This window comes from Sparus aurata, chromosome 21 (assembly GCF_900880675.1).
Source record: "Sparus aurata chromosome 21, fSpaAur1.1, whole genome shotgun sequence".
NCBI classification, from domain to species: domain Eukaryota; kingdom Metazoa; phylum Chordata; class Actinopteri; order Spariformes; family Sparidae; genus Sparus; species Sparus aurata.
The window spans coordinates 19,804,329-19,948,507 of NC_044207.1; the positions used below are offsets into that span (position 1 = coordinate 19,804,329).

General features: G+C 40.8%; 6 protein-coding genes across 8 annotated transcripts; 2 read left to right on the top strand and 4 right to left on the bottom strand.

The window, feature by feature from the left end:
- The first annotated feature begins 419 nt into the window (after window positions 1-419).
- On the top strand, window positions 420-35,559 carry rock1 (Rho-associated, coiled-coil containing protein kinase 1). 2 transcript variants are annotated; one of them, XM_030402735.1, is made up of 33 exons: window positions 420-1,302; window positions 12,828-12,909; window positions 15,366-15,466; window positions 15,641-15,778; window positions 15,928-16,103; window positions 18,097-18,181; window positions 18,335-18,479; window positions 19,549-19,687; window positions 19,922-20,013; window positions 20,888-21,047; window positions 21,435-21,510; window positions 21,629-21,717; window positions 22,598-22,646; window positions 22,812-22,947; window positions 23,378-23,469; window positions 23,563-23,809; window positions 24,308-24,414; window positions 24,572-24,722; window positions 25,610-25,770; window positions 25,873-26,057; window positions 26,827-26,896; window positions 26,984-27,087; window positions 27,257-27,422; window positions 27,547-27,640; window positions 27,714-27,802; window positions 28,012-28,203; window positions 28,292-28,457; window positions 30,848-30,918; window positions 31,054-31,142; window positions 31,240-31,318; window positions 31,488-31,749; window positions 32,987-33,194; window positions 33,852-35,559. In XM_030402735.1, the coding sequence occupies exons 1-33, from the start codon at window positions 1,210-1,212 to the stop codon at window positions 33,853-33,855; spliced, it is 4,098 nt and encodes a 1,365-aa protein (XP_030258595.1). In that variant the 5' UTR covers window positions 420-1,209; the 3' UTR covers window positions 33,856-35,559. The 2 variants fall into 2 exon arrangements, with proteins under 2 accessions (XP_030258595.1, XP_030258594.1); XM_030402734.1 differs by lacking the exon at window positions 33,852-35,559 and adding an exon at window positions 33,390-33,845.
- A 935-nt stretch (window positions 35,560-36,494) lies between these two features.
- usp14 (ubiquitin specific peptidase 14 (tRNA-guanine transglycosylase)) lies at window positions 36,495-43,862 on the top strand. Its single transcript, XM_030403186.1, has 16 exons — window positions 36,495-36,695; window positions 37,586-37,731; window positions 38,263-38,295; window positions 38,419-38,523; window positions 39,250-39,353; window positions 39,539-39,597; window positions 39,709-39,839; window positions 39,962-40,042; window positions 40,146-40,228; window positions 40,382-40,496; window positions 40,711-40,776; window positions 40,893-40,985; window positions 41,071-41,199; window positions 41,339-41,399; window positions 42,546-42,653; window positions 42,794-43,862. Exons 1-16 carry the CDS (start codon window positions 36,680-36,682, stop codon window positions 42,937-42,939), a joined length of 1,476 nt encoding a protein of 491 aa, XP_030259046.1. The 5' UTR covers window positions 36,495-36,679; the 3' UTR covers window positions 42,940-43,862.
- A 44-nt stretch (window positions 43,863-43,906) lies between these two features.
- Window positions 43,907-51,068, bottom strand: thoc1 (THO complex 1). Of its 2 annotated transcripts, none has more exons than XM_030403185.1 (21): window positions 50,940-51,068; window positions 50,630-50,703; window positions 50,477-50,537; window positions 50,307-50,376; window positions 47,953-48,071; window positions 47,801-47,849; window positions 47,616-47,711; window positions 47,433-47,515; window positions 47,269-47,348; window positions 47,065-47,173; window positions 46,813-46,947; window positions 46,502-46,602; window positions 46,340-46,406; window positions 46,199-46,249; window positions 46,015-46,085; window positions 45,811-45,906; window positions 45,461-45,526; window positions 45,093-45,176; window positions 44,818-44,965; window positions 44,624-44,708; window positions 43,907-44,336 (listed from the first exon to the last, which is right to left on the bottom strand). In XM_030403185.1, exons 1-21 carry the CDS (start codon window positions 50,985-50,987, stop codon window positions 44,059-44,061), a joined length of 1,971 nt encoding a protein of 656 aa, XP_030259045.1. In that variant the 5' UTR covers window positions 50,988-51,068; the 3' UTR covers window positions 43,907-44,058. The 2 variants fall into 2 exon arrangements, with proteins under 2 accessions (XP_030259045.1, XP_030259044.1); XM_030403184.1 differs by having other exon boundaries at window positions 45,440-45,526.
- A 5,598-nt stretch (window positions 51,069-56,666) lies between these two features.
- LOC115572044 (aquaporin-1) lies at window positions 56,667-59,818 on the bottom strand. Its single transcript, XM_030401808.1, has 5 exons — window positions 59,678-59,818; window positions 59,126-59,526; window positions 58,807-58,968; window positions 57,111-57,191; window positions 56,667-57,012 (listed from the first exon to the last, which is right to left on the bottom strand). Exons 2-5 carry the CDS (start codon window positions 59,477-59,479, stop codon window positions 56,806-56,808), a joined length of 804 nt encoding a protein of 267 aa, XP_030257668.1. The 5' UTR covers window positions 59,480-59,526; window positions 59,678-59,818; the 3' UTR covers window positions 56,667-56,805.
- Window positions 59,615-62,324, bottom strand: LOC115572043 (aquaporin-1-like). Its single transcript, XM_030401807.1, has 4 exons — window positions 61,819-62,324; window positions 60,224-60,382; window positions 59,980-60,060; window positions 59,615-59,884 (listed from the first exon to the last, which is right to left on the bottom strand). Exons 1-4 carry the CDS (start codon window positions 62,197-62,199, stop codon window positions 59,699-59,701), a joined length of 807 nt encoding a protein of 268 aa, XP_030257667.1. The 5' UTR covers window positions 62,200-62,324; the 3' UTR covers window positions 59,615-59,698.
- A 7,606-nt stretch (window positions 62,325-69,930) lies between these two features.
- Window positions 69,931-72,637, bottom strand: LOC115573381 (aquaporin-1). The gene is made up of 4 exons (XM_030404150.1): window positions 71,921-72,637; window positions 71,129-71,290; window positions 70,808-70,888; window positions 69,931-70,523 (listed from the first exon to the last, which is right to left on the bottom strand). Exons 1-4 carry the CDS (start codon window positions 72,350-72,352, stop codon window positions 70,344-70,346), a joined length of 855 nt encoding a protein of 284 aa, XP_030260010.1. The 5' UTR covers window positions 72,353-72,637; the 3' UTR covers window positions 69,931-70,343.
- Window positions 72,638-144,179: the final 71,542 nt, after the last annotated feature.

Sequence of the window (144,179 nt, forward strand, 5' to 3'; positions counted from 1 at the left end):
GACTGGGTTGAGATCTGAAATAGAATAGAATAGAATAGAATAGAATACATGTGACTTGATTGGAACTTGGAATAGAATAGAATGGAATAGAGTAGACGTGATTTGATTGAGACTTAGAATAGAATAGAATAGAATAGAATATGCCGTTTTCCAGACAAGAACCAAGGGAAGCCTATCTGTAAGCCTTATTACGGGGACACGTCGCTTTCACAATAGAATAGAATGTGTGAACTTTTGTAAACCTAAACAGTAAATAACTTCTACAATAACAAAGGTTATTTTCACTGTTCTCCTTTTCCTCCTGATGTGGCCGCTCAGCGAGCTCCTTCCCTCTGAGTCTGCAGTGAAACATTAGTGAACAGCAACATGTTGCCATATGTGAACTCTTTGAATGCGCCACGACAGGGCGCATGCGCAGTACTTGACATTTTGAAGTTGCTTCTCCGGGGTGTTTGAACAGGAAGGCGGACATGTTGGTCAGGCTGTGGGAGAAAATCAGGCATAGTCTGCTGTTTTTTTCCGAAAACTAACGCACAGAAAAACCCGATGTGTGTGTCTTCAAACCGAGAGCTGAGGCCGTCTGGACGGGAAACAGTCGACAGACAATGACAGAGCACGGGCTGCAGCGGAAGGACTGCCGTTAAACGCTCTAACGACTCCGTGTTTAAACTGATCGAAATTTGGAAGAAGCAGAAGTTTTTTTTCCCACCACTTCTACTTTTGAGCTGTCAGATTCTATTGTCGTTTTCTGCAAGGGCCTGGCACAGATATGGGGACGGGCCTGGACTAACCTTCCCACAAACTGCTTTTTGAAAGAGACATTACATTTCAGTTTTAATTGCCTTTTGTTCGGATGCACCAACATTTTAAGCCCTTATCCTCAGTGGCATCCTGCGGAGGCTGACTAATCTGTCGGCGCATTTATCTTTTGCCACTGAAGTTGATTGTCACTCAAACTGGGAAAATATCTTTCGACTCTGAAAATGTGGCTTTTGTACATTCAACGCAACCTTAAACGTTTCATCGTCTGTGAAAGCTCGAGGAGAACGATGTATTTTCTCTGAAGTGCGGTGTGAAGTTTACACGAAGAAAGGAACATTTGGCTAGCTAGCTACCGCTGGCTGCTAAAGCTAGCTAGCCAGCCTCCTGCCTCGCCAGTGAGCTGTTTTTGTTCACAACTCACCATTGGGACTGGGTTTAACAGCAAAAATGACTGCTAGGGAAAGTTTGGAGGCTCGATTTGAAAAAATCGATGCCATGTTGAAGGACCCAAAGTCAGAAGTAAACACGGATTGTCTTCTGGTAAGTTTGTTGCTTGCTAGCTTGCTAGGAAGCTAGCGAGTCAACCGTTCGGGGTCAGTCTACTCCTTGGAGCAGAAATTCTTTCCGAGACCAACAAGTCGTCTCAATTGTCACTGAAGGAATGTGCTGATATTGACGCCGACAGGCCAATTAGACTCACGCTTAATCAAGTTCTAACGCCTGTGTGTGTGATCGTTTAATGCATTACGGATATGCGAAAAGAAAACAACTCTGGTACCCTACAATCAAATACTGTATAAGCCAATCGCAGCCAAAAACAACTAAACTGTCATTTCTAGCAGGTGGATTGATATGTCACGTTTATATAATGTCAGTACTCCATAACCTAGCTTCAGGTAAGGAGTCTACCTAATTAAAAAGCAATGGTAATAAACCATACTGACAGATGGCAACCGTGTTTCAGACACACTGTCATATTATTTTAGGTCAGTGCCATTAAATCTGGATTTTATTTCCGCCCACCACAAACTGATAATGGTTTGTGATGTCATTGGTATGCCTTTTATAGATCATTAGGAAGTTGGTGGTTAGGTGTGCTGTTTTGTCTAGATTTACCTATCTGAGCTTCATTTTGAAGTGATAGGCTGCCAGCAAGCCTGTTGCAACCTGCAGGCCTCCAGCTGCATCAGTACACCTGTTGGCTGGAGTTAGCTCTGGCTGCTTCCTGTCTATGGGCGACAAGTCAGAGGGACTCTCATGTCTGAGGAAAGAGGGCGGCTGCTGCCACGTGCTAAACCCTGAAGCAACACCTTCATAGGGTTTTCTTTCGTGCGGCAATCCCAGGAACTGACTCACCAATCGAGTGGATGCCAAGGGGATGTTGTTGTGTCAAGTGTTTGTTGATATCAGAAGCCTTTCGACTTGGGTGACTGTGGCTCTCAGTGTTTTCACAGGGATTTGGCACTTAGTGACTTGTGAGTGCAGTTGCACTCAGATGTATAGTGTGATGAAATTACAATTCATGTGGGTAATTGGACGGAAAAATTTTGACTGACCTTGGAACCTACTTTTTGCATTTGCAAGAGTTTTTGCCCCGGGTTCATTGCCTTAACTAGCAAGGGATGACTAGTAGGTCTGTGTCCGTGTACACAGTAGTTTCATTGTAGCTCACATGTATCTTGTGCATACACAGTCATACTCTTTGATTATTAATTCCTGTATCTGGATTGTGAGATATGGGACATTGCAACAGGCAGACTTGCCAAGAAAAAGAACATCAGGGAATCTGTTTTGAGAAAATGGCCTGTACTTAAAACCCTACCCACACACCCAACTTGGAGTGTTTATGTATAGGCTGCTGTAGATAGTCTTTTGAAAAGAAAACTTGCTTAGTCTCCGTGACCTCCCATCCTGTTGCAGAAAGAGGCAATTAAACTCACCTAAAAGTGCACACACTCTGCATTTTTAATAGCAAAAAGCTGTGGGGACTGTTCCTGCTGGCAGCCGCACACACAAGGGTGTTGTTCCTCTCTTTTCCCCTTTCTGCAATCTCGCCGGATCAATGAATGGAGGCCTTTTGCTGAGGCTCTCTCTGCCACCATGCAACTCCACCCACAGCTTAATAAAATTCCATGCTAATCAAATAACCTCTTGTCTTTGACTGGCCTGGAGTTCCCTGTTCGTCCCAAAGCCATTCTGCAACGTCTGGAGAGAGTTGAGAGCAGGCAGGCAGCTCTGAGGTAGCTGGGTGTGGGCTCAGCTCTCTACCCATAAACCAAAATTATGTGGACTGAAGACTCATGTTTCTGAATGCCGTGAATCAGGACATTAAACTCATAGAGCAGCCAACATGCTTGGCTATGAGTAATGGGTTCCATCAGAATGCACAATGCAGGCCTTTTTACTGGCTATGTTTCTTTACCTGAGTCGTGAGCTGGCATTGCTTTCCAGCCCTGTTGGGATTATAAATTTTTTCCCATAGAAGCCTGGTCTGTGTTGTGTGATGGTGACATTTGGCCTGCACCTTACCACTCAGCCCTGGGCTGCCCCTTTGAGCACAGTATTCCAAACCTGTCGCCCTTATCTTCACCCTCTAAATAAATCCTGCTAGGAGAGAAGATTGCCTTATCTCGATGCATTGTCCCCTCCCCAATCATTGTGCTCTGGGCTGGCCTCCGAGAGCCAGTCTGAACAGACAGAATTCCTGACATTGTCATGTGAAAGCTCACTTTTATAAAGGGTCTGAGCACTGTCCATATATCTTTTTTCCGTTGGTAACAATCAACATCTTGCATACAAACATTTCATCAAATGAAATGTCTGGATTGAATGTGATCACCTTAGTTCGAATCTCTGAAAGATAGCATGGAGGATATTGTGTGTTTGTCAATTGTCATATTGACTAGACATGCCTGGTTGCTTTTTAACTTGGCCCTTCAGTTGTGGAGTCTCTTCATCATTTGATAATTTGGAATGGTTGAGTTGATATGTTGGAACTTGTTTTGTGAGGGCTTTGCCTCTGTTTGCAATATATAAAGGCCTCCTGGCACCGCCTTTGTTCTTACTGTGAATTTTGGGGTGCATTAACTTCTCTGCGTTTTGATCCCTCTTTCATCTGTTACTTGGACTCTAAATCTGTAATAAGAGTAATTACAGGAAACTGCAAGGCTGGTAAACCAGATTTGTAGACCGAGATAGACTGTGCTACATGTACATGTTGGGATGGATGCTCTTGTATTTGATGTGATTTAGAATATTAGTTGAATAGGCCGAAATTGCTAAAACAACACTGCGTTTACATGACACTCAAGAAAACCGAATGACTGGGTTAGTCCGACTATGATCAGATTTTTAAGATGCATGTATACATCTTAGTCTGACTAAAATCGGACCGGATCGGATTTCTCATAGTCGGAATAAAACACCTAGATTATTCAATTGATAGTCGCATTGCTCGTGCAGGTATACGTTCTATTAGATAGGATTCGGCTTTTGCGTTCTGCGCAGGCTCGAGATTTTTTTCCCGGGGCTGTGAGCTGGAAGTAGGACGGCCGCGGTGGCATCTTTCCTCCGAAATGACCGCAAGCAAGAGCGCCATTTTGCATCTAGTTTGTGTAGTTATCAAGTACAGCATATACGAAATGTACAAAGATGTAGCTTCATCTTGCTCTTCGTATGCCATCTTTCTTGAATGCCGAGGCAGAGTTTGTTGTTGCTGGTGGAGTAAAGAGGTCAGCCGGAGCCGGCTCTATTACCACTAGTGGAAATGGGTACAGCGCCACGTATCATACCGGGATATGACATGCTTCGGCCAATAATTAGATTTTCACACAGGCATGTATACTCAGACAAAAATGCAGTTGTCCGATTGAGTAGCATAGTCGAACTATGGCTGTAATCTGACTAAGCTGTACATGTAAACATACTGACTGTAAGAATTGAAGTTTAATGTGGTGGAACACTGGGAGTGTTGCAGCCATGAGCACAGTTAAAGATGAGGACACACTTGCTGTATTAACTGAAAGAGATAATACATGTGTTAAAATCACATTTGCAGGTCAACACCTGCCAATATTTCCCCCCAAATTCAATTTCAGCCCTCCAGCAATATCTGTGTAGACTAGCTGAAGGAGGTGCTCATCACCACTTATGCCATTATGAATGGTTGAAAGGTTTTAGTGTTGCAAAGAGGCTATGGAATGAAAATGGCCAGTGTGAAACATTTTACTTATGTTAATTTTTATTCTTTCACCTCCAATTATGGTCTAATTGGTCCAGTCAGAATGAGGAATATTTTACATTAGGCATGCAAAGGTACCTGATAACCAGCATCTACTAAAACCTGGCCATGAAGACCTTTTTTACAAACAGACTAGCAGTCATGGCATTCAATTTGAGTTTTGAGAACGATTTTCTAAAACAATTTATTGGGTTGCATCCAAATTGTCCTGCATAGCCGAGGCTGAACTTGAGTAACAGCCATACTCAAGTCTGTTCTTCTCTTACCAGTGTATAGGTCCGGCCCCTGTTCGGGCAACCTTTGCTTTTTAATGGACAAATCTTACCTGCAAGCTGTTGTCTAGGCTGATAATGCAGCTATATTTTGATTCTGGTCTAGACTCAAAACAGATTTGCATAGTTTTGTCAGAAGGAAAAGATCAGCAGTCGAGAGATTTTTCACTGCATCACACTACTCATACTTTTTCCATGACTTAATCTATTCATTTGATGCCCATTATCATTCTTTGAAGGACAGTGCCGGGTTATTTCTTTGTTTACCCCGGATAAGTGCCACGCATGTAATTTGCTCATATTTCAACAAGTTACCACGATTAACTGTAACGCACTGTATGATCTTAGGTTGATTTACCTTCTAGGCAGCCATTGTTGTCAGGTTATGCCAGTGATATTTTTAACCTTGCCAGGCTAATGTGCACTCTGAGGAAGAGTGACTTAATTCTCATTGTGGTGGATTATCTACTTAAATCATGGTTAAATTCTCTGCAAATTGTTTATTATAACAATAGCAACAAAAAAGCACTTTAATCACTTTTGGTATACATTATAAAATAGTGTTTTCTAATCTACTATTTATGTACTTTATACTTAATGGGCTGAAATATTTTTATAACCACTAGTTTGCTCCTTTTTATTGATAAATTACTGCCACTGAAAAACATGTATTTGTGGCCATGGTTATTGTCAGCATTTGAACCATCCCTTTTGTCAGAAAGGTTCGGGGCTGTCGGTTGTAAACTGCTCCCCTCAGCTATTCAGCTATGGGAACAACAATTGGCTGAGCTATTTGTAGCTCTGCATTCCCTCAACTGACTGATTATGTGCAGGAATGCATACTTAAATGATCCAGTCTTTTAATAACGGACGCTTTTGCCTTTGATTCACCCAATGAACCCTACAGCCTCCTGCTTTTCTTTCATCTTACTTCTTAACAGCTACAATCCCAGTTAAGTTGCCCCACTTATTAAAGGCTCTACGACCCCTTTCCTACGAAGATGGTTGAAGTGAACCAAGTTGAAGTGTAATAAAGTGGTTATTTTGTGAGGGGTGAGGTCAGATATCCTGGGCAGAGCAGGCAGGTCAGCAGTTTTTTTTTTTTCTTTTCTTGAGAATCCAGAGCTCAGTCAGTGGAAACTCGTGAGTGCTCTCCACTGTTGGAATAACTCAATTATATTTTGACATGAAAGCGTTTGTGACAGTGATTCTCGCTCACTGGGACCTCATAAAGAAATGGAATGCCCCTGTTTTGCCACCCCTGGGTTCACTGTCACTGCCATTTATCCAGTAGAGTTGTTAGATATGCAGTCTTTCTAGGTAAGTGGGATTTCCTGTCAGTCAATGTTATGTACAGTGGTCGTGAGCAAAAGGAGTTTGGACCAAATAAAAAGTGAATCTCTGTGGTGGATTTCAAAGTGTACCAAATTGATAAATCCCAAAGCAGATGGAGATGCACTCCCTTAGATTTCTATCCCACTGCCTCCACCTGAAAGTTAGCAGCGTGGAAGCGGTGTGGTATTTCATGCTTTGAATGCCTCTACTAGTTTGTATGATCACATTTGTGTTTACACGGCCACAGCCTGCAATGGAACTGCTTTTATTTGCATTGCAAACTGAACGGCTGTCTGCACAATTGCTCACATGTGGAAAGCATATTGTCTTGAGGAGGTGGCAGAAAAGGAAGTGAGAAATAGGGCTCGACTCAGGCCAGTCCACATGCCTTGTGCTGGCATGCAGAAAGGGATGATGTGGCTGAGTCTCCCATGGAAATTTTAACTCAGACTTTAATGTCTGGAAAAGAGCTTGTGTGCGTCTGTGTGTGGATTTCTCTCCCCTAAAGCTTAAAGAAATAATTGCCATATGCAATGTTAACCACTAGCTTGTGTGTTTTTTCTTGAACTGTACTTTTTTTTTTTACATAATCACCGCATTTCATTAATGGGGTGATGAGCTGGTTTTTCGTGTTATTATTATTATTATTATTAGTAGTAATCCTAGTGATGTGTCGCCCTCTGGCTGAAGCAGCATCAGCAGAAATAAGATAACATGGAGTCCTGTGAGCTCTGGTTTGTTTTCCCAGCATTTTTTTTCTCTTCCCAAGACTGCCACATAATGAAACATAGCCTGTGGACATCTACCGCCCTTGTAGCACTGAGGGAATTTTATGCCTGGGTTTGCTCTTGATAGGGTAGGTGGTTGGAATATTGTGTGTATGTCCTATTTTTACAGTATGTGCTCTCAATTACTTTCAAATTTTGCCAAATACTGTCATAGGGTTTTGCATGGTTGATTTAGGGTCTCCCTGCAGTGGATATGTGTATCTCATAGGCTAAAGGCTAGCTTCACTTTCATCATCCTTTTCTGTTTTGTGCTCCACATTTTTTTGGTATTATTGATGTCTTTTTCCCTCGGCAGACAAACTCCCAAGCCCCTGGAAATTTCTGAGCCGCAACAAGTGCTGTAGAAGTGCTTATCTGGGAACAGTTTCATTTCTTGAAAATACTAGCTAAGACAGAGCTTTGTCAGTGATCTTGGACGGTCAGCCTCATATTTGTTAGCGTAGCCTGGAGTTGATTTTGGGCTGAGCCATTTTGGATGCTACTGGCTGCTCCATCTGGCCCAGCGGCAGAGTGGTCTGATAGTTTGAGCCAGATAGTGACAGATGTTGTTCGGTTGCGAACCCTCAGCCTTGGTGATTACAAGCTAGTCAGCTGAGGTTGTTTCATATTTACATATTGAACCTGATGACCCTGCCTGCGTGACTCTATCCCGTGAGGTGATATATATTTGTGTACAAGTAGAGTTTATTCCATATCGTTTCAAATGTGATAGCTATCATTACAAAATGACATTTGTATTTTATTAGATTATTAGAGTATTTAATATATATTGCCCACTTAAAAAACACCCACATAATAAAACCCTCTCTCTGTTACCTTGGTGCAGTTCCTATTTCCATGAAGATAGCTGACACCAAAGCAAAGATGCAAATGCTGAGATTCAATCCTCGAACAGTTGCGTCTCACACACCCAGTGCTACACACACCCAGTGCTACACACTGCCTGCCTCAAATTGCTCATTCATTGTTGTACAGTTCCTTAAATCCACCCTTTTCAGTAACATGTGCAGTTCTTTTTCATGCTACTATGTGATTTTTCCCTTACTTAACCTGGTTCTTTCATCAGACTGGTATTTCAGTACTCTGAAAGAGTCTTAGCGTGGCCCTCTTCCCGTTTTCTTTGTTTTTTCCTTTATTTGTTCTTCTATTGGACTAGCCAGCCCCACATGCACCAGCCGTCCACTCCCTCCTCCTTTCCGTCATACTCAAGAGTTAGGCACTAGTGCTGATTGAAAGTAAAGCTCACTATGTGACTCTGTACTTGGGATGGATTTTTTTCCTCCCTTCCTTCACTTTTTGTTGAGAACTTGTTTGGCCACATACCTAAAATAGCTCTCTGACGTGTACAGTCCTGTTAAGGAATGTTACTGTGGCTGTCCAGAGTGCTCTGCGGCAGGAAGTTATGCAAACGTGCATTGCTGAGCACAGAGCCTTGTGATTAGGGTCCTGAAGGACTTGGTTCTTTGGTTTTCTTTTTTTTTTTTTTTTTTTCCAGTGCTGGCTGGCTGGATATTGTATAACCAACAAGGCCCCTGTTCTCTCCCAGCCTATGGTTGGTCTTGTATGAATTCTCCTTCCTGAAATTCGACTTATTTTATTATTTTAAAGCTGAGTAGATGATGACTCCCAGCTCTGTTGATCACAACCTACCCTCTTATTAATTTACCACATTCTGTCTCCTTTGCTTTTGTTCTCCCCCTTCAGCCATTCTTTAGCTCTCATTTTTTTTCCTTTTCCCCTCCCATCTGCCATTTTTCCCTGCTTCCACCCATCCCGCAGGGCGCTTGCTTGTTTTATGTCTCATAGAGGGGGGTATGGCCCTGACCTCCACTGCTGAGCAGAAGCAGCCGAGTTACTTAAGAGGATTCCTCGCCGCGTCTGAGCTGCTGATTCACCATGTGTCATCATTGTTTTGCTCGGGGATGCAACAAGAATTGTGTCATTATTCAACAAAAGATCATTCATAATACATTAAAGATAAGCATTTTGCCAACATTGTAGTGAGTTCAAAGATGGTGTACAATGAGTAAATTAGTGAAATAACATTGATTAACATCATCTGTAACATTTATCTCTCACTTTTTCGAAGTAAGAAATGTAGGCTTGGTGACCCATGGTAAAGTGTCAGATGCTCAGTTTCAACATCTGGCTCACACACGCTAGAGGGAATGAATAACAGTGTGTTGTGTTCAAGTGCTTGTGTGCCTGTCTTCTTCCAGCCATTCTGGATTATGGAAGATTAGATTAAATCCCGCATGTGGCACTTATGCTCCTGCCTAGCTTGAGCCAATCCAGCTACTACTGAATGTTTGAAGCTCAGGGAATTCCAATATTGTAGATGTCACACTATAATGGTCCTTTTTAATTTCATTTATTGACATCATTCTTATCCCAGTTTATAGTAATAGGCATGCTTTCTCCATATTAATCATAAAAGGGCATCTAACGAGGGTCAAGAGATGGGAGAAATTTCTAGACTTTCAGTGACTGGATTGTAAATTCATACCGGTTACCTCACTCTACGGTTATTGTAGGCACCACCCTGTTGCCTCATTCATCAAAAGGTGGTTCATTCCATCAGTTACTTTTATTAGAAACTTTGTGACCAGGGTGGGAAATTCTGCTTTTCGTCATCCAGTCAGGATCCCCCCTGCCTGTGCTCATTTATTATTGCAAAGACATTATAGAAAAAGTGTCGGAACTGCAACACTGAAGTACTGCTCTTCACAATGTCTGTGTTTGCTTACTGGCTTCAAGGTTTTCCAGCAGTATGGCACATAAATGCATCCCTGGTCAGCAGTAGTCTCAAGTCCCCAGAGGGCAGAGCAGGATTTTCCTTAATTCCTCACATGCACATTTATAGATGCACAACATGAATTTTCTTCCAGCATTTAAAGTCCAGGGGTACGGCCTTTCAAAAATGTCAAGCTTCTGTCTTGTGTCATACTTCTGAGTGCAGCAGGATGGGAATGCCCGGCGTGTTGGTAGGAATTTGATTTGATAGTGTGCACCATGTAGTTGCTGTAGCAGTCTTCTGTAAAATGCCTAGCGCATAATCGGGAGATGCCACTTTCCTCAAAGTGAATAACATAAATTGTAGCCAGGGGGACATAGAATTTGGGGGAAATGGAACCAACACCTGAAGATACACCTACTTACAATGTCGTAAGTAGGAATCAGTGAATCATAGTTGTTTTCTACTTAAAGTTGAGGCCTGATTTGATGGGTGGATGTAATGATATCATTGGTTAAAATTGTTTGGTTGAAGCCTACGTAAGCAGCCAATTTTTATTTTTCATTTTAGAATACAAAGATAATAAGTGTGCAGTAGAAGTACGGATGTGATCGAAAAGCTTTTACAAAGCATTTTTCATTTAATCTTTACATTCAAAGAATTTACATAAGTGATTTTGTATGTTTAAATTGGCCTTGGTTCTGTCCGTGGCAAACATGTTTTGTGGCGCTCTTTAATAAACAGCTACCCTTCAAGGTCCTTCAGTGGTTCTGTTATAAATCACTGTAGAGACTGTGAATGTTTACAGTAGCACTGAAATCCAGATATTTGTAATAAGCTAAAACCCTCGTAGACATTATTAATGTAGTCCAGGGCCCGTATTCACAAAGAATCTTATGGCTAAAAGTAGCTCCTAACAGGCGAATTTAGGAGCAACTCCTAAAAATAATGGCCGTGTCAGTCGTAACTTTAGGACTCCTAATTTTTGAAAATAAGAGTTATTCACAAAACATTTTAAGCCTAAAAGTAGCACCTAAGTCTGGGAGACCTTAGAAGTAGTCCAGAGGACTCCTAACTCGCTAAGACCTCGTCACAGCCAAATGTTTTGGAGACGCTAAATAACAGGGAATTATTAAAACGATGTCGGATGGACCGTGAAGGGATTGAAGTTGTGGTTGAGTTGGTGAGGGACACAATAACGTTCCCAATCAACTGAAACAATCCAATAAAGCTGGAGTTAAAATGTTTGGCAACACTCCGGTGTTTGTCTACGGGGAAAATGCAGCTCTTCGCACGGGACTAGTATTACCTGGGGACCTCAAGTGATTTAGAAATTATCCCACCACGTCTGTGTTTGGTGTGGCGCATTCGCACGGCATAAGCGAAGTCTGTGTTTTAACTCAAATTTACTGACATTATCCCCCGGGTCGATCGCACCTGAGCCGTTGCTGGAGCAGCACAACGGTTAGATATGGATATTTTTAATATAATAACTGGTGAGCCTCTAATCATCTTTCGAGATTTCGCTCTTCTAATGAGCCTCCTGAATTTGCACCCAAAATGCTTTTCAAAACTTTCATTCATAATTCCCAAAGCAGCCTCCATAATTCTCGACCGGGAAAAAGGCAGAAAAAAGGTGTGGAAAACACAAAAAACCTTAAGAAAAACAAAAAATGACCCCAAATCACAGAGATGGCGATTCGCATGGGACTAATATTATCACATGACCTCTGTGTTTGGTGAAATATGGTAGGAAATTTGCAGTGCGTTACTCTTTACGAATTATGGACATGGCAGATTCGCACGGGATTAAGATCACAGACGACCTCCACAATTATTACAAATTACTGGAGGTCCCCAGGTTATACTAGTCCCGTGCGAATAAGGCTTTTGTCAATCGGAAAAAGTTGCATTCCATCAATACACAAATTGTCTTTGACGCATGTAACAATATACTGGACATTGTTGGGAAATGGCCCGGATCAACACACGATTCCCGAAATTTAATGGAGAGTGGTTTGACGCAGCTTTTCGAGCAAATGCCGCTTTTATTGGCAATTCATGTTTTTCATCGCAATCTTCTATTTTGTAATTTTTGTCCAAATTATTATTATTTTTTATTTATTTTGGGGTGGGGGTGGGTGGGTGCACTTAATTCTCCTCATAAATACATTTCTTTATCTAATATCTTTTCATAGGCTTTGTCATGGGCTTGTAGGCAACTTCCTTATTTTCACATCATGCATTGTGTAGCCTAAAAGACTTTTCAATGGGCTGCCCTGTCACTCAACAACCAATCACCGTTGTCACCGCTTCTAAGTGCGTCCTTATAAAATGACGTCATCCATAGCAACAGAGAGTTACTTCTAGTTTAGGAGTTCACTGTTTTCATAACTAAAAGTAGGTCTCAGCGGCTTTGTGAATTACTTTTAAGAAACGACTCCTACATAAAAACTTTTAGTCCGATTTAGGAGAACTCCTAACGTTAAGATAAATGTCTTTGTGAATACAGGCCCTGACTTGCAGCCGACTGCTAGCATTATGCGGTGGTCTGTTCAAAATCATTCTACAGAAACCAACACCCTGATGGGATGCTGTCTTTGCTGTTTACATGTTGTCTGTCTGTGATGCTTCTGCAATAGTAGACACTTTAGCTTTGTGTGCCTGCATGCTAACCCTTCCTTCTCTCCTCTCAGGATGGCTTGGACGCACTGGTGTATGACCTTGACTTCCCTGCCCTGAGGAAAAACAAGAGCATTGACAACTTCTTGAATAGATGTAAGTAGCTTGCATCATTCATTTTCCCCTCATGTCCTCCTTTAATGCTGATCCATCCATGTCTTTCACTTGAACCATTTTCAGACCCCGTTATATATGGGTATAAGCCTAGGCTCAGAAAAGAAGGCTGTTTTTGGGTCACCGGCTCTATGTGGGCTTGGACACAATAGGTGTCTGCTGCTTAGTGTCCCCAACAAAGGGGCTTTCATAAATGGCTGGTGACCCACATGATGCCTATCGTGATGGCTTCTCTCTTTCACAGTGCCCTCAGACTGGGGGACCCCCATAACTCTGTTTAGAGTAAACACGAGAAAATACCAATACAAGGCTGATAGAGAGAATACATCTTTATCTCCCTAGCAGATATGATTTAGTAAAAATATGAGGCATTTACATTTCCAAGAAATGTTAGCTATCATGTTACAGTGTTTACCTCAGCAAGCCAGCAATGTCTGAAATGGGGGAAGGGCATGGGGGCTAAATTTTTGCGGTATACATCTTTATTTCCAGAATTGCATATGGCGAAACATATAATTTAACTGAAACACCTCTAACCAAACCAAACAAACAAATGCTAACTCTCACCGCCCTGTCAGGAGGATATTCCCCCTCCCTTTGTGGCATCACTTTTCATTTTCTTCTGAAAGAATTTCTCTCCAGAAAATAAACTTTGCAGTGAAATGTATTTAGATCTGCAAGTCATGCATAGTAGTGACAGAGTAGTGACAGCTTTAATGGGGGAAATGTGAACTTTGAACTCTATTCTGTAGAAGTGCACACATTGCTGCATGTGGCACTGTCTCACTCTGAGTGCAAATACTATTGCCTTTTTTAAATTATAATTATTCAAATCTATTAAATTGTAATCACTTTATAGGAGGTGATTGCTAAATCTGCAGGGATTACCTGCTTGCATAAGAAGTTTGATGTCAAAGAAGTTTAAAAGGTTCATTTTTGTCCATATAATGACTTTTCTTGTAAACAGCGTTAGAAACCTTTATAGCACTTTAAGGAAAACTAAAATAATCACTATTTCTTATTTGATAATCAGCCCAGGCTACTGTAAATCCCTGGGGCTGAAACTGCCATTAGGGATCTACTCAATTACTCTTGGTACAGTACTTTTCTGTATCGCAGCCAAGTGTTGGAAATGCATTGATGGATATGGACTAATGGACCAGCAGTCTTGCGAGACACTGGTCCTCAGTAGCATGCATTGCCTAAAGGGCTCTTTACTCTAAATTCTCTCCTCCATGCATTGTGCCCTGCACCCTGATCACCTCATCTGATTTATTTATTCTGTGCATGCTAGGAGATCTACTGGAAATAATCCCCCTTCTCCCACACACACACAGAGGCAAATACACACACTATATCTCTAACAGCAACACAAGTCCTATTTGTACCTTTTCTTAACATGGTTTATGTATCCTTTTCGTCCTCTGGGATTATGATCCCGGGAACCAGTGCACAGGGTGGAAATGACTCACTCTCAGATGTTCTTATTCTAATAACTGAGGCCTTCCTTGCTTTTTTATTTTTAGATCAATTGAACTTGTATGCCCCTGCACCCCCCTTTTCCATGCGTTCCCGTGCCAGTAGTGACCCATGTGAATTAAAAATGATCCCCTGTAGTTCAACTATGACCAAATTTGGCTTAATGCTGAATACTATCTCCCCTCAGGGAGTTAGCATTGTTGCTTACTGAGAGTTGGCCTCTCCCTGATGTTACAAACTTTCCCTAAACAGCATCTCTCAGTTGTGCAGAGGCGTCATCAGCTTTTTCTGCTCTGTTTGCCAACACTGTGGATTTTCCTATGAAAGTCAACCTCTGCTTCATGTAGACATTATGTGACACTTACGTGATATTGGATAATAAAACGCGGTAGCAGTAAGCTGATCTTTCATATGAAACACAACCACTAGTGACTGTATTGTAATAACAGAAATTACTAAATAAAACTCAGACTGTGCATACTTTAATCGGCCCTGATGCTTTAACACTATAGCTGCAATGGTTAATCAGTTAGTTGTCAACCATTTAAATCGATTGTCAATTATGTTAATAAGCCAATATATGGTTTGAGTAATTTTTAAAAGCAATGGTCGCTAATTCCAGCCTCTTACTATGTGAATATTTTATGTTATTTTTATGTTTTACTTACTAATCTACTACGATAAGTGCATGTCTTTGGGTTGTGGACAGAGCCAGACATTTGAGGATGTCATCTTGGGCTTGGAAACCCTGATCAACCATTTTAATCACCAACCAACAAATTGATTAATTAAGAAAATAATCAACAGATTAATCAACGGTGACAGTATTATTTAATTACAGCTCTATTAAACATACAAGGCTAAGGATAAGATTCCTCTAAAAGATTGATGCTGTAACATAAGAAGAGTATATTTTTTTGTTCATTAATGTCTGTCTTTTCTTGATTTTATTTTTCCAGACAAGGAAACCATTAGTAAAATTCGTGATCTACGCATGAAAGCGGAGGACTATGAGGTGGTTAAAGTTATTGGGAGGGGAGCATTTGGAGAGGTGCAATTGGTAAGAATGGCATGCTGTGTTTCTTCTTAAACAATGTTCCAGTTATAAGTTATATACTCATGTATTTCCTTAATGAGTTCAAAATACTAAATTATGTCTTATGTTTTGCTCTAAAAGTTTGTGAGAAGTACTCTAATAGGCCTAATTTGATTGTCACTGCTCCATCTTTTCTAGGTAAGACATAGAGCCACATGCAAAGTATACGCCATGAAGCTGCTGAGCAAGTTTGAGATGATCAAGAGGTCGGACTCTGCTTTCTTTTGGGAGGAGAGGGACATCATGGCTTTTGCCAATAGCTCATGGGTGGTGCAGGTATGAAGCGACAGAAAAGAAGCATCTACAGTCGGCTTCTTAAGCTAGTGTGATTTTACGTGCAAGATCTTTACTCCCTTTTGACTGCAAGTTTTCCTCTTTTTATGAATTGCTTTTACTTATTGTTTCATCTCTTTTCTATTCTGCAGCTCTTTTTTGCATTCCAAGACGACCGCTACCTCTACATGGTGATGGAATACATGCCTGGTGGCGACTTGGTTAACTTGATGAGCAACTATGATGTCCCGGAGAAGTGGGCCCGCTTCTACACAGCTGAGGTGGTGCTGGCTCTGGACGGAATCCACGCCATGGGCTTTATTCACAGGTAACGACAACTTTTACGTTCTCTCTGTCTTTCTTTTATGTTTACTCTTTACTCTTTAAATTAAGCTGCAGTTAAACATTGATGTCGACTAATTTCAAAAGTAAAATGATGTTTCCCCCCTCTGTGAGGCAGTTCTAAGGTTTTGTGCTCTGTTTGGAAACCATGTACAAAGTGATCGTGTGATGTCTTTTGTCTTTTAATGGTTCTTGACGATTGTGAAATATGCATTAGGATCTAGAAGGTATGGTGGCAACCTATTCCTTACAGGGGTCTGCAGTAAGCAAGGTTAGGGATAACCCTGAAGTAGTATGGTTTTTTAGTATTAATGCTAGATACTTACTACTGTTCTATCTTAAGGTGCCATGCGTCATCACTGCTTGTTTTCAAAACTGAGATTGTTGACAGAGTTTGCCACGTTGAAATTTTCCCACTGGTGAAGAAGCATGTGACAAGACCAGTGTTCCCAGTTATACGAGTCATATTTTACAAGATATTACATTCACTACCCTTTGAATGCTGTATTAATTTACTGCTAATGCAAACAAAACATTTCATACTGCTGTGGCTTCACATTCACATTAAAAAACAGTTAACTGGTGAAAAACGAGATACCTTGTATTATAAAGAAGGCTAGTCACCGGAAATGCAATGTGTTCGGTAAGTTTTGCACGTAACTACCGTCATCAAGCATGTGTTTGTAGAGTATACCAGCATTTGTCTTCTGTATTATAATTTTTTTGGCGGTGGATCTGTTTGCAGTGTGCAAGGGAACTGTTTTATGCAGATTGTTTAAGTAGTAGAATAAGGAGCAGTCTCAGTTAGTTGTTAGATGAAGAGCTGCAGACAACGGGTTGCACAGCTCCAACTTCTGAGTGACGTTACTAACTCTTTGTGCCTCATTGGAAAAAGTAGGCGCTTTTTGTTTTTGCTTTGACAGCAGTTCACTACTACTACTACTACTTTGTGCTGCGATTCTTCTGCTGCAAGGAGCATGTTCAGTTTGTAATTGTAGCATCCAATGTACGACTTGATATTTAACGCAACAAGTGAAAGGATAACGTCGGTGGGGGCAGTGGGCAAGTAAATTTATCAGTGTATGCCTGATCACCATATTACATGCGCTGCCACAGCAAGCCTATTAAACACCAAATTCAACATTGATTTCTTTCACAAATTAAAAATGTGAATGTAATGCTCTCTCCCAATATAACAGTATCATATGTCATGCATTTTTGCAGAGGGAGTAGGACTTCTTTCACATGTTGCACCACCGCTTTTCTACAGTAGCCCAGAATAAACAAAATACCGGCTCTAGAGAGGGCCACTTGTGTTTTTCACATTTTTGACAATCATTGTAGGGGGACGGTTAGATGAGGGATGTTTAGTTGGTTGCAGTCTGCACGCACACTGCCAGATGCTGCAGAATCCTACACACTTGACCTTTTTAAATAGTCTAGAATTGCTTCTGAACTTTCCAATTCCATACCCTCGCTATAGATCGGTAATATCTCCTTGAGTAGTAGGATAATCAATCTCTCTGTACTGGACAGAGCCAATTTATCATGATATAAATTCAATATAAAATAGTCCTAAAATAGGTTATTTCTTTCCCTTTTATGCGATGGTAACTAATAATTTTTTACAACCTAGGCTCTATGCACAGCTGAGGTGGTGGAAAATTCACACCATGACAGCTGTATTAAATAGTTCTTGCTATGTTCTCCTGGACGTTGCAGTGAAAGGAAATTTGAAGAAAACATAAATTGCACTCTCTCAGCTCCCAGCCTCCTTCATACCTCATTACATCGGAGCTATTGCTGCAGAACAGCGCAGCACCTTCAGACACTTGTGATTTGGAGAGCTATTTTTCCGAGTGGTGCCCTCAAGCAGCTTTAACCTTTAACTGTTCACTGATGTGCTTCAGTTTTCTTGTTATATGCTTGAGATAGATGTATTGTTTGTGTTTGACATCACTTTATTTTTGCCTTCTCAGGGACGTGAAGCCTGATAACATGTTGCTAGACAAAGCAGGCCACTTAAAATTGGCAGACTTTGGGACCTGCATGAAAATGAACAAGGTATGAAATTACCATTGTTAGCTCACTGCATAAATTCTGAATACTTTATGTGTAAGGAAAAAAAAGCTGATTATTTAGGTCGATGAAAAACATTTAGAGGGATTAATTATTGTGAAAAAGTATTCAAATTGTGATGATGTTTTTCCTCTTCAGGATGGTATGGTACGATGTGACACAGCAGTGGGAACTCCAGACTACATTTCGCCTGAGGTACTGAAATCCCAAGGAGGCGATGGTTATTATGGCAGAGAGTGTGACTGGTGGTCAGTGGGAGTATTCTTGTACGAAATGCTAGTTGGTAAGTATTTGCTGGGTAAGGTCACCTAGTGAATGTTAATGCTGTTAGCAGTGTTCATACAACATCTTTAAAGCAGGCCTATTCAGCTACTTTTTCAGAAAGGCCAGATTTGGGCAAACATTAAGATTTTCTATGTGTTATTTCATGTCTTAAAACAATGCACTTTTTTCCACCACATTCTTTTAAGTATACATTTTTACAATAGTTATATTTACCAAAGTGCAGGTAAAAAATCACAATACACCTTTTTAATCTTAGGAGTAGGTTGTCTGTTTGACTCTCCTAATTCCTTAAACACCCCAGGTTAAACTTTCTGTGTATTTCTGTGCTCATTAGTGAGACAAAACTCACTAAGGGGCAAATTAACCTACTATTAGAATGAGTCAGGCCAGAATGAGTGTCTTAAAAGGCCTCCATTGGCACACATGCTGCCAGTTGAATAGGTCTGCTGTAAAGTTTGGAAAATGCTTAATTTTGACTACATGTTAAGGTCAAGAACATGCTTGAATTTAATGTAGTCCTTGAAATCTATGCAATTTTCAACATAATCTTGTGTTTTATCTTAATCATCTTTATCAGACATGTAAACCAAAAATCTTCTTTATGTTTTTAAAAAAAACATTCAAGTATCATATTTGATTGTTGTCACCTGGCATCGAAATCAGTGATAATTTCATTTAACAAGTTAATGTGAACAGCTTTGAACATAAACTGTGACAAAACATTGATTGCTGTGGGTTTAAATATTCCAGAAAATTAAATGTTTTTCGCAGTTGTATTTATACTGACAACTTACATTTGATGATAAAGGTTTGAGAGTCTGTTTTAGGTAGTTTAGAACGTGCTGAATTTGACTTTTCAAAAGCTGTGCAAACCCTATATTATAGCAATAAAAATTCTTATTAATAATATGAAGCTTGTGTTTTTTTAAGAAACACAACAAAAGTAGATCATTTTTGTCTTTCGCTATTCTAAAACACCAAACTGAGATTCTGAACCTTGCCACAGTTTTTTTTCCTTACTGTGACATTTCTGTCACTGATAACTTGACTCTTTTTTTGTGCACCAGGCGACACTCCTTTCTATGCAGACTCCCTGGTGGGGACCTACAGCAAAATCATGAACCACAAGAATGCCCTGACCTTCCCTGATGACAGTGACATCTCCAATGATGCCAAGAATCTCATCTGTGCTTTCCTGACTGACAGGTTAGATAGTGGCAATCTTAGCATGGGGCTCTTATCATAAGACCCTTTTCCTTATTTAGGAACCGATTGTTTTCCGGCTTAGAGGACCCTTGGTGGAAAGAATCCGGATTGAAATATGCTTGTGCCTCTTTGCATCGAGATATTGAAGAACCGCTTCTGCTGGTATTATGAAAATCATGCACATAATTATGAAGGATCAAAGTTGATAAGCGTGTCCTCACTGACCCCCCACAGGGAAGTTCGACTCGGCCGTAACGGTGTAGATGAAATCAAGAGGCATCCTTTCTTCAAGAATGACCAATGGACATGGGAGAACATCAGAGAGAGTAAGAACATTGTCACTGATTAGTTTCACACCTCCCGTTTCATTTGGCAGTCTGCTCACTGTTACTGCAATCGTGCAGCCAGCGGTCATGTTTTCCATTTGACCTACTACAGACAGTTGCAGGAAATTCTTGTAGAAGAGCCATTCATTCAGTATCCTTTCCAAGACTAAACGTGATTCCTGCTCAGAGGAATAATTGGCAGCACTGCGTTGTTTGAGGCCAACAGCGGGGGGAAGCAGTCAATCGCAAATGTTAATGCGCTGGGATTGACACTGAAGCAGAGAGAGATTAGAAATGTAGAGCTAAATCCAGGAGTTACAGTCAGTTCTTTCGTGGCTTTATATTTAATACTTGACTAGGCTGAAGTCAGCACTTTGGTGTTTGCCACCTCTGTCGTTCCACTGGCTGATTCTGCTAGCTGGCTGGTTTCCTCGTGTTTTAAAGAGATCTGTGATCCAAAAAAAAAGTCAATGCAGAGAAAACTTTAACACTTGGTTGCTTTCTCGCTGTTCTATGTGGAAGGTCAAATTATGATTATGGCTTATAACAAAAAAGAAATCTGCTATAAGATGTTCCTGTGATTTGGGTTAACTGACAATTTTCAAGGCCTAATATGAGCATATATATTCCAGATATATTTATACATATAATTTTTGATGAAGAATGAACTTTTTAATATTTGAAAGAAACTGATTTATGTTTTATCTAGTCTTCTAAACATGTAAGTCCTTTTTCTGAGTGCATTATTAAAACCTGTTGTATATTTTACATGTTTCAAGGACTGGGCCATTAACACATAGCACCTTGTGAGCCGCGGTGGCCCTGTTTAATGTCTTTAGTTACTGAATCGCACATCTTTTTGTGCCCTGTGCAGCGGCTGCCCCAGTCGTGCCTGAACTGAGCAGTGACATTGACACCAGTAACTTTGATGACATCGAGGAGGATCGGGGGGAGGAAGAGACCTTCCCTATACCAAAGGCCTTTGTGGGCAACCAGCTCCCTTTCGTAGGCTTCACTTATTACAGCAATCAGCAGTAAGTGTGCTAGACTTTGCTCCTTACTGGTTCATAATTAATCTGCTCTTCCTGTAACACTTGTCTAACAATTGTCTACAATTTGCACAAAAATTAAAATATAGGATTTTGGATGTGTGTGACAATCATTTTTTAGTCAGTCATGCCTTTAAAATGACTCTTTCATGATAGAAATCAATGTATCACAGAATACATTGTTTGAGTATCTTATTTTGGATCGTATGTCACTGATAAATTAACTCTTTTGTCTGTGTGTAAATGCTCCTGCTATGAATGCTTATTCCTTCTGTACAGAAATGGGGCTAGTTGTTAGTTTTCACTTTGAGAAGAGGTTTTGATATAACCACGCTGAATCTGTACAAATAAAAACATGCAATCTGTTTCTAGCCTTATGCGCAAGTCCAGCGCCTCCACAAAGACCAGTGACAAACGTAGCAGCTCTGCAAAAGAAGACAAGAGTCATGTGAGTAGATAGTAGAGTAGAATATCTGCCAGTTGTTTTAAGTGAGGTAATGGTTAGATCTATTGAAGGTATAAGATCTGTCTCCATCTAAGATTGTTGCTTGTTTTTTCCTGTTCAGCTGGAGAACCTGCAGAAAAGGATCTACCAGCTGGAGGAGCAGCTCCACAGTGAGATGCAGCTGAAGGATGAGCTGGAACAGAAATGCAGGTATGAAACAGGACATGTATTGCACATGTATAAATGTATATAGCTTTTATATTTATTTAAATATCATTCTTAATGTTGTCTTGTTTTTCGTTATGTTCTTTTTCTGTTTGCTACTCAATCTTTTTCATTTGCTTTTTGACTCCTGAGCTGCATTAAGAAGTGAATTTCTCTGGTGCAGGATCCATAAGAAATTGTATTTATTCATACAAAACAAAAAAATAATCTTTCATAGTCAAAGTACTAATATGATGCAAATTCTTGAGTTTCATAAAAAGGCTGCAAAGCAAACAGCATTTGCAGAGGGATGTTTACTTATTTTATTTGGTTAAAAAAATGATTTTAAGCTTCTCGTAAAATTTTTATAAATCAAAACAGGGCCATGGTTAAGTTATTATGGTTTTATTCCATAGTGTTCGCTGTCCCCTTGTTACATATGCATCCTTGGATGTTTATTAAGAGTCATTTTCCATTTATTATACTATTTAATTTAATTTACCATATTTAATTTAATTTTTTTTTTCTTTTCTCTTTCTCCTTCCTGTTTCCCTTTTCAGCTCTTTCTGTTATTTCCAAACCGCTCCCCATAAATGCTCCCCATCACTCACACCACACACACAAAACCCTATGCACAGACTGCCCCACAACTTCTCCATTATACGTTGTGCCAGTATGCCAGTTTTTTGTTTTGTTTTGATGTTGACACATCAATGTCTTTACTCAATGTCTGTCTTACCTTGATGTGCTGAAAGTGTCGTGTCTCCCAGAGTATGTTGTCATGTTGTGTATCATCTTGTCTCACTGGTTATTTTCTGCTGAGCTGAACAAAAAAAGCTTTTGACTTTTGTAAACAGTATTTTTTCTCAAATTCTGTTCTCTGCAGGACATCAAACACCAAGATCGACAAGATCATAAAAGAACTGGATGAAGAGGTCAAATGCTAACACTTTTTTCTTCCTCATAATGAAATATAATTTCATGATGTTTTCTGCATTGATTGATTTGATAAAGTTTGATGAGTTGAATTAAAACAAGGGGTTAGAATACAAAGTGGTTTGTTCCTGCCACATCACTGCTGCTCTTGTTCCTTGCCACAGGCAAACCTGAGGAAGAGCGCAGAGGCCGGCGTGTCTCTGCTGGAGAAGGACAAGATCATGCTGCAGCACCGGTTCACCGAGTACCAAAGAAAAGCTGACCAGGAGGCAGAGAAGAGGCGCAATCTGGAGAATGAAGGTAAAGATAATGAGGGGCTGTGGTTGTATGATTCAGACACTTTGCATTTCAAGTGAAATTGCGGAATTAAGCGTGGGTGCAGCAGTTTTGTTGCATGTAAATGCCCTGATCCTCTCAGTGTGTTTTGTCTGGGTAGGACATATGCCCAAAATGGGATTAACTGGTATCCTGGTGTGACCTTCTCTTTCCTCACTGCTGACCACAGATCTAGTTAACTGTTAAACCTTGCACGCATCTGTCTGACTTCCCTGTTGATTTACAACAGTAGACGGCACTAATTGGATTGACGATTAGTGAGCTGTTAGAATTGATGACTTAATATTCCATGTGTGTAATTTCACCTTATTTTAATTAGGAATGGTGTTGGTAGTTAAAATGGACCCAAAAAATAATCCTTGTCTAATCACTTACCCTTTGGTTTCTTTTCTAGTGTCAACTTTAAAGGAGCAACTTGAAGATATGAGGAAGATCAGCCAGAACTCTCAGGCCTCAAATGACAAGATTGTCCAGCTGCAGAATCAGGTATACAGTCCAAACACACACGTGGTCTGAATGAGGTGGAGGACAATACATTAAATCCAACATCCCATTCTGATCCTGTGATTTGATTGACAGCTGGAAGAGGCCAACGACCTCCTGCGCGCAGAGTCAGACACAGCAGCGAGACTGCGGAAGAGCCACACCGAGATGGCCAAGTCGATGAGCCAGTTAGAGAGCTTGAACCGCGAGCTGCAGGAGAGGAGCCGTTCAGTGGATGGAGAGAAGGCCCAGCTGGAGAAGGAGCTTCTGTTACTTCAGAGCACCCTGGACTCAGAGAGGAGGAACTACAGCCTGGGCTCTGAGGAAATCAGGGAGCTGCAAGGTAACCCACAATGCCGGATTCCATAACAGCTTGACCAAAATAAAGTTTGCAGTGTTTAAATATTTTTTAAATTTGGTTTGATAAGAGTGGAAAGGCTTTCTTTAGAGGGCAGAATATGTGCGTGTTTTACCAGCTCATTCTGGCTCCAAAAAACCCTTTAAAACAAATCATCTTACTCTGATCCAGACATTTGAGACAGCTGCAGAAATTCCACCTAATAGACGCCATTCCTCACTCTCCCACTGATGCCAGACATGCCCAAGCACCATCAACACACCACAGCAGTCAAACGAGTCTCTGATTTATCTGTCATCCAGTTGTCTTTCAATGAAACAAGCTTATAAAAGTCAAGGAATGAGTGGGAAAGTAATGATGGAGAGACATTGAAGTCATTCTCTGAATGTTTGATAAGTATTAGACATTCGATATTCTGAGCTTTGTGAATGTTCACATATCACTAACAATATCATGGTCACTGTCTTTATCTTCTGTTCTCAGCGAGGATGTCAGGGCTGCAGGAGGACAACAAAGGCTTGAAGCTCAGTCTCTCCAAAGTGGAGGCAGAACGCAAACAGGCCCAGGAGAGGAGCAATAATCTGGAGAAGGTATACAAGACAAGTCCTCATAGTAGTATTTGTACATATATGCAAGGGATTCACCCTGTTAAGTTTTAGCAATTGCTGGTATTTTCTTTTGTATTTCTAATTAGATGATAGGACAGTGGTGTGTTCAGCTGGTTTCATGTTGTTCCCCGCCCCACAGGAAAAGAACAACCTGGAGATCGACCTGAACTACAAACTGAAGACGTTGCAACAGCGTCTGGAGCAGGAGCAGACTGAACACAGGGTGACACGGGCTCAGCTCACTGACAAATATGAGTCCATTGAAGAAGCCAAATCAGCTGCCATGACTGGTATGTCAGTCCTATGTCAGAGCATGCCCCCTCCACTTTTTTTTCTCTGCTTTTTGTCCTTTTTTTAACTCTAGAATGATACATGAAGTTAATCTCTTAATCTTTACTCCTCTCTCCAGATTTAATTTATTTAACTTCTTTCTGACCCCATCTTCATGTTTCTGCTCTCTTATCTGCGGTCTAATGAGACTCACCTGAAGGGGGTGTTTGGGTGGGTGGAATTCAAGGAGTGTAAGCCAGTCAGCATGTTGGGACATCGCATTGAAACAGTTTTTGCAATATAATAATCATCTGTCTAGGTGATTTCTTTTTGCTTTTTGCCTACTCCACGCTGGAATAGACTCAAGCCTCTCCTTGCCAAGGCCTGTCATTGTCCTTTTTCAAAGCCCCTTTTATCTTGATTCTAGCCCTCCATTATTCATTTACATCTTCAAAAACACACTGTTTGTATGCGGCAGAAGTATTTCTATCTTCTTTATTTAATGCCAAACAACAGCTAAACGTGCTTTACAGATAGACAGGCAAATACACAAGAAAATAAAGTTATATAGGGCAGAAGCACCCAGAATAAAAAACATAAAGACAAACTAACAAATTAGTTGAATATAAAAGAAAACTCAAAGTGATGGTAAAGAGGTTTGTCTCTTCCTTGGTTTGGAAAGTAGTTGCCATCCAGTCTTGTATCTTCTGGCAGTTTGTTCCACATTTCAGCAACATTGAAGCTGAAGGCAGCTTCACCAAAGAACAGAAAATGCTAAATACGCTTGCTGTTTCTGTTCCTCCAAATAGTTATTAGACAATATTAGACAGATGGATTGTTCCCTGTGAATTCAGGGTTAAGTGAGAACAAGTAATTGATGATTTCTCTGTCACTGTCCCCCCCCCAGCGGTTCAGCAGAAGATGTCTGAGGAGAATGGAGCACGGATGCGAGCGGAGAGCCGGGTAGTGGAGGTTGAGAAGCAGTGCTCCATGTTAGAATTTGATCTCAAGCAGTCGGTGCAGAAGATGGAGCAGCTGATGAAGCAAAAAGAAAGGCTAGAAGACGAGGTAACTGTGGCGAGCTTTGTTTTATATTCAGTAACAACCAATTCCGCATCCATGTGCCTTGTATCTGAGATATCTCACCCGTCCAATGTCTTCCTTACCCAGGTCAAGAGTCTGCGGATACAGGGAGAACAGGAGTCTAGCAAGCGCTCGGTGGCTCAGAGCGACCTGAAGAGCCGCATGCAGGAGGTGGACCGTCTTAGGTGTACAGAGAAGCAGCTCAAGCAGGAGATCAACACAGCGCTAGAGAGTAAACGCTCGCTTGAGTTCCAGCTGGCACAGCTGACCAAGTAAGGGGCATTCCTGCATGAGAATTTTTAAAAACTCATTACTTGTTCTTTCCATGAAATGATGCATCTGATGCTCCACAGGGTGGGGAATTAGGACCAGCCACTAGTAGATTAAATCTAAAAATTGTCTGGCAGGTTTCAGATATGCAAAAATGATTTACAAGTGAGTGGCTGAATATTGAACATTAATCTGTTTTTATCAGGTAGATGTCCACATTTTAAAATGTTAATCCCCCATTTTGATGCCTATCCTATCCACAGAGGATGATGTATTAATGTAATGTGCATTAGATAATCGAAGTAAAAATTATAGTTGATAGAAAAAAACAATTGTATTAGGTAAACAAGGAAAATAGGAAAATGTGGGGTTGCTCAGGGGATTGCGCGGGTTAATATTGCCGTGAAACTAACTGGCAGTAGCTCCAGCCAGAAACGTTCATTTTCTGTTATTGCTGCACTGGCCTGTAATGCTCTTTGGAAGTCAAGGCGTAAATTACCCTACAATTGCCTGCTATTTCCAAATAAGTGCTATTATTCCAGCTTAGAGGGTGACTGCGCCAAAGCTGTTCAGCGGCAGAGTAAACTCTAATCCTTTGATGTAAACACTGAGTCCAGCTCCATCCACTCTGTTGCTAATCCCCTGGCCGTTGCTGCCGCCAGTGCTACCGGTCACATTTTACTACAGGGGCGCACTCAGAGGCCGGCTCTGTTTACCTGCTTAAGAGTGTTGTTGCTGATTTAATGTTGAAATGTCGTGATGTGTCAACAGACAATACAGAGGCAATGAGGGACAAATGAGGGAACTTCAGGACCAGCTTGAGGCCGAACAGTATTTTTCTGTAAGTATAAATCTATTCTCGAGTGCCTCTGTTCTCTTTGTGTGGTGTGAGGGCCACTAGTTAAAGTATTTGTCTGTCCCTCTTCAGACGCTTTACAAAACTCAGGTCAAGGAACTTAAAGAAGAGATTGAGGAAAGGAACCGGCAGGTACAGGATGCTCATAAAAAGGTGCAGGAGTTGTGCAGTGAAAGGTAAGAGAATATATTTATTCAGCTTTATTGCGTTAACTTCCTAAATATTGATTCAAATTGTTTTCTTATTCTGTTTCTGTTGAGTTATATGTGGTCTGATGAAGTAAACAGATACAGAGCTGAAGAGAAAAGGTTATATAACTTGAAATGTGTTTCGTCCTGGACAAAGGGACTCTCTGTCGGCCCAGCTGGATCTGACAGTGACGAAGGCCGAGTCAGAGCAGCTTGCCCGGGCACTTCAGGAGGAGCAGTACTTTGAGCTCAGCCAGGAGAACAAGAAGACGGTGACTAGACATAAGCAGGACATTGGGGAGAAGGAGGCTACTATTGCACGGGTGAGCAAACCTATATTGTCTCCCCCCCATTCGGAATTTATACTATCTTGTACTTTAGTGAGAGTGAACTTTATGTATCGGAATTTTGAGCGTAAAAAGTGATAATATTGAAATTTCTTTGCAGCTTGAGGAATCTAACAAAACGCTGACCAAAGATGTGGAGAACCTCAGCAAAGAAAAGGCGGAGTTGAATGAGAAGCTGAATGCTCAGGAAGAAGGTACTGCCCCTTCCGTCTTTTTGTTTTTCAATAAAATGACGTTGTTGTACAAGCAGTGTCTTTGTCTTCACAGAGTATGCAGCTCAGAAGGAAGAGATTGCAAATACAATCAAGGCCAACTACGAGAAGGTCCTCAACACAGAGCGCACGTTGAAGACTCAGGTAAAGATCCATCTTTTTTTATTTCAGAAGATATTTGCAAACAGTAGCAGGTTGTGTTCTTTTTCCTACGTAAAAACCTACCTCCTCACAGGACTCTGTACATACCAAAAAACTCACATTTGGAAAAAAATTATCTTTTAAAAGGTTGTTAAGCAAATGCAGAATGGTGGCTAATTCTTTCCAACTATTTACCCACTTCAATACATCAGGCGGTGAACAAGCTGGCAGAGATCATGAACCGCAAGGACATGAAGCTTGACCAGAAGAAGAAGGGCAGCACCGCCGACCTGCGGAAGAAGGAGAAGGAGAACCGCAAGCTTCAGCTTGAACTTAACCAGGAGAAGGAGAAGTTTAACCACATGGCCATCAAGTACCAGAAGGAGCTGAGTGAGATGCAGGCGGTGAGTGAAGTCACAGGATACTAGAGGATACACCCCCCCCCACACACACACGTTTTTAAACCACATCTCTTGGCTTTTCTGCCAACAGCAACTGGCAGAGGAATGCACGTATCGCAATGAGCTGCAAATGCAGCTTGACAGCAAGGAGAGCGACATCGAGCAGCTCCGAGAGAAACTGAATGACCTGCAACTGCGCATGGATAACTCAAGTGTCACCAGTTTGCAGACGGATGAGACAGACAGCAACCTCGCAGGTAGGGTCACCACTGGGCCTAACTGGACACTGCTGCTCTTGATGCTTTACCTTGCAGAGGAGACACAAGCCCCAATGTGGGATTCTTCTTTGACCATTAAGTCTGGAAAAAAAGGTCTAGAGTCAAAACAAACAGTGATGATGTTTTTATGGGTCTTAAAAAAGTTGTTCTTTGTTTACCGTTTTCCCGATATGTTGCATCTGTGTGGTCATTGGCCAGAAAGCAACAGAGGTCTTCTTGTTTTTAATATCCAATTATGACACACATGTTAAAGTTGGAAAGATGTGCTGGGTTGATAATGTGCATCCACTATTCACTTATGAATACCAAACTTAACTGTCCTCCTCGTGTTTTCGTGTTGTAGCTTGCTTTAGCATATTTCAGTAATTCATTTAACAGTTTTCATTTTTTCATTTGACTTTACTAGTTTTGGTTAAAATAGTTGCCATTTGGATGAGATTTAAAACAAATATGTATATACAGTATGTAACAAAAACAGCCTTACAGGAGTTTAAATGGTTATATGTTGTCAGCTTTATACTCTATTTGTTGGGTACCTTTTTGCATTTAAATATCATTTCAGCTAACATCTTTCGTCCTTTTTAATCAGTTTGTTTCTCAGTTTTGATTTTTTTTGTGTGACGCTTTCAATCTATGCTCTTAGGACGGTTAGTATTGATTCAATTTGTATATTGAAGACATGAAAAGCAGGTGTTTTATTGAACAGACTGCTCAACAGGTGTCAAATCAATTTTCTAATCAATTTTATTTATATAGTCCAAAATCACAATCACATTGCCTCAATGGGCTTTACAATCTGTACAGTGAACAACATCCTCTGTCCTTAGACCCTCGATTCGAGTGAGGAAAAACTTCACATGTTGATGGGAAAAAAACCCTTTTAACAGGATAAAAAAAAAACAATGGAAGAAACCTCAGGAAGAGCCACAGAGGAGGGATCCCTCTTCCAGGATGGACAGACATGCAATAGATGTCGCGAGTACAGAAAAGAGCAACAAATCACAGTTTACACAGTTTACAAGTTACATTAACAAGTGTCTGTGGTTTTACATGTAGTACATCATGAGGAAGAAAGTTCAAAATCACTAGATCATGTTTAGCTCGGTAGGATTAACAGTTGTTCAAAATTCATGCAGGTAAACTCGTCTTATTTACAAATATGGTCTGTTTTCATACATGCTGGTGTCTGTGGTTAAATCATTCTCTCTTTATCCCCCTCTTGTCCAGCTGGTTCTCCTTGCTCTTCTTATCTTTGTAACTTCTATATCTTTCCCTCTGTGAGTAACTGAGTGGACGAGCCTCTATTGCCTGGCCTGTGCAGCAGCTGTTGTGTGGTTTTTTTTTTGTATTTTTGCTCCCAATTTGTTAATTATTCTTTTCCCAGAGGTGAGAAAACCACCTCTTTTGGGGGGATAACACTTTTGAAAGACGTCTGGTGGAGTGGAGAGAAAAAAACTCTTTCCGAATTGTCAAAACAACCCGACCAGCAAGAGATGCACTTTCAAATCAATTGGGACATTAAGCAAAGATTCTGCTAGTGAATTTGCTTAATGTCACGAGGACAGCCCTAACGGTAACGTAACCACATCAGATCAAAGGTTACCATACTAGACTACACCCTGTGTGAGGTTTACCGCCTCACTCTCCGCACCTTTCAAAACGTGTCTTGAAACTGAAAGAGCTGTTTTCATTTAAATTCACAGCACTGTGTGCTTCAAACACTTTCACACCCTTATTGGTTGTTTTTTAATTTGTCGGCATGTTCACCCGGAATTACTGCTCGTTTAGACACGAAGACCTCCCTCACAATGTCACACTTAGTAGACAAGTCCCGCTTAGTTCACTGGTCCCGTTTAACTTGTGTTGTTTGTTGCAGCTGCATGTTCTTAAAGATATCATTTAAAAACCAAATAATGTGTGTAACCTGCAATGCACATGGTTGTTTCTGTAAAAGGGGTGAGTGACGAAGCTTATTGACAGAAATTAAATAAATAAATACTAATTTCTGCTTCAAAACTAAAAAAACTTTTAACATGATTTGGAATGATAATATCGCACATGCTCTGTTAACATGCTGTAAGAAGGACTTACCCATATGTAATATTTTCCTCCTGCATGGAGTGTGAAGTAGCAGCATGGAAGAGCCAAAATCATCTCTTATCATGTTACTCCAGTGCAGTTAATGCTGGCAGAACTCCTTAAAGGGCTTCACCTGGTGTTTGGAAACAATTATGATATTTGTCACTTAACTTTTTTTCCCCCAGTTGAGTTTGGATTTAAACACTGCATGGCCTTCTTTCTGCAGTGCATTTATTTTCTGTATAGGTCTTTAATTTCTTCTTCTGTTTTGCACCTGGGCTGCTTTTCAGAATCCAGACTGGAGGGTTGGCTTTCCATTCCTAACCGTGCTAATATCAAACGATATGGATGGAAGAAGCAGGTACGTTGTGCTTGTTTGGAGTTTCTTTTGTGCTCCCGCATTGTTTAGAAGTGTGTTATGGTATGTTGAGAATGCTGCCAACCCCTTGGGGGCAATAACCTCCTTCCTCTCATTGTCCTTCCAATATCTTTTCAGTATGTGGTAGTGAGCAGTAAGAAGATTCTGTTCTACAATGACGAGCAGGATAAGGAACAGTCCAACCCCTCAATGGTACTAGATATCGAGTAAGTGTTTTTAGCTCCCGTCTCTCCTCAGAGGCCATGTTGTAAATGTTCGTGCAATTGAAAAGTAATTGCTCTTTTTGTGCCTTTTTTTCCGTAGCAAATTGTTTCACGTGAGACCAGTCACACAAGGAGACGTGTACCGAGCTGAGACGGAAGAGATTCCAAGGATATTCCAGGTTTGAGGCTTCTTCCTGTCCTGGCGATTTCTCTTGATTTTTCTCATATTTGCTATCAGCCTGGATGTCAAAATGTCAAGTCAGCTTCTGTGAAGCACTGCCCAGCCTCTGAAATGCTCATTTCAGTGCAGATTTGTTTTGACGTGGCCCTCTCTCCGTCCGTATTCAGATTCTGTATGCCAACGAGGGGGAGTGCAGGAAGGAGGCGGACATGGAGACGGTCCCTCAGGGCGACAAGACCAACTGTCTCCCACACAAAGGCCACGAGTTCATCCCCACGCTATATCACTTCCCTTCCAACTGTGAGGCCTGTTCCAAGCCTCTGTGGCACGTCTTCAAGCCACCTCCAGCCCTGGAGTGTCGCCGCTGCCACGTCAAGTGCCACAAGGACCACCTCGACAAAAAGGAGGACGTTATTGCTCCTTGCAAAGGTAAAGTGTACCGTCTGTGGTCAAAGTTGTATTGATGAATGAATATATTTTATTATATATTATATTTTCTGATTCATGCTCCAAACAAATAGTAGGCTGAGTATCACCAGATTAACTGCTTACTGCTGCTAATTGTAGATGCAGTTAGGTAGCTAGCTAGCTCAATTACCCATGCAGCTAACAGTCAAGACTGGCAGGTCGGTTTAGTGCAATTGTTGGTGTTATTTGCACCCCTAGCACAGCAGTTCTGGATCATTACCAGATGGGCCCCAGCTAGATGTTTTGCATGCTAACTTCAGTAGATATCTCTGCAACAGAATAAACACCTCTTTGTGTGAGGTCAAAACTGTTATATTTTCGTTTTCTGTTGACAAGTTTTTAACATTTTCAACTAAATTATTACATATGGCACCTTTTAAGGGGTTTGAGTTAAAGGTGATGCTAACCTTTCTTTGTTTTACAACACACATTGTTGAACGCATGTACTTCAACAGTTGCAAGTCGGTATTTTAAACCCTGCTTCATCCATGTGGACTAGCTAGCAGTCTTCTTTGCCTGTCTATGCATCATATCTTGGTGTGTCACTGCCACCAGTGGAATAGCTTGAAACTTTGGCAGGAACATGTTTTTTTTTTTTTGTTCATCTGTGTGCAGAAAATTGAAAAACGGCTCCATAGCACCACTAGAAGTAAAAAAAAAAAACCTCCACAGCGAACCTTTTATATTACATAACACTCGCTCAATCTAGGGTAACAAAAAACCATATTCTCAGCTTTAGATGATTGTGCATGAAAGAAAACAATTATAAATATTTAGTTTCTGTCTAAAGAGGACCTTTAATTTTATTTTGTTCTTCTTTATTTGGTTTTGATTATGTTTTCGGTGTATTCGGTGAATTCAGACCTTTAACTTTACCATGAAATCTAGCTTAAAAAATTACTCAGTCAATAGGTGAGTAACAGAAAAGTGACCTCCAACTATTTGATAAACGATTACTTGTCAGGCTTAAAGTAGAATGCCAAAAATGTTCCAGTTCCAGCTCTAAATGTAAATATGTTCTGGTTTTCTTCCTTTTTTTGTGATGGTAAACTGGGTATCTTTATTTTTTGGATTGTTGGTCAAGCAAGACAAGTAGATTTTAATGTTTTGGAGGCCTACCTTGAGATGCAGGGTTGTTTTAGGTCACATTTTTCAGAGTTGGTTCTTGATCCTCAAACACTCCTACCATTCCTTACAGTAAACTACGATGTGACCTCTGCCCGGGACATGCTCCTGCTGGCCTTGACTCAAGATGAGCAGAAGAAATGGATCGGCCACCTCGGAAAGAAGATCCCCAAGACTCCACCATCCACATTTTCCAGAGCCTCACCTCGTTCTATGTCCACTCGCTCTGGACCGAACCAATCCTTCCGCAAGAACCCTAAAAGCAATACAGGAAAGCTGAGGTAACTTGACAACTTGTGACTCTCCCCCCCCCCCTGTAATTAGATAATTGCATGACATACAATAAGGCACTGTAATGTTGTTTTGGGCAGTAAGTGAGAGTGTGCTGCAGTCAGAAATCTTATTTTATCCCATCTGGTGGGCTGAGATGTGGTCGAGTCCGTGGCGTGACCTGCTGTTTGTCTCCTGTGTTGTAGCAGAGCGCAGTCCAGCCTCCAAGCAGCAGACACAACATCCAGCACTTGTTGACAGGAACTTCTTCAGAAAGTGTTGATGTGCTATTTTTTTTTTTTTTTAGACTTTTCTCTTTAGCTTCAAACTCGTCTATTTATTAATTGTTACTGGGTTACTGGGTTACTGTTTCTAACACGAGAGACTTCCTGGTTGGTTGTTTGACTCGGGGCTCTTTCCAGTTGACACTTGGGATTTTTCTTATTGGCACGAATGTGTTGTTGGGTTCAGTAACTAACTTACAGACTTACTTTACAACTCTCGTCAGGATTGTACACTTAAATGATTTACATTTCTTGTCAAACATGATGCGAAGGTGTTAACGGTGCTGCAGTGTCTGTAAACCAGCTTTCCTGTTACAATACTAACCGAAAGTAAAAGGTATTGTCTTTCTTTTACTGGACACCTGTCTCTGTTCTTTCTTTCAGCTAACCATCTGAACCGTTTGGATTTTTTCTGGACTCTAAAACTTTCCCTCCTTCTTCATCCTCAAAAACGGAAGGAAAAAAAAAAAAAACCTGTATTACATTTTTAAAAAGTTTCATTAAAAAGAAAAAAAATTACAAATAAATTACCAGCGCTGGAAAAGTTGCAACTCATGTCAGACACAAGGCATCATGGACATAAAGAGGCCTGATACCACTTCCTCCGCCACGTTCAGGAGAGAATCGTCATCCATATCAACAACATGCACATCTCCATTTCTACCAGAAGATGGCGCACTCGTCTTGAACTAAAGATGGACAATGCAGCGACAGAGGGACTAATGTCATGGAAGACATCCTGTGTTTCATATCATATGGCAGTTATGATGGAATTGGGAAAGGTAAAAAAAAAAGAAAAAAAGGGGGGTTTTGCTGGGACTCCTGCAAGTATGTGTTCAGTTTAAGGTACTGTCATACAGGGATTGCAGACGTGCAGTGAGTGGTTGTGTCTCAGGGGTGGAATATAAATATCTATTTTGTAATTTCTCTCCCCACCTGACAGATACTCAAGCTTAAATGCAAACATACTTCTGTTTCCAGCTTCAAAAAAAAAAAAAAGAAACGACTGATGCCTTCATCTAATATCTCTGGCCTTTTCTGCCTTTTTTTCTTTATCACTCTGCGAGTCACTTATCAGGTTTGGAACAGAGTATTGGGACATGAGTATTAGTTGTTTTGAGTATTGAGTGAGGAGCATGCAAGATCATCATTTAAATCTATGCATTATTTTTATTATTATAATTATTTTTATTGCTCCAAGCCATAAGGAAAACAATTCCATTGTAATGGCATATAGGAGTCCTAAAACTTAATTGATCTTTTTTTTTTTTGGTTTGTTTATTTGGTACATTTGTCTCTGTAATATTTTTTTTTTTCTTGTATTGTTTATTTTTTTTGTAATGTATTGCCTTACATTGATTCATAGATAAATGGTTCAAAAGGAAAACATTAAGTTAACAAATGTAAAACTGCACTGTTTGAATTGTAAATTATTTGTAGAAGACTAAACAGGTGTAGCATTTGCCCCACCTAGTGCCTTAACGTTTGGATATTGATTTTACTGCCATATCTGTTGTTTTTTGTTTTTTTGTTATTTTTTTCCTTCTCCAAAACAAGACAAATCTTAACTCTTCCATCATGTATTTTTTTAAGAAATCACCGCACATTTGTGGTTTTATCGGAACTTCATTTCTCTGGTTTGAGTATATAAAGTATATATATATATATCTATATATATAGATATATATATTAGATTACCTCTTTATGGACACATTGCAATAGAGTTAGTGTGTCAAACATGGAAAAAAAAAAGTCCCCAGACTCGGTTCATATCACATGACAAATTTCGGGATTGGTGTTACCTAAAGGCAAGCTGTACCTGTGTCAACGATTGTCCTTATTAACAATTACAAGTTGTTTCTCTAACACGGTAATGTCCCATTAATGCAAACCCCCCCTCCCCCCCACAGTGTATATAATGAGAGAGACATAAGGATTATGGAATACCTCCGCAATCTTTTTATTTGTAACTTTGTTCAGTTAAAAAAAAGCACTGGAACTATGATCTACTCTTGTCTTGGATAATTTGCATGGTTAATTGCATTGGAGTCCGCACTGATGGATATGTCAATAAACATATCTCTATCAATAATTGTTTACTACTCACTTTTCACTGCAGATGCCCATCACGGGTTTCATATTTTAACTTTAGGTCCATGACTCTGGGGGGGAAAAAAAAAATCATTGCGGTTGTCTTGACAGACATAACAAATATTATGTGATTCGTGATCAGTGGGAATTATCGTTTTTGCGTCACAATTTTTTATTTCACTGAAGACGGCATGAAAAGCCCTACAGAACTTCATCATGATACCGTTTTGTCACACATTTAACCATTATCAGAAACCTGCTGTGTATATTGCAGTTGTGATCGTGTTTGGATTGATTGTAAAGCCTCTAAATATCAGACTGTACATGGATCCATCCCAAAAATGGATTACCGGCTCCAGGCCTGCTGTGTGCCAACTGGTTTGTGGAAAATGTGTTTGGAAATATGCAGCGCAGAAGCACAATATCAGCTGACATTTTGAAGACTGTAAGGCTTTATGTTCTTGCACTGACGTCCTGTCTCAAGAGGTGCAACGTGTCAGAAGATAGAAATCTAGCTTTGAGACGGTCATTATTTCATTGTGCTTACATGTTGCATATTTTAAAATGACTCAGTGTTAAACCACATTAGTACAATTAATATCAAGTGAGTATGGGTACCCTGAAAGGCGCTATATAAATTAAATCTATTATTATTATTATTATTATTATTATTATTATTATTATTGCAGTGTAGAAAACCTGCACACTACACTGAGAATAGGAGTAACAGGCTTCATGGGGGCCCTGTGGTTCTCCAGCAGGTTAATCCATCAATGTTGTATGATTAACAAGACACGTTTCCTATGGTGGGAAACTATCACCTGCATCAGCCCTGCTGACTGAACAGACCTCACAAACAACATCCCCGCCTCACAAATACTGTAATTAATATAGCTGAGTGATCTGTGCGGAGAATCTGGGTGTGTGTATAGTCTGCGTGCGCTGCATGCGGCAGGAGGGCTAGCAGATGTCAGAGCGCATCGATAAGTTCCCAGCGTGTTGTTGCAGCGTCATTCTGTTTGAATGAAGTTCAGACCGAGAACTAGCCAACTCTTCATTCGCGCCCCGGTGGTCTGAAACAGGAAAAAATAAAGAGTTTGGGAAGTTAAAGGTTGCCAGATATGCCGGTGTTTACAGGTATGGTGCTGTTTTAATACAACACGTTCAATGCCATGGGAATTGATGGTAAAAACACGAAAACTTGCACGTGTTTTTGTTCTCTAACGGGAATTACATTTAGCATACTAGCTTAGCTAGCTTTAGCATGATGTGCAGTTAGCATGCTAACGGTAGCCTGCAGTGCATGAGCCTTGTTAGGCCACTGATTGAGTTAGTACAAAAAAACAATAGTTAGAGACAAGAAAACATACAAAAGTATTACGTCGCATTAACTTTGTTAATGTCCGTTCGTATAATTAACAGTGTATTTACTGACGCCGGCTATGCTAACATGCATCTGACAGAACAGAAAGTAGCTAGCTACTGCCGCTAAGTATCAGCTAGCTAGCTAGCTCCGTTGTTGAGTAACAGTTGACGTTAAGGAGAGTGTTTGTTGTTGTTGTTTAATGCTTTCGTTTCTCATGACAGCTCTTACGAGAATAAACTAACAAGAACACATGTCTAATGTCTTACCAGTATGAAATTATCAGAATCATGCCTTTTACTAGCGCAGGTAGCTTTGCTAACTAAGTTAGCCGAATCATGAGTGTACACTTTACTAGCTTCGGACTGCAGTTGCGGCTTGTTGGATACTAGCAATGCTTGTAGACAACGAGTTTACCTTTTTACGTGACAGTAATATAATAATGGTCTCTAAAATGTGTAATCAGCCGTGTTAACTCGTTACATTGACAGTCAAGCAGCTACATATTTGCGTCCACACAAACAGTCAGCTGAGTCCATGGTGTCTTTTATTGTTGCTAACCAGATGCTGTGTCATACACGGCAGCAGTTGGACGAAGTTATGCTGCGTACCCTGGGAGGCTAACTTGTGGGTATGTAATGTACCGTCCCTCTGTTTCTTTCAGTAAATGTGAAATGGGGCAAAGAGAAGTTTGATGCAGTAGAGCTGAACACTGAGGAGCCACCCATGGTGTTCAAGGCTCAGCTCTTCGCACTGACAGGAGTTCAGCCGGACAGACAGAAGGTGATGGTGAAGGGAGGCACTCTGAAGGTACAGACACACACAACAGTCAGAAGTCTTGTGAAGAAAATACTGTGGTGCCAGATTTGTTTTGTCAGAGTATTAGACCAGTGTTACATACTTTTGTGGTTTACAACAAAGTCGAAGATGAGACTTTAAGCAACAATTAATTGAGCAAACCAAAAGGTGTTGTTGTACCAATACATTAGCTGTGGTTGCATGGGGAATATTTCTTAAATGATTAAGTGTTAACATGGTTATTAAGTATTGATCTTTGTCTATTGAACTGATTTATTAAAGATTTGCACAACCCTTCTCAATCTGATTTAAAATTCATTCAGATCAGGCAGGATTTTATCAGTCTGTTCAGACTGAAGTGGTTTACATGAGTCATTTCTAATCTAATTGGGCCATTACTCTGATTAGTAGGAACATATTGGGGTCCGTGTAAACGCAGCTATTGTTGGCTTTGGTCTTCTCATGGGATTTTGTTACAATGAGAAAAGTTTGTGTCATTTAATTGTTTTTAAGAAGCTAACCAATGTCCTGTCCTCGTTCTAGGATGATGAGTGGGGAAACATTAAACTGAAAAATGTGAGTATGAAAGATATCTCAGGATGTATGAAACAGGCACTTCTTAGTCCAACAAGCTATGCTTCCAAACACATTCCAACAAATAGGCATGTGAATTTTTGTGCGCTTCTGTTCTTATTGCAGGGAATGACTCTGCTGATGATGGGCTCTGCAGAGGCCCTGCCCGAGGAGCCTGCTGTCCGGCCCATGTTTGTGGAGGACATGACTGAGGAGCAGCTGGCCTCAGCGGTGAGTAAGCCTGAAAATGATCAGTACAACTAAAACAAATATGGTGATTGCTGTTTTTCTGCACTGACGTGGCCAATTAAACATTTTCCATGATATGATGTTAACCAAGCAGAGAACATAATAAGCTAATTATAATGTATATCCACCTTTTTTGTGAGATCAGCTCCTAAAAAATGCAACTTTGTGAGATCAGCATCTGTTTTGATCTCAGAGAAATGTATTTTTAACAAATTATGTTTTTTTTTATTGCGAGCATTTCTGTTCTCTGAATACTAAATGCATGTAAACTACAAACTGCTGTGTCACTTGATTTTACGATGCTGTTTAGTCTGCAGTCTCATCTCAGTTTGGAAATTGGCAGTTCCCAATGACAGAGCCCAGGGAGACAGGGTAGCTAATTTCATTGTCTCTGACGATGCCAGCTCTTTCTCGAAACCCAAACAAACTTAATTGTTTTATATGCAAGCAGGTCCTCAAGGCAGGATGGCTCCCTGTAACCACTTGGCACTACTTGACATTCTGAGATACCTTTTTCAATAAGCCTATAAAATGAAACAGGAATTTTTACCAAAACATTAACTGTAGGGGTATAACAGCAGGTTAAGGACCAACATCTAACTTATTGGGAGTGGATGAAATGAAAATTGCCACACTCTATAATTGTTCCTAAGCTTTATTCTACCTTGATAATTGTAGAGAAACTTATCCCACTCTTGTTGTTTGTAGATGGAGCTGCCTTGTGGGCTCACAAACTTGGGTAACACCTGTTACATGAACGCCACAGTGCAGTGTCTGCGCTCTGTGCCTGAGCTCAAAACTGCACTCAGAAGGTGAGTTTGCTGTTATTCTGCTCAGAGGTTTAAAAAAAACTAAATCCAAATGAACATTGTGGTGAAGTGGTCTACATTGATGGAAAGCACCGCTTGAAATAAGCTGGTGTTCTTTTACTGAGGAAGTGTTCTTCCTTTCTGTTTTTGTGGTTTTGGACTTGCTGAACTCATCCCTCTCCTCCTAGGTATGCAGGCGCTCTGCGATCTTCAGGGGCAAATGCACCATCACAATACATCACCGCGGGTATGAAGCATAGTGAATTGTTAATGTTGTGAAATCACAAGTATATGATTGATTGATGTTGGGAACCTGCTAATGCATAAATAATATATGTTTTCATCTTTGCATCCTCAGCCCTTCGTGACTTGTATGAGACCATGGAAAAGACCTCATCAAGCCTGCCACCCATCATTCTGCTGCAGTTCCTTCACATGGCCTTTCCACAGTTTGCTGAGAAGGGGGACCAGGGACAATACCTCCAACAGGTCAGAAACTCTTCACCACAGTTACCATCACTATAATTGATACAGCCAATTCTTGTGCTTACATTCTTATCAGGTAATGGGACGTGTTCTCACTTCTTGGCATTATGTTTCTGTCCTCTCAGGATGCCAATGAGTGCTGGCTGCAGATGATGAGAGTGCTTCAGCAGAAGCTGGAGCCACTAGAGCCAGAGACTCCCATGGAGGTAAAACTTTGATTCTTTATGATGACAGCATGTGTGATTGATGAGCTCGTTGAGGACAAATAAATAATCCCTTCCAATTTTGCATTTCTCTTTAAATCTACAGACTGACTCTGAGAGTGGAGCTGCCTCTGCATCTTCAAAGAAGAACTTCATAGACCAATATTTTGGTGTAGAATTTGAAACTACGTATCCTTGCTTTTGTTGATTGCATCTTTCTGTATTTCATATTATGTTTTCAGTATGGTTTGGGTCGTTAAGGTTGGTCTGTAGTGTCACAGCAAAGGTCTCTCAGCTTTATTACAATACTTTGCTCGGCTTCTTCTTAACTCTCCTGTTCAGTATGAAATGCACAGAGTCTGAGGATGAGGAGCCAATCAAGGGCAAGGAAAGCCAGCTCCAGCTCAGCTGCTTCATCAACCAAGAAGTCAAATACCTTGCAACCGGACTGAGGCTGGTATGTATCAGACTCTGAAATGTGTTGAAACGGAGCAGTGTCTTTTTTCAACCCACAAGATGTCACTGTTTCCAGCAAGAACGTACTTTGACCTTCCATGTTTGTCCAGGTTTAGTCAGAGTGAAAGCATTGGATGCATGTCAGACTGGCTCTTGGTTAGTTTGTCTCCAAGGTAATGAGGATCAAATCCTGTTTCTGCCCGTTTTCTCTCCAGAGACTGCAAGAAGAAATCACAAAAATGTCAACCTCCTTGGAAAGAAATGCCCTGTATATAAAATCTGTAAGTTTTTCCTCTACCTGAAATTTGACTTTTTGTTTTTGTTTTGTTTACTGCTGTAAATTTGAAATGCATTTACCCTCTGAACCTGTCCTTTCCCATCCCATCCCATCCTCTAGTCAAAACTCAGCCGTCTCCCTGCCTACTTGACTGTTCAGATGGTCCGATTTTTCTACAAAGAAAAGGAGTCCGTCAATGCAAAAGTCCTCAAGGTTTGTCTTCAGTCACAATCATCTCTTAATTAACAACAGGCCTCTATCATATGTAAATCTCAAAGTCTAAAAATGTTTTTTTAAGGATGTCAAGTTCCCGCTCATGCTGGACGTCTATGAGCTGTGCACCGCAGAGCTCCAGGAGAAGATGCTGCCACTCCGGTCTAAGTTTAAGGAGGTTGAGGACAAGAAGTTAGAGAAACAGCAGCAAAAGGTAAGGCCTGTCCACATGGCCTTTTTACTTTAATGTCTTTCATGCTAAAAGTAGTGGCAATATGGCTCCTGCTTGGACCATACAGTGTAAGCATTAGTTGTGTACAGTATCTCACAATTGTCTTTATTTTCTGCATTAGTTTGTGAAGAAGCCAGGTGCAGCAAAAGAAGTGAAATACGAGCCTTTCTCATTCTCTGATGGTATGTTGGGACACAACGCTGACATCCTCTGCACACTTCATATAGAAAGGAGGGATTCACATTAAAACACTTTCAAAAATATGTCATTGTAAACGCATCTTAACTTTTTCCATGTCGTGTATTTATCACTACATATTTGGTGAAGTATAGACAATTTCAGAACATAAGAGGGATATTCAAAATGGTCTGGCCAGGCACTTCAGTGGATGCTTAAGACTACAAATATAAATACAGGCTTTTCCATTATGAGAACACATCAGCAACTACAGTAAATGCTCATTTTTTACACCAAAGCCCGATATTTCATAGAAAAAGCTTGCATTTAGATTAGAGTTACAGTGGTGTGAGGTTTTCACAGTACGACAACCATGTCAGAAAAAAGTATATAGTATTACACGATTATTATCAGTTACAAGGAATTGAAAAGGGACTTTTTTTTTAAAGAAGTTATTATAATATCACCAACTTATGTCCCGACAGACATGAAATTAGATAAAAACTGGACATGTATCGTCTAATAACATTTCATATGGTAGAATTCAATAAGCAGATGTAAATGGTACGTTAACTGTCAATTTTAAATCCGAGGTATACCTTGAAACCGTTATTCTGCTGCAACCCCAATTTAGATTGAACACATTTTCCATATAACAGTCAGCCTTAGTCAATAAATAAAGGATTAGTTAAAAAAAAAATCAATTGGTGATCATTACATTTTTTAATTAAATTTTTTTTCTTGAGCAACCATGACACGTTTTCTGATTCCAGCATCTTAAAAGCGAGGATTTTCTTTTCTTTCTCATTTATGACGGTAAATGAAGAGTCTTTGTGTCTTGGACTGTTGGCTGGTCACAGATTTGAAGATGTCACTTTGGGCTTTACACAGTTTTGTTTTCCATGTTATTGACAAAATGTTTAATAATGAGATAATAGGCAGATTACCATAATCAATAGTGCAAATAATGGTTATTTTCAGCTACAGTTCTGGTACTTAGACACACCAAAGGTCATAATTAAATGTCAAATCTCTTAAGGTTTTAAAGGCCCTGCTAAATGTAATTGGTCTCACACTTGGGTATCAAGTGGTGTAATGACATTTGAGGGTTGTTTTTCAGGAATATTAACACACTGCTGTTTCTCCTGCAGACATCGGCTCCAACAACAGTGGCTACTATGACCTGCAGGCTGTGCTGACACACCAAGGCCGCTCAAGCTCATCAGGTCACTATGTCGGATGGGTCAAGAGGAAAGAAGGTAACCGCAGCTCTGTGACACTATATTCAGCATGTGTGTTTCAACACGTAGATGAGTCATAAATCATAAAAGCGAACAGGAAGTGTGCGCAGATGTTCAGGAACTTAAATGTTTCCTCTTTTTCTTGTGGCCTCTGTCAGATGAGTGGGTCAAGTTTGATGATGACAAAGTGAGCGTGGTGTCTCCAGAGGACATCTTGCGACTGTCTGGCGGCGGTGACTGGCATATAGCATACGTTCTACTGTACGGCCCGCGGCGGCTGGAAATACTTGAAGAGGAGCAGTAGCTGTGGAAGATTTCCTAGAAGACAAAGACGACATCCAACACACATACAAATTGCCATTTTCCAAGCACTGTCTGCATAGATGTGCAGTAAAACTGGTGTCTTTAAAGATTTGATCACCTTAATTTTGTTTGTTTTTTATTTTGTAACTAACACGGATGCTTGTAAAACAAATTCTGTCAAAATGGTGTTAAATATTCAACATAGTGGGCTTTGAAAATAGAGATATGACGAGAGGCAATCTCTGGACTGGATCCTTGAAAGAGGTTTTTAAGTCTAGCTCTGCAGTTTCATTAAATGTTTTATACACATTGTATATTTTTTAAAGCCTTTGATAAGGTGCTCATATCATAAAAAGCAAAATATTTCTCTTTAGTCATTTAATCAACTTGTACAAAAACGCCTAGCCAGGCTGTTGTCCTCGACACTCTGGCTTGTATCTTAGATGTATTATGGAGATTTTCATGTAACACTGTAAAGACTCGCCCTTGTTCACCTGTTGGCCCTCTGGGAAATTTGGGTTCAATCTCAGGTCTTTTCTTAAGTGCTTGGCTCGCGTCATCTCCTGGAATTGTTCTCAGATGTATTGACAGATGAGGTTCTTTCTGCCAAATCTTCACTAATGCTTTGTTGGGGGTGGGGGGAGTGGTTCAGAACAGGTTGCCCTTGTGGTGAACCGTGTGCAGTTAAATAAAGACTTGAGATTCAACTGTGATGGTTTACTGGACAAGCCTTGAACGTTGTTCTTGCCGACACTGATTTCAGACATCTGTACCATTAAAATGCTATGCTTCACTTTGTTTCTCCTAGCAGGTTTCATCATCACCCTGCCACAATGTGTAAGACCTAACCATCACCACTCTGTAATAAGTTATTGACTGATCGCTTTTCATAGGTGGTGAAAATAAACTTATACCAAAATGTGAGATTCTTTAATGTGAGCTTGGGATCATAATGAATGATCTAACACTTTTTTTTAGAAAAAAAAAAACATTTATTGGATTTGCTACAATGAAAAAACTTGGTGTTCAACCTACACTACATACAAAAATTTAGCAGACAGTTTTTGGTATGAAAAAGGATGCTGCAACGATGTAATGGAGGTACTGCAAAAGGTGTACTTTAGGCCTCATTGAGGCTGTCTGCAATCTGGGAGAATCCTGCAGCATTAAGGGCGTTGACCAGGCTGTCCACAGTAGCTTGTGCTCCCTCTCTGTCCTGCCAGGCTACGAGCAGCAGTTTGGCCTGCATGTCAACATCTTCACTGTCCGTTTCGATCTCCCGCAGCTCTGCCGCCTTCATCTCCAAATGACTAGCCAATGCCTTCCACTCAGCCCCAAGTTTGGCTGCTATTTCGTCCATCTGGTTGTTTGTCACCATCTTGCTTTGCATGCTTGGACCTGGAAGGAGACACAATAAGGACGATAAAAATAGATTCTTGGTCTAAAAAGGACGGAAATGAGCAGATGTGTGGAGGATGAAGCGATGTCATAAAATACAAAAGTCAGGCTGGGGAAAGGATAAACCAAGGTATGAAAGTAGAATGTGATAAGTGGGTTGATGCATATTAGGGTGTAAACAAATGCTGAGTGGCATCCTTCGTTGCGTTCTAACTAGCCACTTGTCCATGAGCAGATGCACACTTCCTGACATAGAAAATGGTTCCTACATGAAAATGTCAACTCACTGTCATTGCTGTCTTTGAGTAGATTGTCTCCATTATCGTCATCATCCTCCTCCCCTGTCTTGATTTCTTCAGAGGGGATATCCTTCTGCATGTGCAGAATAAGATTAGATCAGCATTTGTCAATGGTGTGATCATCTTGCAGTGTTTTTTATAACGGTCAATAGTATTTAAGTAAAACAAACAAAAACCCTCACCGGCAGTTCTTTGGCCAGTTTGCTAACCATGCTGTCTAGGTAGTCTGCCAGGCTCTTGAACTTCTGATTGGTCGGTTGAAAGAAGTGGGGACTTCTCCTGGACAGCAGCCTCAGAGCACGCCAGCCGTAGTTTGGGTTCCGCACAACCCTGTGTCGATTTACAGGAAGAATCAGAAAAGTCACACAAACATATACAGAGACCAACAGGCAATGAAGCCATTGGCCATCTTGTGGGGAGAAATACTGCAAACTAACTTTGAAAAGAGGAAACGTACTTGTACTCATCCTCCACCATGTTAGCAGGGTCGGCCTGTTCGATGGCCTCTGCAAAGAATTCGTCCAGAGATGGCATGAACTCCCTGGATTAAAGACATCAGATTTATTAGCAAGATCTAATAATCATGATCAAAATATTCAATCAAAAACATGGTCAAATAAATAAACAAAGACATTCTGTAAACTTTATTTCTCAATGATATTTATGGTGATGATACAGATGTAATGATATAGGCGTTGAGAGTCTGGAAATGTTTGTTTTAGGTACCCTCAATTTTAAAAAGCTACTGTAGGTTCTGAGCATACACAAAATATAGGAATGAATATGATTGAAGATGGGATCTACCTGGTTTGCTGACCCACTGACCTGCTGTCTGACTTGCAGGCCTCCATGTTATCTTGATTCAGGTTCCAAAGTCGAGTCAACTCATCACTTACAAAACACACAAAGAGCTTGATTACTGACCTTCATAGTCTAAAACTGATTAGTAAAGATTCACCTCTTTTCATTCTTATCACAAACACGTGATCTGCACAGAGCAAAACACCTCGATACAGCTACTTTCACACTTTGTTCAAAGATATTTTAGAACGATGGCTGTTTCTATTACAGGGTTTAAACCTGACAGTTAATAAAAAATAAATAAAAAATTCTCTCATCTTATCTCCTCATCTATGCGCTGCTTTGTTAGACCACCCCTGTATTAGATCACATACTTTCCCATGAAAATCTTGCGGTCCGGCCCCTTTCCGAGGAAGTCTTCTGGAGCCTGTCTCTTCCTGGTCGGTCTTTTGGGTTTGTCATCTACCGTCCTGTTAAAGAGGAAACAATTGCTAGCATGAGCTCATATACCTCATTATTTTATCGTAAAAAAAAAAAAGATTAATCAATGTATCAATCAAATAGATTAACAGCTATACCTTTCTTTCACAAAGCTCGGGCATCCCTCATTTTTCCAGCCGTTCCAGTTGTCCTCTGTGTTTAGGATATGCTGTCAAATGATGATAAATGTCAGTGTGAGGGGAAATCTAACAACACACTTAAAAGAATGTGAACGTAAAGATGAGCCTCTATCAATATCAGTATTCCCAAAATATAGCATACCTCAACCATTGTGGCAAACTTGTCTCCATCAGGAGGGATCTCTCTCAGCAGCTATGAGAGAACAGCCACAGGTCAGCACAGCTCAATGAATACAAATAAAAAGAAAGATTGCCAAAACCAACTAACTAATTTAGGACTGACCTGATAAACCAGTTTAGTTGTCTCTTCAATCCACACAGTCTGATCATCATTCAGGACACAGCTGGAGCTGTACAAGGACAAAAAAGTATAAAATGTAAAGCCCCAAAAACAAACAACAATTTGTCTACTGTTCTACAAAGTCAGAGCAGAGACACGCTTCACCTTTTGAACTTGACCTGACCCTTCAGGTACTGGAACAGGATGAGGTACTGCAGCAGAATGTGCCGCCTGAAGTTACTGTCGCTGAGCTGGAGGTCCATCAACTGGAGATGAAGAGGAAAGAAGAGGGCGTGAGGTGATGCATTTTAATTCATATGAAATATATGTTATCTAAAAATTAAATATAGTCAATTGATAACATAATTTAGATAGCATCTGCCCCTATCACAGAAGCAATGTGTTTTATTTAAGATCATTTCTTATTTTAATATGGAAATACTCCACGTTGAACTGGTGAAAAAGAGCTTCCTCACCTTCTCACTTGTAAGAAACTTGGCAAAGTAAACATGCTCTCCTCCAGAAGCTCTCAACTCCTCAAGCTTCCTCTTAGAGGCCTGCATGTCATCCAACTTGTAGCTCTTAAACACTGCCAGGGTCTCATCTGAGTACTGTGGACGACAAAAAGGAATTCACATCTGCGACACCTGCTTTGGTATTAATGTGATCTGATAAAAGAAAGAGCAAGGGAGGAAATGTTCCTCTGCTTGAGTGCTCGGGCGCATTACCTTAAGGAATGTCATCCAAGAGAATTTCTCGTAACACTGCACTGGGTTTCTGAAGTAGTCCTGCAGCGTCCAGAACTTTCTGTACAAGTTGTAGTCGATTGGGATGGAACTGAAAGTAAAGTTTGACTCAGTTTTTAGGCAACTAAAAACTGTAACCATCAAAAGTGCCAATTTTGTGTGTTGTGGAGCATGTCCGTCACATACCATGGAGCAGGAGCAGGAGCATCATCCTCCCCCATTTCTCCTTCCTCTACCTCCATACCATCCTCCTTTTCTTCTGTGTGCTATGAACACAGAAACATAAAATATGATATAGCTTTAATTTTCTGATTAAAATTAAAATTTTCACAGTCATTATCAGATTTTACCTTCTGGCCCAGAGTGCTTTCTTGTTCATTTTTGTTGAACACTGTTATGTTGTCCAGGTTAAACTGGCTCTGTAGATTGAGACCTAAAATAAACACAAACGGCAGTGCGTAAAAAAAATAAAAAGTTGCAATCAGACATGGTTGAAATTTGTTAAAAATGAAATACGCAGATGCTGTTCTTACCCGATTTTTCAGACAGAGGGAAGAGACGTGCCAGGAAAAGCTGGATTCTTCCACAGAATACAGTATTCTGAGATTTGGACAGCCTCCTTAACAGATCTATGCAAATGAAGAGGTGTGTTACAAACAGCTTTGCCCTTTAAATGTAGAAAGTCTGTTCATTACCAAGAATCAAATTATATCCTTACCATTACACATCCTCAGCAGGTAGTTCTTCCCGGCAGTGTAAAAAGAGTTCTAGAAAAGAGGAAGAGGGAACAGACATGGTGATCAAATGATGTATATTATGCTGGAGAAATACTTAACTACTGAGTTTACATTTAGGCTGCAGCTCATTTACCGATTTCCAAGTGGAAACATTCTCCTCGACGAAAGAGAATATTTTGTCACATTGGTCGAGAGGGAGGCAGTCCAGTACATCTCCCAGCAGAACAAAGGGAGTCGTAGCAGAGCAGATACCTAGATGAAGAGATTGAAACAAGACAGCTTGATCAACAGATGTGTTGATCTTTGTAAAAGGTGAGAAAGCTTATTGAGGCAGTTCAGACCTGTTATCAACAGGTGGACAGCTCCAAGTACAGGTGTGAACGCAACAAAGACACATTTGAGATCCGATCCCTCATACCACATGTGACAACATTATTTTATTGTATTTTTTAGCCTTTTCATGGCTTTTTATTTTTGATAGAGCAGTTGAAGAGTGACAGGATCTGGGATGAGAGATTAAAGGGGTTGACATGCTGCAAAGGTTAACACTTTGTTTTGAACCCTTGGGCCACTGCAGCGAGGACGCAGCCTCTGAACGTGAGCTCCAAATGATCTCCTGGGGCACTTACTCAACTGACATCCTCCGAGAAACAAATAGGAGAAGCTACAACAACAGACAGTATTCATATGAATCAGAATTGAATTTTGAGGTGTCTAAAAAACCCCACCCCTGACAAGCAGAGCAGCAGGCCTTGGCTGAGGGACTATTTTACTCAGGTTTTAGAGTAAAAATGTGGTTTTATAAGGAATGAAATGTCACTAACACCAGATGGAGCCAGATTTACTGCGGCCCGAAGACTAGGGTGTTATGAATGATGCAACTCAAAATATACAAAATTGTAATACTTTTAATTGAAAATGTAGATTGTATACAGCTTTAAATGTCCAAATTCGGTTTTTGTGAAAATAATATTTTTGCTTTCTTTTCTTATGTGGCATCTTTCAGACAGAAGAGACAGGAGACAGAAGGTTAACTGCTTGCAGTCTAAATATGATCAGTGCTTACTGACAGAATACGCAGTAAGGTATTGAATCAAGTTTGTCTGTAAGAAAATGATATTTCGGGAAATTAAAATAAAACATTTGCTAAACCAAATAACACTGTTTTCATTCTTTTTGGAACCGTTTTAATTCATAATGATCTTAATAATATTAATAACAAATTCTACAGAAACGGACACTTTTGGAAGAGCAAAATGTCTGAAAATTGTCATCCTTTACTAACATTTAAAGTTAGATTCCATTATTTTATAACTCACTGACTCTATAAATACTCATAAATGTAAGCTCAATTACCTCTTTAAAAAAAAAAAAAATCAGCGACAGTCAACTAAACCATCTCTTTTTTTAAATAGTTCTTCAGGAAAGAAGTCAAAGGATGTTAAGTCATCAGTGTGATTTTACTTCACCTTGCAACTCCAAGGGATTTACTTTCATTATAGATTTTATAATACTTGTTTGGAATGGTGTTTTTCCATGTCATTTCTGTCATACATTTGATCATTATTTACAAATTTTAGGATTTTAAATGGTGGAAAAACATGGATTTGATCTCAAACAACGCCACCTTCCTTGTGTACATGACTGTGGAGACAAGAAGCTCTGTGGTGCTTAGAATGATAAATAATCAATTAACTAACAAATAGTGAGCAGTTTTAAATACCTCGGAGTGCACATTTCCGAGGATTTATCATGGACTGTACACATGGACACTGTGGTGAAAAAGGCAAGACAGCGCCTTTATCACCTTAGACAGCTCAGCAGATTCAAGGTCTACCAACGGATCCTGATTTCCTTCTACTCTTCTGCTGTACAGAGTATATTGACTGGAGCCATATCTGTCTGGTACGGTAACAGCTCCTGTGGGGACTGACGAGCCCTGCAGAGGGTGGTGAGGACTGCTGAGTGGACCATGGGTACCACACTTCCCCCTCTGCATGACTAATACACCACACACTGTACCAACAGAGCTAGAAGGATTATCAAGGATCCCCATCACCCCTACAACAAACTGTTTGTGACCCTCAGGTCAGGCAGACTCCTGCGCTGTCATAAAACACGCACAGAGAGGATGAAGAACAGTTTTTTCCCTGCGGCAATCAGAGCCCTGAACTCTGCACTCTGAACAAATTTTTTTTTTATTGTATTGTATTTTATTGCATTTATTATAATTATTATATTCTATTGTATTTTACTTGCACTGCATTATATTTTTATTTTTTCTTAAATTAAGCACAGAAGTACAGTACATGTCACAAAAACATTTCACTGCGTATGAGTATGTGACAAATAAAACCTTTGAATCTTGAATCTTGAAATAAAGCCAAGCTGACTTATAAATGTAAGCATCCAACAGAAATATATACATTTCAATATATTAACCCATCAATAACACAATGCCATACAACGCAAAACTCTAATACGTACCTTCTGTAACTGCATCAATACTCAGGTAGATGAGAGACAGGTAGTCATCACAGCTCGTCTTCTGCTCAACCTGCAGACAAAAAATCCACACCAATATCAATCAGGCTTTCGTATACAAACAGGTTGATTAAATGATGTTTGTTGTGTAGATGGCGGCTAATATAACTTACAATCTGATCACCGAGAACACCTCTGAGCGCCTGGTCCAGTGTGGTCTTCTTTTCGGTCTCACTGTGACATGGCAGACAGAGAAGTGTGATGATTTACCAACGTTATTAATGTGTCTCCATAACTTGTACAGAAGCTGAATTAATTTTACTCACTTCCCAGGGATCTGATTGAAAGCATTTAGCAAATGCTTGCCAGTTTTTCCAGCTAGGGCATGTTTGGCAGACGCCTGTGGGTGTGTGAGAGGGAAGGAGAGAACATTTACAACTGGAAATTTATCATCAGGCTAGCTTTTTTGTTAAGTTAGCTTAGCTAAGTTAGCATTTGCAACGAGAACACCTACAGAACAAGAACAAGCAGTAACTTTCACCAGTAAGCCCGACATCTAGCTATGGTTTTAATGGCGGCATACAGTGTACAATTACACGTCTTTTAATAAAGAAAGGCATTTTTGCGATTCCTCACCGTGAATTTGTCTTTAGCGTCGATAAAATTAAATAAGGACGGCGACATCTTTACGCCTTAGCAACCGGAAGTGCCGCCGAACTTCTTCCGGTTTGTCCCGCTGTGTGGAAAGGGTGCGTTCAGGAGCTCTCCGATCCGAAATAAACTGTTTATCTGGCTAATGTCGTAAAATTAGTAGTAATACTTATTATTGTCTCTGTTGTATGCAGCCAGGTTTTGTGGAGATAATTGGTACCTGTATAATATGTATTATATGAATGTTTTTTTTCATGTATTTTCTTCTTCTTCTTTCTTTCTTTCTTTCTTTCTTTCTTTCTGTATGTATGATTTGCTCTGTATTGACATTATATGAAATTATTATAAATTATTTTTTCTGTCTTTCATTTTTAATTCTTGTGTTACGGTATTTCAAGCAGATGCCAAGGCATTTTTTTCTTGGGCAAATCAATCCAAGTCAAATCAAGTTAAGTCTTTAGTTAAAGGCACCATATGTAAGAACTTAAAATGTTCAACAATTTGCTGACATTTCCAACTGAATGTGAATAAATAACAACTTTGACTTCATGTTGAACACATCCATGTATTAGGGTGCAGAGATATCTATTGAAGTTAGCATGCTAACCAGCCAGCCCCAAGCCAGTTGGTGATAGTTGGATAGGAAACGACACCAGCGCTCCCAGTCTGGGCAGAGTCATCAATATGACGCCTTGGTACACGGTTAGCTGGGTAAACTAGCTACCACCAGCAACAGTCAGCAGCAAGTAGTTGCTGGTAATATGCTGGCCCTCTTTTTGTCTGGAGTATGAATTGTATGAAGCTGGCCAGTTCTTACATATTGCACCTTTAAGGCAAGTCAGGTCACTTCCCGACCCTAAGATGATGCAGCCTTGCTTGCAGGTTCCTGTCTTTATAAAGAGAAAAGACATATGATATACCAGAAGTATAATAATATCATCCGTATTTAGTTCCTGGTCAAACAATATGACATGACATAGAATTTGTATTTTGATTATTGATATGAATTGAAAGAAACTTATGAAACAAAAAACAAATAACTTTATAGAAGCTTCTGTATTTCCTAAATCTTCTCAATCAAAATAATGTACTCTCCTCATCACTTTTAAACAGCCAGACTAAAAAATATAGACAATAGATGAACAAATGATGTAACACACTTCAAAAACAATCAAACAAGATATGTGAGACTAGTGTGTTGCTGTCTGAGTGTGCAGGGAGGTGTGATACCGAGCATGAGACGGCTACGTGATATCACTCAAACATGTTTAAGAATCATTCTCATATTGAGGTGAAATAATGTTAATCTAACTTCATTTTGTTTGCAGTTGGTGTAACTGCATTGTGACCTGTAGACCAGAGGGTGGCAGTGTTGCACGCCATTTCACGTCCTCTACATGCGAAGCTGTCAGATCATTCCAGCTTTGTTTGCACACATCAGAAACAAAGTGGTGGCTGTGTGTGTGTGTGTGTGTGTGTGTGTGTGTGTGTGTGTGTGTGTGTGTGTGTGTGTGTGTGTGTCATGTACTCATTACAGAATAAACATGACTGTGATGATATTCCCTCTGGCATCGTACATCACATGGACATGCAGATACTGAACACCGGAGAGGTCACAGTGTGTGCACGCCTGGATGTGTTATGAGAATACAATTTAAATTACAATCACTGAGCTGCAGGGGGCCTGATTTCTTTGATAGGATTGAGCTCTTCAACAGTGTCACACAGCGCACTGGTACCAGCTGTGCGTTCAGCTGCAACGTCAGTTATTAAAGGCCCAATCCATTTTCTTTTTTAAGAAAGACTTAAACTTGCATTCTATTCACGTGAAGACTTGAATTAATTATCATTTCATGGGTTTAAAATCCGAATCTGACTTGTATTCACCACATATTTAAAAGCAAGGAACTTGTATAGACAAATATTATTGATGTAAACATATCTTCAAGAACACCAGAAAACACTGAAGGAAAAGTTCACCAAAAATTCAGTCTGCTCGCCCGCATGCCGTGGAAAGTCAGGTGAAGTTCAGAAGGCCACAAAGCATTTCTGGGACCTTACAACAAAACATGGCTGCAACATCCTCCCGAACAACTGAAGTTGATGGGACTTGTTAAAATTATACAACAAACAATAAATAATCCACATCTCCAGAGGCCCAGTGATCCCAAATTGATTTGAAAAGACGTTATTCATACCCTTGACGTGCAAGCGCTTGCACACACGTCAGACAGGTTGCACGCTGATGTTTTAGGCTAGCAGCTACAGTGAAGATTTTGGCTTAAAAGAGAGTGTAAATAATGTCTTCTCAAATCAATTTGGGATTTCAGGGTTTTAAGGGACGTGGATTACACAGTGCAAGCTGTATGGAGTGATTGAATACAAGTCCCAATCTCCTTCAGTTGTTTAGGAGAAATGCTGCAACACTGTTTTGCTGTGAAGCCCCCAGAAGCGATTTGTGGGTCACAAAAGTTCATCCGGCTTTCAACCAGCATGTGTGTGAGTAGAAAATGACTGAAATTTATTTTGGGGTGAATTTCTCCTTTAAACACCTGGCTTTGGTTGTTGCCAGTTGTTTATTCATCTAATCATTTTGATTGTTTATTTTTTACTGGAACAGCGCACAATTAGCTAGCAGCTAATTTGCATCTGCTGTCTCTGTTAGTTGTTAACCTGTGCTTTAAACCATCTGTATAGCTATTTAAGAGGGATGGCTTGTTTTGAACTTTAGTAGTGGTGACACTTTGGTTTATGCACTGTCTGAATTACGCACTCTACTTTCGACTTTCCCTGAATCGATGTGGGCACTTTGGCCTGTTTTGATCTGTGTTTATGGAGCAGTTTCGAGGGTCAAGACCTCTGAAGTAGTTTCTAGTAGTGGGATCATTCACCCTCTGCGCCCTCTGACACAGTGTTTACAGCCCTGCTGTTACACTGACTATTAACTGAACTTGAAGGTGTTGTGCTGATGTTGGGACAAAAACACTAAAGCTGTGAAATTGTAGGGCCGTAGTGTCAGGTTGAAAGAGCTGAGGGATCATTTTCATGACATCTGTGTGGCTGCGGTGGTCATGAAAAGGGGAACTGAGAACTGTTTTACTCAGCAGTTTTGATTGGCACCTTGTTACCCCAGTGCACAGCGCAGTTCACCAAATATCTTTTGGCTGTGGCCCACAACCCCCTCCTTTTTTGACTGGGTTGCAGATAAGGGCCCGGCATCAGTCATTGTGCGGAGATGGGGAGGGCTGAAAGGAGGGGTTGAGGTTGAAGGCACGTAGTCTTCAAGTTGTAAATGTTTCTCTACATGGGCCTCAGAGTGCAGGTGTTACTGTACATATTATCACCCCTTATGTTCCTTCTGAGGATGTAAATCTTTATGAACAGGTCACAGATGTATTGGCTTGTTTAAAAGAGGCTCAGTTTTGTCCTAAAATAGCTCTCAGCAGACATAACTTTAAAGGGGCACTATGTAGTTTTGAAAAAGAAAGGGTCCTGCTTAATATGAACAACGTGAAACTGTGTTGTCCTTTAAGTTTGTCTACTCAGTTTATTCAGTCATGAAGATGAAGATCTTCTGATTATAATGTCTTCCCCAAAACTACACAGTGCACCGATAAAATCCTCAAACTGCAGTGCCCATGCTTCCGTTTCTGTTGGATTCTTGCTTCAGTGCAATGCATTTCTGCCTTTAACAGACAAATATAATCCCATTGAATAAACATCAAGCTCTTCCTTCAGTGAGCTAAAACTTTGCCTTTATAAAGCAAGGAACATTTACGTTACTGTAATTCTATTTAAGGAGTGCTCAGTGTGTAAATGAATAGCTCGGAGTTAATTGAAGTCTTGTTTATTCATCTAATTTTCGTTTTACCAACAACATGGAGGCAACTAACAACTCTTTTCATTACTGAGTCACTGTGCTAGTAATCAGCAAATTAATCAATCGAGTGTTTAGTCGATGAAATGTGGGAAAACACTTGCAAATAAAAAAAATCTCATCACAGTTTTCAAGAGCCCAAAGATTCTTCAGCGCAGAGGGAGTTATCAGTACTACTGATACTCGTTAGCATCAGTGCATTGATGATTTTGGTCTGATCAAGCTATTTGTTTACAATCAAAAATATACAGGATATTGGAAACATTACACTCTAATTGATCACTATTGACTTGTAATGTGGAAATAAATGACAAAGGTTTTTCGATCACAAAAACGTATGAAAATGTGAAATATTATTCTGTTAACTCGTCAAGGCAGCTTCAATCAGTTTAAGCCCTCGTTCCAAATTGTTTATTTTTTCTAGATAAAGATAATGAGAGGAGCACTGAACACTCTCCCATGCCGGCTCAGGGAATAATCAAGCTCAACACGGGAGCCAAATCCATTTGATGAAGGACAGTCTCACAAAAATGACTGAGGCGCAACAAAAAGGGCATTGTCCATGTTGTTGAGGACAAACTTCAAAACAAGAGGCTAAACACAATGCCGTGACCTTTGAGGTTAAGCACACAAAGGAAGGAGGTTTTAGATTGGCCGCCGTCACATGACCGGCTGCTCAAATTCCACCATAAAAAAAAAAAAAAAGAAAAAATCATGTGAAGAAGCGCCGGGTCGTATAAGTGAGATAAACCCATCAGCACGACGATCCCTCATGGATAAATCTAAACACACGGTGCACCTTGGTGGGTTTATGAGGCACTGAGCCGACAGAGTAGTGGTAACACACACCAGAGCACAGCAATATTCCTCCTCGAAGGGAGTAAAGACATAAAGAATGATCAATTACTGATGTATATATATATTTGTATTCTACATATTCCAGCTATTGCATTTGAATACAACGAAATACAATGATTTATTCAGGCTGTGCAGATCCTTTAACCCTCCTGCCTGTCCATCTGTTGCAATTATGCTTAATAGGGCATCAAAGTTTGTGTTATATAGCAGTGATTTTCCAACACCTGCCTGGCTGTGTTGCAATAAATGGATCCGAGGCATGACAATAAAACAATATGTACACCTTTATTCACACACGGGACGTCGTAAAATTATTTGGGACACAGACGTTTCGTTAATGATCGTCTCACACTGAGCAGGATAATGGAAATGCTCAGCAAGGGGATGTGCATCCAACCACGGCGGTCATCCTGCCCCATGATTGGTGCTTAAGCTAACAATAACTTGTATTAAACGACCTTGGCTGGATTTGCGCCTCAGACCGCAGGGTTTCCACTGAGAAAAATGTTGTGCTGTGGAGTTTAAAGTCACCCAGTGGTTATTCAATGATTAGCCCAGGGTGTGGGGGATCATCAAATACCAATGAGCCATAAAACGGGATGTGAGAGGGGCCGTGTGCGTAAGACAGAGAACAGACATTCTTGTGTCACGGCCAAACAGGAAAACCTCCACGATGGTCACGTCTTGACTAATCATGCCGTTTCTTATGAAGAATTTAAAAGTACTTTCATGTGTTATTACCTGATCCACATCCTTGTGTTGTTTCAGAACAGAGGTTTTTTGGGACTGACGCCAAGCGCCCTGAATAGAATAATACAGTATGCTATACATTATAAAGAAAGAAGCGTCAAGGTCGAGCAGATCTGAATATACATTGTGCTAACCTGGTAGCTGCTCAGTGTAAATAAAGGATATGTTGACCTGTCTTTGAACTTTGCAAATTAGAAAAAGGAAATAGTTTGAGATGGAAACACTGAAAGTGGATAAAGATTAATCTTTATTATAACAATTTATCACACACATGATAAAAGCAACTACAAAAACTCACTGCAAACATTTTAAAATGTAATCAGCCATATTGAAAGCTTTTCTGCAACTCATATGTTGCTTGTTTTTTCAGTGCTTTGGCCACTGACTTGGCCCCTGACTTGGCCCCGGGCTGCTGTTGCCTTCTCTAGGTGCGTCAAATCCAGCGTCTTCATCTTCTGAACCATTAAGCAGAACATTCCTGCGCGTCCTGAAGTTTTGCGCTCGTGGACACAGAAGGAAATCGTAGATAAGAGCCGCCGCTATGCCGCCACACATGGGCCCCAGCCAGTACACCTTGGATAAAAGCGAGAGAGATCATTTGTCGACAAAATGAAAATGGAGAGAAATTTAGTGTTAGAGCTATGGCTTCAAACAATGGCTTCAAACATTACCCAGTGGTTCTCCATTTTGCTACGTATCAGGGCGGGTCCGAAAGAGCGAGCAGGGTTAATCCCACATCCAGTGAAACTGATCTGTAGATGAGAAAAAGTCAGTTATTCAGCAAGTTATATTCAATAAATTTGTATTAGTAATTTGAGTATATGCAATATGCATGTTGCAATTAACCCTTTCATGCATGGTGTTGTGAAGCCATTTTTCAACCATTTAGGATGGAGTACCATGTCCAAGTCACCAGGTGGCAGAGCCCCACCTGAGTCCATATAGATAAACAGTTGTGAGATACGATATAATGAATTTAAAAGTCGCTCTAGAATAAATGTGAATATTATTTAAAAAGAAGCCAGGCAGGTTAAAAAAAAAAAAAAGAAAAAAAAAATTCATAAAGCTTTGAAATTAAAATGAATATATCTGTCCACTCCAGTAGACATTATGTACCAACAGGTATAGTCTTCCTCTTGAGATCTGCCTTTGGTGTCATTTCAAATAATGATATAGTTTACCCTTGAATAGATTTTCTTCAGGCATAGACACCTTCATTTGACAGCAGATAGAAAGGAAGGTCCTCAAGCCCAGATTCAAACCGTGGTCCACTGCATATGTGGCATGTGCTCTTAACCACTCTACTACCTGCACGCCCATTTAACAGCATTATTAGACAGTCTTGAGATCTAAATATAGACCTAGTATGCCGAATATAGGGTTACAGTTGGTTGATGGTTATCACAAAAAATAGCTGTACAAGCAATATAAAAAACGCTGAAAAATATTTTTACCATTTTTCTGAGAATTAAAAGGTTGATGGAAAAAAAGGGTATTGTGGTGATGTTTCACTTGAAAGAGTAAAATCAAGCATTAAAAAATTTGCTCATTATTGCATAAAAGGGTTAATTGCACATGTCATTCCTGCACTCAGAAGATTCCGTTACAACATTTTATATTATCAAAATCAATTAATATCTCAATTTATTTTACCTGAATATCACCTTTTTTTTTAATCAAAGTTGTTTATGTTGGAAAAATTGTGACCACTGTTTCTGTTTGTGACGCAGTTTTCACATTTTGACGTGTTATTTTAAAATAATCTAATTCATTCAGTGTGTTAGTCTTTGCACCAGGCACATCCAACCCACTTGATCCTCAGAAAGCTGTGTGATGTTGCCAGGAAAATGCACTCACAGAAATTTGACACGTGCTGCTGATTCATATTCCTGTTAACATGCTGCTGTAGCCGTTTTTGAAATTGTGATTTGCTGTGCCCACTTTGTGAACTACTGGCAATTCAGCCGCACCCTGCACAATTATGTAACAAGAGTACAATCTTGAATCATGACAATTCCTGTGCAACACAGAGAAACTATATTGTCCGAAAGGGAACAGTGGTCTCAAGTACCAACACCGAGTGAGTGAATGGCTAAACAGGAAATCTGCCCCACACCACTTCAAATAGCCTCAAAAAAAAACCCCAGTCAGTCCTCAGAGAAATGAAAATTGCTGTGACTGCACAGCTTTTTTCTCCCACCTTCCATCATTTAAACCAAACCTTGTCCACCCTTACAGTACTTGGCTGAAGAGCCTCCTTTATAACATACATTTGTGCCCTGAAAGGATTTCACTTTGCTCTGCTTATCTTGTCCAAACTGCTTTAAAGACAAGAAACAAAAAACGTCAGGATTGGGATTCACTTACAGCTGCAAAGTGCCCAAGCCCCACTGACAGCCCAATAGCCAGCGGTGCCGAACCTTTGACATCACTCCGTCGCTTGTCGGTCACTGCGATCACACACAGGACCAGCTGAAGGGTTGCAAGGAACTCGATGATGAAGCCTTGCGCTTTGGTCACTCTGTTTAGCTGTGAAAGACAATGAAAATAAACCAGAACAGCTAAATGCAACAAGTTAGATCCAATGCAGTGGTTTATATGACACGACACATTTGTCGAAATCACAATAAATTAAAGTTTGAAAAAAAAACAAAAACAAAAACAGATATTAAGGACGACCTCTTGCCTCGTTAACACCGAGGGAACCGATTTGTGCGTATCCATTCACGATAGCACTAGCTGCAACTGCCCCGAGCATCTGAGCCAAGATGTAGCAGACGCATCTGAGTGCGCTGATCTGGCCGCTCACCAGTAGCCCCAGTGTGACTGCAGGATTAAAGTGTGCCCCGCTGACATGCCCCAAACTCTGAACCAGAGTGGCGATAGCCAGTGCGAAGGCCAGCGCGACCTTCAGCTCCTGAGCAACGCCTTTCTCGACGCTCCCGATGATGGCGGTCAAACCCGCGAATATGAACAGCAACATGCCGACAAACTCTGCAGCCACTGCCCGCCAAAACGCCCAGCTTTTTACTTCTGTCATCTCCGCGTCGAATGTGTTCGGTGTGTCAAACCGACATGTATGAGCTTCTGTATTTATAGTGAGGAGGTTTGTGTGCAGAGGGGAGGGGAAGAAGAGGTGAAACAGGAAAAAAGATGACTTCAGGGTACACATTTGAGCATTAGAGAGGAGCTGCTTATGGCTGAAAAAATATTTTATTGGTTACAAATAAAGCATTACACAGTAGTGATTTCCACCAGGCTACGTCCTTGACCATCTATCTTTGACATCCTCGAGGAGGGGCTCGCGAATGCCATTTTCCATTGTCGAGCCACAGCAGAACAGGACCTGTGCTTGTACGCTAATGTGCTCATCTCTGGGCACCAACAGAGAATAATACAGGAGAGCTGCCACCACACCGCCGCTCATCGGTCCTGCCCAGTACACCTGAAAAACAAAAGAACAGGACATCCGTTTCAATAGGAGTGACTCATGAGTGCAACACTGGCAAAATGTCTGATTTTCAGCTCTGCAATACGTACCCAATGATCATCAAAACACTTCTGTATGACTGCAGGACCAAAGGATCGAGCCGGGTTGATACCACATCCTGTGTAGCTGATCTGTAAACCATATCAGAGGAAACCACCACTTGCGTCTCTGGCCATATGACAGCAGATTACACGCAAGCCGGATTTATAGCCAGTTCGTCCTACGCCAATCCATTGTATCAGACGGAGAAACCATCGAACGAATTAATGAGGGGAAATGTTTTGATATACTCACTCCAGCGAGGTGTCCCAGCCCCACAGACAATCCGATTGCCAGAGGTCCAAATCCGCCCACGTCACGCCTTTTGTCGGTGACTGCCAGCACGCACATGACGAGCTGGAGGGTGAGCAGGAATTCTACGCCAAAACCTTGATTAGGGGTAATTCCATTCAGCTGCAATCGAGGAGAAAACGCTTCAGTTTGTGCCCTGCCTCTATGGACATACACAACTAAAGGGTAATCCCACCAATTTTCCACTTTGAAGTAGTGTAAAGCGTTTGTGGCTACATGTAATCTGATAAACTGTGTCCATTGATGTCACTCAGTTGCAAACTTACATTATGGGTAATGCAGGTGCCCATATTTTTTTTCAAGCAGCCCAGCGGCTACACCAGTGGGTCCAGCATTACACTCTTATAAATACTGTTTGAATAGATTTCAAGATTCCCTTTTTATTCCATGCCATCCTTTTCAAATCCTCGTGCACCATATTACCCATAATGCAACCTTGACACTGAATGACATCACTGGGTGCAGTTTGTCAGAATACATGCAACTTGCTCTGGAGCCACAACCCCACCCCCCCCTTAATTTTTTTAGGTTTTGACAAAAAAAAATCTTTCATATTGCAGCTTTAATCATGATTCAATCTGAAATTTTGATAAAAGACACCAGAGGGGATTTTTCCAACTAGCCCAGGGGATTACTTATATTGAGACAATTATTTTCTGTACTACAAGTTTTCTGACATGTTGTGTTCAAATTAGCAAATGATTTTTCATCTTATAAAAACGTGCACTAGTTGCAAACACTGCTGAAACATTTGATGGGATCTCTCTTATCATCACTCCATAAATCAAAACAAGGAAATACTGTCAACGGGCCATTAAAAATGAATTAAATGTTAGATACTTCAGGCTATGGGTGATATATGAAGTATCCCCTCTGTAAAAAATTCTTTCAGAATATAGATACACAAGTAAAGCTGGAAAGTGTGGTGTTAGTGCCGCTGATGTGGAGATTTCTGGGTCAGAATGAGAAAACAAATATCCAATATTTTACATTTAAATATTTGAGTAAATCTGCACCGATTTGCATCAATATCACGAAGAGGAATCTGAACTAAATAAACACTTCAATGTGCAAGTTGGACATTTTCTTTCTACTTGTCCCAAGAAGTCATGATACAGAGGCTAACTAGCCTGAAGTCTCAAAATTAGCCAGTGCATGAGTTCACCTGTAGTGTCTTAGTATTTAGCTGCCTGACTCATTCAGCCCTTAACAATTTACTGCAGTGGACGGCGCAAGCCTTCATCCTGTAAACACTCCCTGGTGAGAGAAGGCTTTCCTTTGTTGCAGGACAGCCACAAACCATGAGTGATATTGAAAACTTGACATTTAAATTAAACAACATCATCAGGAGTTAGTAAGTGTGGACATCCTCAAAATTACAGCACAAAACTTTTAGACAATGAGTGTCTGGATTCCATAAGGAAACTAGATCAGGCTTGAGGGCAATTCCCCAGATGCCACTCAACACTGAGCAGAGCTTGTCATTCATTAAGGGGAGGAATAACAGGAAAATTGGAAACACATGGATGCCACCTCACCTTGTTAACGCCAAGTGAATGTGTGGTTTCTGGTCTGATTCCGTATACAATGGCACTGCCAGCCACTGCGCCCAAAATCTGAGCTATCATGTAGAAAATGGCTCCAAGGAGGCTCATGTGGCAGCTGGCCAGGAGGCCCACGGTGATGGCAGGATTCAAATGGGCACCGCTGACGTGACCTATACACTGGGCTAACGTGGCAACGGCCAAGCCAAAGGCAAATGCCACTTTGATCTCATGGTCAGGGTAGGAATTATTTTGGTCTCCTATTGCAGCCGACAGGCCGATGAAGACGAGGATGATCATTCCCAGGCATTCGGCCAGCACTGCCCTCCAAAATTCCCATGTTTTCATTTCTGACATGGCTGCACACATACTCATTAAAACAAACAGGTATTTGGGCAGTTTTTGAGAGAGGGCTGCGGCACAAGCAGAGGTTCAGTTCCACTAGCAGCCCAATTAAAACCAAAAAAAAAACATGAGTGAGGTTCACCAGCATTCATCAAGTGTGTGGCTGTAAAGAATCAGGCCTAATTACAAACAGCTGAGAGATGTGCATTTCAACCAGTGAGAGTGACCTCCACGTCTCCTGCTCTGTTCAGTACTTTTCCAGTTTAACAGAAGGCGGTGCTGCTTTTATACTATCATTCATGACTCATTGAAGACTGTGCCAAACAAATGAATGAATGACGGAGAAGACCTGTTCGAATACGAAATATGTCTAATGCTTTTCTGGATTGAAGAGAAAAAGGTTTTTGTGCTTTTGCAGTACAAAATAACTCATGCAGCCATCAGCAGTTTCCATGTATAATTAAATCCAAGCTAATTGTCAAATTTTAAAACAGGCCATCCTTCAAAAATGAGCCGATTTTCCAAAAAAGTATCTTAATATCATGGAATGAATTTTCATGAGCTGTGAAGCGTGCGAAGGACCTTCATCAGATGAGTGAAGGACACTCACCACCCCATTACTTCTTACAGGTCTTTGTAAATGCCATGCCTTATCTCTCCATCTCCTCATTCTATTCTGAGCATGTGTCATGCAGGACTCGGCTGCATTGAAGTTAACATCAGTCATACGCCGCTGTGAAGGAAATGGGACCTTTTCGAAATGTGTGACGAGGAAACCAGCGTCCCATTCTGCACTTCTGTGTGAACGGGCTGACAGGTTAAAAGGTCACGCCGCTTCTTGTCCTCTTGTCAGCAGGGAGAATCAAAGCACCACCTTTGACTCGGGCAACAATACTCCACCCGAAAAATGAAGAATGCACTCCTTCTTTCCCCCAATAAATGTAGCTCTTCTTGCGTGGTTTGCAAGTTACTTTTTTGATTTTGTGAATTTAAATCAAATCGTCATTTTCACCCTTTGCGTGAGATTTATCAGTCTGTCACTGGAGGGAAGAGGAGCGTCGCGATGAACTGCGCATCATAAAGTAAGTGTGACAGGAGAGTGGGGAGATAATCACGGAGGGCTGACAGGAAGGATGGGAAGTAATGCCTTCTAACCCCGCGAGCAGGTAGCGGCGTTGCCAAACTCTCCATTGAAACTGTCAACAAACATGTCATTCATTGAAAAATCACCTCTTTTTCTTTCGGCACGTGCATGTCTGATACCGTCTTGCTCGGCTGTAAAGTTATATGATAAGCCTCACTCCCACTCCTGCATCCAGCTGTAGGCTCTGAGTCTTCAGGGAGGGGAAGTTGTCATATTTCCTCCCCGCTCCCTGCTTGGAGCTTCCTTCAGGGGGATGAAAAGGTCAGACCCTACACACCAAATGTAAACTTCAGATATTCTACATTCACATAATAATCTGCTTATTTGCTTATTTACTGGATTTGGTTGAAATTTGTCTTGAACATCAAACAACCCTGGGGTTCATGTTCATTTCAATCGTTGCACAATGTTGACAGAAAGCAAACTAATAACAATAAGTCAGTCTTTAAGCCAAGCGACAAACCCGTCGCCATTTTTCACTGTCTTGCATTCAAGTTTTAATTCTGTGTGGTTCATATTTTTCACGCACATACAGACATTGTTTGGTCCCGAACAAAAGACCGGCTGCCACAGATCTTGTTAAATACAGCGTTGGAGCTAAAAAGATGATTTTGATATCAAGAAAAGGATTATGTTCTTGTGATAAAAGATGTGTCAAAGATGCTCTATTGCTCCCTCATGATTATCATATAATTAATTATAGTTTAGTTGAGTTTGGATGGAAATCCTCCAAAGTATAATTATCACATCAGCCAGCAGATCAGTACACAGCAGCATCGGCTCATCTGTCAGCAGTGTTGACGACATCATCAACAACAAATTTTTTCTTTTGTGTCTTTTGTACAGGAATTTACCCAACAGACATACAAACGACCTCTAAAATGCTGAATAATGTTAAAACGCTGCAAAATTTGCTTCAGTTCTGATTTGCCATTCCAAATGACTGAAGCTGGAAAATTCAATTCAAGGAAAATTTCTGCTATTGAATCAACTTAATCCTAACTCAACTTTAACATGTTACCCTCTTCCATTCCAATCCCCTTTTGGGGCTAAATGACAAACCCAAATTAAAATGGCTGAACCAATCTGATTACATACATGGTAAGGTGATGCCAGAGAGAAATCCATGGTGGCCCTGAGGGTCAAGACACAACAACATGTTAGAAAACACAACAACATTTCAGATTACGGAAAAGGTTGGGAAACAATTCTTGGTTGCTTTTGTGTTATCTGACATGTCGATTTTTTTGGCCCAAATGTTGTTGTGCTTGGACTCTCAAATCCCCCTTTTTGTGAGACCGTCCAGGCGATACAGAATCGGATTAGGATTGGCCACTGCAGCGCCTCATGATGATGACGTTGCAGTCTGGCAAATGCTGAGCCACAACCCTGCACTTTATTTTCATGCACAGCTGAAGTTGTTTCTGAGTGTGTGTGAAAGACATATTTGGAACCCACCAATGAGCCATCTTCTAGTCTTCTGGGCACAAAATCTACTTGGTCAGGTTTAGGGCAAAAAGCAGAGAGCTTCTGAGATCAGTAAACATTTTTAAAAAGTAGGGCTGTCAAACGATTAATTTTTTTAATCAGTGGAGTGAACATCAGTAGACTATCCGCTCCTAAAAAAGCTGTGTTATGAGTAAATAAAGCAAAGACAACTTATTTCCAGCCATCCGATTGGACAGTCAGACGGACGGCTTTCAATGAACCCTCGTTTTCTCCGGTCGAGACACTTTTAGAGCGCACAAAAACCTGTTTTGACACCGTGCCAGCAGGACCACCTCACCCCGTCTGCTTCCCACTCGACCATGACGTCCTCTCCTCGCCCCTGTCTTTCAGATGTAAATAAGACGCAAATGTGACTCATCCTCCAAATCTGGTCTTCTAGAGGCATAAATACCACCAAGATACAGGTACTCTGAGAGACCCCCAAGAGGATTTGCTGCCGTGGTCTGTCATGAGAGCTGGACCTCAACCTAACCCGGAGATTATAGGATGAACACAGAGAATTCAACCATGCCGACATGGGAGCAAGTCAAGTATGTAATCAATATGAATTCTGGTCTGTTAAGCAGAGTGAAATGATACTTTCAACTTCAAAGGTTTTCCCTCACACTCGCCTAAAGTCTGTGAAAACATAGAAGCATGATGCATATCAAGTGTAACCACAGATTAACTGTTTAAGGACAAATAAAACCGCCTGTCTTCTGCCTAAATGAATCTCCTTTAGTCTACACACTGTTGTTTGAACAACAAAATATTTGATATCAAAATAGTGAATGCAAAGAGAAATTAGGTCTTGAAAAAATTACGCTCTCGCCTTATGACACACAGTAGGTGGATGAGGAAGGGAGAAGGAAGAGGGAGAGAAAATACTGTAGATAGCGGGTGGTGTGATGGTTATGCTGACTGATCAACACCCTCAAAAACAACAAGACAAGAGGAGTGACTGATTTATACATCCAACTGGTGAAAAGCTAGAGGTCCCTGCCCATCCTGTGTGCTCTGGCTAGTTTTTGGCCTGTTTTGTCTTTGGCTGATCTCCGAAGGGGCTTTCTTTTTTGGCCTGTATGCCATGAATGAGTTCTTCCTGCTTTTCTGATGTCGATCATTTAGTTGTCAGTCTTTACCTGCATGTCTTTGCTGTGTTGAGAGATACTAAGAACTGCCCAACTAGGTTGAAGTGACATCTTCCTTTTTCTTGGACTATGTATCACAAATGCTCTTATCTTCGCTGTCCCCTCCAACATGTATTGAAGACTGACTGTCAGAAGTCACTGCTGTGATGGTGGATAGTAAGACTGAAAACAGCCTTGGGGCTGATCTGTAGGGGGAACCAAGCTTTGGGTAGTGCAGGACTTAATGGATGAAATATAATCCAGTTTGAGTGACAGATCTGAGCGTTTGAAGGCTGAACACATGCCAAAACATGTTCGACAACTATTTTATCTTTTGCCATAACGATCAAAAGGTAAACAATACTAATAGGACTTTCAAGTTAGAAGTTAATCCAAGCCGCTGCAGCGCCTACGTGGATGATGTCACGTAGCAGTCCAGCAAAAGTTTAACCAGTTTGACCTCTTTGACAAGCCTGATATAGTTTCTGAACGTGGCCTTAAAACATATTTGAAACCAACCAATGAGCCAGTTGTTGCTTAGTAATGGAAGGATTTGTCTCCAAGTTGAAATCAAATCCCAGCCAGTGAGCTGGTCTTGAACCCGGAAACTTACCCGAACACACTTTTGTTGCAGAACAGGCGTCCCAAAGGTGATGCAAAGAGTTTAATGTCCAACACCTTCTCACTCCCAACTCATCAAATATTGCAGCGTGGTCAGTGGCCTTAATCTTCAAGCTATGACGCTCTATCTACCACTCCAGCGTCAGTTCAGACTTTCAAAAAATCTAGCTCCCTGACAAACATTCCCATATTATGACACGATGTCTGAAATGTTATTAAGCTATGAATCGGTTGTTGTTTTGTTCTGTCGAGGCACCAATAGTACTTAGTTAATCACGACATGACTTACATTAGCTTATTTACGTACGTTAACTTACATTACATACCTTATAAACACGTCACTCTTGACTCTTCGTGATCACACTTGGTGTGCCAACCTCCGTCTCAGAGTGGAACATCCAATGTATGACCCATTCAATCATCCCCCGGCTCAAGAGTCAAACCGGGCTGCTGCATTAGAGTGTTGAGAATGGGTAAAAGATGTATGAACATTTATACAAGCGCCCTTTAAGTCTTCTCTCGTCTGGCCTCCAAAAACTACGATAAGGGCTGATGTCTCTCTCTGTAGCCCAAACTATCTAAGCAGAAAATTACCTTAACCCTTAACCCAAACCATATCCTGCATGCAGTGGAGGTACTGACCCCATGAAAGTCTCCTCTGTGCAGCAATTACATAATTTCACTTGAGAGAACACTTTGCTTCTCGGAAGGTTAATACCAGCATCCTCTGTCAAAAGATGAGCAATACGCTGCAGGGCCAAGGCCAAAAAATCTATCCAGTCTTTCTAAGTCTTTCCCCGCTGGCAAACTGCCCTTAGCTGACCAACCAACCGGCGGGGGTAGTGCTACAGAGAGGGTGAGTCAGAAAAATCTCCAGTATGTGCTGTTTCTTGGCTGCTGGGGAGAAACTCTCACCAACCTGGCAACCTGCCCACTGGATGCTTCACCTGTTGGAAACACAAGTGAGGGAAGCTTTTCATCACTCAGCAACAACAGCTGAGCATGGTAAAAAAGAAAACACAAGACTGGAATACATATATTCCTTTATAAAGAGTCTGATTCCCCAAGATATTGAAGGTAGATGTCGGATGAGGAATATTTTCAGGCCAAAATCAGCAGCCCTGACCTTATAAATTATAAGTATACTCACATATTTAACCGAGAGCTAGACTGAATTATGTAAAATAAACATCTTCAACATTTGCGTTCTGATTTAATCTACTTTTGACATCAGATAACCTTAACTTATAGCTCTTGTCTAATCTTTGCATGTCCTTTTAAAGACCCATCAATCAATCAATGTGGGAGAGATAACAGGCTCCAATCTTGTGCTTTCACTTTCTTAGTGCAGTGGCCTTTTGTTTACATTTGAATTACAGATGATGTCTTTACTGTGGTCACCAACCACTGACGTGTGCTGTGGTTTCTTGAGCTTGACACACTTAACATTAGTAATTTTTCTGAAATTCTCTCCCTCTCTCTCTCTCTCTCTCTCTCACACACACACACACTTGTCTCCTGACATTGGTTCTTGGTTCTGTTTTTTTTTTTTTTTTTTTGTTAATGCGTCATGCATCATCATTGAGCTGCATGTAGCTTTCATAACATCCAGTGGATGGTTGGTCGCCTTACCAATTACAACTTTACGTCTTATTTTGTTGAATTGTCTTGCATTGAAAACATACAGTAGTGGAAACATATTAAAGGTCCCATATTATACTGTTTTTCATCAATTTCACACAGCTGTCAAAGGTCCAACAACTCTGTATTCGATATGTATTTCCCAAAACACATTTGTGGTCCTGCATTCCAGCAGTCTAAAAGTCGCTCTGCTGAGCTCTGTTCACAGCAGTCTGTTTGGTTCGCGGAGATTTTTTCGTTCAACCGAACCAGTTTGACCCAGAATTGGACCCAGAAGGAGAGGCTCTGGAAGAAAGTCTGTTTTTTCCCTGGAAGAAATACAGACTCTGCGGCTGCAGCAGGACGTTTCAGAATGGTTAGTGGGCCTGAATAATGTTAGTTTGTTTGTATGTGTTGTTACAGTTTTACCATGTAGCTAATGGCTAACAGCTTGCGAAAGCTGTGTTTGTCTCCAACACAGTCTCCAAACTCTTGGACACTGTTCGCATCGTCGCTGTCTCCAGTCTGCACGTGTCCAGACTTTTTACTGTGACAACCAAGCTCCATCGTAATATTATCAACATTATACTCGCCTCAAATGCCATTGCATAGCGGACCAAAGTGGAGCTAACTAGTTAGCCAGTTTCCAGCTGACTTCACCATACTCGTCGGCAACTGTAAATACTATCAAAGTATAGCAACACTTATGGGTGGCTCGGGTGCAGTTGCTGGGTCCAGTATGGTTGAGACTGATCCTTTTACGAGGGTCAGTGTCGAGGCAAAGCCAGCTTTGTACTGACCCTCGTTACTGAAGCAGTCCGATGTGAAGTGGATTGCACACACATACAAGCTCACACGAACCGCAGCCGGCAGGTTGACGTTAAAAATGAAACACAACCACTGTCTCTTCTGTTGTTTTGTAGCTGGGACAGAATATAGGCACTTGTGTTGATTTATACAACCAACAACAGAGCAATTGCGTGTCTAGCTCTGAGCGACAACGTTGCTGTCTCTCCGCTGGACACACCGAACTTCACCTCGGGGATGAACACCCCCCCCCCCCCCCCGATATCTCCTATCACCGCGCAATGGAGGTCGGCCTATGACAATGACTCCTTTCGTTACGTAACGAAAGGAGCAGAATCTGAACAGCCTGTAGGAGCGCCGTTTTACCAGTGGGTGGGCTGCAGAGACCATGCAGGACTCGCTTGTTTTCCTCATTCTGGGAGTTGGCAGGCTCAGGGAGGACCAGCTTATATATGTAGAGACCAGAAAAAACTTGTTTTTTATGATATGGGACCTTTAAATCAGAAATGAGGCCTTGTCCACATTATCAGATAAATCTAAGACTGGATTACCAATTGAACAAACCCTATGGGCACAAATTCACATTTTCTGCTTTTATTTTGATAGTATAATTGTTATTATTGTTGTTATTGTTGTTTGTCACAAAAGTTTCTTCTATAACATTATGATATTTTAACATTTAGATACAGGCTTCGCACTGGGATTTCTGCCTCTTCTTGCACTGTATATTAGCTGTTATTGTTGTTAAACTCGACAGTACAAATTGAATAAACCAGGCTAAAACATACAACTCTATGGCCTGCAACTATTTTTAAAGAGTTTTGAATTTGTGTAGCTAATTGGTTTGTGGTGATTCAATAGAGAGGAGGAGAGAATCTAATCCATAACATCAAACACCGAGCATTTGTTTTACTTCTATAGCTACGCGACAAGGAAACACGCAGAATGACATCTGTTAACAACAAGTGTTTTTATTTACTTAAAAAAAGTGAGAGACATTTCAATAGTGCACACAATACATTATGCATCAGAAAATAAAAAGTGATACAGGCACATAAAGTATACAACAACAAAAAAAATGGCTCATCATAGAATACTGATATGGGACAAAAATTTCAACAAACATCGTTTCAACCTCGACTTGTATGCCCGAGCTGCGTTGTGTGTGGGGGTCAAAAGAACAGGAGTGAATTAGAAAAAAAAGACACTAACTGACCCATTACCACAATCCTCATTGGTATTTCACAACAGCGCGAAAAACACTGACGTCCTACACTAAATTCAATAGCTTTCTTCTTTTTTTTTTATTTTTACAGGAGTATAGACATGTACAATGAAACTAAGTGGCTTATGTCTGTGTGGGACTATTTTGACGTCATCTCTACAGCTGTGGCGTCATTGCCTCCGTTAACGTCGTAGTCACCGACCGGGCCGCTGACCAGGACCTTCATGCGCTCGGGGAAGTCGTCGAATTTGGGGGACAGCAGGAAATCGTACGTGAGAGCCGCCGCTACGCCGCCGCACATCGGCCCCACCCAGTACACCTGCAAATGGATAACCCCGATCAATCTCTGGATGTTTCTTGTTATCACAGAAAGAAAAATAACAAAGACCCCGAGTTCTAAAGGTTTCATCAATTTCATCAATATCTAGGTGTAAAACAATAGGACTCTATAACTGATTAACTCCCGGAGAAGGATTCATGGGTGAAGGAGTCGTCTGTCAGTTGTGGAGTTATTGAATTATTTAAGCTTGACATGTAACATGCATGCAGGAAAAAATGTGAGGCACGCATAAAGAGCTTGTGTGCCTCTCTTGCCTGACTTACCCAGTGGTTCGTGAAATTGTTCAGGATCAAAGCCGGACCAAAGGAGCGAGCGGGATTGATGCCGCAGCCTGTGTAGCTGATCTGTAATCAACAACAAAGAGACAACATGAGGAGAATATCTTCAGCTACATGGTCTGGTGGTTTGATAGTGCAGCAGGGGGGCAAGGGGGGCATTAGCTGAAACAATTTAAAAAATGCATGAAATTCTATCACTGCAGGAGCTGTCGTGTGTGCTGCTTGTTTGCATTGTTCAACATGTACCGTGCCTCATCCAAGATAAACATGACACCGTTTCGCGTACGGCTGTGAGGTGCATCTTACCGCTGCCAAGTGTCCCAGGCAGACCGAGAGGCCAATGGCCAAGGGTGCCGAGCCGGTGACATCACGCCGCCTTTTATCAGTGACTGCAATGACACACAGCACCAGCTGGAAGGTTGCCAGGAGCTCGATGCCCACGCCTTGGCTGGGAGTGACACCAGTGAGCTGCGAGAGTTAAGAGAGGAATCCAAAACAACAACAGTTTGTCAGTCTGTGTCGGTTAGACGGACAGTTTCCCATCCCGGCCACTTCCCACTTAGCCGCAGCTGGCATCGCCCTGGAAGCCTGACAGCTTTTTAGAGCCACATTGCTTATTCATTCTTTTTCATTTGGTGGAAAACCTGATTGCTGTTTTTCAGCATAATTTAGCTGTGGCAGTACTGTTTCTCTAAAAAGAGCTTGACACTCACATGTTACACATTAGCGAGAACCAAGGGAAAGTGTTGCATTTTGATGGTGCTTAAGTATGTAAATCTACCAAGAGAACTGAGGAGAAATGTCAAGGAGTTGCATATTTTTTGCAGGTTCTTTCTGCTGTTCCAGTGTGCAGTGTGCTTTAATCGTGTGTCATCACTTTTCAATAATAAGCAATGACAGAGTGTCCAAAGAAAAATACAAACACTGCCAAATAAAGTGCCTACATCCTCACTGAAGTCTCAGCTTTTACCGACGGGTCAACTTTACTCTTAAAACATACAGCTGCATCATATTCCCTAGAAGTGAGGGGTGTTTTAAAGCTCTACATTTTAGATCACGTGTTATGTCAACAGCAGCAATATAAAAGGTTTCACTTACAGCGTTGAGCCCCAGTTTATCAGTAGTACTTGGACGTGTTCCATACACAATGCCACTGGCCAGGGCTGAACCCAGCATCTGGGCCACAATGTACATGACCGCCTTGAACACGCTGATCTGGCAGCTGGCGAGCATCCCGAGGGTGACCGCAGGATTCAGGTGGGCTCCGCTGATGTGGCCTAAACTCTGAGCCAACGTGGCGATAGCCAGTCCGAAGGCCAATGACACCTTCACTTCCTGGTCTGGGTTGGTGCTCCCAATAGCTGTTGAGATGCTGAGGAAAATGAAAAGGGTCATGCCAACCAGCTCGGCCAGAACGGCCCTCCAGAAGTCCTTGCTCTTGAACTCTCTCATGGTGGTGGCAGTGTTGCTGTCTGGCTGTGGGTTTGAGCTCTGGAAAGTGTACTCACAAACAACAGCGACAGGCTGCATATATAAGGCCTGAGCTGATAATGGTCAGTGGGCGGGCTTTAAAAAAACTGAAAGAGAGGGCCACACTGAATTAATGAGAAATCCAAAAGACTGGTCTCTCACTTCCCTCCCTCTGCTCCCACACCCTCCTTCCTCCTCTCTCTGTCCTCCGGCCCCTCTCCCGGTACCTCCCTGCGCACCGCTCTCTGCTCTTTGGACTTTTGTGAGTCAAAGAACTCGGTCCTGAAATAGCTGTATCCAAAGGTACATCTTCCACTCAGACAAGCATGAGCAGTTTTAACGCCAGAGCTCCTACATGTTAGTTTTCAGTTGAACATTCTAAGTATTTTAAATGTAATTTGTCCTATTGATGTTTGTGTTTAAAAAAAAAACCCAAAACAACAACAACTTTCTCAAATGTAATCTTGTGCTCCTTTTTGGACTTAATCACACCATGGATGACTGACAGCATATAAGAGAGAGCCAGAGGGGAGGCCAGGCAACTCCCAAATAGTCATTTCAGGACTCACCCTTCCCTCCCCAGACAAGGTTTTCAAGCTTTTACAAGACCACCCAAATGACAGCTCACATGCCAGCTCTGAGACACTTAGAGACAGAGAAATAGAATAAAAACAAAAAGTCGGGAGCAAAAAAAAAAAAAAAAGACAAAAAAAAATAAATAGCATCTTCTTGTCAGAGTTGCAAACAAATCAAGTCTCTTAAAAATTGAATACATTTGAATTTGTGACTTTCAGAGCAAGCAAAAGAGGAGTGGTTTTTAGGAGACTGGTTTTATAAACAAAAAAAAAAATCAAAATATGTAGCATGTCGCAACTCATTAACTGGAAGGATGTCTTTTTGCGAAATAATTATTAGATGTTTTGAAGAGTGCAAAGAGTCAGAGCAGAGTAAAAAATCAACTCTGAGAAATGAGCTGCCTGTTGCACCTGGTCCTCAGCTCAGAGGGGGTGTGACGGCAAACAGCAGCCTGTAAAATATGTCATGGAATTGACTGTGGGAGTGTTCTATGTTTCTGTGTGTTCTGGCTCTTGGATAAACACTTTTTTTTTTTTTTTTGTATTTCAGATAAAGTGTCTGATTTGATTCTAATTGAACCGTGTTGATAACTCCCCCCCCCCCCCCCGTGGGTGTAACACTTATTATGAAGCTGACTTAGCCTGAAGGTTTATACAGAGTGCATCTTATAGTTGTGACTAATTCTGTCATGCATAGAGGGTGTCTCATTAGATAATTATAAGTAGCATCAAAGACGGACGAGTTAAAGATGCTTCTTCACGTCCTTAAATGATTTTATGACCTTTTAATGTTTAACTGTGCCAGTTTGTACTCTTACTGGGTTCACATCTGGCATATTCCTGACATTGAGAGTGGCAGGGACAGTGACAGTTTGCCTGTTGCAAAACCATAGCTGACTGATATCTTGCAGTTCCATGAAACATGCTGTCAAACCACAATGACTAATGCTTGGAGGGCTACTGGTAATCTACTTAGCTGAGTTGAATAAAATGTGGGCCTGACAGTGCTGGTTTTGCATCAACATGTCATCACTTTCTGATGAATTGAGGTATAAGATGTTTTTTGCTTAACTTTACAAGCATTATGATTCATGAATTGATGCATAAGTGTATAAGTGCTGGTGCAGGAGTCCTACCCCCTGCAGGTCACTCTCACAGCACTGGGCAGCTCCTTCAGCAACAGAGGGATACACCCCAAGTGTGTGAAGGAGAGGTGTCGCAGGTCCTTCCTTCCTGCTGCTGTCAGACTCTACAACCAGCACTGCTCCCAGTAGACCTCACCCTGTACTCTGCACTGCGCAATAAGTCTGTACAAAACTCATTTATGTTTTATGTCTGGTCAATTTCCTTACACCCATATCAATTTTGCACTATATCATGTAAATATCCATATACGTCTACTCTATTCTATTTCTTCCCTTTTTAATTATATTGTTTATTTTTGCCATTGGTTTTTGTTCTGTGATATTCTGTCGCTGCTGGGACAAACAAATGTCCCTGTCTGCGGGACATTAATGGATTTCTGATTCTGATTCTGATTCTGAAGATGTTTTTTGCTTAACTTTACAAGCATTATGATTCCGGTGTCCAGGGTGACACATAATGACTGCAAAAAAACACAAAATGACCACAAAGAGACACAACACTGGCTAAAAAGAGGAACTAAAAATAGCCAAAAGACATAAAAAACCGACAAAGAGAGACAGATAATGACCAAAAAGTGGTATAAAGCAACCGCAAAAACAGGCACATCTATTCGATAGAGACAAAATAAAATAGCTGCAGAGGAACGTAATATGACCACAAAAGAAACTTAGAGCCACGAACAACACGATGAGGCATAGAGCCACAAAATAACCTCAGCGAGAAATACAACTTTATGAACATGCGCAGGCGATCACAAAGAGGTGTAAAAAGACCAACAAAAAAAAAGCAGCAAAGCAAACACAAAGAGACACACAAAAACCATAAAGACAAAAAACTTACTGCAACAAAAGCAAAAAGCGACTACAAAGACATAAAAAGTGACCAAATACGGAGGCAAAACAACAACAAAGTCCTTGCATGTTTGTGTGTATTCATAATTTGTGTCATAGTCTGACCATGAGTACTCATAATGAAATAAACACAGTATGTAATCAATTATATAAAATACATGATGAAGTGAACTAACTGTCATATTAGAGCAGACATTTAACTTTTGTTAGATTTTGTATTTTAGACCATAGGATATTTAGCAAAAGCACCAAAGTTTGTATGTGTAATAATATCTGTTTTTACTTTCACATCATGTCAGATAAAGGTTATTGCCAAGGACACGCCTACAGCTCAGCTTTTTCTTTTTTCTTTTTTGTATTTTCCTCTACTGTTCCTTGCTGCTCCATGCAGGAACAGGATGTAGATAAGCACCATTTGTCAGCACAGACCGATGACATATCCTCTGTAGTCCAGAACCGAAGAAATGTTTGATTTGAACATTCGTAAGCAATAATACAGCACGCTTGGCTGCATGGGTTTCGTGAAAGATGAATTCTCTGCTCTGTTTGCCAACTTTGCTTTTATCAGTATAAGCTGCAGGCGAAGTGTTCAGATCCAACACAACAGTAAAAATACTCCATCACAAGTGAAAGTCCAACATTCAAATTCAGTTGGTGGCACTTTTGCTAAATAAAAGTACAGCATGAAAAAAAAGCCCTAATATTTTTGGGATATTATTTTTGCTGTTCACCTTATTGAAAAAATAAAAAAGTTTTATGTATAAAATCTCATAAAATCTCAATCTGTATACAGGACTGAAACGGCCCAAATCAAAAATTAATAAAGAAACTAATGAATGGACTCGTGGATAAATTATTGTGCCATCAAAAGCACGAAAAAATAATATTAAAGATAAATATTTAGACATAAAATATGCCATGAACTGATATTTTTATTTCAGTTTGCGTCTGGATTTATTTGCCTTTGATTAATCACCAATTACTTTACTTTCCTATTATTTCCCCCATTCATATCCTAAAAGATATTTATTTCTGTTTTTTCGCCTTGCATTAATTAATGCAGTTTGTCTCCATTTACTGTTATTATTCACTTATTTTTGATTTTGTCAGTTTCAGTCCTCCATAAAATTCCAAGTACGAGTTACTTTGCAAAAAAATTAATTTAAAAAAAATGTAGCATTATTCCCTATTAGCATGTGTGAGTTTAAGTATCCTCTGTCCTTAGACCTTAGATTCGAGTGAGGAAAAACTCTCCTCCCCTGAAAAAAAGTACAGAACAGTACACCAAATCACAGTTTACAAATTCCATTTAAGGAAGTACTGCAGTAGTTGAGTACTGTATTCTAAGCAGATTTTTGGCTGTAGTTTACCAGGCTCCATTCTGAGATAGCATCAATATTAATGTAGTTAGTTGAAAGTTAGTTAATATTTTTACCTTTCTGCAGTGCTAACGGTAGCATGCTAATACAAGCAATAAGCCAAAAGTAACAACTGAGCCCAACTGAGAGCCAACACATGCACATCTGAGACCGCTGGTCACTGATCAGTTTGTGACGGCTAAAACTGTGACCTGTGTTTACCTGATTCGTCTAATAGTTGAGCGAATGTGCGGAAGGATGTGTGGGAGCCAACAGGAAGCATTTTATAGGTGCAGCAAAATAGGAGAAGGAAAATGGAACCTCGCTTTTTTTGGCATTGGTCACTTTCATTTTCCTCCACGGTTCGCTGGATCATGCAAAATAGAAGGCGTAAAAGCAACAAAGACAACAACAGTTTTGCCTCCGTATTATTGTGGATATTGTAGATCTAGTTTTTAAACTGACTAATAATCTGACTCTGTTTTGGTTATAGTTACCCTGTTGTTTTTGTTTTTTTTTGTTTGCCTTTATTAAAGAACTCAGTTAAGGCATCAGCATGAAAAAAAAAGCAAAGAACTTAACCATAACAATAACTAGATTTATTCATAATCGAGGACCAACTTTCTCTAATCTGTAATGGAGACATGCATTGTAAAAATCCTGAACTGGAGAGATTGATGTGTTTGGATAGAGGAACATTTCTCAGACCGAACCTCGCCCTGGATTCGTCCTGTGCACATTTTGTTCCAAGCGCTCTTGCATACGTGATGCAATTAAGTGCGACACATGTTCAAAACTCCTTTACTGTATCCGCTGTGCTGGAGTGGCAGCACTGGAGCAAAAAAAAATTTTTTTTTTAATTCTGCTCCAGTGCTGAGGACAAGGTTGAGAAATAGTGCTATAATTGAAGCACAGAATAAACTGTGGAGGTGAGAGTTTGGCCAGAGGTGTGCAGCTGTGCAAAAGCAGCACTGCTGTCAAAATGACATAGGTTCGAGAGCCACACAGTATATTGTCGGGGCTGGCGTCAATCAAACCGGCTGCTTTCAGTTTGTTTCAAAGCAGTGCGCTGCCAAGGCGAGCACACGGACGGCTAACAAGTAATGACTTACTAACATTGAAAAGAGAAAACTTGATGACTGATACGAGTTAAAACATGATGTATTTGTGGCAATTGGTCACATCTCAGTAGTCACATCTGATAAACATCTTGTACGCATGGCTTCCTGCGACTACAGTCACATTTTCCAACCAACTTTTCTAACATGAAATTAGAGAAGAGTGAAATTAATTATGAGCAGATTTACAAAATGAGCAATCTGGGACCATCCAATGTCACATCAGAGTATTTCAGACTGAAAATGTCAATAATACATCCAGTGAGCTTATCCATGATTCAACAGGTAACACGTAATGCACAGTCATGTAGTTATGTAGACTCTCTGTTATATTTCTGGGGATATTTGGTGGGCACAGATCTAAGCTGCACTATCTTTGCAGTTCTGTCGTTAACTTGGTTAATTGGTCACCTAATTTAATGTTCGAGCCACTTGAACCTGGGGTGACTTCGATTATCTCTCTTGATAATCAAAATGCATGAACATCAAGATAACCCAGAGGCCCCCGAAGTGCAATAACGCAAACCATGTTTTTGCGTCGGAGGGGACCTGACAGCTCTGCTCTCAAAGAGTTACGTCTTAGGTGACATTTAAAAGTGTGTAATTAATTGTATTACATCTCTGTATACATTTTGTTCAAGACTATTCTGATACTTTCATTCACATTAATCTGACACCTATGGAGGATCGAAACTGCCAAAAATCATGAATCGGCACATCTTGCAATGACAACGATAAGCCCCATTAAACCTCCACTAACAGACGCTCTACAGTGCATTGCTGTTGCCTTAAAACACCCCTCGGTGGGGCCCCTTCAAGGAGAGTGGGAATATCATGGAGAAGTAGCAACTTTACATGCAAGAAATATCTCAAAATGCAGCAATCACAGCGATTACAAACGCAGTGATTAAGGAACCAATGTACGATTTGCAGTAAGGGGGCTCCACAATGTCACTGTTGAAGTTACGTAGCTATTGACCTCGCTTTGAATTGTTCTAATTTTTCGTGTTATTTATATTTGACAATTTCTGAAATCTGGACATTTGGTATTAAAACACACTTGAATTAAGCTTTGTGTATTTTTTGCTGGTGTAAGATTATTTATAATGTTGATGAATGTTGGTCCGAGACTCTGGAACGACTGCAGCCATCAGGTGAGGCCTATTTTGACATTATGGCACGAGCTCTAAACTTTCCCTAAACTTCACGTTAAGTGTTTCTACAAATCTTTCACAGTTGACAATATATCTTGACAGATATCTCTACATCTTGTCAGACTCCCAGACCACTCCACCCTCATCTCTGCTTACATCTTCTCCGAAACATACCTATTCCTGGAGTGACGTCACGTCGGATTGGATTGCAAGAAGTGCTCAGATCGCCAGCGGGGGAATGTGGAGAATGCTTATAAACACACAAAGTATTAAACACAGTGAGAAGCTCCATGTGAGTGATTTACGTAAGAGTTGATATAAATGTTCTGAAAACCTTTAAAATGTCCAGCTAATGGCGGTAGCAAAATCAGAGGGGGATTGTTAGGGGGAGGTCAAGGTCATGGTGGGCTTGATCATTGCATGAGTTTCTTTGGTATTTAGGTTCAAAGGGTGATATGTAACATAAACAGAAGTTACCACTATACGGCATAAAAATCCGCCCATGCATGCCTATTGCCATAAAGAACTGCAGTAAAAGTCTTCAGATTGATGTGAAAAGTTAGAACTGCTCAGCCCTCTCTGACTTGTGGGCAAATCCTTCATTCCTTCTCATGGAAGTGAGGCGCATTTGAGTGGAACGGCTGCTCATTACAATTGTAAATTTTTCACAATTGTTCAGTTTGCTCCAACACTGCCAAATTTGAACCTGCGGCTGGCTGATATGAGCCGACATTTACCGCCAGGTAGGAAGATGGAGTTCCCATTCTTTTTGAAGCGTCACGCAAGAGTGCACCACTTAATTTCCCCCTTCAAACCGTGAGCATTATTCTAACCATGGAAATGGAATTAACGCGGAAAAACAACAGAAGTCTCAAAAGAGAGGTGCTCTATATGCAAAAGGGAAAAAAAAAGTCCCTTCTTTATTGTGACTGAGGGCAGTACATGATGGATGAATAGTGGTTTGGGGGAACGCCAAAGCCAATGTTGGATGTCCTTAAAGCTTTAATTGTCAGGCCACAATTAACAGCAAAACCAATTCAGCAAAAGCTCGGCAGGACAGAGTCGTCACAGTTTGGCCCGTTTCGTAAGCTTCAAGTGGTTTGGTGAAAAAGGTAAAGATTGAAATCAAAACATGCCCTGTTCAAAGTGTTTGTCAGGCGTACTGTGAGCTGCTGGTTGAATAAACAGACCAGCGGGGTTAAAGGTTGAGGAGCACGAACAACACAGAAATCCAGTGACCCGCAAAACCGCCTGTGACAGTCAGGAACTCATTTTACTAATTGCTCAAACTTATCTAATTACAGTTTGATCACAAGGTATTTTGTGTCCGAAAGGAAACATTCCTCGCCGCAAAACAAATACGCCACATGCGCATCGCTGCATTGCATCACTTCCTCTGAAAAAAAAGAAAAGAAAAATGAATAAAGTTTTTGTCGAGGCTACAATGGAGACAGAAAAAAAAGGAGCGAGCACGTGGTTTGATACGTTCGCTCTGAAAACAGATGTTTTGATTGCCGTGATAAAGAGAGGTCATTCTCCGCAGCGACCTCACACCGACGAGGAGAGGAATTCAGCGGCAAGCGTGTGAAAGCAGGACAGAGACAAAAGAGCCAAATGACTGGTTCAATAATTCGAGAGCTCGGCTTCATGCGTCGGACTGTCATGTTACCCAGAATACACACAAACACCCCCCCCCCCCCCCCACACACACACACACACTCTGAAATCATTTGTAGTGAAGGGCTTCCTTCAAAGGCTTCTATTCAACCGAGAAACGGTAACATTAGCTAACGAATCACAATCATGAGACTGCTGCTGGAGCTCGGGTCAGCGCTCCGGTCAGTTATGTAACTAACACGAACGCTCTGAAAACAGAAGGCCCAAATTAGCTTATTGTCCCTTTATTCTTGGAATCATAAGAAAAAGGATTTCGAAACCATAAAACACTCCTTCCATCCGTGTGCTAATTTTAACATCTCAAGTTTTTCTTTTCTTACGTCATGATTGATCAGATTTCTCCCTCAAAAACACCCAAGTGGCGAAAGAGCCTCACGTCCAGATATTGTTAGAGCAGACAGGTGAGTTATGACATCCCCGAAGCTTCCTGCCGCGTCTGCGTCATTTTTATTTGTTTATAAGATATCCAAGGTGTAATGTTTGGTGTGGCTGCCCAGAATAGGAAGCGTTAGCAGGTCTAATGTCGCTTTAATGGTTTTTGGCTTATCTGACTTCCACAGTGGGAGCGTAATTAGTGAGTTATAAGGTGAAACTGTTTATTTTTGCAACAGCCATCGTAGGATATCCTCTTATTCTGCATGTGTCTCGTCTCCGGGGAGCAGTAGTACGTCTGTGTGCACCTCCCCAACATTGATCAGGGAATTCTGATGCGTATTCCTGCCAGCCGTGCAGATCTGCTGTTTTGTTCATAAATTGGATTTTGGTGTAACAGCTCTTTATTATAGCTCGTTCCAACACCCGCGGCGTGCATTCATCTACTTTATCTCTTGTCAAGGAAACGTGTCAGTGCGACAAATGATTTTCCAAGCACCCTAAAGGTTTCCTTTTACAATAGTTGCAACAGTGTCCAAATGGCCTTATCTGTGTCACGTCCATATAACTTTAAACATTAACCGATTAGCCTTTGAAGGGATTTTGTACGTGCTCGGTCAAGATTTATCGCAGTCTTACCCAGCTCTTACTCTCAAGTCTCTGTGTTGCATCGCACCAGCCTCTGCAATTTGCAGCCGCGGGCCGATGCTCACGTGTGTCCATGGCCAAAGAGATTTATATATCCACTCTGTGCTCTCCTGAGAATGGCAGACTCACAAAACACACAGGGGGGCTTTTATTGGGCGGATCAGTTCCCCTCAATTGTTACGTGTGGCCACTGGCTCTTTGCCTATTTATTACCATTGCAAAAGCCCTCGCCAGTGTCCCCCACCTCTACAAAACCTATACAAAAACATTTCTGAAAGGCTTGGTCAGGGGTCCTGTGATGCCATGACAACAGCTCCAACATTATAGACTTCTTCCCGCTTTGGAGACCATATCATGTTTTACGCATCTCTGTGGCGAGATCACCAAGGAGACCTTACTGACTAACCCAAATCAGGAGAACTGTGATGTGAAATTTAATCGCTAGATTTGTAAAAAAGCACAGAATTGAAAATCGTGAAAAGCTGGCATGTTTGAAACACGGATTAATTGATAGTAGAAGTGACACAGATTTTTGTTCTGGGTTATGGACAGAAACTTCACACCTGGTACCATAACAATGTCCTGTCTAGTGTAGCAATCTCCCCCATAAAAACCTTTCTTCCCCTCAGATAACAGCAGACTTATCAGGCCTTTATGGCTAGCGGCCATCCTGGATGCGTTGGGACGACATTAACTGCTCTGGCATGAAAACAAGTTTATAAAATAATAAAACGATTGTGTGCCAACTGATAAGGATGGACTTTGCACTGCGGCAAAGCTCATCTTCTGGCTTTAATTCAGCGGGCGATGATACAATATTAGCTCCAAACTCCCACGTGAGGCCAATTTGATTTGATGTGTTTATTTACATTCCATTTCTGGTAACAGCTGGAACACAGAGTGCTCTGGGAGAGATAATGTTTTCATTGACCCATATACGTCTGCACATCGCTGCAGTCCAAAGATCGCGCCCAAATACTTGCTACATGTGAATAAACATATATCATTCAGTATTAATTACATCACTGGTCTCTTGTGCAGTGGATCCAGCTGTAGACATAAAACCTGACATTTTAACTATGAAAGTGCATTGACACGACCCCTACGCTCTGTCTTGCTTTCCCCTCCTACAAGTTGAAACCAAATCCGATTCTTGGGCTGCTATGCAAAAGAGCTGCTGGTATTCTCTAGTGGCCGGTTCTTGAGCTGCTTAAGTGCCCCACTTTATTCACCGACCTAACTAACTTTTGGCCGCACCGAGTCAAACCGCGCAGCACTGATTTAGTTTCCACAACCGTTTTTATTACGCCGGGTTGAGCTGAGCCACTCCCGTGACTGACTGTCTCCGGAATGGGGCCAAAGCAATCCTGCGCCGCCTCCGAGCGGCCTGCAGTGACTTCTCGCCGGGTCAGCCAACCCGTGATGACCCCTGTCTCTCCCTCGAACAAGCTCGTGTTGCAATTCTCAACTAATGTCTGTGCCAGAGACAGGAGAGAAAGACGTTTTTTAAAAGTCAGCTCCGGGTAATTTTGTTGCTTTGAAGTGAGTCTCTGTGGCTCCAAGTTTAGCTTCTCTCCTGTGCTCTGATAGCTGCTGTTATTTTCAATGTTTCATCTTGTTTGCTTTCAGCTGTTTCAGGAGTCGCGTTAAGTTGCTTCTGGACAAAACTTGTTGTGCTGTATCACAATAAAAGCTTTTGAAATCAACTAATTAGCAAGATGCTTTTATTGTGAAGAATTTAAAGAAAATAAAACACGTGTAAACCGAGTTAGCACAGCTTCCTTGGTGACTATTCTTCGATACAAATGCAGGGAGAAACTGCTGGAAATGAGAGCGATGAGAGCTGTGTGGAAGCACATTATCTCCAGCTAAAGAAACAATTTTTAATATGGCAAGAATGATAATAGCATAGCTTTAAAAAAAAACTGAACAGAATATAAAAAAAAATGAAAGATGTATAGACGCAGATGTATATATTTCTCTCCCAACACAAAGAATATTTCATAAGCTGAGCTGCTTCTGTGGCAGGTGAACCCTCGTATATCTGGTTAGGTTTGAAATAGGGTGATCTTTCTTTCCCAAACAGAGCGGCACTCACAGTTATTTATGATGACCTGACAAAAATCTGAAGCCTTTTAGCGAGATGGTTCCTCAGTAAATACGTGTTTGACTGGGACGCAAGACATGCACTGATCTATATACAGCATAAATTGTCGGAAGGCCTCCCTCTGGTAAAAGTGGGATTCTCCATATACACCATGCAGTAAATCTCTGAGTGATATATAATATATTGCTACAACATAAATTCATTCAAACATCTCAGCAAAACTGAAGTGCTCGAGGGTAAGAGGCAGCAGTAACTGCTGGTACCGTTGTCTCCGCTGACTTATTCATGCTGTTCAGGCAGAACTAATCAAATAATGGATTTCACAGGCATGGATAAAAATATCCTGTAGCGGTTTCATATCCAGTATTTTCAAACAGGAGCTAAAAGAAATAGCAATTACAGTGTGGAACTAAACTGGCAAAAACACAAGTGGGGACAGATTTTATGGTGAATGTGGTGCTTTCATGAGTGTCGTCCAAGGTAGCAATAGCACTGATGTCAAAATTATAATTCTGTTTCTCTGTAACTCTTTCTGAGAGAAAAAATTTGTTTTGGAGGCGTTTTCAAGGATAGAGGATGTTCCTCTAAATCAGGGCTACTTGAATTAATATTGACTTTGTTTTTGGAGCCAGGCTGTAAGTTTATTGGGAACCTGTTTTTCTAATTTAATTGGTTTAAATTGCCAGTCCATAGTATAGTTATAGCAACAGGCCTGTCAGTTCCAGCTTGAAACCTGTTCAGGTTGAAAATCTGCACAGATTTTGATGCTAATCTTCCAATTTCTTCGATCAATGACGTTTTTTGCTCTCCATGTGCAACACGCGGAATCTTCATACAAAATCACATCTACTTATAAAGCACCTGCTCCAGCCTAAAAGCACGAAAGGCCATTCACAACACGGAGTCGTCCTCTCAGCCAGACTGACTGTACCAAATGAAGCGATTCCAAACTTTTCAACCTGATTTGATTTGAGTTGATGCAGCAGTTGACACATCTCAGAGAGCACTTCACAAAATGCCCATGCAAGGATTAAATGAACACTGTTGAGCTAAACAAAGCAGCCACGGATTTAACGTCATCATGGTACCCTCTATCTGTGGTGGCGTGGTTATCTGAGTGACTACTAAACCTCCTGCTGTGCACAGAGGTCTGGACAGATATGAGAAATGCCTTCTAGGAAATGTCTTTAAAAGCTGTTGAGTAATAAGTCATCTGTGCATGCCAGACCCATTTACTTAAATTAATAGGAATAGGATTTATTTTGTTTTAGTGTTTTAATACAGTTTGATGCAGTATGCAGCTAACACACTGTAGCTATAGTTAATTTTCAACTCCCATCCCAGAGTTTTGACATGTACACTATAATGGAAATATACAGCTTTCAGTGTTATAAAACAATAATGCACTGTAGGAATGGAAAAACAATAAAAATACACCTACCACAACACACATACCACAATAAACAGCACATGATCACCCAGAATACAATTAGCTAAAAATGGGTACAGCTCTGGTTTCCCTTCAGCCTCCTTCTACTGTTACATCTGGAATTTGTTTTATTTCAGTTAGAATTATGTTCTTTCTTTCTGTTTTTCTTTCTTGGTAAGATAGTCTGCATCAATGTATAAGAGAATTATATGCTTATTCTTTAAAAACAATATCTAAATTACATTGGTAAACAATTCATTTTAAAACAGTTGAAATAGTAAATATTTGGGCGAAAAAAAACCCAAACAACATCTCTGTGATCCAGAGATTACTTGGACCTGGACAAGCTGAATGTAGCCATTTTATGTTTTATGAGAAGTCTCCATCTACTCTACGTTTTTTTTAGGAGAATGCTGCAACACTGTCTTGCTGTGAAGCTCCAGAGGTGTTTGTAGACGTCAAAACTGAACATTTTTTTGGGTGAACTTATCCTTTAAGTGGCATAAAGACTGAGAAGCTGAGCACATCTTCATAATATGTGCATCGTAACAGGTAACTAGCATGCACTTGGGCCCGCACTGTGAAAAGATTCAAAATTCAAGATTCAAAATTCAGCTCCCAGTCTGAAATAAGACGAGTTACAGAGTACATCTGTTGAGTTCAGAGTGTGTGGATGCACAGGAGAGTAGGTGTGGGAGTGTGTATGGGTGTGTAAGGCCATCTGTTTTCATACTGAAAAGGAAAAACAATGAAACTAAATTAGACTATGTCCTACGAGACAATCAGTTGGGGGGCCAGAAATAATGACAATATAGCTGACTTCCTTATCATATAGCAAGACTTGTTGTACCGCACATGATAATTGTGCTCGGTGTACAAATCTGTCTTTACATAATCAAGGAGGAACACATGTGAGTGTACATATGGTTCTTCTGGAGCAGGATTTCATGGGAGAGTAGCCAGAGGACAATGGTTGCAAAACGGACGGCAATGATGGATGTGGATGAGTCCTCAAATATTTTTTAATTTCACAGAGAGTTTCAGAAACTCATTCCAGAGTCCCACCCAACAAAAAGGCTCCATAAATTGTCTGTCCTTGTGGTCCCGAAGTTGAAAAACAAAATGTTCTCTTGTAGTAGTTTAGCGTCTGATGAAACCGACCTCAACAGAGAATAACAAATGTCACATTAAACTGTTTCCACTCCTCTCATCGCTCCAGATTAGAGCAGGGATCTTAGTCAAAATAATCAGTATCAGGTTCAGAAGTTTGTCAGTTATGATTTGATAGGCCAACAGGATGGGCCTTATATATATATATGCTCTCTGCCACGTAGGTCAGTACTTATAAGGGTGTCTCTCTGTTTTAGATGTGTAGAAACATTCCAATGAAGCTGTTCATAGATTAATTTTGATGTTAAGTGTGGACCAATTTGCCTTTTGGGACATTTTGCTGCTTTGAACATTGGTTAAACAAAGGTGAGCTGGAGACTCCTCACTACTTTCAATTGTCTAACAGAACTGCCTTGATGATTGAGTTAACTAGGTCTATTATCCTTGTGGTCTTTCCAGTATTTGCGCTTTACTTTCCCTCATGACTGCATCAGTGGCTTGACTTGTTATCACAAACTCCACAGATAAATAAATGTCTACTCATTGTGTTAACTGGCTCAACACTGGTAGTATTGGCAGATGCTGTTGGTGTTAGTGAAAGTGCAAGTGCAACCAAGTCATCATCATTTACATGTAAGTCCAGACATTCATATCTGTCCACAGGGTTGTCTGGATTGCTTTTATCTCTTCTTGCTGATACTGTCTTTGTGATCCAATCAGTGATGGGTAAAAAAAAGAAAATGATGACTGCAGGCACCTCGGTCTGGCTTCTAACCCCCGAACTTCTTGCCTTGAAGTCCAAATCATGGTATCAGGTCTTCAAGGTTGCCTTGATTTCTTTCATCTTTTCTTTTCTATCTTTATGATCTAATCAGTGGTGGTTAGAAACATCAATGGTGACAGAAGGCACCCCGGCCGACCATTAACTCACAAGGTTTTTGCCAGATGATCCCATGCCACGTCTAACAGTCCTGAAGGTTGACTGTATTTTCTGCAGTACCTATTTATCATCCACAATTCAAACATACTGTATAAAGAAGAACTGTATTCCGGTGATTGTCATTGTGTGTAGTTGTACAATCTGGGTGTCCTCGCAGAAGAGCTTCAGGTTGGTCTCTCATCTTCTGGTCCTACACCAGTATATTTCATCCTGCAAACAAAATCCTGTGAATGACCTTATCTAGGACTGTCAGGAATGTGATACCTTTGTAGATTTTGCACAGGCTTAAGCCCCTTATCACTGATACCTTGATAAGATATCTTGCCTTTCAGTTGTCTGGTGTCTTTCTCTTTTAACAAATTCATAACACAACACACACAGAGGATCCCAGAAACATACCTTTTCATGTGTTCTGACCTGTAAAGTCAAATATTTGGAGCTGAATTGTACGTGAACTTCCTAACTCTAATGATGGATGAGAAAACCTGCTTTGTAAAACCAGCCAAAAAACTGGGTTCACTAATGCCTTGGCCAAACTACATGACTTTAAAAGTTGTCAGATCTCTGTGCTGTTCAAACTACACAACTTTTTGTCTAGGTAGTCAGGAGTCTGACAGTCATTTTGCTTTGCACACTAGAGCAACAGGAAAACAAGAAAGAAAAAGAAAATAATATGAATGAAACGGAAAACGTGCAACCGCCTGCTCGTGTTGTGGTTCAGCCGTGACAACACGATTACAAATACTGATGATGCCATACTGATGGGACTCAGCCAGATCCAGCAGGTGCCAGTGACACATACATGAGCGCTGGATCACGTCTTTGAACAGATCCCACACAACAATCATCCTTGGCGGGTGACCTGGAGCCGAAATCTTGTAGTTGCTCAACGGTGTTGGTATTCGCTGGTGAGAAACTGGAGAGAAGTCATGTCCTCCCAGCACTCATAACTCTCTCTGTTGTTCTGTCTGCCATCGATGGGTAAATTTTTTGTGGCATGGGGTGCATAATTTTGCAGGGAGTACAAAACTTCCAAGAAAGGGTACTGTGGTAAACTCTCAAAAGCTACAAAGGGAATAGTACCCTTCAACAGTAAGCCATCTGCTACAGCACATCAAGTGTCCTTGGTCAAGCTCAGTGATAGAGACATGAACATTTCATGATGTGCAACCAGAACCCAGAATGCAATTTAAGCATTTTTTGCTCACTAGTCAGGCTGGTTTTCTGGACCTGGAAAAAGATTGAGTATGTGCATGTTCAAGAAGTTTCAGCATCAATACGTGCAGGTAAAGAAAGGGGTGGTTGCAAAAAGAGACCACTATGTTCTAACTGCCAGACTGAAACCGTGAGAGAACTGTGCAATGAGTCAATACAAAGGCAGAAGTTTAATGTACAGCTCCTGCAAGATCCAGATATCAAGAGAGATTACCGGTTGGCACTCTGCCTCATGTTCCAACTACATCAGAAGCTATTTATGATGAGGACACCCACCTTGATGCCCTCAGACAGGATGTAAATCAGGTTTCACCTATCAACGAGCACTGGGTACATGGAAACAACAACAGAAGGAACGGCTATCAGCAGAGACCACGCAGAAAGTCGAAACACGACAAAAGAAAAAGGAAGCCGTGAACAAACAGCCATGCATGACCAACAGCATCAGCACATTCAGAACATAGGCAAGTCCCTGGGGGAGGAAAGAGACTGAGAAGAAAGTGGACGAAAGACACGTCACTCAGAGTTTGGTAGCATAGGCAGAGGACGCCACAATATAACATGAACAGAGCGCTTGTATGAACATATTGCAGACCAGAGACCAGTCAAGGATAAATAAGGATAGATCATTCCACTGATGGAGCAGCAATTAGACAGATTTAAATACTGAAATAAATTAATAAAATGTGTTAGCTTGATCTATTCAGAAACCTTTAAGTAAGCCAGACTGTTGTGCAAGCGACTTTTTGGCTCAAAAATGACAAGGTCTCATGGTGCAAACCAAGTACCCACACAAATGCAATATTCATTTACTGAGGAAAGCTTTGGGTGACGGGCACACTTCAAATATCCAATGCTTGAAACCACTTCCTGTTATGGTTAGAGATGCATGATTATGTCAGCACATCATCTGTATCAGCAAATACATGCTTAAAAAACAAAATATGACCAGAAATCAATGTTTGACTTAAGGCTAATTTTTGCCCCCTTTACATAAAAAATAGATACATTGTTTCAAAACATATTACTGTCACTGTCCTCCACATGGGCATTGAGTTAAGCAATCTGACCACTAGAGGGCGCCGCTCAGAGTCAAATGGTTTTCCACAGACCTCCACTTTTCCTTCACTACCATCATAACATTATACAAATGTTTAAAACTTTTAACCAGCTCCAGGAAAGTTACATTAAAACCTGAATGTGGTTTTCATCCATTCATTCTTATCACAGCTGCTCACTGGAGTCTTTGAACGACCGAGCCAGCTAACTTCGGGTTTAGTGGGCAGCTAACTTGAGTAGCCAATGATTTAACCATGTGGCTCTTCGAGATCCTCCAAATTGTATGGGAGCGAATGGATCAATTATGATGGTCCAGCTTTTTTTTTTACAATTTAAGCTTATGGGAAAAAGTCTTTTTGGGCCCCAGTGCATCAGTTGATGTTGTTATTACACAGTTTGGCCACTACGAAAGTCATCTTCAAAGCCAAGTAGTTTCTTATTCTTAGTAAATAGGCATTTGAATTGCATTGAATGTTTGTCCGCCCTGAGTGAGTTAATGTAGGTGGGGAAAAAAGGTGGCTCAGGAGATATAGCAGTTCATCCAAATATCTCAAGGTTAGCAGTTTGATTGCTTTTTCTCTTCGTCCATGTGTCAAAGAGTCCTCGGCCAAGGCACTGAACCCTGAGCTGCACATGAAAAGCAGGCCAGTGTCTGAATGGATGAACGAGAGGCAATACTGTGAAGCTATTTTTCTGTTGAAGTAGAAAAATGCGATATGAATGCACTCAACTTGCCATGTTATTATGTTCTCTAATACCTCAAAAAGAAACTTGATATTGGAGGCAGGAGAATTTGAATTTATTGGGGGAAAAAAGGCACCAAAGCATCCACAAAGAAGTCTCAAACTGCTCCTGCAAGATAAACCGTACTTCTGCTGGCAATGTGCATGTTCTGAAGCAAACTATGAATCACTCTAATTTTTCGAGCCACAGGGGGGTGAGTGTTTTGTACTCAAAAGTTAGATTTTGGATGCACTTTAAGTCATTATAGCCTGCCGAGATTTATAGTGGGTCGAATTTCTTATGCACACCAACCTTTCTGTCAATTAAAAGAGAGCCTGTACTGCACATTACAGTTTTTAAAGTCCTTTCGTGAAAACTGCCTTTTTAAAAAATCTGCCATTACAGAAACCACAGCGCGGTAGCTGCCACTTACTGATGATTTCTTTTGCTTGTTTTCATTTTGTTCATTGTTTCATTAGCTTGTTTAGATCTGTTAGAAGCTCCTCAAGATCTCACTTTCTTTTTTTGTTTTCACAGGAATAAAATCCTGTCTCTCTCAAACTTCTAAGTAGTCTTTTACATAATTACCAAGCGCTTACTGTAATAATTATTATTATTTGATTGACAGTTTTTTTTTTCATCTTGCATATAATTATCGAAGTAGAACAGATACAAGAGGAAGTTACAGTTTGTTGCGATGGCACTGCTAAGGCTCTCTTACCATTGTTACTCTCGCTTAATCTGACATGAGATCTTTGTGGCAGCCAGAGATCAGATAGCACAATGGAAAGTTACGTCAGAGGTGCATTACCTCTGTCAAGGCGGTTATTTTTCCACCTGCATTTGTTTGTTGGTTTGTCAGTAGAATTACACAAAACTTGGTAGGAGGATGGGTGGTGCGGATCTGGATAAGGGCTGGACACCGTTTTACATTGTGCTAGAGGGCGTTTTTTCACATTTCATGCATCGATGTCGATGAAATCAGGCAGATTTAGTTGGCTGGCATCTATGCGTGGGTGTGTTTGGTGCCAACGCATACAACATTAACAAATCTAGAAGTGGACAGTTCATCACCGGTTGTGTTTCAGTCATTTGCATCATCCAAAAATCCTTCAAAAATCCTTCAATTAAAGATGTTATGTTATGTTTATGTTACGTTTAAATTCAAAAGCATGTGGGGTAAAAATGCATCAGAATTTCAGTTGAAAAGCTGAAGTTGAAAAAAGATCCCCCTAGCTACATCCTCAATAAATACACCACTCTTTTAGACAAACTCCTGCTGTCTGGTTGGAGTTAGAAAATGTCATCCAGGATTCGGATTAAATTTAGCAGGCTGTTGATGTTTGGACCGGGCTGTGGTTTCCTCTTTTGACTCGCTAACATTGGATCCGTCACGTTCTATTCAACGGTTATGATGTTTTATGCCAATGTATGAGGAGTACTGACCGCCACTGAGGCTGAACACAATTTGATCGCTTGTTGAAGTTTAATTGGTAAAGCACGTGCTTAAAAGTAAAAAGAGAAGAAGAATTTTTTTTTTTTTTGTATCATTCAAAGAGTATTTTTTGTTTGAAGCTAAATGCAATAAAACCAGCTCTGGTCTGCACAACCCCTCTTTCTCATTCCTACCTACACAGAGGCAAATTAACCCACTGGGACATGAGACAGCACCCCTCTTTCCTTTCCCATGTCCACCAGCTAGTCCAAGGTAATTCCTGTCTCCGTGAGAGTCAGTGGTGATGGACGTCATACTCTTTGATGTAAAAAAATCGGTGGCAAGAACAATGTGGTGGAAAGCTGGGCGACTGGCACGTTGGACCATGTTCCATGCTGTCTACCAGTTTTTCTTCAAAATGATCCATGACATGGATTCTAAGAAAAACCTCCTGGGTGAGGAAGAGAGGCACATTAGGGATTCAGGTTCCTCTGAGTGGCCTTGTGGTGGGAGGACTTGTCCTTGAACCACACAGGGAAAGTGTCTGCAGCATCTGTGGCAATAGGCATCTGACGTGCTCAAGTGGCTTTAAACAAGGGACAACATCCCTGCCAGTTCCTGGCCTGACGTGAGTGCAAACAAAGTTCCTCTATAGGGAGCAGTTAAATATTAAGCGTGGGCCATTCTATTGTATTTTTTGATTGTAAAACAGCTCACACGTGTCGCACTGTACCCTGACTTACAGTGCTTGAGATCCGGTGGAAGTAGCTTGTTTAGGTTTCTTTTGATAAAAATCCAGTGTGGGTACAAGCCACAAACTATAAACGCTGAAGAAGAGGTTTGAGATAATTTTATGGAAATCTGGCTTTACGATTCTGGGCGCAGAGTAGGGATTGTATTCACTGCTTTAAAAAAAATACGAAAGCAATATTTCTCAAAAAGCTGTGATAGGCTATAAAACCATGCTTTCTTTGAATTGTTGTGAAACCTGGGGCGCTTACGAAAATGATGAATTCTTGATGACTTAAAAAAACAAAACAGGCAGTTACGTACAGTACTGTGCGCTCCTCCCAAATCCACAGACAGACAATTGTATCACATTGTAAGCATTTCCTAGATGCCTGAGTTGTCAGCGCTAAATCTTACATACAAAGCATTGTGTGCACAGCGGTGGAAATCAGCGAGGGCAGATATCAGTGGGAGGTCGACTGGGAACTGTAGCAGGAGTTCATGGGTGGCAACATGGCAGGTGTTGGCTCAAACGGCACAGGATCTTCTCACACAGTGCAGGTCCCTCGGGTGCAGAAAAGAACTCTCCTGTCTCCTATTCAGTAGTAGCCACTACCTTATCAAGGGAAGGAAATAATCTGGGAGCTGCTTCCCTGCATTGTATGTTATTGTTCCCCCCTAGTGAGAGGAGGCTGCATTAGTCAGCAGGAGGAGGAGAATGCCCTAGGGGTGCCCCGAGGTAAGGTTGTTTGTGCTATCGAGGAATATCAGTTGTTTTGACTCATAGGAAACAAACACAGGAACCTGAGAGATTATAAAGTAGCCGATATGGACTAAAGGTGAAAGTGAAAAAGTGAAAACTATTAATAAATAAAGTGATATAAAAAAAAAGGAAAAGAAGTCCCAGCCTCCCTTTCACACGAAACTTCCTACATTCATCAAAACACAGTTGCCACATTTGGTGCCGGTGAAAATCCCCGGGTGAGTTTTTATCCCTCCAACTATCGGCGACTGTCCCTCCACCTGAAGTTCATTCAACAGCAGAGATGCGTTGCTGCATGGTAAGCGGCCTGTCCATTCACTTCCGCTGGCAAACAACCCTGCCAGAAAACAAACTATGCCAACTTGGTAGGAGAACAGAGGATGCCCTTTTTCCGTTTTCTTGGACGGATAGTGGCACCGTAGGCGTCCGCATTATTGCAACATTGACACTTGAAATCATCACTTTTCTCTCAGACATCCTTCACAAATAGCCCTGCTGCTGCTCCACTCAACCCAATATATAAAAGCAAGTGCATGAACCGATGAGTCAGTCCTCGATCGTGCACGGTAACACTTGGAGCCGAGCACTCGACTTTGCTGAGATGTTAGGAGGGCTGTTAAAGTGTTGAACCGTGGAAGCTGTATTCACGCCCTCTGATTAATGAAATCCTGGGCTACTGCTCAGCCACCCAGGCCAAGGCCTTGGTACAATACAGACTTGTCACCTGACCAGAACTTACCCCTGAAAGCTTGACACTTTACTCAAACTGAATCCATCGGGTATGAGGCGTTTAATCAGCTCCTCTGTTGAGAGTCACGCCCCTTAGTAGATTAATATTAAGACTCCAAACATAATCTTAGCTTGTCAAATTAGTGGTGCTTGTTCGAAACTATCCTGAGGCTATTGCCGACACTCTTATCATCTGGCCGGCACTTACATATGATGCCTGTTCATTATTGTGCAGTGATCTGTCAGCAAGCAAATCAGTCTCAAACAAACTGACTGTCAGCTGAACCTCTTTCCTGAACTGCGTTTGCTCATTCGTAGCCTTTGCAACTGTTTCAAGGAGCAGCAAGAGAGTAAGGCTTTAATATCTCGGCATATTGTGCATGGGGCTGTATTAAGAGTGAGACTATACAGAAATGCAAGAACAAACGGGCAAGGAATGGATCCGGTAGTTATTGGTGTATCTGATCTGATCTAGGCAAATGTTACTCTACCAGCTAACTAGCTCACTAGTTGTAATGGCAGAGAGCTATTCTGTGGGGTTTAGCATATGCTAGCAAGCAGCAGCTAACAAAGTCCTTTTTAGCAACTTTTGTAATGAGTCCTAACTGCATGTGTGCGTCCATTATAGCTAGAATGGAAAGTTTTGAAGACAAAGCAACAGTCGGCTGACTAACGGGAGCTCTGTGAACTTTCAATTTGCACTAAAAACAAAATAGCAAACATGGCAGCAATAGAGCCTCACGCCATACCTCACCCTTCAGATAAATAAATACGGTGACAGCTTTGTCTCTGCCTGCCGGCTTAATGGGGTTAGAGGGGTGCAGCTTTCAAGCAATTACGTTGAATGTCACGTCACTTGATGGAGATCAGCCCCCTCAGATGTAAAGCCTCTCATGTAATCACAGCTCTAATTTGGGAAATGATATGTGCCAATTTCAAGTTGCAGAGTACGAGGTTACAAAACTGATGTGGCCCGGACTGAGGTCACAAAATGCTCCGACTGCCTCAGTCCACCTTTACCTCTTTGAATAAGAGCAGGTCAGAATATAAATATCACAAAGTGTAATTACAAAATCCCTGGTATTTGAAAAGGTCACTTCTACTTTTTTTGTTATGAAACCACTGACGGGACGCTGGCTCCCTTTCATTGCTACACAGCAATGAAAAGACCTGCTGCCATTTTTAATGCAGTTTCCAACCAAACCCCCCACAGTGAGGAATAAAAGCTATTGAGGCAACTGTGGTGTGTTAGGCCCCTTAGCTGAAAAGGGATCAAATGTGTGAGCAGAAGGCTGTTTCAGACCTATATGTTAATGAGAGAACACAGCCAAGAGGCTGTTGCTGCAGCAGTTTCAGGCTCAGGATGGGAAAAAGGAGAAAGCCTAAACAGAGCAGACAAACATTTGTGACTGAGCCCCAAAAAAAGAAGAGGTTATGTTGTTAGTATGTTCCTCGACTGCATTTCCACGTCATTAATACACAGACGCAGCGGTATGGCTGAGATGGATTTAGGAATGATGATCAGCTTTTCAGCATTTAAGTCCCATTAGTCACCACACATTATCACATGACCCTCCTTTCTGGGCATATAAGTACTCTCATACATCATCCGAACGTGTCTCTGTAGAGTGAGTCATTCTGACCCAGGGCATGCAGGTAGGACTTCTCTATGTACAACACACATACACTGAATAAATTATGACGCTTAGATTGGAGCAACATCCCAGTTGATGGATTCACTAACGGGTGGCTCGGTTTACTTCCTGTGAAACAAAAGGACTGTAGATCAAGTAGGAGGCTGTGAGAAAGTTGCTAAATGGCAAAAATCTGGCTCCTGAACTCCCCTGATAAAGTATACATACGGCTAAAGATATGTGCATGCATGCACAGCGGTTTTCTTAAACATGTTCTTTTCCATGCATGGAGAAGTTTGCACAATAGGTTAAAGTAGCAAAAGAGCAGATGTCGTCCACAAATCAAGACCTATCAGGCATAGGGCCAGTCATTGTGACAGCCCTCTGCCAAGTTCAAAACATGCCTTCCAGACTGTACTGGTTGGCTTGTTTTCTTTTGGGAAGTCTGATATGTGCGTTGCATCCTGTCACAGTGGCCAGCTGGGGAGCTCCATACACTAGCAGACATGCCTATTTGTAACATGTATGTTTTACGGCCGCATTTATATTCCTTTGCAGAATCCACAAGTTGTTTTTGCACATTTCTACAAGTAAAAAACTACTTCTGACCCAACTACTTGTTTGATTTATTACCTAATTGAACAGTTTTCTAACCAGTTTATGGTCTCAACTGCTGGTTTTAAGTCATCTTCAACACAGCATCTTGTTCATTTATTCTAATTTGAATGTCAAAAACACGAAACTTAGAACGTCAAAAGCTTAACTGGGATTTGAATGCTAAAAACATTTAGGCCTGCAGTACAGAGATTTCTCACTTCAACAGTAGGCCTTGTTGAACTGATTTCATTCTTTTGTACCCATGTGAGAGATAAAACTTTATCACGTTTTCTTACACAACACTTTTGCACCGGGCCAAGCACAACAGACCAAAACAATCCCTTCACATCCGATAATGTGGTCATTTTCACACAAAGGAACTGATCTCTACCCATAATGCACTGCTGCTGATTATTCTGCTTCCCAGGAACATGCAAACAGAAACCTCACCAAAATTTTTTGGACTAAAATAAGACATTGACACACCATTTTTTTTTTAAAATTTGATTTAAATGAATTTGCAATTATAGACTTCTTTAACGACCTTATGAGGAGTTGGGAATAGTTTTGTCTAAGGGGATTAATTTCAAGCCACCTAGAACAATATTATTGATCGACCGTCAGTGAGTCAACACCCTTCCTTGTCTCCCTTGCTGTCTCACGGTTTCCGTCCTATGTATTTTCTCTAAAAGCAAAAAAGCAAAGACTAGCCAGCTTTTTGAGTTTCTTTAAGACACTGACCGGCTCAAATTTAAATGATGTCCCCTGAGTGATTCTGACTCGAACATCGAAGTTCATATTTGGCAACAAACATCTCATGATAGAGATTATTTGGGGAAAGTTAAAATGGGAGGACAGGAAACATCAGTATTGACAAAGCACTTGTACAAATATTAGGATAACACTCTGCTGAACTCAAAATAAGGAAGGTATGGGCTGCATGTTATTTTAACTCAGTATCCTGCCATTGTAAGATGGGATGGGATGGGAAAGAAAGTGCCATTTAAATCACCATTTGATGAGAAAACACCTGATTCTCTTGTAGTTTTTCACTGGAATTTCCACATTTTGTATGGACAAAGAGAGAAACTGAGGTGAAACTGTGATCATTTGAGGGGAGAGAGGCATCCTTGTGATCACTACTTCAGGTTTGTATCAGTTTAAAAATCTCTAGAGTCATTCATTGTAAATATATACCTTTTACATTTCAATTGTGACATTCTGGGGAGCCTTTATAGGTCGCCTCAGAGGTCAGGGGGTCCATAAAGAGATCACTTCATCTCCCCCTGCATCAGGGCATACCTTGCATTCACCAGAGGCCCATCAGGCCACCCACGGAGCTCACATTAATGGAACTTTGAGGTTCGTCAATGTGCATGAAGTCCTATGCAATTTTATGCAGAAGTCTGGTGCTTTTAAAAAGAACAAAAACAAAGAGGGCGTTCTGGTAGTTCTCTGGAAGCTTTGCCCTGCTGAGGTGAGCTTGTTTTTTGAAAATGACAAGGCTGTTCCCACGTATGATGTAGAAGACGACATCTGTGACAATTAGAGAAGGGGGAAATGAAACAGCCAACATGTTTCATCAACCAGAGGGCAGATAAAGCAATCAGACCACATCTTGATCAACGTGACAGGATTATGCAAGAGAATTCGAAATCTCAAGCTTGCGCAAAACGTCAATGACGAATGAGAGAGGTTTTTTTTTTTTTAATGTATTTACAGTGTTGTTGAAAATAATTGAACCTCCTTAATTCCACACATTGTTGGGTACTGTCCATCTAACATGGCTTGATAGGTCCAGTGGGAGGTTAGGTACATCACTAACTAAGGAAACAAATCTACGCTGCCTCCTTATTTATGCCTAAAAAGGTTTCCCCCATATCTGAATATCTCTCTAGGGTGGTCAGAGCAACTTGACAAAACTGTCACGAAAAAATGTTTCATTCATATCTGTTGGTACGAATTGCTTAAGCTGAATAATTGATACGGAGACCTTTCTCAGGCTTTTCGTTGGCAGCATCATCGTCTGCTAATGCGAGAGAAAAACAGCAGGGAGAAGCCTCACGCTGTGCTTTATTGCTATTTCGTGGGAGTTTCTGCGTGCTGTATATTCTGCCCTGACTTTCATCTTTCTCTGCCCACATATCAGCGCTTGGTTTGTTAAAGTAAGTCAGTATCAGGGAGTGATACATAGAATAATTGATTTCTTTTCTCAGCCTGAGGGAAATGTACAGTTCCTTGACCTTCTGAAATGGCACGCTGGGGAATAACCAGGAGGGATTTGTCCCCCCCTCTCTCCACCAGATGGTGTAGCCATTGGAGGCCATGGAGGCATTTATAGTAACAAGGTGGGGTCTAATGTGCAACCGAGGTAGGAGACTGTTAGGAGACTGATACAATACCGCTGAGGTCACACACTCACTCCACGTGACACAGGTCAGATTGACTCCCATCACCACTGAAATCAACATAATGCCCCAAACAATTTCCCTCTGAATGGATCTCATTGTTTTGCCACGGTGCAAAAACTTTAAATAGCAGAGTGCCTGAACTTCCTCTGCATTATGCTTTGTGATTGCATCCGACTCCAAAACATCCAGTGGATATTTCCCAATAGGCTTTTCTTCAGTGTAGACGACATAGCAATCACAAGACTCCTTGATTTCCATCTGAATTCCATTCATTCCAGATGCATTCTGAGATACAGAATGTGTTCCTGCAACATGAGATAAAGGTTCAGCACTTGAACCTCTGGGTCACTGCTCCTCACGCCCCGACACTCGTCATCGCCCTCTAGTGAACATGAAATGAAAGGATTGATGAATTTGTGGGCAGCTACCTAAGGTGCTTGGAGATATACCTTTAGGTTGTGTGCAGCATCCAGTTCAGGCAGCTGTCGCTACTTCATTCTGTTGTTTACCTCTGAGACAAACAGTTTTTAGATGATTGATTTCTCGTTATGTTTAATTTAAAGGAAAATAGGCACAATAATTGGAAATCCAACAAGAGATTGATTTCATAATTAGGCTGAACGGTCAGTGCTTCTGCTGTCTGCTATATTAGAATACAGAAAACACACATTATATGCATAACATTTAGTCCTCTCTTCTTCTTTAGCATGAACAAATAGAGATATAATCATCATAGTTCAACCAGAGTTAGTATCATTTCACAAGAGAAACTTTTAACGGCAACTTTCTTTTTCTTAAAGCTGCATTGTGTAACTTTTTACCTTAAAATAACAGCATCAAAATCCTACAGTGTCTTGTAATAAACGTTGTATAAATATTGACCAAACATTGAAGCCAATGCAGAAAATGCCTTAAACCTTTAATCTAAAATGGTTATAGGGGCAAAAGGGTCAAAGTTCAAGGCGCATAGACCAATGGGTGGCTATTTATTATACAGTGTAGATGATTTTAGCATTTACCAACATCATGTAGTTGTCTTTCTTGGCCACAGTGGTGTCTGTTCACCAAAAGTCACAAACTGGTGAACCCTAACCCTAACTCTAACCATGACGGTACAAATGGGCCAATCGGAGAGTGCTGCTGCTGGATATGGGCTAATTGTTAGCAAATTCAGTGCTGTGAAGAGTTGATGTGGCAACATATATGACCCATCCACCTCATGTGGTTAATGTTAATGTTTTCCCACCAACTCATCATCTGTTTTGAGCTCTCTGTCATCAATCATGCTGCCAGTCACTTGACTACAAACATAACAACTTATGTTTTTAGTTTTTAAGGGTTAAAAACTTAAGGGTTAAAAACTAGTTTTTAAGGGTTAAAAACTAAAAACTTATGTTTTTAGTTTTTAAGGGTTAACTCCAGAGTTTCCTCAGGGGGGTCCTCCACACTGGGAGCTGTGTCTGGGATGCTGCTGGGGGTGCTGTCCCTGGGTCCCTTTGGCCCAGCCAGTCGTTGTCTGTCAGGGTCGGGGGCCTGGGCACTGGTGCCCCCCGTGGCACAGCCTGTGACTCCTCCCAGTGTGGACGGCCCCAAAGGTGGCGTTTCCTCAATCCTCAGTGCCTTGCCATGTCTCCTTATTTCCTGTAGTAAGAGTGTGTGTGTGTGTGTGTGTGTGTGTGTGTGTATGTGTGTGTACGTATGTGTGCATGTATATAGTACGGAGGGTGGGAGGGAGGGGCTTTCTTTATTATTGTTTTATGTTTCCTGTGTAAAGCACTTTGTGCTACATACTCATGTATGAAAAGTGCTTTATAAATAAAGTTGATTGATTGATTGATTGATAATACCCAGAAACTTGAAGCCCTTGTCAGAGCACTTCCTCTCCCACTCCCACTGCTGCCGGAGACAGTGAAAATGTTTGGGCACATTTTCTCTACAGCACTAAAGTTTCCCACATCACATCGCCTCACATCAGGCCACAGGTCATTCAACTTCACTTTAAAAATAACTGCTGCTGTCTTTCAAGCATGCAAATTTCATTCACACTGCACTCTTCTAAACAAATCAAATAATTAACGTGAGCATCTGGGGGCCAACAAGATCTAATCACCCATCTCTTCACGGCTCTCAATCTGAGTTTATTTCACCACCACAAGTTGAGTCGAATCTTTCCAGCATCATCTTTGTTTGTCGGCTCACTGTGAAATTGATTTCACCTGACTTCAGCCTGTCTCGACAGATTCTCAGTGAATGTGCTTTTTACGTTGCTGAGAGGTGTAATGAGACAGAGTTGGAAGCTGGAAAGAGAGGAACAACAAACAAACAACTGAAGATCAAGGATGGAGACAAAATGTCTGTGTCCCCCCCCCCCCCCCCCCCCCGCTGCTTTTGTGATTACTAAAAAACATTTATTTTTTAGATGTACACGATAGCTGCTCCCAATCCAACTCTGTCGAAAGTCGTGAGTGGACTCAAATCCACATGTTCACAAAAACTGACTGAGTGGCTTTTCTTGCTACCAGTGGCATTGTTTAAATGTGGAGACTATTGTATCAAATACTGTAGTTTTATATAAACTCTTTAGAAAATTAAATAAGCCAATCAATTCTCGTCTGTTATATTATTTGTTTGATTTACTTTGCAGCATTCTTTGGCCAAATTAACATTTTGCTATGCAAAATTATCCCCACTCTTTGGGACATATTTTAGGGACGAGGCTTGATTTAATACAGCACAGGACACAGTGAAGGACAAGTCTCAAAACAGGAGCTTGCGATGTTATTTACCTACTCACCCTTATTTAACTCTCATTCCTGATTCCCCAGGACTAATTTGGCGCCCCCATCAGACGTAATGTAGGTGCTGACTACAAACAAAACTCATCATGCTTTGTGGTGCACAGTCATGTTGGAACAGGAAGGGGCCATCCCCAAACTGTTCCCACAAAGTTGGGAGCATGGAATTGTCCAACATCTCTTGGTATGCTGAAGCATTCAGAGTTCCTTTCACTGGAACTAAGCATCCGCTGACCCCGCTCTGTCATTTTACGCGGCCTACCGCTTTGTGGCTGAGTTGCTGTCGTTCCCAATCGCTACCACTTTGTTATAATACCACTGCCAGTTGACTGTGGAATATTTAGGAGCAAGGAAATGTCACGACTGGATTTGTTGCACAGATGGCATCCTATCAGTGTACCACGCTGGAATTCACTGAGCTCTGAGAGCGACCCATTCTTTCATGAATGTTTGTAGAAATTGTCTGCATGCCTAGGTGCTTGCTTTTATACACCTGTGGCCATGGAAGTGATTGGAACACCTGATTTCAATTATTTGGATGGGTGACTGAACACTTACAGCAATATAGTGTAGGTGGCGGCATTGTACTGTAGTGCATCATATCGATTGATTATATTCTTCCCCTCTCATATATGTAAATGGAGTGGACCAAATATGAGAAACAAATCTTAATAATGATGTCCTTTTCAACACTACTGCACACTTCAGCCTCGGTAATAAACATGCTGCTACATTAATACCTCTCTGACAGTGTCAATCAAAACTGGAAAATTGTATCTTTTTAAACGCAGAATTCAAAGCAGAGCTGTTGTATTGATTGCACAGCATTATATAAAGTGTCAGCTGTTTCAGTGAGAGCAGTTCACACATTGAACAGCCTGTCAGCACCTATCAGAAACTGTGAAACATATTGTTCATTTTAAATCCATTCAAAAATCATGTTTAAAAGACAATCCAGTGTGTGACCATACTTTGTAACTTATTCAAATATTCTGAAACTTATTTTTTTGTTATATATTGTTGTCCTTTTTTTAAAATGTACTAGGCCATATGTGCAGTGTTGCTGTCCTGTTTTAATGTATTTCAGGTGTCTATTGTAGCTGTCATTACACCTACCAAAGGATGTCTCTGCTGGCACATTCACAGAAATGTTATTGCCAGCAATGTCCCTATAACTCTCAGCTGTATAAATAAATAATGAAGTGGCCATTGAGTGTCCAAATCTACTAGAAACGTAACATAAATAACCCTCAGATGACAATCAGCTGGAAAAGTGAGATTCAAAAATCGAAATCATAAAAAGCCGGGTGTAAAATAGCTGCTTTTTGTGTGAGTGAGAAGGCTGTTGACTGTTTAGTTACCTCTCACTGAGGGTGACACCGGTGTCCAGCAGAGGGCAATAATGGATCGACATTTTCTTTTCAATATTCTTTACGTTCGATATGTTGCCCATACACTTTATCAGATCTTTACACAATCTCTTTGCATGTTTTGTTGTCTACTGACTTTCTGTTACTGCCTCCTGCCTCCTGCCTCTTGCATTCTTGTCTTGTCTCTCCGCTTTTTCTGATCTCTCCCAGGTTCCCCATCCCTACTCTTTCCTGGACCCTCCGCATGAATAACAAATCTGATTTTAATTGACTTGCCTGTTTGAAATGGAGGTTAGATTAGAATAATTTTTTTTTCTCCCATCTCTGGGATGTCAAGCTGTGAACTGAAGGTTTTTCAGAACTTCATATAAAGTGTAGAGCAGATCTTTATAAAACACACAGGAACAAATATTAATTTCAAATCCCATCAAGGACTCATCTGAAGTTCAGCTGAAGGATTTATAAGTCTTAAGTGAGGTTCCTGCATATCTTTGCCAGTCATATTGAATTAAAGCACTGTCTCCAACCCTTCAGGCAACTGAAATATGCCTTTCACATACAGCACAATCCCACTTCATCATATCCTCCTCACCAGTACCTATATAACCCCAACATGACCCCCCAGCTGAAGGAGAAAAAGAATCCCGTCTTAAGATTCGGTGAAAAGCATATTAATATCCAAAGGGAGGAAGCAACAGATAAACGCTTTCCTTGCTCACTCTTCAAAAATGCTATTCAATCCGACTATCGAAATAGAAATGATGCGAAACCTTTCGCAAGATGTGATGCTGCAGCTTTTAATGTGTCTCTACAGTATTTCAAAAGGAAATGATGTTTATTCAGCAGACTGTCTGAGATCAGAGGTGTGTGCTGAAAACTGGAAACTATAAAGGTTTTGAGTCTGATTCCCAACTCGTCAAAAACTGGAGGCTTGGGGTTATAGGTCAGGTCGGGCAACATCCCAGAAGGTCAGTACTTTACGAGTCGGAAATGAGAATCAACTTACATAGAAATAAGATGTTTAATATGTGATATATGTAATACACATTTTGCTCACCAAGATAATCTTCACAGATGAAAAACTGCTTTGATGATTTTTGAAGCATAAATGCAGTCGCAAGAAAGTAACAGCTAATTTAAGGCTGTACACAAACTACATCGTTGTCACATGACTTCAACGTCGCCTCTCAGCATCTTACCTCTCTGTACTATACACACTTTTTTATTCATTAATCAATACACAAGTGGATTTCGTGTTTGGCTGGATGATGTTTAATGTCACTGACAATCTCTGTAGTGTCAGTTAGCCTTTTTTTAAAAGATGTTTAAACACAATTCACATCAGGGGTATTTTATTTTGGTGATCAAAACATGAAAATATCGTCAGCCCGCAGGGAACAGGACAGGCAAAAATGTTAACTTATTTCTAGGTTTTAGGACTGATTCCTGTGGCACTCCCTAGGTCAGACCTTTCTCCAAAATTCAGGCACTCAAAAAGAAAAAAGCATCTAAAATGCCATTTGTATATTAGATTAGTTACAAGATGTGTGGTGTGTGGGGTGCGATACAAGATTAAAGCATCAATTATCTGAAACTTAACCCTGTTTAACATCGCGAAACACTGTCACACTGTTGTGATGACAGGACAATCTGCAGCACATGTTAATCCAACTTCCTCCCTGTCTGACTCTCTCAGTGTTTAAAGGTTTTAGCTGAGCTTTAAAGTTCAATCCCACACTGAACCTGTCGTCTCCTGCAGTTTAGCTCTGGTTTATTGCACTTCTAATCAGTTTGAAAACGTCTGACTCCATCAAACTCCCTGTTGGTTTCTGTCTACGCGTCAACCATTTTAACATTTAGCGCCTCCAGTGCCTCCAGTGCCTCCAGTGACAACTCGATAATCTGCATCATATGCTAATCCAATTTGCCGCCGTACCTAAAGAATTGTAGAGCGCAGCTGAAAAGATGAATTTCTTCCACACTCGGCAGATGACCGCAATTAGACACACCTGCGTGCACGCACACATGTGCACACAAACACATACGCGGTCAAATACAAACGTCCCTATTCTTCTGATGTGCAGCAGAGATGTCCTGCAGTGTCTGGAGGATGTGGAGGAGAAATACAAAAACAGCAATTTTCCTGATGAAACTACAGGGGATCTATTCGCATCCATCTGGATTCCACTCTGGGGATCCTGATTCTCTGTCCTGCAATTTGCCCTGATCACAGATGTTTGTGGTGACAAAGACATCACAAGTTGTTTAGCGATGGTGGCTGGGCTCTTTACCATCCGCCCCAGATGTGCAGTCTTTGTACAGATTGTGTAAAAAACTTTTGTTATCTGATCTGTCCATCTGGATAAAGGGGAGCTCTGGCAAAGGTTTTGTGATGTCCTTATTTTATCTTTCTCTGTCCTTGGTGAGATGTCTTATCGAACAGCCTTGTCGCTAGGGTAAAATGTTGGCATTAAACCTTTCTGCACACCACTGATACGTCCACATTTGTACATGTCATATGCTGTACCAGATTAACATTTCCACAAAACATGCCACGTCCTTTTCAGATGAAATATTGAAATTGAAATTTTTAAAATTTAAATAAATCACAGGTCAACAAGTCTGTGGTTTGTAGATATAGTTTGCGGAATGGTTAAATGATACATCTTTAACTGAAAGATTTCAGGCAAAATACCCAACATTTAAAAAATAAATAAATAAATAAAAAAAACTTGCAGACTTTGAAATGAGTGAACCAGATGTGCACATTGTAGGACTACAAACGTATGAAGGTGCTAGAGGGAGAGTCGGGGGATCACCAAAGTCAGTAGGTTTCATCCTTGGGGACCACAATAGTCTGCACATCATTTCATCTCAATCCATCTAATATAACTGTTAGTTTTAAGCGTTCTAGTTTTGAAAGAGAAACAAGTCAGATTTGTGGTTTAAATTAAAGTTAGAGTCAGGGTGACTGTTTAAATTAGTTACTAAGGTCAGAAAGTCATTTATAAGTAGGTCTAATGGCAGATGCAGATTGTTCACCGAAGGTTCACCACTTAACTATGAAATTACAATGTTCCTGAATATAAGAAAAATGACTGTCTCCAACATTAAGAGGCTGTTAATCCTGAACAAAACTTGTGTAATGTGAAGTCTTGACTTTATGATTTCCTATCTCTCCTTTGAAACGCATTTAAAAGGTCTAATGAGGCACTTGACAGACAACGAGGATGGATCTAGTGTCACTAAACAGATGTAAGAGAGGGACTTCAATTACAACACCGCAGAAATGGCGTCAGAAAACACAAGTGGCGAGCACAATCAATGGAAATATCACACAATTAGTAATCACTCAATGTTAGTTCACAATGCAGGCAGGAAAGACGGTGGTATTGTTATGTAAAACTCCAGTGTTTGTTTCAGAGACCTTTCATGTCAGGTCCTTGTTTGTAAAGTACTTTGAAAAAGGTCAGAGACTGATATGCAGATTCAAAATTATGCTGAACAGACATTTATTAACACCCACAGAGGCTGGATGCCTCACACATTGGTGACCCATTTCCACCAATAGACAGTGTACACAGTGACTGTCAGGGAGGATCACTTAATGAATGAATGAGCAAATATGTTACTGGGCTTTATGCCTAAAGTTGTCTTTCTGAGCAACACTGGCAAGAGCAAGAATTTAGGTGTCATGATGCATTTCAAAACACACACACACACACACACACATACAAAAACAGAAGAAAAAAAACAATAATTTAATTTGGGTGATGGGATGAACTGCAGCAGCAGGGACTATAAAGTCCTCAGAGAGTTAAAGGTGAGTGAAGGTTGACTTAAGCCAAGCTGGGGCTCGGCATTGAGAATAGGAAGAGGTGGATTATGACATAACACTGTGACTCATGGCTCACTGCAGTCGTTGCTGCTTGCTGCTTTGGGTGAGTCATTAAAGTGGAAATGAATGGGAATGACCATATTGGGAAGTAAAAGAACAGAAAAAAACCAGTGTGTAGTTTTGTCTCCCGAACGTCAACACCTGTCTCCATTCTGGTGTCTGTTAAAGAATAAAAAAAAATGAAAGAAAATTAATTAAACTGCAACAGACAAATAATTCAATTTTTTCTTTTAACGCTCAGGAAAGATGCAGAATAATTTGCCCTTTTGGTGACAACTTCCATAAATCTCTAGCATAAAGCGAGTGTGTGCAGAGTCTGTGCACGCCACTGCCCTACAGCCTCTTGATGATGATTGACGCTGTGGGAACCATGTATAGGCGTGGCAGATTATAGGTAATCTGTGCCGCTTTCCTTTAAAAGTTTCCACAAGACAACACAACAGTGGACTTCAAGCAGCACCAGAGACAGATTATGATAACTAAAGGGGGAAAAAGGTGTAAAAATGTGTCATAATTCTGGAGAAAATATGCAGAATTGTGACCCAAAGAGAAACCAAGGAGGGCTTGCAAGTCAGTGTATAACATGCCCAAAAGAGCTTGCATTCAGCTTAATTAAAGTAGTATTTACCCTAATAATGTATACATGTAAATATTTAATTTGGCTGTAATGGTTTGGCATTATATAACAATCACCACATATCCAAAGAGGCATTTTACACATTCTACAGTTCAACATTTTTTATGAGTAATGAGGATGAAGCCGTTTTCTGGATATGAGATATTCTTCTCGGAGGCTCCATTACTGAAAAGGGTCCCTCTGAAATTTACTTGGAGTGTTATTTGATATCACATTGAACAGGATTTTTATATTGCCATCTGTGGAGCTCTACAGTCATAAAAATGGGTGTTATTGATGAAAGTAATTGAAACCATTTTTCAACTATCGTTTCACCTGAACCCACAAGAGGGTTTCTCTAATGCACTTTTTATCAATTCCCTGGGCTAACACACAGGAGAGCTAATAAAACACAAATAAATTGAAATATAGAATTCAAATGAAATAAGTTTAGCAGACACTAGGTTGGCTCATCTGATTGTGTCCAGCAGGCCTTTCCCAAAGCCTAAGTGGCCGCGATGGAGGAATCTCATCAAAAAACTTTACCACAACAATCGCAGAGCCTGAGCCTGTGGAGTGTCATTAGTGCAATCAATGTCAGTCAATCATCAATATAACATACAGTTCAAAGCATTCACAGCTTGAGTGGAATGATCAGAAGAGCACAGGAGGCATGCTGGCTCATAACACCATAAAAATGCAGTGATATAGCAGGATGTGGATTTAAAACATGCCTCGAGTGTGGAACAAGACTAAGTGTCTACTGTCATGTGAGCAGCTACATAGGTTTTTACACAGCTGTGCTTTTAGCTCAATGCTAATGTCACCATGCTAGAGAGTTCAAAATACACAATGATAACATGTTGACAGAAATGCATAAGATACGACCATATTACTAGCACATTAGCATGCTTGTTTATTAGCGCAAAACATAATGTTCAGCGAAGGCTGATGGGAATTTCATTTTTTTTCTGTGATTATCTGGTCATAAACAAAACAATGCTCCCCCACAATCCAGTCAACAGCCATTTAAATTGACTGGATTATGACAGGTGCAAAAGATGAAGACATAGTTCTATTTTAAACCAAGGGTCAGCACTTACTTGTTTTAACTTACCTTGTGAATTTATGCTACTTAACATAAGTTACATACATAAGGAACTGAACTAAGTGGGCTGACACTAACTGTTGTGCTGTAGCTGTAGCTGCACTTGTACAGTGTATTTTTTTGGCATACCCAAACTTTTTGGTGTACTGGCACTTCTCACAAGCTGCTGGTACTCTTTTCTACTTCATGTCTAAATCGTGCTGAAGGTGGGAGTGCGCCGAAAAACCCCTTTCCGCTCCCATGTTACCCGGATGGGTTGTTTGGACAGCACTGGGCCCCAGTGCGGTGCTTCGGGGCCCACCCTATATCTGCATTGACCCTTTTGGTATCCGTTGTATTTTTTCCATGTGTCACGATTGAATCTGACAATATATAATATAATCTATTGGACATAGTGTAATTTAAACGTATTTAAGCAGACACTCAGACACACAGGCTGCAGGGATCACCAAAGATTATCACACAAGTCTGGTCCTTTAAGAAAAGACAGAGACATAAAAGGCTAAACATTATAAACTCATGTGGTTCTTATAAAGAGGATTTCTATGTGTAGGTCTAAAGTGAAAAGAGTAGAGGAGTGTAATCGACTGGCGCGAAGAAATGTGCTGCCACAACACCCACTCGTGACAAATTTGCATCATTAACAACATGTTTATTGATGTAACCATGATGTTACAAAATTTACCATCACATTTAAACTCAAGTATTGTGTGTTGGACCAACTTTAACCCTTTTGTGTCAAAACACTGGGAAATTTCAACTCCAGGACATGTTCAACACAAATATGCAGTTTGCATGAAAAAGGTAGACTGGCAGCATTTTGAATAAATAAAATGATGTGTGATGCATACCAACAACCCTTTCGAGAATTTATTTTCGAAACACCGATCTAATGCATAATTCCAAAGAGTAGCTACATTGACAACAATGTTGAGCCGGTGATATTACAAAACCTCACTTTTTTTTTTTTTTTTTTGTAAATCAAGTGGAATGCATGTGGCCACAAAGCAGAGGTAATCAGCACATTGTCTCCTGAAGTGTGCTGCGCCGGATGCTCTGTCATCCCCCAACCGAGCCATTGATTTCTTCCCCAGTCAAGTGTCCTTTTCTTTGTAGATGCATTCAGAATATAGATTAAAAGTACTTGAATTGAACAGTTGACCTGCAGGGGGTCCATAAGATTTTCCTACGTATGTCGCAAACAAAGCAACATTGTATGACGGAAGAGGGCAAATCAACAGTGAAGTCGGAGTTGTCTGCCCGGACAGATCCGCAGGCCTCAGCCCTCGTGAGTACTGCAGACAGAACGCAATCTACAGCAAATTGATCATTTGTCAAAGTGTTGATTGCTCAACATGAGTTGTGATTATCACAGAATGAAAACATGCAAAGTGATTATACGTGGTCAGAGATGATTCCCCTCCCGGTGATCTCATTTTGAAATGGAGATAATTAAATGGCTCATAAACCAGCATCTAATAAAAGATGCGTTCTCTCAAGGGACTGTGATGACAGTGGATTTGTAATTGCTTGACACCAGCCAATCTTTCTTTTCGTAAATCAACTAATGTGCGTTCAGTGCTGCATGTTTTAAACGGAATCAAAGGGTTGTCGGGAATTAAGTCTCAGAAAGTGCTTTTATTTATGTACTGTACTTAATCACAATTAACACAACTTATTAAATGTGATGCATTGTGGATGAATAAAGGCTCCACACACTCGCGCAGGTGTTATCAGTTTTGTTGCTGGTAACATCTTGTTACAGATGTTATGCACAGAAACCACGCTTATGTCTTTGTCCTACACATGAAATGGTATTTGTTGAGGATGAATGTGTGCAGTCAAGCACACTTTGGACCAGAGGACACAAGGCTTTGAGAGATAGCTGCAGGGGGAATGGTGAGTTGGTCATGTAAAACACTTTTTTGTTTTGCTTGATCGCTGATTTTCACTGATCTGTATTATCATTTTGGCAAAACATCCTCAAACCAAAATGACTGAACGAGTCAACTGGACAGCTTGTTTAGGTTTAGGCACTAACAGTACTTGGTTTGGCATAAAATACTTCACAACCGTACCTACATTACCTACATTGGTAACATACGATACGTTATGTCTGTGACATCAAATCAGATCAATTTTATTTATATTACCCAAAATCACAATCACATTGCCTCAATGAGCTTTACAGTCTGTACAGTGAACAACATCCTCTGTCCTAAGACCCCTCCACGTTACATAACCCTCAATGTTACATAACAACGTTAGTCAAAGGAACTCACTGCTGACTTCTGATTTTACGTTGAACATGAACAGCAGTCCCTGAATGACAGTCCTGTGCTTGTTAAAGGAGTCATCACCTGGTTTTGTATATATCCAGTCCCTCTTGGATCGCTTTGGATCAATTCTTAAAACTTATTAGAAAAACAAAAAAACAAAAAAACAAACATAGAGCTTGTTCTGACACTTTTTCATACCGCGACTTTCTCACGCGAGATTATGAGCGAGGTTTTGACCGGTCCGGATGTGCATTGTATTAATATGTAATGAGGCGCGCGTTGATTGGCCGCAGGAAGGACAGAGCCGGAATGGGGGGCGAGCCTGCATGCACACACGGACTCCAAAACATCACTCTGGCTGAGGACGGCTGTGAGCCGATGCTTATGCAAGTAGCCTCCTGTGGTAACGTCACCACAGGAGCAGAGTCAAAATCTCGTGCTTTAGGAATGCGCACTACTGTGCGCTATTCTTGTTCGGAAAAACAGCCAAAGCAAAAAAAATAAGCCACTTTCAAACTCCAGCTTTTCAGGCAAGTTTCAACAGAGGTCCAACACCAATATGCATGATTTAACAAGAGAAATTGCGATTTCCGGGTGATGACTCCTTTAAACCTGATCATCCTTTCCCGACCTCCCGTCACTGTATGGACTTTTCGTCTCCTGGCTTCCTCCTCTGCAGTCGTAATAAACACTACAGCCACTAGAGGGCTGCCGCCTAACAAATAACATGAAAATGGCTCATGATAGGCTGCTTTCAAAATTGATCTATATGGTTGTTTTTCTGATGACAGGCTATTGTTTTTTTAGTCTATATGGCCAATAGAATGTATAATTCTTTATAAACTTTCTTCAAATGTTTGTATTCTTTTAATTTACATTGGAGCTATGATTTCCCTGTTAATGTTCTTTTCAATTGATCCTAAATTGCGAGGCACTTTGTGAAGTCTGTTTCAATGTGAGCTCTATAGATTAGCAATCGATCATTCTCCTGACATTTAAAATGATGATTGAAATACCATGGCAATGTTGAGTTGCAGATATGTGTGGTCACTATAAATAGACCACAGCCGTGCTGGGGTTGTGTTTATGACAGCTGTTCTTTTGACGCACAATTATGGGCCGGGCTTCCATAATTTAATCCAAAAGTTTTATTATAAATCATTTTTATCGACCGCGATGGCCCATTGGTTTATGTTCTTGAAGGACATTGGGCTAATCCAATCTCACTTAGCCCTCCTTTTTTTTTTTTCTAAGTGCACAATTTAGAGGGGCGGCCCATTGGTCCATCTTTAATATAGACAGTGAACTGAGCCAATCTTCTCTGCTGTTCTTCTCATGATAGGTATATGTATTGATAAATAAACAGTTTTTAAATGGCGTTTCTACATCCATTTTTGGATAATAGTGGGCAAGGATATGAGGTCTGGGTTTATAAAACAGAAATGGGCATATGCACACTTATATATACCTGATTATAAGATTATATCTGTCTGTCTGCATAATATAAATAATAACATCTTCCAGACTGTGAATGCTCCATAATTTCTTCTTTTACTTTTCATACTTTACGTACAATGCTGACAAATGCAGTTTAATTTGTCAAACAACAACCTGACCTAAAATACATTGCATTTAGTTATACAATCAAAGGCAGTTAGACAAAGTGAGCTCTGTTACGGACTAAAAAGAAAACAACTTTCTCACCCTCAACACATCTTTCTGTTCCTCCATTGGGTTTGGCAGCCCACAGAGAAACACCTAATCTTTCGATTGAAGTTAAGTATATCACTAAAGCTGTAGATTTTATTTCCACCAGCTAGCAGCAGGGATTCAGGCCGCAGCAAGTGGCTCCCCCCTCGTGCACTGGGACGCTCAGCTTCATTCTTCATCCGTAGAGAAATGCTTCAAATTGAGTGAAGGATTAGAGCATTAACGTGGATCCTTGCATAAATGTGTCACCGACCGTAATGAGAAATGTGAAAAGAGATAAGGTGTAACAGCCCTGAAGTGTTTGTCCTCCCTAATCCCAAAATCAAATCTCAACTAAATAGAGTAATTTATCATAGAAAATAGATTACACTAATGTCACAAAACATCACAGCAGTTGCTCCTCCTTAATAAAATCCTCTGGCGTGTGAGTCTGACAAATTGACTTCTTGGTAGACCTAAGGTGATAGCTTGTGTTTTTCAAGTTCTTCTCAACCCACATGTCCATGATGTGAACTTCATCAACAGCATATATTGAATTCTAGATTGGGATCTTTTATCATAAAGTTTATTATGAAATATATAAAATCCCCTCAAACAGACACACAACACCACCAATGCCAATTTAAATATTTTCTTAACAATGAAACTATTTACCAACTCATTATTGCTACATTGATGACCTAAATCATCCTGAATCTGATCATTTCTACTGTCACTGCAACCCTGCTGTACAAAGTGATTTGATCGAAGTCTTATCAAGACTTGTTAGCATATTCATTAGCGATGGAGCTGATAGGAAGTTGAAAGGCACAGTTGCAGAACTGTGTCCCCTCTGGTTTGAAAGCCTTTCTTCATTTTCTCTTTTGGTAAGATCCCTCTTTATCTCCTCGGATATAATCTTCTATAGGTCTTCACGATGTGAAACTGTGTGACCAGTATTTACACACAACCAGCCAATTATTGGAGAGAACTTCATAACACTAATCCTCTCTTATCTTTATCTGGTCTTCGGCTATGACAAAGGAAACACGGAGGGTGGTAATGAGCTGGTAGCACGTGGATGTCAAATGGTCAGACACACAGGATTGTTCCATGAGTTGCGCTCAGCTAAACAACCTCATGTATTCCTCCTACGCATATGGTTCGCAACTGCATCTTTTAATATGCAGCTGTACTGATGAATGGCAATCCCTTAGCGCCTTTACAAGCTCGAAAATTGGATTGTAAACATGATGAAAACAAAAGAAACATTTTCCACAAAAGATGAAAATGCTAACCTCTCCCTGAATCCATTTAGCTGTCACCATGCATCAAAACGGAAGGGCAGTGGGAAGTTTATCTGAGGGCACGTTTACAACAGGTCTATTTTGAGAGGTAAATTCCAGCCTTTTTCTCAGTGTTTATCTTATCTCTGTTTTTTCCTTTGGCAGGTGGCAGGGGCGATCAATGCCAATCAAAGTCTACTGCAGACGAAAGAACTCCATCAAGACGCCTAAAAGTCTCAGCCCTCGCACTCTTGAAATGTTCTCCGGTGTGTTAGAAGTGACAACATTTTGCCACTTATGACTCTAACATGGCAGAATGACAGATATATATATATATATATATATATATATATATATATATATATATATATATATATATTATATTATTATTATATTTTTGACACCACATTATATTTTTGACACCACGGAGCAGCTTTTCAGAAAATTTATGCATGCCCCGTATATACAACAGACACAATCATCGTCTTAAAGTTTTTACTGTGCTTCAAGTTTGCTCACTATATTCTGTAAATGCATAAAACCTTCTGATAAATACTCAGAGTATAGTGCAGAAATTACTGGTGGGATGATCTCCTGCGTGCGCCTCAGGTGTAATGCTCACGACTCACCTCTGTCTAATTTAATTCAGGAAAAAGAAATCTGATTGACGTGTTGTCTCTCCGAGGCACAAAAGCTGATTAGCAAGTCACCTGTGACTGCTGCACACCACAATTATAGATTTAGCATATATAAGTGTACAGCCTTAATTAAATTGCTGATGCACAGAGCATCTCTGCATACAAAATATGGTCTGGAGATGTCAAGGGCAATGCTTGTGCATGCATGAATTGACAAATTGAATTGTCTGTTTTTAAAATGTCAGCTGAGCCTTACGGAGCGAAACAATATTTCTGTCGTAGCTGCATCTAAAGTGTTAAAGAAGGCCTCAGTGTTGAAGATCTAAACTGCTCATGTGGCCAGGCGTACAGTCTCCCTTTCATGGAGGCGTTGGAGGTAATCATTAGAACATCAGAGGGACTTTCTTGGGAAAAAAAGGCAGTGGTGAGTGACCCGTCCCCCGATCAACCATGTAAATATTGCAGCTATGTCTACAGTGGCACCCTGGACATTAAGGCTGCTTGCCAGACTGAATGAGGAATGTAAATAGCCTATGCATATCAAGCAGCATGGCTTTTGTTCAGAGGCACACAAAGCGCTCTCCATTCAGCAACAACATCAGAGAAGGTTGTCAAATGTTTCCAGGAAAAGATCCAATCGATACATTCAAATTAATCAAAGAGTGGATCTGCATGCTCTTACCACTCAACATGATCACTGAGAGTAATTAGATTAGTTCAATCAAAGCTTCTACTTGCTTTCCAGTAAGTCAGTTTTCCCGGTAAGAGCAGCTAGCATAATGTTCAGAAGGATGCAGTGGCCCAAAGGAAATATTATCATCTGATTTCAATACAAAAATAGGACAAACTGAGATGTATCTCTGGAGTTTTATTCTGTTGTGTTTAAAAAATTGTTCAGTGGAAGCCTTCATCCGGTGATCACTCCTGCAGCGAGATTTTTCCTCCCACTTGTGTCCTCTCACTTGCTGCTGCTTGTCTCCTATCAGAAAATCAATGGAATGAGAATAGGAGACAGATACAAACAGTTGGAACAGCTCTGTTTACAGTCCAGCATAGTCATAAAAGTCCACACCCAGAAAAGAAGAAATGTTCCTCTACAATCGTCTTCAAACAGAAAAAGATAACTCAAATGTTTTTTTTCTCGAATACTATGAAACTGGAGATGAAACTGCATAACATTTGCAAATTTAAGAAGGCTGTTCAGTGTAGAATGACCTTTGCCATTACATTATTTCATATGCAGCTTTTATCACTTTGTAAGAAGTAAATTTGCATATCAGGTTAATCAGATTTGACACAAAAGATTTATATAATAGATGTTGTCCACATGAATAAATGGACATAAAAGAATAAATGTGTGGGCTGCCGGAGAGTTCTGGTTGGATGGCTTCAAAGAGAAGGAGAAAAAAAAACAACTTATGGTTTGATCACAGTTTGTGACAAGCCAACCCCAAAACAGCTCTGCAAGGAGACATTTTGGGGATTTGTTAAGAGTTATCCATTGATAAATTAAAAGTGTTGAATTTAGGAATTAAATGATTAACATTTTAATTAATTACCCCCAACTGACCCCCATGAATCAAGAAGTTGTGTTGTATTTGAAACCAGGTGACATCTCCTGCCACTTGCACCAGACTCATGGACAATATGATATTAGGACAAGGTCTTTTGAGCAAGATGATAATCATCTCAGTAGAGGTAAAATACACACAACTGAATTTATGCCCAATGATGAACTGTAAAAATCAACCTAAACATTGTTTCCAGATGAAGTACAGAAGCTAGGAAATGTTTTTCTCTCCGATTAGGATTCTTTAAAAATGCACATGTTCACCATCATACAGTAAACAAGACAGATACAAACTTCTATGCCCATGCTAAAACCCACAACAGCAGGCAATTTGTGTAGACTAGTGACCCACTCTCTCTTCTTTCTTCTCTCTCTCCTGAGCCACATACATGCCAACATCCGGATCACTGGTGCATCATGAACGTTTTTAAATAAAGTAAGTTAATATAGTTTTATGCATAAGGGGATTATCCAGCTATAAGGGGCAGTTATCATATGCAGGCTTACTTTTGTATCAGCTCCTATAGATTTATGCTAGAAGCACTTACAGAGCTTCTGACACCTTGGGGGGGGGAAAAAAAACATGTCTGTACTCCAAATGGTTCAAAGACAGTCTAGACTGGTATAGGTCTTTAGAATACTTTTACATACATTTTCAGGTTAAGATGAGGTTAACCATTGCCATATGTTATACATCATTGATGCACCATTAACTGCACCATTAAGACCAATTTTCTGCAGAGAACTTTTTAACCTGGAGCATTGCACCTTTTTGTCCGTGACTTCATCCTGACGAGATCGAGAAATGACAAAGTAAGTGCATTACATAACCAGATCATTTATATTTCATGATAATCATTAGCATTTCTTCATATTTTTGGGAGATTTCAGTTATTCATGCACATTCTTAATGTAAATGATCATATTTAAATCATATCTTTTATTGCCCTGGTCCACACTGACTTTGTAAATAGCCGGGGTGTGGAGTTCAGAAGGGTGACAGACGCAAGGAAACAGCTTCCCCTGAACCTGCTAGTCTGTGTGCGGAATGACCCATAGCGCCTCCCAGAGGGGAGGAGGGTGAACAGTCTGTGGTTGGGATGAGAACAGTCCTTGACGATGCTACGCGCCTTTCACATACATCACTTTCTCTGGAGAGCCCCAATGGAGGGGAGTGAGGTACCGGTGATGCATTGGGCAGTTTTCACCACCCTCTGCAGTGCTCAACCTTCTTTCCGTTGATATGGATGGGGGTGTGTGTACCATCATTTGACTTTCTGTAGACCACAATGAGCTCCTTGGTCTTCTTGGTGTTGAGAGCCAAGTTATTGTTGGCGCACCACGCTGTTAGGTGCTAGACCTCCTCCCTGTAGGCTGACTCATCTTTGTTGCTGATGAGACCAATCACCGCTGTGTCCTCTGCGAACTTTATTTATTTATGTTGTTTGTTTCGGACATGTCAATTCATAAGCATCAAATTTCATCATTGTTCAAATAATACAACACACATGGCCGAAAGGGAAAAGCGGGAGAAGCCAAAGCTTATCAAGTCCCGCCCCCATTACCCACAGTATAAAATCTTCATTCTGATCTTTTCTTGTCTTTTGCAAATTACTTTTTTCTTTTCTTCTCTTTTTTTCTTTTGTTATGACCTTTGACAAAACATATTACAGCAGTAGCATACAGAGCTGAATTCAAGCTCTAGACAGTACATACAGATTACATGTGTGTCTGCACATGTGTCCATATTAGTCCATCATGAGTGAACAACAGTCTCATCTTATGGCCTCATCTTATAGCCAGGCTTGCCACAAAGTCAGAATATCCAATTGAGAGAGAGCAAAAGTCCAGTGTATTTATTATTTGTTGAGATGGTGTTGGGATGGTGTAAGAGCCCTTTAATGCATTTTCATGTTATTCATCAGTCTCCTCTGCAGCTTTTATGGCTGCTAGCTTCGCCATGTCCTCCCGATTGGTGGCTACATCAACTCGCATCTGTATCACGAAGTCGCGGATTGTTGAGATGTCAGAGCGTATCCCGACCACAGCACTCCGAGTATTGGCGTTGTCCGCCCTCGCACTGGTCTGCTCAGTAGCGATCTTTCTCATTTTCCAATATTGCATAAAGATTCCAAATCCCAAAGTGATCGTTCCAGTTGTCATGAACGTGAACATGTACACGTCCTCGACATCTTCCACATCCAGTGCGGCAAGGCAGAGGACTCTCCAATTTTCCCAACCATCCTTAACGTAGCCGGACATAAAGGTCCCGTCCGGGCATGTCGGTTCACCAGAACCCGCACGCCGTGTTGAGAACACTCTGTCGATGGCATTTATTGACCAGCTCAGCAACTCCATCGTGGATTGATCGATTGATTGATTGGTTAAGAACGTAGTTGGACAATATTAGACGAATCTCAATCGAATGACTCTTGTGTGCCGATTTACAGGGTTGAGTCCTTCACAGCTCAGAAGAACTTGTGATAACTCACAATAGTGGCACAGTGTTCGTACCTAAGTTATCTCACATTGTTGATGCACATTATAACAACATCCTGCCATGTACAACTGGCATTGGCCTTGGACCATACAATTTTCTCACGTTCAACTTATTGTTTGGGTACCGAATGGTATTTGTTATGCTCACATGCCGTCTCAACAAAGTGTCTGCCCAGTGTCTGTTGATTCGTGCCTCTGACCTTTATCAACCCTCTAGTATTGATCTGTATTGATCAACGATTGAATGTACAAACTTTTTTTTGAAGCCACTTAGTGTTGCTGATTTTTTGACATCTTCTTCTAGCACATTCCATTGTTTAACACCTTTGACCGATAAAGAAAAGGATTTTAACGTAGTTCGTACTTTACTTTGCCTGAAAATCATGTTCCCTCTGAGATTGTGTCTCTCTTCTCTGTCTAGGAAGAGTATTTGCAAATTATGAGGGAGGCTTTTGTTAGCAGCTTTGTACATCATTTGTAGTGTGCGATAGTTTATTAAGTCATATAGTTTAAGTATTCTTGATTCAATAAATAACTGATTTGTGTGTGCCCTATAGTTGGCATAATGTAAGATTCTCAGAGCTCTTTTTTGGAGTATTAACAAAGGCTGTGTGGAGCCTTTATATGTGTGTCCCCACACCTCTGCACAGTATTGCAGGTGTGGAGAGACGAGTGCACAGTACAACAGGTGAAGTGCTTTTTGATTTAATATTTTTTGTGCTTTCCAGAGTATGGACACACTCCTGGCCAACTTCCTTTTTAGCTGTCTTATGTGTGGCTTCCAACTTAACATGTCATCGATGATTACTCCCAGTACTTTGTTCTCATGTACCCTTGACAATGGTGTTAGAACCATGTGCAGGTGTGCAGTCATAGGTGAAGAGAGAGTAAAGGAGGGGGCTCAGCACGCATCCTTGTGGAATGCCAGCGTTCAGGATGAGGGTTGTAGAGGTGTGGTGATCTAACCTAACAGACTGTGGTCTGTTGGTAAGGAAGTCCAGAATCCAGTTGCAGAGGGAGGTATTGATGCTGAGGTCACTGAGTTTGGTGATGAAAAGGAAAAGTAGGGGACACCTGGATTATTATTATTAATATATTTGCTATAGATTTCCCTGAAATGTACTTATTCCTTGAATTGTGTCACTGCTTATTTTCCATGCTCTTGTTTATATAACATTTGCTCTGCTGAACCACTGTTAAACCTCTGTTAATCCAGTATCCCTGCAGGGAGCATTAAAAATGCAAGATTCTTTTCAATTTGTTCATCCAGGAGTTAAATGTGCACACATGAATATCCAGATTCTTTCTGCCATACGTTTTACGTGTGCATTGCATACCATCTATCATTATGACCTGCATTATACCGCCACTAGAGACAGAAGAATAAAAATGTCTTGGAGACAACATAAAATGAATGCAATGTGCAGGAGGAGGAGAACTAATTACAAGACAGAGCAAAAGAGAGATGATCACCACTAATGTGTATTTGATGTATGTTTGTAGATGCAGAGGCAGGGATTTTAGTGAGACATACAGTAATATGCAGATTAATGTCAGCACCTCAGAGGCATCAGTTGCCGAGGCTACATAGCAGGGATTAATATTGGATATTAGTGGAGGTGGACTGGTATAACAGTCATGTTGAAAAGAGCCTTTAGCATATGAGGGAAAGGGCGTGAATAAGATGAAAGTGTAAAGATCAGCTCAAAGACAAATATTTCACAGTCAGGGACAGTAGTCTATCAGTAGACCATGGACAAAAAGGAATTAGAAAGCCTGCGTGATAAAATTCCAATTAAAACGTTTTCCTTTTTTCTTTAAACGTGGTCTTTGTATGCTTTACAAAAGGTATTAAATGAATTACAAACTGACTGAAGTGCAGCTGCAGGTGCAAACTGAACATCTTTCTTTTTGCTGCTCAAACCAGATCCCCCTTGGGGATTTCACTTTTCACTTTCGCTAGAGAGCTGGGCAAGTCATTGTTAGAATAACACCTGCTGGCGCACAGGACTCTTGCAGGAGCTCTGGGTAGTGCTGCTGCTGTTCGACTAAACCGACAGAGTGACAGTCATTTGCTGACCCCTCCTCACTTCTTCAAGCTTTGCTCAAGGAGAGGTGGCATCTGAAACAGGTGTTGAGATAGATTAGAGGGATGACTGCTGAGTGTTAATGGATGGGGGCTCTGTCTTAGATCAACAAGGGAGGGAGGGGGGAAGGCAGGAGGAGTATGTAGTGGAGGAGTGACATACAATTGATAGGGAAAAGAGAAGATTTTCATGGATTTAAGCTGCGGCGCATCATATAATGCTTGTAGACAAGGCAATGGAGATCATTTAGAAGGTAGTTAATTCTAGATTAAATCAGAGATAAACAATCATAAGATTATACAGTATTCACAAGAATATAATTATTGGTTATGGAACAGAAAATGTTGTAAAAACTCTGATGCAAAGGAGCAGAAATGGAATACGGTGTTCATAATTATATATCAACTATGATTATAATCAACTGAAACTAAGAATCATTGTGTTTTTGCGTGAGCCCTCTATATCTACAGAGGGAACAGGTCCTCTTCTGCGGACTTTGGCCATGGATCTATTTAGGGAATTCTGGATGGAGCATCGAACCTCGGGGCCTGTCCATTCCAATGAAAGGTGCTCAGTGGTGCATGAAGGCAAAATTGTTTCACTTCCTGGGTGTAAAATTCCTGCATAACTTCCGCACTGTGGGGCCCATAGAGCCTGGCATGAGCAACGTCTGCCCGGCCGAGTGGCTAACTTCGAGTTTAGCCGTCCGCTAATTTGAATGGGGATAAAGTGATTTAGATGTGAGGTGGCAAATTCTGATGGTGAAACGAGTCATTTCATGGGGCTTGTGACGTGCAAAAAAAATGCTGCAATGTACAGCATTTTTATTTGTATTTTACTCTATTCAATTTTTCTCTTAGTCAATTCCTGCCCTGTGCTGCTACTTTCTGCATTGTTTGCACCCTGTTTGTTCCCTTTGTGCTGCTGTGTCAAACTGAATTTCTCCCACAGGGTATCAGCAAAGGTACAAGTTATCTTATCTCATCTTATCATAAGGAACAAAGCCTTTTTGGGCCGGCGTGCATCACATGATGCAAAAATGGATTTGCCGCTATGTTGAATGGATTTTAAAGCCTAGTACCCCCTCTTCCCGGGGGCTTGATTATACCATGGTGCAATACCATGTTCTTACAGTGGGCCCTAAGGGATAAACCAAACATCGGCTCTACAGATGGGCCTCTCAATGTTTTTAGCGGCCACAGTAGGAGTTCGTTTTGTCAGTTGCTAGATGCGAAAAATCCTACACACTGTACCTTTCTTCCCAGTGTCATAGTTTTACCTTACAGTTTAAATTTGCTATAGCATGGTAGTAAACAGGTGCCCACTTACACCTTGAGGGGACGTGAGGAGAAGGATGTAACGTTTATTGCATTCATTTGGAATAATGTCTGATGTAGCTTAGAGTAAATCCAATATTCACTCTCCTTATGCCTCTATTTTGCTCTCCATCAACTCCATTGAATCTGGCTTTTTTAGCTGCTAAATCCATCACTGTGTTCCCTTGTGGCTAACTCTGCTGGTCAGTTGTTTAGCTTTAAAAACAGCTGTCGGCTGCAACCAGAAACGACACTGACGACATGAGTGGTGAGAGTGAACCAAGTCATTAACGTTTGAGGCCACGAAAAACACACAGCAATAAGCTGAAAGGTGCTGCAGATTTGAATGACAGCTCTCTCTGGGTTCATGAATACGAGTGACCTCTTTTACATTACATGCAGAGATTTAATCCAAGACAGTGTAAAAGTATTGACCGCAGCAGCTGCTTTTCCAGCCCAACAGGAATTATATTATTGGAGGAAATCTGGATTTTTTTTTTTTGTGTTATTTGGCACGACACATTTAAATGTTACTGACAAAGTGAAAATAGATATTCAACTGACACTCTTCCTTCTTACTGTCGATGCTTGATGGGGGAGAAAAAACGCAAGTACAATGGTGACTGAACTGAATTTAGGTGGGAAGGTTCCTGATTTAGTTTCTGTTGATGACTTGTCTATCCTCCCATTCACTCAGCCTTTTCTGAGCTACTTATCACAGTGACGAATTGTATGTAACATAATAGACTCCACTCATCTTTGCAAGTATGTTCAATACAAATTCAGCTGCTACTCCAGTTCCACTCCTCCTGTATCACAGATATTATTATTGTGTGTCCCTTTTGCCTGAATGGGAAAAGAAGACACTGTAAAAACTCACAACAGTGGAATGGATTTCAAACCATTTATACATGTTTTCTGAGAGACATTTTAACAGTAATCTCTTTGCGGCCCAGACACCAACTGGCAGGGGGACATTCGGCATATACGGCATATGGCGGATTCGCAGAGCTCATTCGAGGTCCAACGATATCATGGAGATTAATCTTTATGACAAATCAGTGCTGGAGTCCATTTGCACAAATTAAACGTGTCAATTATAATGATAGCTTTATATTCATGCACACAAGCTGTGGAACTAATGTACTGCCACAAAAACCATCACCATCAAACAAACTGTTTGAATTTGGATTTGCACATTATCGGAAAGCTTTTCGTGTTTGCGGAATATTAATAGACAGATTACAGATTAGGAGTCTGGAAAATAATTCACATTCTGTTTAAAAAAAAAAAAAAGAAGATCTGTGTGCATCTGCAGGTTAATGGGGGATTTAATGCAAATAACCATTAAAATGTGACCGGTCATAGGTTAGGTAAAGGGCTAGGAGACCCACTTACAGCTTCCAGGAGGGAGAATGATTATGAAATGATTTGTGCATGCGTGTTTCCGCATTATATAACATCCTTCTATAGTTATCACACTGAATTAAAATAAACATCCTCGATTATCGATGGGCCCAACTCTCATTAGTTTTATCTTTAAATAGGATTCCCTCCATCAGGATGTGCTATAGACTGTACTAAACAAAAAATACAAAAAACACAAGAGGGCTCGGCTTTGTGATTTTATCTCAGAGAACAGGAAATTGAAGCGTACATACAGAGAGAAGGTGCACACGGATACATTCATCATCATAGCATCTTTTATTTATGGGAAATAACTTTCCTAATGACTAAAAGCTCAGGGGCTCACTTGGAAAGCACTGCTGTCCAAAATGCAAAACTTTAATCTTGGCCGCACTGGGTACCCACAGGTGCAAACGCTAGTTGCTAAATTGTTCAATTACGAATCATAGCAGAGGGCCAAAAGGTGCCTTGCCTGTCTTGGACATGAATCAACGGCAGCACTGCAGTGAGAGATAGAAGGGGGAGGATGAATAGAGCATCTTAGTTGTATCAATCACACCAGGATATATTTCTCCTGCTGTTCAGCCAGACAGAGGACTGCTTGTTGTAGAATGCAACAGCCTGGAATTAGCATCATCTCCGTCCATAAGGTGTGAGCCTCTTGTATTTTTTAAATCGTTTTTTTCGTTTCGCAGATCATCGTTCAAAGCTGGTTCTTATGAAGCTGTATTCATAGAATGTCACATATCGTCATCTCAATTCAAATTTCAGCTTTTAGGCAATGTAAATAAGGGACGCCTGCCTATTCAACTGGCCTGATCTCATAAAAATGTAAATACTGCATATGTTGCATGATATCTGTTCATATTTTCTTTGCAGGCTGAACAATGTGCATCCATCTGTTACAACTATCTATTATGTCTTTCCTGTTTACAGATTGTTAAGTCGTTAATTTGTACAAGCAGAATGAATAGATTGCAATTCACACATGCAGATTTAGTGCTGTGGAGGATATATTCCATACATGACATTAGCAGGACAAGTTACCAGAGAGCCTTCTCATCTGCCAGTCAAATCAATGTTTTTAGCCAAAGCTTAGTTCTTCGTAGGTAAACAACTTGGTTATACCCTAAAATGCTGAGAGCATATTGGCCAAGTGACTGCCAGTATGGACCAAAGATAAAGACAGTCTTAAGATTTCTGTACCAACAATGGATGGTAAGTGTTTCCTCCTTTTGGTTTTAATGCCTATCTTCATCGGTTGTGGACCAAGTAATTAAGGGTAAATGTGTATTTATATGAAATTTTTCTACAATCATTCACGGTGTCCACAGTATGTATTCTAATGATTTTGGTGATACCAAAACTCTTCTAATGCCACCATAAAGCCAAATGTTTTGTTTATTATTGAAATAACTCAACAACTATTGGATGGATGGCTTGAATTTGGTAGAAAAAAACCCCAAACTTTCATGGTTCCCCAAGAATGTATCCCCCATTGGCCCAACCCGCGAGTTCCTGCTCGGCCCACTTTACATTGTGATGACGAGAAAGACCTTTTTGTGCTGGCTGAGGTGTCCTGTGGTGCTCTATAGGGAAAATTATTTTTGGTCTGTGGGGGAATCTTTTGCTGCAATACCACAAGTGGCCACTTGGCCATATTAGAAGGGCCGCACTATCTAGGTTCCATCAAAATCTATGGTTGGACATTTTAAACATTAATCCTGCTTAAACATGTACATGATGCACTGACATTATGAGCATGTTAGCATATTGGTCAAAACACCACACAGTGTCCATGTATAGTTTCCCACAGCTGCTAGCATGGCCGCAAACTCTTAGGATTGTTCATATTTGGACTCTATATTTAGAAAACCTGCAACTAACACTTGCATAATTTAAGAATGTCATTATGTTCAGTGCTGACTATGGATTTACATCTACTGCCTCTCCATCTGATATATTGGTCTTACTAGTAATAACACAACAAAGCCTTAATACAGAAACATATTTGTTGTCCACTGCATGTGGCAATACAGTGCATACAAAAGGCACATTTTTAGTTGAGTAGCTTGATTACACTTTTCAGTCTTTTTCTTTCTTTTTACACAATGAAGCAAGAGGCGGATACATTTTTTGTACAGTTCCTCACAGTTACCTTCACCTAACCCTGATTTACGATGCCAGAGTCCTGTGTTTATGCTAAAATGTCTTAAACAATGTTTGAAATTGCATTAGAGACCTGATTAACTGGACAAAAAAAAAAAAAAAAATGTGCGGGGCATCACACTTCCTGAGGGAAGAATTCAGGACTGTGTGTCCTTTGCTGCATTCAGTTCACATAGCTTCTCTCTCTGACACGAGCTTGACATCTCTGGGGAAGCTGAAGCCTGCAGGCATCCGGGTTTTGTTCTTGTGGTACCTACAGTACATTCACAACAGCACAAGACAGATGGTGAGGGATCACAATCCAATATACTGCAAATCAGGCTATAAAATGTGTTGAGGCATCCTTTCATGATACCTTAAAACTCAGCTGATAACTCCTGTTTTACAGGAAAAGATAGAGCCATGTAAAATTGTTTTGCTGTCATCTTAGGCCCTGGGCATATTTGCTTTAGTGAGGACAGTTCTTTCCAGCTTGAACCTAATGCTCATCCTGGACAGAAGTTGGGACTAACACACAACCATAAACTGCAGTTATCATGTGTCTTTAAGGGATTAGAGACTTCACTGAAATGCCATACGCATCCCACACTCAACCACATCACAGATTAAATCCCATCTGAGATGTGAAACCGGCCTTGTTAACTTGAGGGGCTGTCACAGTTTCTTAGAGCATACCGTCAAAATAAACACTCAGAGGATTGTGTTTTTGACGGGTTGTTGGATGGAGAAATTTCACAGATTAATCAAAAATTCACATAAATACATGATGCAGAAAAACTGCTAGATTGCACAGTGTTATACTTCTAAGGCTCTGTCATGCACTTTGATTGATGTAATATGATTATACGGCAAAGATCATATATATTTTGTGGTCTTTTCACTGAGCAAAACACGAGCATCTTATAGTGACACTGATGAAATATCTGGCCACGAATTACAAACCAGCATAATCATTGTGTTAAGTAAAATATAGAATGGAACATATTTAAGGGAGATGGATGGAAGAGCTTCCCAATGAATTCCCTGTGGTCAGGTAGCTTTTAAAAATTAAACATACAGTACAGCGGAGGATCAAGAAAGACGGAGACAGTGCAGTGAAGTGAAAGTTATAGTCTGATTTACTCTTGGGATTGAAGAGTAGCTATTGATTTAGCCTCTCTCTGTTTGCTCATTGTACTGCACATCAATCTAAGAGAATGCTACTAAAAGGAAAACCTGGATAATCAGAGGTCTAATAACATCAGCATGCAGAAATTAAGAACAATAGCACTCAGCTGGGGAAGGACTTGCCTGATCCGAATGCAAATCTCCTTCACGCACATAGGTTTTTTTTAAATTTCATTTTCATTCTGGTGATAAAAAAGGAATAGCGAGGAGACCTGGCGTGTTAAACTCTGCAATGTTTTTTAACATTTCTTCCACTCGCTCATTCTCGCCGACAGCCAGAAGGGTTTATATCAGAAATCCTCTTTACACTTTCTCAGCTCTGTGGCCCACAAGTCATCAATTCTGTGACAAGTGAAAGGAAAAAAATCCTGTGAATAATGACATCTTGTCAAAGGATTGGGGAATACAGAATTGCTTCACCCATCATGTGACAGCTGGTGGCAAAAGTATCACCTCTATTATCCTGGATTTATATGGCGAGGCCCTCATTCAGTTAGTGCTTCATTAAGGTGCTGCGGTGAATTCATGATGATGATACAGAATATGAGTGTTCCTCGTGGCAGTCGGTGAGATTGGATGTCGGTAGTTATGCTATTTATTTATTCACACATATATTGACTGTAATGGGGACTGTACTGAATTGCTTTTCCAGTTAGTACGGAATGAAAAATGTTGTAGTCAACACAGACACAGCTTAACTAACATGATGACTTATAATACTTGTTTTTAATCTTCCTTATTATTTTTTCATCTCCACATATTAAGATTGTCAGCAAGTTCACCCAAGTCACCAAACATGGCACCAAAATCACTCGGTTAGGTTTAGGCACCAACACTACTTGGTTAGGTTTGGGAAAAGATACAAGATAAAAAAAAAAAAGAAAAGAAAATAGATTGAGTCTTATAACATAAGAGAGATAACCCATGTCTCAGGAGGGACAGTCCTATGAACAACCCACCCAACAAGTCCAGTCAACAAAGCTACAATATTATCTCACTCTGAATACTAATGCACCCGAGGGGAAAGAAGTGGCGCTCGAGTGGTATCTACAGTGTCAATTGGCCATAACCAGGATGCTGTATTTGATGTATTGGGAGTGAGAATGGACTGGTAAATAATTCCTTGTATGTGAAAGGATTGACAAAAACTTTACTCTTGAGTCTGATGAATACATTGCAGGAGGGATATTGGTTATGATTTAGAATAATGCAAATTTTTCAAATAAGAGGGTTAGGGATAGGGTTACCGATTATATACTCACTTAGGAACAGGAGAAGAATAGGGGAAAACATATTTGCAAAGTCATTGCTATGTAGTATTTTATAATGATTGATAATCAGGTCAGCCAGCACAGTAATCAAAGAAAACACAAAGTTGTTGCCCCTTCAGTCCCGCTTCTCATCTCCTTCTTTTGCTTACATGGTTGGCCAGGAATAGATGCCCACTTAGAGTGCCCTGAGGTATTTCCATGTAAGCAAAGTTTCTTTTTGCGTTCAGTGTGACTCACCAAAACACACCGCGTTTATCCCCACTCATAAAGCATTGGCAGAGCTAGATGGCCAAAAGCATGAAATGAATGCGAGGCTGCACTTGGTCTGCTGGATCTGCAAATAGATCACAGTTTGCTTACATGTAAAAAAACAAGTAAATTAAAACAAGCTGCATTTCATACAAAGTTAATTATGGTGTATTTTCATAATTCTACTTAATCTGTATCTGTGCTTCAGGAAATCATTTTGACCTTTTTCCCTTTTGCAATTTTAAACATACAAACAAAGTAGGGAGAGAATGAACACTAAGAGTTGTCTGATCCTCCTGGCAGATGATGTTTGCCGTTCACTCTTCACTGATGATGTGTGTATAGTTAACTCTGCAAATATTCCTCCAGGGTAAAACACTGTTTTAGAGAAAAAGACTGTTTAGCAAAGTCCTCTGACAAGGACAAAACATTCCCAAGCCACACAGTGCTTAAATACACCACTTATATTTGCGAGCCAAGGAAATCAGCTCAGTTTATGGCATTTAGATAATCCCCCTCTTGTTTGGAGCAGTTTTAGAAACTCTTTATAATAACCATCAGTAATAAATGGTAAATCTGTTAATTAAATTCAGTGAATTATTATTTCAGTGTTTATGATAAACATAAATAAATTAAATGCTTTATAAACCACTCATAAAGCAATTGTTCATAATGAAGGTGCAACTGATGTTTATAATACTTCGTTAAAGGAGACATGTGCTCCTTTCCTTCTGTGTTTTATATAGTTGTTGATGTGAAACTTGAAAGTTAAAAAGTTTCTCTCTCCAACAGAAAACACTGCTCCTGAAACGCCTCGTCGGTGGTCTCACCTTTACTTCCGTGACTTGATGACATGATGCTAGGTCACAAAGTCACACATTTGCATAATTCATGAAGCGTTCATATTCAGACATACTGTCCCGAAAAAAGGAGTGTTTCCCCAAGAACAAGGGTTCATTTGGGTGAACACAGCACTCTGTTGCAGCAAGAAACAATTGTGACGAAATCACCAAGAAAGAGTGGATCATTTGTGGTGGAAAGCAAATGAAACAATCACAGGATGTTCTGTTTGCAGATGTGTGATTTTAGCATGATTTCAAAAGCTTATCTGCCAATGAATACATCTGCTGATTGTAAGATCAATTCAAGAAGTGATCCAATAATCGAGCTGTAGTCTATAAGCCATGTATTAATGTAAAATAATATAATAACACATAAATACATTTCAAGGGTCACCCCTGCTTGTGTCCATACTTTGCTAAAATGGTATCGACGTATCATTTTTTCCCTCTTGTTCCAGACTGTATAAACCAAACTACACGCATGAAAACACCCAGACATTCAGCCTCAGAAGATATCCTGAGAATAATCTCTGTCCCGAGGGGGCTGTTTGTGCTAATTTTCAACTTAGAACTGCTATGAAATGCTACAATTACATTTGCAGCACTTTTGCTCACACCTGGGAACACCACATGGTCAGAGTTCCCGCGGATACCGAGACGATCCTTAATGAAAACGTTTGCATCTGACATGATCACATAATTTCACCTCAAAGTGAGTGAAGAGCAGCAGCAGATGTCTCAAGTCTCTGAGGGTTTGAACGAGAGCTCTGCGAGGATCAGGGTGCATCCTAATCTTCTTGTGTGGTGGCCCGAGAGGCGCAATATGGCATTTCCAACATGTTCTCATCACACTGGCATCTCGTTCAGATACACACATGGTACCCTTAAGCATCTGTGTGTAAATTGCTCCTGCCAGAGAGCCTGTCTAACTCATGCTGAATGTGTAATGGCACTTTGGTTGGATTCAGAGACAAAAATGACTTGTTTAAAGATCAGTGAAATCTCCTTGGTGAAGATCCTGACTCCGGGCTTTGTCGCTCTGAATACTGTATTCGCTCTGATCGTCACCTACTGCCGGTAATGGGTTCACATTGGAGTTAGTTGTAATGCCATGTGGGTCTCATACAGATGCTAAGGGTATCTTCTACGTGTGATTCTGAGGGATTCTGTATTTCACGCCCTCGGAATGAGAAGCTAGCATTACAGTCAAAATGAATCTCAACCTCGGGTGATCTGCTGCTTTGCTATTCTGCTGTGTTGACACTGGGAGCTCGCCAGAAAAGTTTTAAACAGACATCTCATGCAACACATCAGAACAATTTCCACCACTGCGACGTGTATGACGCACACCATAGTCTAAAAACAGGGCCTGAGAACCGAAACCAATTCGCACACAAGGTTAATCTGAGGCAGTGGGAGTGACATGCCGTAAGGCGGTCCCGTTTGTCAGGCAATTTCACAAAGGCACCCAGGCAGTGTCAGTCCAGCATGCAAGATTATGGCGAGGCTCGTGGAAGGAATCAGCCTCTGGGAAATAAAGATGCCGCGATCAACATATTTCATCGTCCTCGGTGAGCGGACGCAGTTTCGGACATGCCAGCTCACACAAGCCGCCTCACAACAGAGTGGCACTTTTCTTATCAACTTTTCTCCACACACAAGCATCATCCAGCCTGAGAGATTTTGGTCTATTGAGTTACAAACCTTTCTATAAAGGGGAGAAACATTTTCTAATAGTCTTAAAGCCTTCTCTGTCTGTGCGCTACACCTACGACAAATTGAGGAGGCTATGAAATAACACCTAACTGCTGATTGCTATGAAATTAGAAAGCAGTGAGTAGCACTCCGAAATGAAACAAAGCGTGGCTGGTGCTGCCAGCAGTGCTTTTACACTGTGTCTGAATGATAATTTCATGCTCAAAATTAACTTTGTTGTTGCTTCGGGGGAGAGCAATCTCTGAAGCACTGTTTTCATTTCTGTGCTCTCTGTGTTGGATGCTTCCTCGAGGTTGCAGAAGGCATCAACAAAGCAGTGGTGATTGTTGCTAATTGATAACCGCAAGGGCCAGATGTGGTCATCAGCTCTTTTACAGAAGCTGCTGGAATTCATCCTGAAACTGAGACTAATGCGCTCACTTTAGCAATGCTGTGGTGCAGTGAAGGAAGAATTTGTGAAGAAGTGGAGTCTGATATGGCAGAAACAGGGACATGTAGGCTGCAGGTATCCTTTAACTGACAAATACATTTTCTGTTTAAAGTTGTTTTGCACGGTGAGGGGAATTCAAAAAACACAAGTATTTATGTATGATCACATCACGAGAAAGCTGTGTCACATCTCTAAAACTACCAAAATATCTCATTCGCAAATGTAAGGCTCTGTTTAGACCTGGCGTTACCATGCTCATCTGTGGTCCATTCACAATGTGTCGCCACATCTGTCTCGAGTGACTGCTTCTGATTGGATCTCACTTCCCCGATCTATATGCAAATAAACACGTACATCATTTTCGTTTGCAAAGACCAAATTGTTGTTTGTAACCAGCGGCCCAAATAGGAATCAGACAGTGTGTTTTGTGTGTCCTCCATGCACAAAAATCCGGTTTGCCTTTCGTCGAGGCTTCTTGCTAAAAGAATGCGGCCATCTGCGGCCCAGACCACCTCTGAATGTGGCCTGACTGATCTCAGTCCCTCTTGGGGGCAGTCACATCTGTCCACCTGTAATCGGATCATCCAAGCTTGTTGATATCAGGTGTGAACAGGGTCTTATGATGCAAATAACCACTTGTTTGGAGTTGAAACCCCTCTACCTGCGGACCTCATATACATGTAATGTAAACGTGATAGAACACATATTATAGAAATGTTCATATGATACATCTGACAGGTATGAATTTAAATGTATCCATGGTTTGAAGAAAGGTAAAATCCCAGCATGTTCAACTGGGGACTTGGCTGGAATATAAACAACAAATTATGTGATAATCGTGCACAGAAAGCACTGGAAAGTTTGTGTTTACTTCAAAAAGTTTCAATCTGTGTTTCAAAAAATACATGGCAGTACCTAAAATTGGTTGCAGGTTACTAATAAAGTTGTAAAACTCTAAGAAATGTAAAATGGCTGCTCCTGAGCCTACATAAGTAGCGACAACAACAATAACTTCAGCTTTTTCATGACATGACAATAATATTGGAGTTATGGGAAGTTCTGTGCAGGCTGTTGGATGCAGACCTGAGCCGATAGTATTTAACCAAAGGTTTCTGACAACTGCTCTATAGAGTTTCACAGCCCAAGCTTTATCTATTCAACTTTTTATGATGTGCACACTATATCAAATACTAAGTGTATTGCTCATTTGACCCTTCGTTGATTCGTGATCTAATAATGGTTGAAGTATCTCATGATTTAAAGATATGTGCGTGTCCAGGCTGATTGGCCTGGAAAAAACAAAACAGTAAGCTGAAGGCTGGGCTACATTTGACTCTGAGCTCATCTCAAAAACAGTGCATGTTTCACCAGAACAATGAGATTTTATCTTGCAAAATCCAATGTAAATATTCTACAAAGCACCAGTCTGAATAAATAAGCTTAATACAAATTTGCAGATGTGAAGACATGAGTGTTTGCAGTAGTGCTGGGCGATCAAACGATAAAGATGTCTATTGCGACAAACATGATAAATATCAATAGAGAATACGTTTGATAGAATGTTCGATAATTTCACTGAACTTCATCCAACCATCCATTGTCTGTAACTGCTTTATCCCTTTTCTATGGGGGGGGGGGGGGGGGGGGGGGGGGTTTGCTGGAGCCAATCCTGGTCAAGTCGCCAGCTCATCGCAGGGCCCTCATTGATGGCAGAGGCCACCATGCAAGGTGCCAACCGCACATCAGGAGCAATTTTGGGTTCAGTATCTATCACTTTGACATGCAGCCCAGCGACCTTCCGATCACTAGCCGACCTGTTCTACCAGCTGAGCTACAGCCGCCCCTCACTGAACTATGTTAGAATAAATACAGGAAGAAAACCCTGATCCAGAACCGCAAGGTATTCTGGGGGATGTAGGCAGAGGAAGGGCTTTAGCCTCTCGACCTCTCCCGGCCCAGCAAAGCAAGATTGGTGGCATGAACAAACTTGCTCGCTCTTTGGTAACCTAGCAACAACCTGTTGAGTGACATGCACAGTAGCACTTTCCTGTTTCGCCACTGGAACAAAAAGAACGGCGTGGAGTGAAAGGAGAGAATGAGTGTGACAGCGCGAGAGGAAATGGATAAAAGAGGAAAGGTCACGTTGCCAGTTTGGCAGTATTTCGGGTATTTTCATTCCGACAAGAGTCAGACCAATGTTGTCTGCAAACTATGCAAGGTGATTGTCCCTACCAAGTCTGGCAACATGACAAATTTATTTTACCACCTCTCGCCACTCTCATCCATTGGAGTACAGCAGCGTCAAACAGCCACAGCCATCAACATCTGCCGGTGCAGGTGGAACGCCACACAAGCGGCACCAGACCACCATGGAGAGGTAGCAGTGCCATATGACAAAACATCAAAACATTATGAAGAAATAACAGATGCAGTGGCGTATCATTGAGCGAAGGACTTGCTACCACTCAGTTGAAATTCTGGATACAAGAATCTTATTCACGTGCTTGACCCCCCTTACATTCTTATTTCAAATAAGTTACAAAAAAAAAATCACTAATTATTGATATTGACTGATATGAAACGCTTATATCGTGATACATTTTTCAGCCATATCACCCAGCCCTAGTTTGCAGCATTTATCTGCATACGGTACAGATGCTGCTGTCTGGGATCACAGCCTGATTGTAAATGGGTGTTGTTTCCACGAATAAGGCTGATAACAGTGGTGTGGGAAGATTTCAGCCAGAAAGAATAAAACACTGCCAAACAAAACAGATGTATTCAGGTAGCACCGTTCTTGTGCTGTGTTGCTATTCTTTGTGCAGCTCAAAGAGGAGAAAGTGCACGATCTCAGACAAATGCTTTAGAAAAAAAACACAGACTGCTGCTGTCAAGTCTTTTCTCATCTTCGCCCTAATAACTCACACTTCAGACTCCAGAGAGTTCCGGTAATACCACAAACAACTAAAAGTCATTTCAGATCATACATTTGATCTCCGTGTTACGATAACATCCACTTGCATCATCCTCACGGCAGCAAACAGGGAGAACACACACACACACACACACACACACACACACACACACACACACACACACACACACAGACTCACAAGGTCATGAATGCACGTAAATGGATGAGAACAAACAGCAGACACATCAGCTGTAATAGAAAGTCAAAGCTGGAACTTAACTGAGTGTGTTTGTCGGAGAAAGGGGGAGAATATTCACTCTCCAGCCACAGAGTTTGGTTTCATTATACCGTTGTTTATTATACCTAGAGGCACATTTTCAGGACGAGAATTCCCATTCGCTTTAACATATGTTTTTCTTTTGACGTTTTCATGTTCTGGCCCTGTTTTATAAAATGAAACCGCCTCAGGCTAGACTGTCCTCCAAAAAAGGTTTGTTATAGGGAATGTGACACAATCTTTGTCTCAACGTGTATTAGTCTCCCACTCTCTCTCTCTCTCACACACACACACACACACACACACAACAGTGCAGGCAGTACTAATATAGCTGCTTACACACCACAGAATTATTACCCGACTGGATGTAATTAATTCATCATTCTAACTTCGAAAGGGATTCATCCTTTTAATTTTCCCATTCACGCATGCTGCAAGACTGAATATAGTGATTTTCACCACAGTATGATCTTTTACTTAGACCTGAATAAGTCGTTTTTTTGTACCTAAGTTGTGGCGATTTTGGAGTGAGAACATGTTGATTATTTATGTTTTGCCTCCAATGTCATGATTATGGACTTTGTGTGATATTTTCTTTGGTGTGTCGTGTGTTTTTGTTCTGTTCATGGCAGACCTGCAGAGGCTGGGAGTGACTTTCTTGATGGCCGGTGCTCCTGCCTCTCACACACCTGCAGCTCATCAGATTAGCAGCGCCCGCTCAAATACTCCGGTCTTCACTCCACTCTTATCGACATGATGTACGGCTACACTGCTGGTGCTACTCGCAGTAACTTTTTGCTCTTGTATACCTTTGCTCTCCTACGTGACTAATTTTGTGTTTCCTCGCCTTCACCAGCCACCAGCCACCCTGCCACCCAGCCTCCAGCACCTCTGCATTCATTCCACTCTGGATCCTCCGTGGCTCAATCACCTGTGCCTCCGCCTAAGCTTCAGCCTTCACCATCGTAAGCACCAGCTACTCCACCTGCTGAGCCACCAGCCTAAGCCCTGAGCCCGAGCCTTCTTCCAGTTCCGAACCATTAGAGCAAGCTAAATAAATTCCTTTTAACCCTTTCCCTGTCTTGGTGTCTGCTTTTGGGTCCAAACAACAGCCCCCTACAAATTGAAACAGCCAACTGGTATTACAGAAGTATCTCTTGCCGTACCACCAGACTACAGTGCAGTGCAAAACATGCCTCACTTCTACAAAAAAATGTTTTTTCAAAGGTAAGTTTCAGAATCCGATCTGGTGGCAGTGTAGCAGCTTAGTACTCTATCTTGCATTGCGTAGTTGTAGACACGCAGTGACTGTCCAGCTTGACCCACATTTAATGATGATGAGACACACCGAAAATATTGTTCTTCACTGCCAGCTCTCAGCACAGTTCAATACAACAACAAAAGGGGTCCGGTAACAGCAGACTGTTGAGTAATTACACAGAATAAAATTACAATGAATGATAAAAAAAAAACATGACATGTACCTGATGAGAAACACAGAAAATATAGTTCTTCACAGCCAGCTCTCAGCACAGTTCAATACAGCAACACCGGAATAAAACGACATGAAATAAATTCATCTTGCTGCTCAAACAGTTTCACCACGAGGATTAGCAGAGTTATCGACAACATCAGGCTAACAAGAGTTAATAAATAAAACACTTTTGTCTGTAAAATGAACAGTGTTTTGGCGGAGCTCTGTACAACACTACCACGGGGTCCGGTAACAGCAGACCGTCGACTAATTACGGGGTGCACCTGTCAAGTCTGCAAGGGCCCGTCTGAGTGTGGTGTTCCAAAACCCTAGTAAATCTCAGTGGCATGATACAAAATAATAGAAACAATAATGAAGACAGCAAGACAGGTAGTAAAGGCAAGTGAGATCATTAACTATACTAACTCCGTTACAGCAGAAATTGCAAAAACGTATGTAGCTCACATAGAGACATCATAATACATTGAGAATTAAACAGTTCATGTCGGCAACAGGTTTTCTTAATTTGAATGTATACAACATAAGTCATCAGCATTCCCAGGTGTGTTCTTAGTCACAGTGCGACACAGTATATTCAGTATTGAACAAAGCAACACGAGCCACAAAGCCAGCATCAAACGTGCAAAGCTGCCTGTTTATCTACATTCCACAGTCGGATTTGTGGCGTCTCAGTTTGTGTAGAATAATAATCTGTTTCTGGATGTGCTCAGCCTGGAGGCAGACTCAGCGGTGTGATGTAGGCATATATTAACAATTGTACCAGTGACAACAGGTCATTTAGTTTAACATACTTAGCATACAGTGCCTCAGCCCACAGAGAGGTCGTTTATAGTCTTTTAACATGAAGGTCTTCTCACACAGAGAAATGAACTCCGGGTTTAGCCACTGCTATATCTGGGCACTGCCACTCAGTTGAGACAGAGCAGAGTGGTCAGAAGGTTTTTTTTTTCTCTGTGAGGCATGTGTTCAACATGCCATTCTAGTGTTTTGTGGCACAGTGACTCACAGGAGTAGGTCATAGGCTGGCAGCAGCAGGGAATAAACAGACCAAACTGCTAACGTCGTCAGTTAAATGAACTGGGAGTCATGTGGCTACAATGAGCAGGGCTTATCACTTGTGCCACCTGAGCGGAGCTCGATATATGCGACTGCTGAGCTGCACTGTCAAACACTTTTAAGGGCTGCATAAGTCACCTTGAGGCTGGTACCCCGTGTGAGGATAATTCTTCGGCAGCTGTCGTTTTGTTGAGTACAGTAAGTATCTCACGCTAAACCCTGCAGTCATGCACAGCCGCTCAGACTGACTCTCGAGATCATTTTGTCCTTCAATACTGTAGGGAGTCATGTTGAAGCTAAATCAAATCCCACCAGCGTGCTGTATAATGTTTAACTATCATTGGCTTTTTTCTTTTTTTCTTTTGACTGGATATTTTGACACCAGGAGCGGACTGGGATAATAATTCAGGCCATGAATCTGACGGCAGTCAAACCCAGTCTCCACATTTACTCTGTTCACAATAAACCATGTATGCTGTTTTTGTGGAAATGTTATTTTATGTTTACTGTCCATCCAAATTAGTTGAAAACAACCAAATGTCTTCAGATTCAAGAGAAACAGTTAAGGCAACAGGAATTAATAAATTGTTTTTGTGCAATTTTTTGCCCACAGCTATTTCCTTCTGACTTGCCATATATTTATGACCATGAAGCTCTGGTACCTCCAGACAACTGGAGATACTTCCACCTGACAGGTGTAAGGGTCTTCATTTCCAAGATGAGATTACTTCAGTGCATGTGCATCTTCTTCTTTCCTATAGCAAGATTGTGTTTTTTTATTTTTATTTTTTAACAACCAGCCATGTCCCTTGCTCATGAAGATATCTGTAGTTTTACCCTTTCCTCCCTGGCTTTTCTATTTTTACTGCACCCCCTCTCAGCTCTACATTTTCTCCATCATTTGATCTCTCTCTTTCCTCAGCTGTCCATTTTCTCCCTTGCGCCACATCCACTGACCGCTCCTTGTGTTGATGTGGACGTGTGCACGTCAGAGATCAGTCAATCAGGTTAAAAGCAGTCAAGGTCTTTTCAAAGTCTCTTTGATTTACACGTCATTTAGCATTTTTTAACACTGGGCTGACGCCTTTAGGCTAATAAGCTTGCCAGGCCGACTTCTCTCTGGTGGCTGCGCGGCAACGCTGTCGAGCCAGTGGTAACTATTCAAGACTGGGTGTCAACATTTGTGAGTTTAGATCCACTGGATGTGTTTGATGGAGTGAGAAGTAATTTCAATGTTTGTGAGAGTGACACACAGGACATTTTTGAAAAAGAAACATTTTTGGTGTCAAATACAATTTATAAATGGTAACATTTCAGCTGACTTGAGGTTTATGCTCTATTTTTTTAAAGGTTTTGTCAAATTGGGACTTCTGGTAGCATCACACTCAACAAAAGCTCACAGAAGCATGATATGAAATATTTCTGAGTCCTTTTTGGCTACTCCAAACTCCCGTACCATGAGGGAGGGCAGGGATAGATGCACTGATCCACCGTTTGCAAATGATGACTCACTTGACTGCATTACTCCAAGATTCACTTCTTGCCCTTTTCCTTCTATTACCTCTCTGCAGTAGTTGTCTCTGTGCCTTGACCTTGCACTGATCCACACCTCCATGATCCTTCGACACACAGCACATATGCAGGTTCTCAATCTTTGGAGTTTGGCTCTACCTTTCCCAGTGGAAGGAGAAAAAAAGCGCCCTTTCTATTGTTCAAAAAGGCTCAAGTGCAGAAATAATAATAATTCAAATTAGGTCGACTATACTCAAAGTGTAAAGCATTTCCTTCAAAGAGCTTCCAAAATGCCAGTGGCAACAAAACGGAGAGAAAACAACAGAAATGTCCAATTTATTTCTAGTGGTTGATTTGCTTTGTAACCTCTTATAGCATGAGTGAAAACAAATAATCACAAGTTGCATTGCTGCACTACTGTACATCTGATTAGTCATCAGCAGCCAGATGAAACCGGCTTCTTATCTGAACCCTGCACTTACATTACCCTGAGTCATCAAGCACCCCGAGGCTCAGAATCGCCAGAGAAATCCCTCATAAACTCAACAACCTTTCATATATCAGCACACAATCGGTGGTTGAGTTTAGTCAAGTGGCATTATTTTACAATGCCTTTGGGTTAAATTAAATTACCATTGCTCTCAGATCTGTGGCTAATAAATGAAAGCTTTGGGTCCACGCAACCCTGATGAAATGTCCCTCATCCAAGCACATGGTGAATCCTCAATCCTTGCTCAAAGAGCAGATGTTAACCAAAACCATGAAAACCTACTGCATGTATTATGTCATGTAGGCAGAAGAGAAAAGTGACTTCTTACTCCCTTTTTCCTTAAAAAGATGCTGAGCTGAAATCCTCAGCAACATGATCTATGACATATTATTTGACAAAAGTGTAGATAGTCATCACTGTAATTTACAACTCCCTCACCTCGAGCATTAATAAGCCCGGTGGAGGACTAGTTGAGCTCAAAAAAAGTTTGTGTGATAATTTTGTATGGATTCATTAGACCAAGAATCTGTTAGTTAGCAGCTGTATCTAAAATTGACATTTTTAGTTATTAAAACATGAATACGGTTTCAACAATAGTTGAATAACATTTCCCCCCTTGATTTCTGTTTGGCTTTCATTTAATTTAAAACATTTTTTTTAAGCCTGCTCTCATCAAAAAATGATTATTTGGGTTGACTGTGAACAGGGGCGTCACTAGGAGTGCAAAACATCTGTGGCTCTAGCCCCGCAGACAGTGTTGCAGAAAGTAATCTGATTACTGATAAAAAAGTTTACCTTTAAAAAGTAACTTAATTAGATTACAACTTACTTTATTAGTGTCATTCAGCAGCTGCTGACAACACCCCGCCGCCTCAACATGAAAATGACAACCGGTTTAGCCAACATTCACTTTATTGGAAGTGCATTTTTTACAGTAACACCAATCAACCGTGTTCAAGGGCAGCATTTCCTCTACAACATACCGCCCGACCAACTTCTTCAACTCTCCCCCAGCTTTTGTTGTTTGGGTGGTGGGGAACCTCCTGCAGAAGTCGAGGCCGTGGTTTTGCTTGCAGCTCTCTGCTTAACACCACCTGGTGGGACTTGCTCTGTAAACTTAACTGTGCTGCGACTCCAAATGTTTCTTCAAATTTGACAACGTGTTTTTGAAGCTTGATAGAACTTAATCTCATCTTTATCCGACACGAACTCAAAATAATGACTGTATTTCCAGCTAGAAAACGCAAGGAGAAAGCAAAAATATATATTTTTACTAAGGAAAATGACAAAAACAATAGTAACGACGTATGTGGGTCTGTTTAAGCAACAAAAGCACTTTAGTTCGGTCAGACAACTCACGTTTGAAATGTTTATTACAAAGCACAACACAGTGAGAGTTTGGCGTCTAGACTCTGACCTCATCACTCCCCGCAGATATGTTTACATGAGATATTGGGGAGTGATAATTAAATATATTCCCCCCCACAGAGCCTGCAGGTGGATGCTGGGGTGGTGGTGGGGCTGAAGGAGCAGGCAGCGAAGCTTGTGCAGGGCATCAGCGGCATTGACAAGCCAGAGGGAGAGAAGAGAAATTTTGCAGCTTAAATAGCCCGCCCAATAGAGAGGGTGCGTTTGTAAGATGGTCTGGAGAGTGAAGCATGTCACGTGCAGCTCGAGTTGACTGCCTGAACTAGCTCGCAGGCGTCACTTCATTTCTTACACACAGCTTTTCTATATTTCTTGCATTTTTCTGTAAATCGAGACATTGTTCTTTCAGTAGCTGTGGTTAAGCTGTCAAACCATAACTGTACCATAAAAATAGTGTAGTTAGTTTATGGGGCGACTTAACCTTGTTTGTATGAATGAACAGAATTCAGGGGAAGACATTTTATATATAATTCATGATTATGTTTTATTCGTCTAACATTTAATGAGCCCTTTATGTTTAGAAATGGAGCGGGTCCTCTTCCATGGAGTCTGCCATGTTGCACCACCATGTTGCAGTAGCCGTGAACGGACAAACCCAAGTGCCTTTTCATTATTTTCACATTTGTCGCATTTTTACTGTAAGGGAGGGTGAGACGAGGGGTGTCCAGGTGGTTGTAATCTGCACCACACGGCTTTAACTACAGTTTCCATGTGCCCAAATTGCAATAATTTCACCTGTATTGGACAGACAAACACTAGGGTTTTGCAGAATCGTTAAATGCTGACATTCTTGTCTGGTGATAAGGTTGAAGAGCGCACTTCTGATTTCTAAAGCCAAGAGCTGAAGAGCTGACTGTTAATAGTGACATTAAGATATAAAAGAGTTTGGACCTTGGATAGAAAGTGTTGCTCTGGCATAAATGCAAAAAGTCCTCATCCAAGATGAAAATGCAGCAGACTTTACCGCAGAGGTTAAGGTCTGGGACAGAGAACTTTACCAAAGACGGTGGAGGTCATCTCTTATGCAATGCTGAAATTCAAACAAACATAATCAAGTGTGACGGCCTTTACTTTGTATGACTCCTCACACACAGCCCTCCATCCTTTCTCAGTGGAGCAGAGCCTCATTTTACACTTCAGTGACAATAGCTTTAGAAATAATGAGAACTATTTAAAAAAAAAGATGGCTGTCTTCTTAACATTAAATGCTTATTAGTGATTTAAAAATGTGAAAATAATTATGATCACAATGAAAATTAGCGTGGAGTTAAGCACTCGCGACACTTAACATTTAAATAAAATGTAAATTACAATAAGGTTGAGTGACTCTCCTCTCTTAACCGCTTTGAGAAGATCTAGCTGTGTACACAGTTTGGTTTAGGAATTTCAGTAAGTTTCACATTAAAAAAATAAAACCCTTTCAGGTCTTCTGAAATGTCTATTTCTGGCATTTTCTGCAAATGAAACCAAAGAAATAAATAACAAACTAAATATACTTGTATGTAACATATTCAAAATTGTGGCTCCAAAACTTCAAACTTATCCAATTAAAAGTGTCTAGACATGTGCCTCATAACTAACTCTAATATCTTGGCTGTTTACCTGTTAAATCTGAGACGCGACCTTTTCGCCAGTGTGAGGCTTTTTTCTCTGAGCTCCCCCTGGCCTTCCACATGCAGCACTCCATCTCATTGTACCACTCTGTGCTTTCAGATCACGTACTCGCAGATCTGTAATGCACAGCGCTGAGTCCAGCATCCGAGTGTTGACATGACCGCGTGATGAACAATGTTATAATTGCCCGCGCTATAAATAGAACACCAAAAAGTTAATTAATTCTCTCACAGCACCACCGCTGCACTAGATCGGTTTCTGTGAAGGGAGGAGAAAGGCTACACCCTCCTCCCAATATCTGAAATTGATATGTATGACTGAAAAATAAATGATGAAAATACTGCCATTCTCTCATTTTGAAAAAGGAGCTGAAAGATATATAGTTATGAAAGGCACAAAATGAAAGAGGAGCTGGTTGAGATGAGGAAAATTGAGCCTTAATATAGGGGAAGGACTGGTTTTGGTTGTATCTTTATGATCCCATGATAAAGTCTTGTTTGATGCAACTATTTTATGTTTAAATCTAGTTAAAGGGCGAAAACAAAAACAGCCTTTTTACCTTGAAATGACATCTATATGAAGCTAAATTGCCAGAGAAAATACGCCTTGAAGGAAATGTAACCCTGACTGGATCATGTTTATACAGCCTGAGGGAAAACTGTGTGAATTAAGATAACATTTATTGACTGGTGCACCTGGGCGCCCAATGTGTATGAACAGATGTCATAAATAAATTAATAAATAAATGCAAAACATGAAGCAAGGCCTTTTCAGGTCCATTAGTTTCTAGAATTCAACACTTTCATGTGGGAATTAAGCGGAAAAAATTACCATATTTTGTGTGAAGTGGTTTGATTATGATCAAGGTATCGTGCATCTGGAACTCGCCATCAAAGCAGATCCTCCCGGCAACTTTTGACAGGGAATCACACAAAAGAACCTGACTTATCAAAGGTTGCAAAGAATAATTAAAACTTACAATTCATAACATATTTCTTTGTAATACAACATTTAAATTCTTGTCAATGAATCTCATTCAAAAAGGCTTGAATTTCTGATCAATTTAATACATCCTCCGACAATAAATGATGATCAGTAGATTAAGCAGAAAATACAAACGGAGCTTAGATGAAGAACTCCCAACAAGGTTCAATGCAACAGATATAAACTTTAACATTTAATTCTTAACTATCGCTAATTGCCCTTAAATGCAGTTTCACTATAGGACTTCTGTATAGGAGCTAGCGAGAGCGCTATGCTTACGTGGGCTGTTAAGTAAAATTGCAGGATTACTATCAAAAGCATTATATTACACGCTATGAACATAGGTAGGGAAATGTTAACTAATTTATCTGGCCTATGGTGTCAGTAAAATGTTAAGTGGCAACCCAATGTATTTAGTTTTCCACTCATTTTTAATGTTCAATATTATAATATCAACTTACAGCCTCACTGAACTATTTTGGTAGTGGCACACAGTTCAGGTTGATAAAAATGACGTTACAGTTTTTCTCAATTGTTTACACACAAAAATTGACCACAACATGTAACTCATGCACCAACCCCCTGAACCAATTCTGCTAAACTACAAGCACAATTCCTGCTTTACACTCAAATTGCAGTTCTAAAACACACTTTTTCCAAAACACTACACACAATTCTCTGCATTTGGCACAATTTTCATAAAGAAAATCTCTTGTTTTTACAAGGAACACACTGCCATTCAAAATTCTATGTCAATTGCCCTACTATGTGTACTGACTCATCACATGGGCAAACACCTGAGGCCTGTACTGCGAAGGGGGCTCAACATAGCCAGGCTTTGTGCTGATGATGCAGCTCAACAAAGCCCCAAGTCCCCAAACAGAGTTAAACGGTACTGCGACGGTGGTTATCAACTTACTTTGTCAAGTCCGGTTCTCTGCTTTGTGCTCTGCGCGCGTACATGTAAAAGGGGGCGTTTGACGTCATATTATTCTACTTCCGTGCGAAAATGGATCGATCCCGGGCCACATATTTTACTCAAGATGAGCAGATTCTTATTATGCAGGACTATGAAGAATTCAAGGACACAATCACGGCAAAAAGTAACACTGTCACCGCCAGTAGAGCGAGGGAGGGCTGCTGGCAGAAAATAGCTGACCGTGTAAATGCGTAAGTTAACAATGATTAATATTAAGATAAATATTATATTAAGCCCTTAGTGTTTTAATTTCTGAAAGCTCAACATTGTGCAACTTTTACATATTAACCCTCATCCATTTAAAAGATAAATACACTGAAGCAACAACTATCTTTTTTCATTTTTGAATGATGTCTATATTGTTTTCACATTTTACTGATCTCAGTAATAGAATGCGCGTGTGTGTTTTATTGAAAGCGAGGCTGAGTGTGCGTAGGCTCGGTGTTTTTTTTATTTTTTATTACTGTGTCGGGATGAACAAGCAAATGTAGCGACTGTCCCTGTACAATGACAATAAAGAGCTTCCTGACAGTGAAAATCGCTCAAGCCTGTAAGATTTGTGTTTGGGTGTACACTGCCCGACAACGGGTGAAACATTGATCAGTTCATCAGTTTATTCATGGCCACATCAAAGAAATAATTAACTTTACTCATTATCTGTGACAAATAAATACTAGGTTGGCCTAATTAATATTTCATATTGCATTTTATTAAGATGCGGAAGCAGCAGTCGGACATGGCAGCAAGTTAGAGCCAAATACAAAAACATCATTCAAAGTGTAGCCAAGCTGCCCCATCATTTTGTCAGTGTGTGTTCTTGCTCAGATTTTCTGCATCACCAACTGAATGTAAGTAGGTTCCCGTGGCAAAAAAGATGAAGGGCTACACAAACAGTTTGCCCGACAGTGAGCGCACAGCTTCTTCCAGTGGCATTCCTGACACTCGGCTCAATAAGT

What these genes read in the sequence shown, in the direction of transcription:
- usp14 (XM_030403186.1), top strand. An exon ending in GGTGTAGAATTTGAAACTAC is followed by an intron (nt 40,229 to 40,381) that starts GTATCCTTGCTT and finishes TCTCCTGTTCAG; the next exon opens with TATGAAATGCACAGAGTCTG. An exon ending in ATGCCCTGTATATAAAATCT is followed by an intron (nt 40,777 to 40,892) that starts GTAAGTTTTTCC and finishes CCCATCCTCTAG; the next exon opens with TCAAAACTCAGCCGTCTCCC.
- thoc1 (XM_030403184.1), bottom strand. Translation starts at nt 50,987, where the DNA reads ATGTCGCCGTCCTTATTTAATTTTATCGACGCTAAAGACAAATTCACG. An exon ending in GTGTTCTCGGTGATCAGATT is followed by an intron (nt 50,377 to 50,476) that starts GTAAGTTATATT and finishes TTTTGTCTGCAG; the next exon opens with GTTGAGCAGAAGACGAGCTG. An exon ending in AACTGGCCAAAGAACTGCCG is followed by an intron (nt 44,709 to 44,817) that starts GTGAGGGTTTTT and finishes CTGCACATGCAG; the next exon opens with AAGGATATCCCCTCTGAAGA.
- LOC115572044 (XM_030401808.1), bottom strand. Translation starts at nt 59,479, where the DNA reads ATGACAGAAGTAAAAAGCTGGGCGTTTTGGCGGGCAGTGGCTGCAGAG. An exon ending in GTTCCCTCGGTGTTAACGAG is followed by an intron (nt 58,969 to 59,125) that starts GCAAGAGGTCGT and finishes TGTCTTTCACAG; the next exon opens with CTAAACAGAGTGACCAAAGC. An exon ending in GGCTTGGGCACTTTGCAGCT is followed by an intron (nt 57,192 to 58,806) that starts GTAAGTGAATCC and finishes TCTCATCTACAG; the next exon opens with ATCAGTTTCACTGGATGTGG.
- LOC115573381 (XM_030404150.1), bottom strand. Translation starts at nt 72,352, where the DNA reads ATGCAGCCTGTCGCTGTTGTTTGTGAGTACACTTTCCAGAGCTCAAAC. An exon ending in GCCTGGGACACTTGGCAGCG is followed by an intron (nt 70,889 to 71,128) that starts GTAAGATGCACC and finishes TGTTGATTACAG; the next exon opens with ATCAGCTACACAGGCTGCGG. An exon ending in ACAATTTCACGAACCACTGG is followed by an intron (nt 70,524 to 70,807) that starts GTAAGTCAGGCA and finishes ATCCATTTGCAG; the next exon opens with GTGTACTGGGTGGGGCCGAT.
- rock1 (XM_030402734.1), top strand. Translation starts at nt 1,210, where the DNA reads ATGACTGCTAGGGAAAGTTTGGAGGCTCGATTTGAAAAAATCGATGCC. An exon ending in GGAGCAATAATCTGGAGAAG is followed by an intron (nt 24,415 to 24,571) that starts GTATACAAGACA and finishes CCCGCCCCACAG; the next exon opens with GAAAAGAACAACCTGGAGAT. An exon ending in GACAGACAGCAACCTCGCAG is followed by an intron (nt 28,458 to 30,847) that starts GTAGGGTCACCA and finishes GCTGCTTTTCAG; the next exon opens with AATCCAGACTGGAGGGTTGG.
- LOC115572043 (XM_030401807.1), bottom strand. Translation starts at nt 62,199, where the DNA reads ATGAGTATGTGTGCAGCCATGTCAGAAATGAAAACATGGGAATTTTGG. An exon ending in ATTCACTTGGCGTTAACAAG is followed by an intron (nt 60,383 to 61,818) that starts GTGAGGTGGCAT and finishes CCTCGATTGCAG; the next exon opens with CTGAATGGAATTACCCCTAA. An exon ending in AGTGTTTTGATGATCATTGG is followed by an intron (nt 59,885 to 59,979) that starts GTACGTATTGCA and finishes TTTGTTTTTCAG; the next exon opens with GTGTACTGGGCAGGACCGAT.